The sequence below is a fragment of the Sparus aurata genome, chromosome 10 (genome assembly GCF_900880675.1).
Source record: "Sparus aurata chromosome 10, fSpaAur1.1, whole genome shotgun sequence".
Taxonomy (NCBI): domain Eukaryota; kingdom Metazoa; phylum Chordata; class Actinopteri; order Spariformes; family Sparidae; genus Sparus; species Sparus aurata.
The window spans coordinates 15513882-15658060 of record NC_044196.1 but is presented as its reverse complement, the minus strand read 5'-3'; the positions used below and the strand labels follow the sequence as shown (position 1 = coordinate 15658060).

Below are 144179 nucleotides of genomic sequence, written 5' to 3'. Positions count from 1 at the left end.
ATGGTCTCACAGATGATTAACACAGCTCTTTGACCCCTGTATGGAGTGCGGATGGTGTTTGCAGTGACAACATGGCAGATTTTCTCCTTCCATTCCTTTTCACTATCTACGATCACTCCTTCAACCTCAAACAGCTTTCTGCACTTGAATGAAGGTATCTGACAGACCGTGATATCTATGGAAGTTAAATCAAGTCATTAATCAAGAGCATAGATTTTCAGTTTGAGCGCATTATTTCATTCCTTTTCAGTGACACAGCTCCTTCGCGTGCTCAGATTTTTTCTCCTCATGCTCACATTTTGTGCTTGCATTTAAATTTCTTCTGCTTTCTTTCAAAATGTCTGCTTAAAGTAAAAAATCACATGCCTGTGTTCACATTTCTCCTTCTTGCAAACAAAAATGTCGCTCGCATTCAAATGTGCCCTCTGTGCGCTCAGATCTAAGTGCACGCGCTCAGAACACACACCTGCTCACAGGTCAAGTTCTGCTCTCGGATCTCTCCTCTGCTCACGGATTTTTCTTGTGTATCAACACTGTCAACCAATAGAAGGCCGGCTACTGTTGACCAATCAGATTATACCCGCTTCTTTGCGGATGCGTTCGCTGTACTTCAAGGAGCGTCGCATACGGACGGGCACTGTTTCTACTGGGTTTATCTACTTCCGTCCTCCAGGCTGTTAAATGTGGTGGTTCCCTTTATTTTTTGACGACTTTTGAAATAAAATATCAGTTAATCAATACACGAGCGCCCGTGCTTTTCATTACAGTAGCTACATCAATATAAAGTAGAACAATAGCGACTCTACTTTCGCCATATTAGCCAATAGCCAGCTACCCAGGCAGCGGGATATGCTATATAGTATAAATAGTGCAATATGTGCATCATTGTGGTGATAGTACAGCGGTTAAGAACTCCGGTTCATATTGCTTTTTGCATCATGGGACCCAGGTTCGCATCCCGGCCCGGCCGGCACGTGTAATGAATGAAAAATACTCTATCATCATAGCGTATTTTTCATTACACCTTTTTAATCACGTATGTTTACCCACCATCTCTTGTTAAGCGTTTGTCAGGGGGCCCATGAAGGAAGAAGATAAATATCTGGGGGCGGGTCAGTAAGGTAACGCTGAGTGGCCTTGATGCCTGATGAGTCTCGTCACCTCTCTGATGTGTCTGCAGCTGAGCACTGTGATCCATGTCTCTCTCCCCGGCCGAGCGAGCTATCATACCGTAAAATACCAAATAATAGCCGCGGCATTTATTTGTTTCAATCACTTAACAGACCAGGCGTTTATTTGGGACAGGCGTTTAATTCCTTCCTCTCAAAATCCGGAATGAAAATGTCACAAACTTCGCCAGCTTCTCGGTGAATTCTCTGGCATCCTCCTGCAAGTTGCGGCGGAGGAAACGATTCATCCAACTAGCACTCGCTGCAAACTCCTCATCTCTGCTGTCTGTCACTCACGGTTTTCCCGAGTTTTCCTCTGCATATTTTACGACAGAAAGTTTGAATTTCAAGTCATACTTTTTATTTTGTTGCTGCACCAGAGCCATGGCGATCATCAGTGTGATACTGACTGACAGAAAGCAGCACAACGCGTGAAAAAGGTGAAGAAGAAAAACGTGCAGTGTCAGTGGTCACGTCTTCTTCCTTGATTAAAAAAGAATAAATGAATTAGACCCAGCATTTATTTGAAACCAGCGGTTACTTATCAAAATATACACCTGCATTGGTGTTTGAAGGGACCCTGCGGTTAATTGACACGCGGCTATTATTTGGTAATATACGGTACATTTACACCCAACTCTGTACGCCGGGCCGGGATGCGAACCTGCGTCCCATGATGCAAAAAGCAATATGAACTGGAGGTCTTAACCGCTGTACTATCATCACAATCAAGCACACATTTCACTATTTATACTATATGACATATCCCACTGCCTGGGTAGCTGGCTATTGGCTAATATGGCGAAAGTAGAGTCGCTATTGTTCTACTTTATGTTGATGTAGCTACTGTAATGAAAAGCACGGGCGCTCGTGTATTGATTAACTGATATTTTATTCCAAAAGTCGTCAAAAAATAAAGGGAACCACCACATTTAACAGCCTGGAGGACGGAAGTAGATAAACCCAGTAGAAACAGTGCCCGTCCGTATGCGACGCTCCTTGAAGTACAGCGAACGCACCCGCAAAGAAGCGGGTATAATCTGATTGGTCAACAGTAGCCGGCCTTCTATTGGTTGATAGTGTTGATACACAAGAAAAATCCGTGAGCAGAGGAGAGATCCGAGAGCAGAACTTGACCTGTGAGCGGGTGTGTGTCCTGAGCGCGTGCACTTAGATCTGAGCGCGCAGAGGGCACATTTGAATGCGAGCGAAATTTTTGTGTGCAAGAAGGAGAAATGTGAACACAGGCATGTGATTTTTGAATTCAAGCAGACATTTTGAAAGTAAGCAGAAGAAATTTAAGTGCGAGGACAAAATGTGAGCATGAGGAGAACAAATCTGAGCACGCGAAGGAGCTGTGTCACTGAAAAGGAATGAAATCATGCTCTCAAACTGAAAATCTATGCTCTTGATTAATGACCTGATTTAACTTCCATAGATATCTCTGTAGATTTTCCGCAATGTTTAAGTTTCTGCTTGTTGGCCAAGAGTACCGGATAGTCCAAAAATCTGATCTTCATACTTCAGAAACAAGCCAACATTGGACATGTAGTTTGTAATGGCTGTCAAGTCACTCAGCTTTTGCTGATGTTTCATTTCAAGAAACTGCTGCAGCCCACCTGTCAATATCCTGAAGTTTTGAACAACACCTGTGGAGCTGTAGTCAACAGGCACTATCCCATGTTTCTCAGTGACATATGCATCACCCATGGTCATTGTTTGGGCTTTAAATGCATTTTCAATCCAAGCCTTTAGGTTGGAATCGACAAGATCTGAGAGGAAGCCAGGGACATAGCACTTACATTTGTCTTGGATTAGTTCACATGGTGTGAAATCCATACCACGTTGTATTTCTAATTCTGTATCACTCAACATACTCTCTCTGTTTGTACACATGTACTGACAGAAGCCTCCATCAGTTAAAAGCATTGGCACTCTCTGTCTTTCAGACATTTCTCTTTGTGGCCCTTTGTTCAGTTCCTCTATTGAACCATCATTATTCATGCAGTGCAGAACAAACTGGCAGGATGGAAATCTCCTCTCTACTGTCTTAAAGAACTCGGCCAACTGGTTAACAGTAACACTTGCAGTTTTTTTCAGTTAAAAGGCTCAAATTCTTTCTAAGGTCCCTGACTGAACCATTTGCCAGAACACCTGTGTCCTCCGCCATCTGAAGGATGGTGAACTCATCGATATCTTTGCCCTTTGTTATGTTTTTAAGCACAACATGAGGGAAAGAGGATTTTGGCCCCAGAGTTGTCCCTGTGCCAATCTTACTGTACTGATTAGCAGTGGCCCATATGAATGCCAACAGTGGATTGAGATGTTGCAAAGCAGGCATTTCATTACTTAAGTAGACAACATGGAGACCCTTATCTAACATCAACGAGTCCACGTCATCCACAATTGCACACTGGAATGTTCTCTTCCCAAATATGTCCTCCCTTTTGAAGTGGTGTCGAAGCCATTCTCCAGCAAACTCTTCTACAGTACCATAAACAACTTGACACCTATAGCACTCTTTTAACTCATCTTTGTCGTATTTATTGGCGTTACAGGAGACTTTGATGTCCAAAGCTTTATAAACATTTTTCCAGTCCTTCGTATCTCTTTCTGCAAGAACGGATGAGCTGGACATGATGTCCACACTTTCTCCTCTCATAGCTCGATAAGCTGCAAACATTGCCACAATACACGACTTCCCCTCTCCAGTGCCAACCTGAATTAACTGTCCTGTTTTAGAAAGTGCCATAATACACCAGCTCACCATCTGTGTCAGTCGTGGTCTGAGGTAAATCTTTTCCACTGCCTGACAGAGTCTCAGCAGGTCTTTTTTCAAGCCAGTCTGCTGTGATCCATCATTGTGTGACCTCAGATCTTCATCAACTGATGACACAATGTCTCTCACTTTTTCTAAAAGCTGCTCATCAACTTGGTTTAACTTTTGCTGTCGGATTTCATCAAGGATTTCATCCAGTTTTTTTTCTGCATCATCAGCTAAACATTCCTTGAGGTTTTCGTCTGTTACCGTCTCATCTCGAACCAGGTCGATGAGTGTCTTTTCTTTCCGATATTTCCAGCTGGGAGTGATGAAGTGAATCTCTATATAGTGCAACATTTCCAACAGCCATGACAGGAGATGGGATCTGTCTTTTGTTGTTGACTCAAATCGCTGCAGAAGAGCGACAAACAATTCTGTAACATCAGCTGGGCTCCATTTGAGATTTGTAACCAGTCCTTTCAGCTTGTTGACAAGTTGCACTTCATTGTTGTTGCCAGTCCACAAACCATGAGCAATGAGTAAAGTTATAAACCTGTTGTCCAGGTCTTCACCAATGGTATCCGTGTCAGATTCATCCATTTTTTGGACAGTCAAATCTGTTGAAAACAGAAATGGAATCAAATTGAATTCACTATAGCATGTGTTGTTTACACATTGTCTGCAGCAATAATTTGATTATATTATATTCAACAGGTCTCATTCAGAATTTAAGTTTAAAGCACTTCTTCAGCAATTTTAAAGATGTCAACTTTGTAAAAAGTACCCAAAAGTCATAATTAAGTGAACATTAAAATGCTACTTTCGTAAAGTGTAAGTTACTCATACAAAAAGTACTTGAGTAAAAGTCTCACTACTTGAGTATCCCATGTTAATTGTACTTAGGTATCAAAAGTAATTTTCTTGCATCTGATATAAAATAAACAAGTAAAAGTAAATTACACTAATATTTACATGTATGTCGGCCTGGACAATCATCAGATCTGATATTCTGCATTTTTCTGATTGTTGGAATCATAGTTTTTTTTTAATCTGATTATCATAAAATCAGTTACATTAAACATGCACTCATTTGGCTCTGATACAGCACGTAAAGCAAGTAAAAGTACAATATTTGGCTATGAAATAAAGTGGAGTGGGTATATAAAGTAGCAAAATGGAAATACTCAGTAAAGTGCAGGTACCTTTGTACTGGAGTACAATAATTGAGTAAATGTACTTAATTCCATTCCAATTCCAAGAGGCACATATTTATGATTATACATCAAAACAAATGTGTCATAACTATCCATTGCATAATGTAGCTTACAGCAACTGATTTTATTCAGTTATTTAATATATGAATGTAGTAGTTGGGCACTCACCTGAGGGTGAAGAGGAAGAGAAGCGATCTAAGTCTGAGATAGTCTGCAGGTGAGCGTTTCTTCACCTTGCTTTTATAGATTTGTTTTTGTTTCTTTTTCACCAGCCCTGCCCCTACCACGGCACTCAGGGAATTTCCTACCATCCTTTCTTTTATACTGTCTGACAGAGATGGACAGAGTACTCAACCCCAGTACTTGAGTAAGAGTACAAATACTACTGGTCAAAATTTACTCCGTTACAAGTAAAAGTAGCTCAGTCGACATGTTACTCGCGTAAGAGTAAAAAAGTACTTGCTTTTAAATGTACTTAAGTATCCAAAAGTACATGCTTTTAAATTTACTTTAAGTAAAAGTAAGAGTACATGAACATCAATACTAAATAATTAAAGGACATAAAGACACATACTTAAAAATTAGATACATTTAGGCACTATGCCCTAGTCAAGTTAAACATTCATGGTAAAGTTTATTTCCCTAAAATGTTTAGCTCAGGTTGACTCATGAAAGGCATGAACAGATCTCGTGCAATGTTTGTTTATCGAAACTCATACCGTAGCAAGGTAACATCTTTGTTTGTCTGTAGACTTAATTCCACTCGTCATCAATGTTTCCATGAGCCATCTTTCACTTTCTTGACAATCACATGATTCTTGGAAAGCTATCGTGTTGAGGTTGACCGATGGGGTCATGTGATGTTTACTGTAAACATAATATGACAACACGCCATCATAACATTTGATATTTACATGTAAATATCAAATGTTTTTTGTGAGAAGCATTTCCTGCACATTTTGCAGATCTAAATCCACATGTGGAATGATTTATTTTAAATGAATATTGGTGAAGTCTTGTTGTCACACAAGCTCATAATTCCACTGTAGTATTTTAATGTAAGGTTCCCTTTATTTCCTTAGAATTAGAATTGCTAAAATATAATGTATTTTTTTATAACAGTCTCTAAATGAGGTAAAAGTGCTTTAGGTTAAATGTACCTTGCGTTTTTAAAAATCTTGAAGTATTATTATTCCTTAAAAATGGCAAATAACAATAATTAACAATTCAGACTAAATTAATGATTTGAACCATGAGTTACATGGTTGGTACTGTAATTTTGATAACATATTAAAGCCGGTCAGTGTAAGAATAATATATTTTTTTAAAGCAACTACCAGGCCTGAGGATCCAGAAACAAAAGATTATTTGCATACAGTCTCTACAGAGCTTCTGACATCTGCTGGATAAACACTGTCACAATGCTTTCTGTTTACTAAAGTCAAAAACTGGAAAAACTTACCAACAGTTTGCAAGTTACTTTTTCTACTGCGGCTTCTCCTTCAGCGATTGACTCATGGGCTGAATATGATCCAGAAGATCTATGTATGTGCCTATACGGGTGACACTAACTTTAAGCTCCTCACTGTATACAACAATATGATTTGTTATTCAGGACTCAACATTTGCCTACATCCTGAGCAGTTTTATAACTTGTTGGTTTTTAAAAAGCTGTACATCAGGTGTTTTTAAGCCGCCCCGAGGCCACTCATCTGGGTGTGACAGATAAACCTGACGTCAGGATCAAAACTTTTGTACAGTGTTGTTCCAGCAACATTTGTTGTCATCGCCTCATTGTTCTCCCAACTGACAAAACCATATTTATATTGCAGCTACATTGTAGTATGTGATTTCATCCAATAAGAAATCCTCAAAGAACTAGTCTTAATTGATCTGATTCATTAAAGTGAAACTCTCGCCAAAAAGCAACCGAGGCTTTTTTTGCGATTGCGATTGCGATTGAATATGAGTCAAACCTTGCTTGCTTACGACGATAGAGGCACTTTTAAGATTTACCGTATTTGCGTTTTCGGACACGTCCATTTTGAACGGGAGTGCTAGGGGCACAGATACGATGGCATCAAAGTCGCTATTTCTAGAACACTAAGAGGGCTCGACACAACGTGAAACTTTGCTCGTAGCATCACCAGGGTCTCTACTCATTAACACGAGCATTGAGAACATTGTTTGTGTACACAGAGTTTATGAAAAAGAAGGTTTTTGAACTACTCACATTAGCTGCTGCATCTCCGGCGCGTCCCCGTCATGGCAGACAAAAGGTGTCGATCCCTGAGTGCGACCTGACATGCACGCTTGAGGATCGGTTCACCATTACTCTCCTGGCTGTCAGGCACTTGGGGATCATATTCAATAGCAAATAAAGCCTCGGTTGCTTTTTGGCGAGAGTTTCACTTTAAGTCCTGTCAATCACACTGATACAATCTGCAATTCAAATAGTTTAAAAGTCTTTTAGGAAAACATCATTCCAAAGACAGAGTGGAAATGTCTGATTGTTGCATGTGGTTAGAGTCCAGTATGTTTTTAGCAGGAACTGATTAAGGAATGCAGTTTTAGTGCTTCTGTCTGACTGAAGTCGGCAGTGTTCAACAATCAAAACACTGCAGAGAGTTTAATCATCTGTCCACACAGAGCTTCAGCGCGTCAACATACCTGGCTGGACCACACCGCCCAGGTGAGCTGGGTGAGGACAACTGGTCCGTTCACATTGAGATGAGCACAGGCTCTCAGTGGAAAGGTAACAACTTTCATCAGTGTCATGCTGACTCTGTCAGAGAGAGGAGGGAAGAGATGGGAAGTAGCCTTCAAAATAATAGTGGAAGACGTAGCCTGTAGTTTTAAAGGATAAGTTCACACAAAAAATGAAAATTCAGTCATTATCTTCTCACCGTCATACTGATGGACAGACGGATGAAGGTTCAAAGTTCACAAAACATTTCTGGAGCTTTACAGCAAAACAGCATTCTCCTAAATAATGAAGTAGACGGGGACTTGTTTAAAAACCGAATAAACCAGAAAAGAAGAAGCTATTTACACCCTTGATGCACAGTCGTGTTGGTGCACCCACTTCAGAGGGGTGGGCACCAATGCTATTAGCTTAGAAGCTAATAAGCTAAGTTCAAAAACACTTAAAATCTTCACTGAAACTGTTAAGCTCAAAACATGATCGTGCTGACTGTCTGAAGTGGGTGCACAAACCTCAACTATAATAATTTATATAGACAGTATTGTAAGATAAATTCAATATTAATGCATATCTTACAAAAATGTATTTCATGTACTTGAACAACCTACAAAGTGTCATTAATCAAGTTTCTAATTCAGGCAAATGTCAATTCCACATTTCACCACACAGTGGCAGTAATGAAGTGATTAGCAACAGTCCTGCTCACCTTTCACTGCTGTGTCACTGCTGTGAATATTTCCCCATCAATCAAATATTCGACAATCTTTTCCTTCTACCTTCTTTGGCACCTAACTCCTTCCACATTTTTTAACATAGAAACTCCATTCAAGTACCAGAGCTCAAAGCTCAATTAGCAGATGATTGCTATTATTTTGTTATAATATCATTATTGATATCTTTCATACTTTGCCAAATATTTTACAGTATTTTCCCCATTTCAAATGAATGGTGGAATGTTCAAAAATCCCACATTTTCACCCTTTTTTCAGCATTTTCAAGTTCTTAAGTAACTCCTCAAAAAGATGTTAAAACAATAGTATTTTACAGTACATTTTTTACTTATGCAAAATGTGGTGTAGTGTGTATCATGTTTTTAAACTTTTTGAAAAATAACAACCAGATTTCTGTAGTGAGGACTTGATTTTCATTATACTGAATTCCTTAAAACATTATTTTTAACAAAATATGAGATATTTTATAGTAAAATATTGTTACCGTAAAAACACTTTCAATGAATAAACATCCTGTCAATTATTTTCATGGTTACTCCAAAACCCCAACAGATCAAAGACAACACTAGTCTATCATTACACAACATTACTTTGTTATTGTCATTTTAATACATGAAATAAGATTTGAACATGTAAAGATCAAAACCAATCATAACTATGATAGAGAAAAAAATGACAACTGTAAGAACAAGCCTTGAAAGTCACACAATACACATCTGGTCAAAATGTAAAAAGTACTTAAAAAAATAGAAATCTAAAAAAATATATCATTAATATTAAGACTTATTTGCCTAACAATTGTTTATTTGAACTGACAGTTGTGATGAATGGGTGTAGGGGAAACAAACTGAAATGCTGGTAGTCTAGCAGAAGGTGGAGACAGGAGAGCCCACAGGAACTGGGAGGGGCCGGCCTTTAAACTGCTGGCTTGGAGGGTGGAACCATCAACTCCCTGGGACAACCTACAATCACAGTTCTCATTCACTCAACAGGCAAACAGACCTGCAGCCAGTCACACTCGCAGGTAACACAACAGTGATCATCTTCAGAATCACAGAATCCACACGACCTATATCAGTGAGTGAAACTCCCACTAACAAAACAGCTACCACCATGAGGTGAGTACAACGATAACACAGAACCAAACATAATTACTGCATTAACATACGACAACGCAGTAACATTAGATTGCTACAACAGAAAGGGTCACCATGAGTAAACTACCGAGCTGCTGCTGTACACTAACAGCAGCACAAAAAGTCCCAGCAAAAGTGTTCTGCCACTACCGCAGCAAACAAAATGGACACCTTGTGGTGTCTTTGCTGTAAAGGATGTAGGAAACCAGCAATAGAAAGTGACTTGTCAAACTGGGAGGGAAGCCATACCCACCACTCAAAGATCCACTTTGTAGCCCAAACAAAAACGTTTTACTTTAATTAAAGTTAACTGTCATTGTTACACGCATGACCAAACCAAAAGTGGACTGCAACAACAAACACACAAGGACGTCACTCTGTAGTCACCAATACACACAAATATAGTCAGCGTACACCTAACCTGTGACCACAAGTGACCCAACAAAAGTAGAGTGCAGTTACCACACCCCAAGGTCACAAACCACAAGTTACTGCACACAAAAAGTATTCATTACAGTCACAACTCACAAAGTTACCAGCACAGAAGCAGTCATCTCACACAAGTTGCTGTGTAAAGTTTAAAACTAAGGGAAACAAGCTGCTTAGAGACACCCCAACCCCCTACTGCCTACTCAGATGGCTAACTGACCTAACTAGTCTTCAGTGGCTTGCCAAGCTCGAGTCGGCTTTAAAAGCTGAACTCAGTGTACCAACGAAGACCAGGAATGTAGTCAACTTCAATACACTGACCCGTGCCCCCACTCAGGATTACCACCAAAAATAAGAAAGGCAAAATAATAAAGTGGCAAGCTCTAGAACTTACCCGGCGGCTATCTAGTCAGGGTGCTCAAAACCAAAACACACTTTAACAGGCAGCAAGAATGACAAATGATCTGACAAAGAGATGACCACCAAGCACAAACAAAAGGCCACTAGATACAAAAAACTTCACAAATTTGCCTCACCTCATGGACATTCAATCCTGGATAAGGCCCGAATTGTTACGACCAGGTCCTAAAGGGAAAGCTGGTGTGGCTTGAAACGGAGAATCCCTCTTCCCAGCTCCAAAGAACCACCAGCAACAAAATATTTACAGCCATTAAAATTCTTAGACAAAAATATGGAATGCTGGAAGAGAGAGACAGGAGAGCCCACAGGAACTGGGAGGGGCCGGCCCTTAAACTGCTGGCTTGGAGGGTGGAACCAATCAGCTCCCAGGGACAACTTACACTCACAATCAGTCGTCATTAACTCAATAGGCAAACAGACCTGCAATCACACTCACAGGTAACACAACAGTGAGAGATTAAAGTACATACATGTTAAAATGTTCATACAATCTCTTAGGTCATAACACGGTAATTAATGAAAAAAATAACATATTAAGTACTTTAGTAAAGGACAGGGGACCTGCACTGCTTAGCATCATGTCGCAATATTAACAAGTGAAATTATTTCTTCAATGAACACCCTGATGTTAGTTTTGTTTGTTTGTTTCTTCAGTTAGGATTACATGTTTTTCTTTTGTGTGAGAAGTTTCCTCAAAAGTGATAAATATACTTAGAAAAAAAAAAAAAAAAGATAAATTAAACAGGATGAACTTGTAGTTCCTGAAGGTTTGTGGCTTACACAGTTTTTCCAGTCCATCTGAATCTCAGCAACCTGTCTTGAACTTTATACAGGGCAGAAAGTAGACTCAAGACACGGGGTAACTTTGAGCAAAGTCTAGAGAAAAAGGACAGTACGTTTAAGGTATAGACATGAGTCAGCCCCAGAGATTTCAGACAGGACAGTTCAATGGAAATGTCAAAGGCGGGATCACTGATGAGTTGGCGCAACTTCACAGGGTCTTTGGAGCGGATTGTAGTCAATGATAGTAAAGCATGCCCTGCCATAGGTATATAATGCACTGCTGAAATGAGGAAATAAACTGACTTCTCATTTAGTTCAACAACCCTACCAGTGTCCCTGGCATTTTCAAGCTTCCTAATGGCCTCATTAATGTTTTCCTTAAAACACAGCAACACTTTTAGTCTGGCTATCATGTGACAATCAACTCTGGTGACAGAATCACTGCGGAGGACCTTAATTGGTTGTGTGGAATATTTATTAGTGACCTCAGTCTGGTCACAGTAGAGCTGAACTGACTTGAGTGCCTTTTGCAAGTCTCCCAACGCTTGTTTAATGCAGTCTGGTTGCTGATACCTGTCTTGTTGGGCTAAAGATGTAAAAGCGCGGTTGTAATATGCAATTGCGGCCCAACAGTGGTCCTCCTGTATGGCTTTACTGTACATCTCAATACTCTCAGTAAGATGTCCCTGTTGGCGCAGCTCATTGCCAAATGCAGTGTAGTGGTGCAGGTTTGATGAGGGTGATTCTCTCAGTTTCAGTTTTTCTCTGGCTTTCTTCATGTCTGTACGTAGTTTGGTTTCTAAATCCATGATAGACTTATTCTCACTGAAGCTTGTGAGTAGCCACATTCCCCAGAACTCATTCAGTGCAGACAAATCCGATTCTGATGGCTTGTTGTTACTGCTTTTGTACACTTCATCTAGGACGTTCAGATACTGACTGAATAGCTCTTCCTTCTTCTTTATCTTTGGGATGTCACACTCTAAGTAGCTGTCTAGTCCTTCAGCTACTAAGTCATCTCTGATCTTTTTAACCATCTTCAGTTCCGAATTGGAGATTTCAGTTAAAATATCTGACAGTGTTGAGGACATTTCTTCAGTTTGTACTTTGCTGGGGCTTTTTTGATACAACCTGAACTGCATGATGAAAAGCACTTGGCGAAGTGGGGTGACATCTGTTATATCTTCAAGTAAAGATAGAAGTTTTTTTTTCAAAATTAGCAGTTGGAGATGTTCTGGTAGATGGCTGGTGCAGACGATGAGCTGAGCAGAACCTGGAGATCCTTGTCTAGCAGCGCGACCAAATGCCTGCGCCTCTACACGAGCATTCTTTGGCAAGAAGGTCTGCACAACAAACAGACCTCCAGCCTCTTTTACCTTCTCAGAAACCCGAAGGTCTGTCCCTCGACCGGCAAGGTTTGTTGCTATAATGATGTCTCCTGCTTCAAGCTTCTTTTCCAAAATTGCAGTATTGTCCATGTTGTTGCTTATGTAAAGCCTTCTGTTCTGGACTTTATCTCCTAGAGCATCGTGAAGAACCTTTGCTCGACTGATGGTCTCACAGATGACCAGCACAGCTCTCTGAGTGTGGTTCGTGACAACTCGGCAGATTTTCTCTTTCCATTGTTTCTCATCATCGACAATCATTCCTTCGACCTCAAACAACTTTCTGCGTTTGAATGTAGGTATCTGACAGACATTGATACCTTCATAGATTTTCTGCAAAATCTCAGTTTCTGCTTGTTGGCCAAGAGTCCCAGAGATTCCAAATATCTGATTTCGATACTTTTGGAGTAAGCCAACATTGGACATGTAGTTTGTAATGGCTGTCATGTCACTCAGCTTGAGCTGATGTTTCATTTCAAGAAACTGCTGCAGCCCATCGGACCACTTCATGTTGTTTTCAACAACACCTGTGCAGCTGTAGTCGACAGGTACTATCCCATGTTTCTCCTTGATATACTGATGATCCTCTGTCATGGTTTGAGCATAAAATGCATTTTCAATCCAAACCTTTAGTTTAGATTTGACTAGATCTGAGAGAAAGACAGGGACATAGCACTTACATTTGTCTTGGCTCAGTTCACATGGTGTGAAATCCATGCCATGTTGTATTTCTGCTTCTGCATCACTCAGCATACTCTCTCTGTCAGTGTATATGTACTGACAGAAACCTCCATCAGTTAAAAGCAGTGGCACTCTCTGTAATTCAGCCATTTCTCTTTGTGGCCCTTTGTTCAGTTCCTCTATTGAACCATCATCATTCATGCAGTGCAGAACAAACTGGCAGGATGGCAATCTCCTCTCTACTGTCTTAAAGAACTCAGCCAACTGGTTAACAGAAACACTTGCCGTTTTTTCAGTTAAAAGGCTCATATTCTTTCTAAGGTCCCTGACTGAACCTTTTGTCAGAACACCTGTGTCCTCTGCCATCTGAAGGATGGTGAACTCATCGATATCTTTGCCCTTTGTTATGTTTTTAAGCACAACATGAGGGAAAGAGGATTTTGGCCCCAGAGTTGTCCCTGTGCCAATCTTACTGTACTGATTAGCAGTGGCCCATATGAATGCCAACAGTGGATTGAGATGTTGCAAAGCAGGCATTTCACTACTTAAGTAGACAACATGGAGACCCTTATCTAACATCAAGGAGTCCACTTCATCCACAATTGCACACTGAAATGTTCTCTTCCCAAATATGTCCTCCCTTTTGAAGTGGTGTCGAAGCCAGTCTCCAGCAAACTCTTCTACAGTACCATAAACAACTTGACACCTATAGAACTCTTTTAACTCATCTTTGTCGTGTTTGTTGGCGTTACAGGAGACTTTGATGTCCAAAGCTTTATAAAATTTTTTCCAGTCCTTCAAATCTCTTTCTGCAAGAACTGATGAGCTGGACATGATGTCCACACTTTCTCCTCTCATAGCTCGATAAGCTGCAAACATTGCCACAATACACGACTTCCCCTCTCCAGTGCCAACCTGAATTAACCGACCTGTTTCAGAAAGTGCCATAATACACCAGCTCACCATCTGTGTCAGTCGTGGTCTGAAGTAAATCTTATCCACTGCCTGACAGAGCCTCAGCAAATCTTTATTCAAGCCAGTCTGCTGTGATCCATCATTGTGTGACCTCAGATCTTCATCAACTGATGACACAATGTCTCTCACTTTTTCTAAAAGCTGCTCATCAACTTGGTTTAATTTTTGCTGTCGGATTTCATCAAGGATTTCATCCAGTTTTTTTTCTGCATCATCAGCTAAACATTCCTTGAGGTTTTCGTCTGTTACCGTCTCATCTCGAACCAGGTCCATGAGTGTCTTTTCTTTCTGATATTTCCAGCTGGGAGTGATGAAATGAATCTCTATACAGTGCAACATTTCCAACAGCCATGACAGGAGATGGGATCTGTCTTTTGTTGTTGACTCAAATCGCTGCAGAAGAGCAGCAAATAATTCTGTGACATCAGCTGGTCTCCATTTGATGTTTGTAACCAGTCCTTTCAGCTTGTTGAGAAGTTGCACTTCATGGTTGTTGCCAGTCCCCAAACTGTGAGCAATGAGTAAAGTTCTGAGTCTGTTATCCAGTTCCTCATCACTGGTATCAGTGTCACATTTATCCATTGTGTGGAAAAACAGCCAAATCTGTTCAAAACAGAAATTTTAGTTTTTATTATTGTTATTTTCTAATGATACACAATTTGCACACACAGCGCAATTCAGTAATGCAGTGATAATAATGTACTTCAGTGGATTATTATCAAAATTACTTTAAAATATAATAATTTTCTATGGATGTTTTTTTCAAATATTGTAACCACCATTCATTTGTAATGATTTAAATTTAACAGGTTTCATTCACAATTTATATTTAGTATTTTCTTCTTCTCTACGCTTCTCTATGCTGCAGTATTAGAATGATCCCTTGGTCCCCTCTACATCAACATAAAACCCCAAGAAACCTCGGTGTACATTTTGGCCCAGAGCTGACTTTCATCCCTCATGTCAATAAACTGGTCCAGTCCTGCTTTTATCAACTACGCTCCATTTCTAGAATAGAACACATGCTCACACCCTCGATCTGGAAAAAGTCATTCATGCATTCATCTTTTAAGATTAGATTACTGCAACTCCCTCCTCTCCAGCATAAATCAAAAATCACTCTCTCGCCTCCATATGTTACAGAATTCAGCAGCTAGCCATCCACATGGAAACGCTTCTGTGTGTAAACACACATGTTTTGCATCGTTTTGGCCGATCATAGGGTGCAGTTTTAATGTAAGACATATGCTTATGGTGTGCCTAAATAGGCACATAATCAGGGCTTTACAACCCATCTACCTCTAATAATTCACAGGCTAAAACTTTGAACCTTGACCCTTCTGTAGTTATTGCTTTCTGCCTTTGTAGCATGGGACTGGCAAACATGACCACCATAAAAAAAGCAGTGTTAGAGGCTGTTAGGCAAAGGTCGGACCATAATCTGACTAACATCTTAATTGTTTGCAAACAGAATTCCCCTACATTCACCGATGGTTCCAATATGGTTGTCTTTCGTTTACATCATAAAAGTCACAACTTCTTGGCAGCATGTCAAATTGAGCTCAAGGGGCTATCTACATGGAAATGCTTCTGTGTGTAAATGCACGTTTTGCATAGTTTTGACCAATCGTCCACATGGATCCTGTAAACGCACTTTTTTTAAACCTGGACTAGCCATTTTCGTCTTCTTGTTGTGTTCAGTTTCTCCTTCTACTGCCTGTTTGTATATAGTGCTCAAGCTTTATGCACATGCTCCGTCTCTTCTTCTCCATTTTTGGTGAATTTCAAGCGCCACCTATAATCCTGGAATATGAACTACAGCGTGTTGAGTTGTTTTCAGTGGGTCCGCTTGGACGCAAATATTCCAAGTACTTCCAATGCCAAGGAAGACGAGGAAAAAGGAAGGAAAAAAAAGATTGTTTTGGTACGTGTGGACAAGGCTTAACTGGTTTTAACAGACGTCAACACATTACTCCAGTATTAGCTCTATTGGCTCCCTGTCTGTTTTATAATTGATTTTAAGATTTCACTGATCACTTTTAAAGCACACTCAGGTCTGGCTCAAAGCTATATTATAGATATTTTTATTCCCTACGAGCCAGCTCACAGCCTTCCCTTAGCAAAAAGTAGTATACTTGAAGTTCATTTTATTAAGTATGCTTGAGTACAAGTATAAGTGTAGCAAGTATACTATGGACCATGTACTTGTAGCATACTAGAAAGTATACTAATTTAATACTTCTTCGGACTAAATTGGAACATTTTAAGTTTATAAAAGTATACTTTAAGTATACTTTATAAGGACATTTTAAGTTTACAGAAGTACACTTTCAAGTATACAACAAGTACACTCATCTATGTACTACTAGTGTACTAAGTATATACTTCTAGTCCACATTTTAGTTTATTAACATGTAAGTTAAGGGGTAATACCGCAAAGCAAATGTGTGTAGTGAAAAACATTTTTATTCTGCTAAATTAAATGTAAGCACAACTCAACGACTCAACCTTTTTCTGTACTTGCATCAAAATCTTGTAAGTGTTAGCATTTGCAATGTATCTCTCTAGCAAGAGATTCACCATTTATTACCATACAAGCCCGCTGCTTAACAGACGGGAAGTCTCTCCCGGAAAACACCCCTTCACTCACGGTGCCAACATTTTTATCATCTTTGTTAATTCAACACAATTTAACCACAGAACAAGGATGTGAATTAACCCGCAACCGTCTTACACATCATCTTATTCACAAACACATTCAGGAACCATAATTACACCAACAACAACAGAATACCCAAGAGTCTTTGCGCCACAGTCCACAGTATACTAAAGTACAAGTATAAGCTTTAGTATTAAAGTATAAGTCTAAGTTTTAATGTACTTAGTCTTAGACTATTCTTTATACTTTTCAGTATAAGCCAAGTATACTTCACTATGCTTTTCTTAAGTATATAAAATGTAGTATATAAAAAGTACACTTCAAGTATACTGCCTCAGTTTTAGTATAAAATAAGTATACTTGTAGTACACTTGAATAAACTACTTTTTGCTAAGGGTTAGATCAGGCGGGGCCCTCCTAATCGCTCCAAAGTCAAGACTAACTAAGGTGGTCATGCCCTGCCTGAGGAGATAAGGCTTGCAGGATTGGTAACTTCTTTTAAATCACTTCTTAAAACCCATTTTTATAGACTTGCCTTATGTGATGTGGTCCTAGTATGTTTATTTTTACTCCAAGCACCTTGAGTTCTGTTCTACTTATTTTATCTATTTTATTTATTCCATTTCTTTTATTTCGCCCACTTTACTTATTCCATTTCTATTATTTCACCGTCTTTATTAATTTGTATCATTACCTCTATTATATCACTATTTCATGCAATTTATTTGTATCATCCTTTGTGTTTGTAATTGTATTCTTGTTTTGTTTTGTCAAAGCACTTTGTAAGCTATGTTTTTAAAAGTGCTATACAAATAAAGTTATTATATTATTATTATTATTATTATATTATATAAAAGTATGTATTGAAACAATGTTATCATAAGAATCCATTGTATTATGTAGCTTAACTGTTTTCAATATTCCATATATAATGGTAGAAGTCTGATACTCACCTGTTGACAAGATGAAAAAGATGAGAAGTGATGCACGTCTTTTGGAAGCCTGAGATGATCTGCAGTCTGTGTGTTTGATTGCTTCTTTTATATCTTTTTTGTTTGTTTCTTTTTCGCCAGCTTTGCCCGGGTGCCGCCCTAAGGGAATTTCCTGCATGCTTTCGATTTATGTGTTGGTAATTAGAGCTCAAGATCCCCACAGCAATTGTTTACCACAAATCATCTTTTACCTACCTGTAACTGCAACAAACCTTTACACAGACGAGTGGAATTTATCAAAGCTTATCCAAGATTAAACTACCCTATGATTGCATATTGGAATGTTAAAATTGAAGATACATTTATTTAACTCAATTTCAATTAAAATATCAATACTACATAGACCAACATATATAATAAAAAGAGATTAATTTAGTCCAGTGGTAGAGTGCAGTTTTAATGTAAGACATATGCTTATGGTGTGCCTAACTGGGCACATAATCAAGGCTTTACAACCTACCTACCTCTAATAATTCACAAAAAACAGTAAGACTTTGAACCTTGACCCTTCTGTAGTTATTGCTTTCTGCCTTTGTAGCATGGGACTGGCAAACATGACCACCATAAAAAAAGGCAAAGGTCGCACCATAATCTGACTAACATCTTAATTGTTTGCAGACAAATTTCCCCTACATTCACCGATGGTTCCAATATGGTCGTCTTTCCTTTATATTATAAAAGTCACATGGACATTTTCGGCCCAGGTGGCTAGAGGGCTCTGCACCTTGGTGTGGGGCCTCCTGTCTGCCAGGGTTGGGGTGGTCTCTGTGGCAGCGATTCCTGCGGCCTTGGACCGGGATCTTTCCCAGTGTGGTTGGCCCCCCAAAGGTAGCTTCCTCCACGCCATGAGTGTGTATGTATTTGTGTATGTCTCTGTGAATGTCTGTGGGGGTGGGAGGGTTGGGTTCTTTTAATGTTCTTCTCTTGATTTTATTTGCTGTTTCTCTTTTTCTGTTGTTGTTTATAAATTTATGTAAGGCACTTTGAGATACTTTTTTGTATGAAAAGCACAATATAAATAAAGATTGATTTGATTTGATTTGAACTGATCAGACATTTGATATTTTAAGATCTTGAAAGTCACTTCACATATAGCGAGGCAATTAATTTAAGAATTTAGACAATTGCGCTTTAGTCTTAATTTACATTGCTGGTAACAGTTTTGAACCAGTCACTGTAATAGTACATTGTAAAAGTACCTGCCAAACCTATTAATGATCCAGAGACAAAAGATAATTTTACATACAGTCAAGATTCACTTGCTTTGAAAAGATTCTGCAGTCTTCTAAACAATTGTGTCTTCATGGTACAGCAGGTGGTGTACCTGGGTTGCAGAATTAATCATAAGAGAATCCATGCAGCTGATGACAAGGTCGAAGCAATTGTGAGTTCACTTTGATTACTCAAAGCACTCCTAAACTCTTGTGATAATTCACTGAGCATTTTTTTCCAAGTGGTTTCCAAATGGCACTGACAGACCAATCGGATACATATCACGATCACTGTCATCAGCAGCACAGGGTTATCCCCATCTCAAGAAAGAGGCGCTGGTTATCAAATTTGACCTGTGTTTGGCAAAAGCTGCGTTATTGCAGAAAAACACAAACTGCAATTGGGCCTCTTGAGAGAGAGTAAGAGTCCAACACGTGACAGCCAGAATGCAAAGATGGGCAATGATTTTGGAAGCCTATGAGTACACTATATAAGAATAAGAGGGCTCAAATCATGGGAACACAGATGCATGGAACAGACTCCCATTGCCAACTGTGGCCATAATTACACCATGTGAGGGGGAGTTTTTAATGCTCATGGAAGAGGTGGCTGCGACTCCGGGGTAGAGCCAGCGTCTTGGTTTGATTCCTGTATGTCGGAGTGTCCTTGGGCAACATACTGAACCCCACAAACTGCTCCTGACGTGCTGCAGCCACCACCATCAGTGTATGTATGTATGAATTGCTGTGGCTTGCTAAACAAAAGAACATCATGATAAATGTACCCAGGACATAATGTTTAGAGAAATTAGTGAACATTATTATTGTCATTTTCAGCAAGACAGTCAGATTAGGATGCAGAAGGAGTGGTGATTGTAAAGAGAGATTTGATGACACAATAAACAACTACTTAAATGGCTACCTATCTTTAAAAATGTACTGGGCCACCCTAAAACCTTGGACTTCATCCTTTCTCTATTGCTCTCTGCCATTGTAGCATGGGACTGGTAAACATGACGGCATTAAACATCCTGGCTAACATCTTATCAGTTATCTGTAGATGGAATTCCCCAACATTCATCAGCTGTTCCATCATGGTTTGTATTTCACTTTCTTGAAAATCGCGTGACTTCTTGGAAATACATTATGGTGAGGTTGACCAATGGTGACATGTGACGCCTAAACATGACAACAGATCGTCATACATTTTGATATTTAGATATTATTTATGATGTTTTTTTATGTTTTTTTCTTCTTAGGGTTTTTTTCTGTGCAATTTGCAGTTATACATCAAAATGTGAATGAACTTAAATCAATTTTGGTCAACCCTGGCTCACACAGGCTAGTAAGTGACACACATCACACTAATAAAACGTATGGTTTGGAGTAGATACATTGAAGAAATCAGTGATCGGACTTGCAAGAATTCCCTTTAGTTAAAGGAAGATAAAACTATAATAAATCTTGATGAAGGCAAGAAAGAAAGACTAAAAATGTGTGCTCAGCTTCAATCTGTCAAGTTGAAAACTACACACCAATCTTGGTGTAACCATGGACTCAGGCCTGAATTTCAGCAGCCACACTTAGACAATTACAAAGTCACCTTAAGAATATATCAGGGATTAAAGGATTTATGTCTCGGCAGGATTTGGAAAAACTTGTAAATTACCTTCAGCAGACTTGACTACTGTAATTGTGTCTTAACAGGACTCTAAAAAACCCATCAGAGAGCTGCAGCTGATTTAGAGCGCTGCTGCTCAAGTACTAACAATATCCAAAAAAGGAGAATACAGAGATTCTGCCATCTACTGGATAAATACTGTCAAAACATTATCAGTCAAGTCAAAGGCTGTGAAACATTCATGGACTGTTTGCAAGTTACTTTCTCTACTGCTGCTCCTCCTTCAGTGATTGGCTTAAAGGCTGAATACTTTCCAAAAGACCCCCCCCCCCCCCCCCGCACTTCGCGCACACACACACGCTTGGACACATGCACAGCCACTGGAGAGAACTGCTATTGCAGGGGTGGACTGGCCATCGGGAGTACCGGGATTTTCCCCGGTGGGCCGATCAATAATGGGCCGATGGACGGCCGTTTTTATTTAATTCTTATTCATTTTTTTTTATTTTTTTTATTTTTTCTGCTGCGCCTAGATGTTTCTCTGTCGACCCCAAGAGAGTGAGAGACTGGCGAAAAAAATCTAACTGAGCTTCAGCGTCTGTTCGAGGAGGACAGCAACAGGGCCAGGCTGCCTGCTGGAGGGAGGAAGAAGGCTAGCGAGGAGCCTGAGATAAACATGCGGGAATGAGTTATCAACAAACGGGCACGCCACGAGAGAGTGTCCCGCAAAATGATCAGGGTGACACAAATGTACGCCACCGTGAGTGACAGCAGAGATGAGGAGTTTGCAGCGAGTGCTGGTTGGCTGAATCGTTTCCTCCGCCACAACAACTTCACTTGCAGAATGATGCCAGAGAGTTTACCGAGAAGCTGGGGAAGTTTGTAACATTTTCATCCCAGATTTTTGAGAGGAAGGAATTAAACGCCTGTCACAAATTGCCACCTGGTACTAAATAAACGCTCGGCTATTATTTGGTATTTTACGATATGATAACTCTCCCGGCCGGGGAGAGAGACATGCATCACAGTGCTCAGCTGCAGACACAGCAGGGAGGTGACGAGACGCGACTCATCATGACTGACAGGAATCAAGGCCACTCAGCGTTACCTGACTGACCCGCCCCCAGATATTTCATTCAAAAAAACAGGGCCTGTGGCAATTCTGGACAGCTGTTTTGTTTTGGGTTTTTTTCTTCCTTCATGGGCCCCTGACGGCGTCTGGGCCCCGGTGCAGCTGCACCGCTTGCACCGCCGATAGTTACGCCACTGGTAGACAGTACATTTCAAATTTAGATCAGACAACTGTTGCTGGATTGCAGACTGGACTGGGGTGGTAACATAGTTTATCACACTGATAAAATTTGCAATTTAAATTTCAGTTAAGGTAATTTAGGAAAAAATATTCTAGGGGCAAAGTGGAAGTTCTTGCCTAATTGTTGCATGTGGTGAGGATGTGGACTGTTTAATGATTGAGACATCGCAGGAACTGATACAGGAAGAAAAGTTGAGTCATTCTGTCTTTGTCATATTATTAGTCGTTGTATGTCTGAAGTAGATGGTGTTCAATAATGAAAACACTGAGTTTGAGAAGTGAGCTAGGCGAGGACGACCGATTGGTTTGCATTGAAAGCTCTCCAAAAATATAAATGTTCAATGAATAAAAACTTGATTACTTCAATGACCCCCATCATGTTAAAGAACGCTACCTTTGTAAATATAAAAGGTTACAGAGCAGTTACAATGAAAATATTTATAGTTTTACATCTCCACTTATACCAAATACTTAACCCTAACTGTACGAAGCTACTTACTTAACTAGAATTAAGAGTGATAAATTCTGTGTTTTGATACTTAATGCATCTTACAAATGCTTATGATACAGTGTTAAATAAATTACAATAAAAATCCCACATGGCTCCACTCTCCAATGCAGGCAAACATCAGTAACACCTTATACCACACGATGGCAGTAATGAACTCATAATATCTTTGTTCAGCAATGTTCGTGTGAATAATGTCCTTAAAAGTAATAACTGCTTTGGTTCTAAGTCTAACCAACAGTTTGCAGAAGCATTTCATTATCCCTTAAACATTGTATGAACATATGTAATGTTACAGCCTAAAGAGAGTTATCTCTTAAAATGTGATCATACTAAACATATGAATAAAGTGTAGTGGTGTTACTGAAATGACCTGTCAATTACCATCAGATTTCAGGTAGCTGATTTTGATTTTTATTACACAGAAACAGAATACCTACAAATAGGATGAAAATATATATATTTTTATATCTCTTGAGAAAATTAACTGTTGAGCGAATAAAAACATAATTATTTCAATATTCCTTCAAGTGTCAGTTAACACCAACTTTGTAAATACAGAAGGTTACACAGTGTTTGCAATAAAATATATATGGTATATCTCCCAAAAATATAGATATTTAGTGAATAAAAACTTAACTCCTTCAGTGATCCTTATAGTTTTAAGTAATAATAACTTTGTAACATAAAAGGTTACACAAGCATTTACAATAAAAAGTAGTTTGTAGTTTTATATCTCCCAAAAAGTCTAAATGTTCAGTGTATAAAGACTTAATTACTTCAATGATTCTCAAAATATTACGTAACAACAACTTTGTAAATATAAAGTGTAACAGTTTTGCAACATAAGTATATGTAATTTTAGTCCTCCAACATGGCAAATGATCTTGCATTTTCATAGCGCTTTTCCAGACTACCAACAGCTCAAAGCGCTTTACAATACATGCCACATTCACCCATTCACACACACATTCAAACACTGATGTAAGAGGCTGCCATGCAAGGCGTCATAAATGCTCAGAGAATAAAAACGTAATTACTTCAATGATCCTCTAAGCGTCGATTAAAAACAAATTTGTAATATAAAAGGTTACACAAGCATTTGCAAAAAAACATATATAAAGTTTCATATCTCCTAAAAAGTTCAGTGAATAAAAACGTAATCACTTTAATGATTCTCAAAAAATTTTATGATAATAAATAATAAATATAAATTGTAACGCACTTTGCAATATAAATATATGTAAGTCCGCCCAAAATATAAATCTTCATTGAATAAAAACCTGATACTTCAAGTGTCAATTAACATTAACTGTATAAATATGAAATGTTACACAGTGTTAACAATAAAAATATATATAGTTTTCTATCTCCCATAAAAACCTAAATTACACAAATGATCCTTACAGTGTTAAGTAAGTTAACTTTGTAACTTTAAATTGCTATGTACGTTCCCAAAACATGAAATACAGTATAACTGAAGTGTCAGTATCACAGCATTACTTTTAGCATTACAATCCAAAACTTTAAAAACTGCACTGCAATATATATGTATGAGTACAATAAAATACATTAATATCACATTTATTTGATTGTTTCCAACAGTAATAATAATACTAAAAACATTTCATAAACAGTAAATATTGAAAGAGAAAATGTACTGATTAACATCATACCAAAGTGTGCACTAATACCAAAAAAACTTTCCTCTGACTTGTGTTTTTGCTTCAGTTATGATCACATAGAATTACCTCATATGCTGTGTTTCCTCAAAAAACATTGTTTATTCTGTTGCTTGATTTATTATTTTTTTCAAGAGCCATTTAATCATGAACTTTAAGAATCTTTCTCTGTATCTTTGAGAAAAAGCCACCCAGAGAGAACAGTGTGTCTAAAGTATAAACATGGGTCAGGCCAAGAGCTTCAAGACACCTAAGCTCATGGAGAATGTCAAAGAATGGATGACTGCTGAGCTGGCTCATCTTCAGAGGGTCTCTGGAGCGGAGGAGAGTCAGTGATTGAGTCGAAAGCACTGCCAAGGGCAGAAAATGCACCACTGGAACAAGGAAGTGAACTAGACTCTCCTCCACTTTAACAAAACCCCTTAAGTCACTGGCCCTGTCTACCTTTTTTATGGCTTCATTAATGTTTGCCTTGAAAAACAACAACACTTCAAGTCTGGTTTTCATGTGACTGTCAAATCTGGTGATGGCATCGCTGGGGAGGTCCTCAATTGGCTGTGTGGAGTATTTATTAGTGACCTCAATTTGATCACAGTGGAGCTCAACTGACTTAAGTGCATTTTGCAAATCCTCCAGCGCTTGTTTAATACAGTCTGGTTGCTGATGCCTGTCTTGTTGGGTTAAAGACGTAAAAGCACGGTTGTAATATGCAATTGCGGCCCAACAATGGTCCTGCTGTATGGCTTTAGTGTACATCTTGATACTCTCATTAAGATCTGCCTGTTGGCGCAGTTCATTGCCAAATGCAGTGTAGTGGTGCAGGTTTGATGAGGGTGATTCTCTCTGTTTCAGTTTTTCTCTGGCTGTCTTCAGGTCTGTAGTTAGTTTGGTTTTTAAGTCCTCAATAGACTCATTCTCACTGAAGCTTGTGAGTAGCCACATTCCCCAGAACTCATTCAGTGCAGACAATTCTGAATCTGAGGGCTTGTTGTTACTAGTTTTGTACACCTCATCTAGTACGCTCAGATACTGACTGAATAGCTCTTGCTTCTTCTTTATCTTTGGGATTGCACACTTTAAGTAGCTGGCTAGTCCTTCAGCTACTAAGTCATCTCTGATCTTCTTGACTGTTATGTTTTCGGAATTGTAGTTTTTAGTCAAAATATCTGACAGTGTTGAGGACATTTCTTCACTTTGTACATTGCTGGGGCTTTTTTGATACAACCTGAACTGCATCATAAAAAGATCTTGGCGAAGTGGGGTGACATCTGTTAAATCTTCTAGTAGAGTTATACTTTTTTTTCTCAAATCTAGCTCTTGGAGATGTTCTGGCAGATGGCTGGAGCAGATGATGAGCTGAGCAGAACCTGGAGATCCTTGTCTAGCAGCGCGACCAAATGCCTGCGCCTCTACACGAGCATTCTTCGGTAAGAAGGTCTGAACAACGAACAAGCCTCCAGCCTCTTTTACCTTCTCAGAAACCTGAAGGTCTGTCCCTCGACCGGCAAGGTTCGTTGCTATAATGATGTCTCCTGCATCAAGCTTCTTTGCAAAGATTGCAGTATTGTCCATGTTGTTGCTTATGTAAAGCTTTTTGTTCTGGACTTTATCTCCTAGAGCATCGTGAAGAACCTTTGCTCGACTGATGGTCTCACAGATGACCAGCACAGATCTTTGAGTGTGGTTGGTGACGACATGGCAGACTTTTTCAATCCATTCAATTTCATTATTGACAATCACTCCTTCAACCTCAAACAACTTTCTGCGTTTGAATGAAGGTATCTGACAGACATTGATACCTTCATAGATTTTCTGCAAGGTCTCAGTTTCTGCTTGTTGGCCAAGAGTCCCAGAAATTCCAAATATCTGAGTTCCATACTTATGGAGAAAGCCAACATTGGACATGTAGTTTGTGATGGCTGTCATGTCACTCAGCTTAAACTGATGTTTCATTTCAAGAAACTGCTGCAACCCATCTGTCCATCTCGTGTTGTTTTCAACAACACCTGTGCAGCTGTAGTCGACAGGCACTATCCCATGTCTCTCGAGGATATACTGGTGATCCTTTTTCATGGATTGTGCGTAAAATGCATTTGCAATCCAATCCTTTAGTTTCAATTTGACCAGATCTGTGAGGAAACCAGGGACATAGCACTTACATTTGTCTTGGTTCAGTTCACATGGTGTGAAATGCAAGACCTTTTCTATTTCTGCCTTAATATTGCTCAGAATACTGTTGTCATCAGAATACATGTACTGACAGAAACCTCCATCATTTAAAAGCAGTGGCACTCTCTGTAATTCAGCCATTTCTCTTTGTGGCCCTTTGTTCAGTTCCTCTAATGATCCATCATCATTCATGCAGTGCAGAACAAACTGGCAGGATGGAAATCTCCTCTCTACTGTCTTAAAGAACTCGGCCAACTGGTTAACAGAAACACTTGCAGTCTTTTCAGTTAAAAGGCTCAGATTCTCTCTAAGGTCCTTGACTGAACCTTTTGCCAGAACACCTGTGTCCTCCGCCATCTGAAGGATGGTGAACTCATCGATATCTTTGCCCTTTGTTATGTTTGTAAGCACAACATGAGGGAAGGGGGATTTTGGCCCCACAATTGTCCCTGTGCCAATCTTACTGAACTGATTAGCAGTGGCCCATATGAATGTCAAAAGGGGATTGAGATGTTGCAAAGCAGGCATTTCACTACTTAAGTAGACAACATGGAGACCCTTATCTAGCATCAAGGAGTCCACTTCATCCACAATTGCACACTGGAATGTTCTTTTCCCAAATATGTCCTCCCTTTTGAAGTGGTGTCGAAGCCAGTCTCCAGCAAACTCTTCTACACTACCATAAACAACCTGACACTTATAGATCTTTTTTAACTCTTCTTTGTCTTGTTTGTTGGTGTTGCAGGAGGCCATGATGTTGAAAACTTTATAAAATTCTTTCCATTCATACAAATCTCTCTCTGCAAGAACTGATGAGCTGGACATGATGTCCACACTTTCTCCTCTCATAGCTCGATAAGCTGCAAACATTGCCACAATACACGACTTCCCCTCTCCAGTGCCAACCTGAATTAACCTTCCTGTTTCAGAAAGAGCCATAATACACCAGCTCACCATCTGTGTCAGTCGTGGTGTGATTTCGTTTTTTTCTTTTACTGCCTGACAGAGTCTCAGTAAGTCTTTTTTCATGCCACTCCGCTGTGATCCATCTTTGTGTGACCTAAGATCTTCATCAACTGATGACACAATGTCTCTCACGTTTTCTAAAAGTGGCTCATCAACTTGGTTTAATTTTTGCTGTCGGATTTCATCAAGGATTTCATCCAGTTTCTTTTCTGCATCATCAGCTAAACATTCCTTGAGTTTTTCATCTGTTACTGCCTCATCTCGAACCAGGTCGATGAGTGTCTTTCCTTTTTGACATTTCCAGCTGGGAGTGATGAAATGAATCTCTATACAGTGCAACATTTCCAACAGCCATGACAGGAGATGGGATCTGTCTTTTCTTGTTGTCTCAAATCGCTGCAGAAGAGCAACAAACAATTCTGTAACATCAGTTGGGTTCCATTTGATGTTTGTAACCAGTCCTTTGAGCTTGTTGAGAAGTTGCTCTTCATTGTTGTTGTGAGACAACAAACTGTGAGCAATGAGTGAAGTTCTGAGTCTGTTATCCAGCTCTTCACGATGGGTAATCGTGTCAGATTCATCCATTTTTTGGAAAAACGGTCAAATCTGTTCAAAACAGAAATGGAATCAAAACTGGAGTTTAAGATTGTGTCAGCCCACAATTTTCACATACGGTTAATAAATTGAATTCACTAATGAATGTGTAGTAATTGTCTTGCATCTGATATTAAATTAACAAGTAAAGGAAATAACACATATATATATTTATATGTATGCATATTCTACTATGGGTCAATCAATTGTCGGCTCCGGTATTCTGCCTTTTTCTGATTATTGGAATCAGAGTTTTTTGTCTGACTGTCGATTAAATCACTTACGTTAAACATGCACTCATTTGGCTCTGATGTAGCATGTAATCTTAAAGATAACCAGTAACTAATGGTATTAGAATAATGTAGTAGATTAAAAGAACAATATTTGTCTCCAGAATAAAGTGGAGTGGAAATATAAAGTAGCAAAATGGAAACACTTAGTAAAGTGCGGTTGCTTGAGAAAATTTACATAATAAAATTCCATTACTGAAAGTGTAACTACTCTAAGAAGCAAATATTCATGATTATGCATCAAACTCAGGTATCATAACTATTCATTGCATTATGTAGCTCACAGCATCTGATTTTATTCACTTTTTTAATATGTTGTTGGAGCGGTTGTGTACTTACCTGTTAACAGGGTGAGAAGCGATGTGAGTCTGAGATGATCCGCAGGTGAGCGTCTTTTCATCTTGCTTTCATATGTTTGTTTTACTTTCTTCTTCGCCAGCCCTGCCCCTGTCTGGGCACTCAGGGAATTTCCTGCCATCCTTTCTTTTAGATCATCTGACTTCTTGTAAACCATGTGACTTTTTCATGCAAGTGATTCCTCCCAAAAACAAACATTTCCCTTCAATGTCCCTCATGTAAAACCATTTTTACACTCCTAGGTTGAAATGCTTGTGTCTAGTTTTAATGTGAAATGCTGCCCTTTAAGGACAGGGGTACCCAAACTTTTTCTCATGGAGGGCCAAAATGTAATGGTGAATCTTAAGCTGGGCCTACTTTGGCTTGTAGGGCCCTACTTGATGCATAACCAAGCCAAATGATCAAACCTTATCACAGAGTATTGTAACAGCCACCATGAGCTTTCCAAACAGACTGCTGGAATTTATCCAACGCTGACACAACACATGACATGGGACGATGGCAGGGTAAATAAGTCACCAGTTCATCACAGGGCTGACCTATAGGGACAAACAACCAGTCACACGCACATTCACACCTACAGACAATTTAGAGTGACCGATTCACCTGAGTTTTGTCTGTCTTTGGATTGTGGGAGGAAGCCGGGGTACAGCAATAACACAGACGGGGAGAACACACAAACTCTGCAGAGAGGCCCAGCCTCAGCCAGGTCCCACAAACCCAGGACCTTCTTGCTTACATGAATATCAATACCAAAAAATAATTAAAGGACATAAAGATGAATAATTAAAATGAGATAGATTTAGTCACTATACCCTTTTCAAGTAAAATATTCATAATAAAGTTTATTTCCTTAAAGCACTGAGCTCAAGTTGATTAAAACTCATCACTGACTAACACTTGTTATCCCTTTCTATTCCATCAGATAGCCCAAAGGCAGAGTGCTGTATCAGCCCTTAGGTTTGTATATAATTGTATTATGTATATATATATATATATATATATATATATATATATATATATATATATATATATATATATATATATATATATATATGTATATATATATATATATCTATATATATATATATGTATATCAGCCAAAAAAGACATAGAATCAAATCTTCAGAGCTTATGTATCTTTAATATTTCACTGGGTCATCCTACTACCCTTAACTTGTTGAAGCTTTCATTACCTCTGTCTTTGTTGGGCACACATGAAAGGCAAAAATAGATCTCGTGTGAAGATTGTCGATCAAAAGTCATACCGTGGCAAAGGTTGTTTGTCCCTAGTCATCATTCCCAATCAGTGTTTGTTTGAGCCGTCTTTCGCTTTCTTGACAACTGACGACTTCTCGGAAAGCCATCATGTGGAGGTTGACCGATGGGGTAATTTGACATTGTAAATGTCCCTTATTTTAATATAAGGTTCCCTTTATTCCTTTAGAATAAGAATTGCTAAAATATCATGAATGACTTTTTTAACAGCCTCTAAATAAGGTAAAAGTGCTTTAGGTTAGATGCACCTGGTTGATTTTAAAAATTCTGAAGTATCATTATTCCTCAAATATGGCAAATAACAATAGTTTAACAATTCAGACTAAATTATTGATTTGAGCTGTGAGTTACATGGTTGGTACTGTACCAATTTTGATATCATATTAAATAATAAAATATATTAATAATAATAATAATATGTTTTTTAAAAGTAACTACCAGACCTGCTGATCCAGAAACAGAAGATTGCATACAGTCTCTGCAGAGCTTCTGCCATCTGCTGGACAAACATTGTCACAACAATTTCTCTCTACTGAAGTCAAAAAAGAAGCTTCTCCTTTAGTTATTGACTCATAGGCTGAATATGATCCTATATATATGCCTATAGGGGTGAAACTAACTTCAAGCTCCTCACTGTATACAAACGATATGACTTATTATTCAGGACTCAACATTTGCCTATATCCCGAGCAGTTATATAACTGGTTGTTTTTTAAAAAGCTGTACATCATGTGTTTTTAAGCCGCCCCGAGGCCACTCATCTGGGTGTGACAGATGAACCTGACGTCAGGATCAAAACTTTTATACTTTGTTGTTCCAGTGACATTTGTTTTCATCGCCTCACTGTGCTGCCCAACTGACAAAACCACATTTTTATTGCAGCTACATTGCAATATTTGATTTCCTCCAATGAGAAATCCTCAAAAACTAGTCTTAATTGATCAAATTCATAAATTCATGTTAATCACACTGATAAAATCTGCAATTTAAACTTCAGTTAAGGTGTTTTAGAAAAACATAATTCCAAAGACAAAGTGGAAATGCCTGATTGTTGCATGTGGTGACAGTGTGGTCTGTTTTTTTTTTTTTTTTCTCCAGTATGTTTTTTAGCTGGAACTGATATAGAATAACATTTGAGTCCATTTTTCTGACTGAAGTAGGCGGTGTTCAACAATCAAAACACTGCAGAGTTTCATCAGCTGTCCACACAGAGCTTCAGCACGTCAACACACCCGGCTGGACCACACCGCCCAGGTGAGCTAGGCGAGGACAACCGGTCGGTTCACATTGAGATGAGCACAGGCTCTCAGTGTAAAGGTAACAACTTTCATCAGTGTCATGCTTAGTCTGTCAGAAAGAGGAGGGAAGTGACGGGAAGTAGCCTTCAAAATAACAGTGGATGACTTAGCCTGTAGTTTTTAAGGATAAGTTCACATAAAAATGAAAATTCCGTCAGTATCTTATCACCCCCACGCTGATGGAAAGTCGGATGACAGTTCCTAGTTCACAAAACATTTCTGGAGCTTCACAGCAAAACGGCTTTCTACGAAATACTGAAGTTGATGGGGACTTATTTTAAAACCAAAGAAATCAACTGTAAAAATGTTATTAAAAAGGCTTCATACATCTTGTCCAGTGTGATGCAAGTCTCTAGGATCCCCAAGATCCCAAATTGATTTGATTTGTTTTTTCCACCCTAGATGCTCTTGTGTACCCACTTCAGAGGGGTGGGCGCCAGTGCTATTAGCTTATAAGCTACAATGAAGATTTTAGATTTTAGAAGACTTATTATGCTGGACGAGTTGTATGGTACTTTATTGTTGTTGTCATTTACATTTTTTTTGTTGTAAAACAAGCGTTAGCGTGCACCCGGTCAGAAGTGAGTGCAAAACAATCTACCTCAGTTGTTCAGGAAAAAATGTTAGTGAAGCTCCAGAAATGTTTAGTTGTCTCCGAAATTCCCTTCACTTTCCATCCATATGATGTCCACATGACTGAATTTTCATTTTTGGGTGGACTTCTCCTTTAAGAAAAATGTGTATGTGTGGGAATTGCATATTTCTACGACATATGTGTTTTTAAAATTATTTTTCTTTCCTTTATTTTTTGTACTATTAGTTTCCTTTTACTTAGTCACTATGTGTATGTGCTTATTAATCCATCCAAGCTCAGACCTTAACCAAAGAATACAAATACAAAAATAAAAAATTAACTAATGTGTGTGTGTTTGGGGACTAAAAGAATATAAAATGTCATTATTGGAAAAACACACAAAAAAGGAAAGAAACAAATCTACACATTTTAATAACAATGCCACAGCGACTCTGCGCAACAACTTTTATTTTGAAATTGCTACCTCCGGATGTTCAGGTACGCCTCGCGGAAGGTCTGACACAGGTGCGTCAACCTGGGAGATAATTAGCAGCGTGCGCTATGTCAAAGCTGCGGACACACTGACGCATCCTGATGCGAAACAACCCTTATAATCCGTGGATTTACACGTGGGAATATTAATAATTACTTGTTTTTGTTCCTTCAAAATAAAACCATCAGACCAACTCCAGAGATTATGAGAGGAGACACAACTGCGGTAAGTCCTGAGTTGTGTGTGATTGATGCAAGTTTTAAAAGCTGTTGTGTTGTTTTTCTTCTTAATTTCTAATGTTAATGTTTATCAGGAGAATGAGGTGGAGGCGGATGATAATGGAGAGAGTGCAGCAGCTGCAGCATCTGGAGAGAGACGACCTGTGAGTACTTATACATATGGGCTCTGTTAGTTTAAGTGGTGGATGTGCTTGTGTTGGCAGTGCATGTGGTTCATCTTCCACATTTCATCCTCAAGAAGGCAGACAGTGTGATCAGTTCAGGACATGTTGACTCTCTGTGCTGCTGGTTGACATCTACTGCATGCTGTCAGGGCTGACAGGCTGGTTAGCCACAGTCAGAGTGTGATGATGTTGGCTGTGGTTAATGTCTTTGCTGTCATGCCTCTGATGGATGTTTTGACACAACAGAAGAGAATCTGAACTTGTGGCAGCGAGGATCGAGTTTCATCATGTGGCTTTTCTCTGTACATTCACTCAATTCCAGTTTGCAGCTTTGATACTTTTACAAGGAAAATATTGCACTTCTGACGGCTTTAGTTACTAGTTGCTACTCAGATTGCCATTCTTCATTCCCTCCCCGTGCAGTGAAAATCATGTATTTCCAGATTTGTTGAAAGAATACCAACAAACACAATATGATCTTACATTAAACTGCTCAATAGTCTTTAAAATACCTTTTTCAAGGCCGATAGAGTTTATTAGAAATCAAGGAGATGGATTTTTGGTGTGTGAAATTTCACCACAGTTGCATAAGAACCACATGATGTCACAATCTCTCTGGGTGTCTTTCCCTCAGAGTCTTGTGACGCTACAGAGTATGCTAAAGAAAGTTTCCCAGAGCCCTTTCCATGATCAATACAAGGTGAGTCTCTCCACTGACACTAGCTAACCGTCCCATAACACACGCACAAATGTACAGCATGGAAGTCACATTTGGGTATCCCTTGTTTCCAGTTTTTGGATGAATATTTTAAAAAAGGAACATATAGTTGAGCCTCCTGCATGATTACGTGATTAAAGCTTTCTGTATGTTTCTTCTCAGACTGTCCTTTCATCATCATCTGACTCCAGTGGATCATCTGCGACCGAGTCTCGAAACAAACAGGTTAGAGACCGCTGATAACATCAGCTTTCACCGGTCCCAGTTAATATGTCTTTGTTCTGAACGCTGGGGTAACGGCCAAAGCAAACTGTTAGGTGCTGGAAACCCAACAGGATCATTTCAACAGTTGGAAGTGATGCCAAATTTGTGTTTGGTGACGCATGACTCCCTCAGCGACAGGGAATGCGCGATAAGCACGACGACGAATTCCCACGCTTCCCTCCACAAATATGTTTTGTTGCTCCTTTCAGCGTCATTAACTTTTTAAGTGGTCCACAGGACGGTGAGTTCCTCATTGATCTCTCAGCTGCTGCGACGGATGTGACCGACCACCAGCAGCTCCACATAGGACAGGTGAGAGGAAACGTCTGCTGAACTTACAGGAATGACAGGGAACAACTCAGGAGAAATCTCACCCAAGATTCAGCTGATTCTGACTCTGATTTTGCAGTATTAAATGGATCATTTTTAAGCTGCAGTTTGCGGTAGAATGTTAGTTGACCATTCATATAGCTGTGAAGATATTGGATAATCATCTAACTCGTGCTGTGGCGAAGGTTAAACCCACGCCCTTTCTTTTGTTTTCTTCCGTTCTTCAGATGTTATTATGAGATCTCTGCAATGTGTAGGCGTGATTGCGCACAAGTAGTCTGACTAGACTTTTCTATTAATAAGCCTAGAGTCTTAAATCAACAACCACCAAAACAAAGCAGAGTCATCTGCCGCATCAGATGATCGCAAGATGCTATCTGTGAGTCTTTGTAATCCATTTTCTGGGTTGTACAGGGCACCGACACCGTCTTGTAGCCAAATAAAACAAAATACGAAGTAATAATCAGCAGTCCAACCTTGTTAAGTAAAATCTTTACATGGTTTATTTTGGAAAATTTAACATTATATTTAAGATTAAGCTGTTAAGACATCAATCACGAAATTGCAAAAGCTACGACTACTCCTGCACAGGCATGCACATGTCACAAACACTTGACCTCAATGGCAAATTTCAGCCTCATAGACAGACAGTTGCCGTTCCTATCCAGAAGTTTCCAAGGAAAGTCACTGGAGATGCTATTATGGGTGGTACTTCAGGTGCTCAACAAAGTAATATAACAACTGAAGCATTGGTGGGACTTTCAAGGCTTTAGAAGCATTAGCTAAATGGGCTTGAAAACTAGATGGGAACTAGAAATAAGGTGGATAGGTTGGACGAAACATTGTGGAGAAAGGATCGGCTTAATGCAGATTTGTGGTTGCTTGTAGGCTCTACACAGAGCCGACGCTGTAATCTACACAAGTCACCTATTCTGTTATGAGCATTTATATGAGTGCTCTGGTGTTGCTGTGTTGCCGGCAGCAGTGAGCAGATTGTCAGCTGTACTTTACCCTTTAAACACGCCGACTCCTTCGTGTCACAGCTGTGTCTCTGGGCCAGAAAGAGCGAACAGGCAGGGTGTCTGCAGGGAGGCGATATTTTTTTGGGAATCTCATAAATATTCATGCGGAGCCGTCATCTGAAGGCACTACTTGATTGGCTTGTGCAACAGTGCAACATGCGTATCCTGTCTCATCGCTCAATAAAAAATCTGTGTGGATTGTTCGTGTAGGGCAGTCTGAAGATGCTCTGTCCTAGCAGCTTAGCGGGCCCTAAATAAGTCTAAGAACAGAACACAACAAATACGAAACATGGCATTTGCATAAATTATGACTATTATGTGGATAAACAATGCCAACCCACTGTCCTGAATGATTTGTAGGTATCTCGTCTCAAAGGGTGATCGAGCGAATGACGGCATATTTCAGAGGCTAAAAATGTAAATCCAATCAACTCAGAAACTCCAAAAGACATATATTTACATACTTATATTTCATACAGATTTTAGACATGACATGTATTTCTACCACATTTCATTCAATTCAGTTAATGACCAATGTTATCTAACTGAGGCTAGATGCTTAAGTTTGCGAATGAACAATAGTAAAAAAAAAAGGTAAGTGTGGTGCTAATATGTGCAAATGTGTGGTGCTAATATCTGCTAATGTGTGGAGGTAATATGTTTTATTTTACATTACCAAACAAATGACAAACACCAAGCCAGTGTCACCAGTGTGCGCGTCAGAGTCACCCCGATCCGCTGAAAACTTCATTTCACAGTCTGTTTAGTTTATACTATGCGCTGCTTCTTCCCAACAATAATTCAACATCTAACATTTCTGCTCTATCATTGTCTAATTGTTCCAGAATGGAGTGTCAGAACAGCTACATTCAAGTCCTCAGGTATGTTTTTTGATGCCAGCGTCACTCTGTTTGAGCCATCTGTCAGCAGTCCAAGAGAAATCTAACCACTCTGTTTTCTCACTTGTCCCTTTCTTTGTTTAACAGAATGGATTCAATGGGGGTTTGGCCAGAAGTAACCCTTTTTATACACATTACTTGGTACATATAAGGATTTTTATTTTTTTTTTACAAAATCAGATCACAACATTATTTTAAGTTCCATCATTTTCACTGAACACTTCCCTAATGACTTGTGCTCTGTTGTCAGGAATCAGGCAGCAAAAGTCATGAGGAGGTAGGGAAGGAAAGCGCAGAAATCAACTTCGGCACCCTCTTTGTCCCTCCACCTGAATTTCAGAGCTCACCTCTGGATCTTCAGACTGACATTAAGACTGTGGAAAATGGAGCCAAATTTTCTGAACCTCAGAAGGATCTATTCCAGGTCCTCACAGCCAACCCTGTGCAGGGCCGCTTCCAGGCATCAACATTGGCCCAAAACAAATCTGCCAGTGGCCATTTTCATGATGTGACTCTGAGCTCACCAGACTTATTTAAGCCAGTTCCTGCTCAAAGACGGAACCTCTCAGAAAACCTTCAATCAGAAAGCTCTGACCTGTTTAAAGATGAAGAGGTCAATCTTTTCGAAGCTGCTAAAGGAGATCATTCACTCCATGCTGAACGCCCTAGGGAGGTGAACCTCTTGGAGAAATCTCCCAGTATTTTTGTAGACCCGTTCAAATCTTCTTCAAACAAGGAGGATGATCTGTTCCGGTCTCCACAGCCCACAGTGGGGAACCCGTTTCGTACTGCCACAACCAATGGAGATTTGTTTCAAGCAGTTCCAACTGAAAGTGGGGAACCCTTCCCCAAACAAGATCCCTCTGAGACGAAGGACCTTTTCGGCATGTCCTTTCAGAAAAATCTGGATGTATTTTCATCGTCATCTGCAAATACAGTCGACCCATTCCCAAGTCCAATCACAAGGGACTTATTCCAAGACGTTTCCAGTTTGGATGACCCGTTTGGTACCACTCCCTCAAAGCCGTTGGACCCATTCCAGGATCTTTCAAATGGAACTCTAGACATCTTCCAACCACTTCCGACCAAGATGAACAGCAATGATGTGTTGGAGATAAACACCAACAATACAGCTTCTAAGGCTACAAACTCTACGTCTTCACTCAACAGTTCGTCAGACAGGAAGTTGGACATGTCATCATCACCAGATCTCTTCAGTGCATCAGAATCTAATCCAGCCATCCAACCAAAGTCTTCCACTTGGCAACATGATGTCATCTTGACGACCCCTCAGGGAACTGACTATGATATTCTGCAGCCGACTCCCTTCACGCGGGCCAGGAATCTGTCCATGACACCAGGCCGAACTCCAGCTCAAATGACTCATGTATGTAACAAGTGCCCTTTGATATTTGGAAAACCATGATATTTTTTTTTAAATGCTCAAACATTGTACTCTGAGATATATTGTAATTGATATCATGTACACTTCAGATTTCAACTTTCAAACGTCCGCCAAAGCCACTTCCTCGGACCAGACCACTAAGGAAAGAAAAGCCTCCAACCCCAGAAAAGCCACCGAAACCAGAAAGGCCACCCCCACCAGCAGAGCCTGTATGAAATGAACACAGTTTAGCATAACATTTTTATTTCTCTGCTTGTTTATTTTTTTCGACTATAACTGCTGTTTTGTTAATGCACCTATTGTCTCCTTTGGACTGTATTTAGATTGAAACTGGACCAACTGCACCAAAAACTCTTCCTAAACCAGTCCTCAGACCACTCCCAAAACCAGTTATTCCCCGCAAACCAAATACTCCGGTATGCAAGCTGTTGTATTTGATCTAATTAGCTACCTCAATTAGCTCAGGGAAGGGTGTGTTTGAGGATATTCCTCCAGATATCTCCCATAACAGGTCATGCATGGGTTGATTGTGATACACTGTGGTCAGAACATCATCTGTCTGTCGGCATGTTTTCAAGTTTTTTTTTCTTCACAGGAGAGTAAGCCATTGGAGGCGGAGGACCATGTCGTCTTTCAGAACATCCTGCTTATTGGACAGGTGAATGAATTACAATATTTTGGAATTGAATTAGTTGTATTTACTGTATCAGCAAATTTATTGAAGAAAAAGCCACAGAAAGATTGTCAGCATTGACCTCATAGTGGCCCCAGAGCCAGTGGTTCTCATTATAACCAGTAATATGAACAACTTGGATGGTACCAAACTTGCTGTTCTCTGAGATTCAGTAAGGGTTGGACTACAAATATGAAAATTGACATAGTGGCCGGAGGTTGCTGCTACATACAGGTACATGAATTAACTTTAGTTAAGATGCGGACTATGTCATGAAGTTATTATGAGAAAACTATTTGTTTTTATCATTTTTAATGCTAATAACCTGTCAACTTACATGTCCATCCTCCAGCTTAATGACACATTTTTAGTATAAGGTTTAGATGAGTGGACACAACCTAGCAAAAAATGGCAGTCAAGGGAAAAAAATCAATACATTTCGTCGGTAAAAAAAATTAAAATAATATAGACCTTGATCAGCACCCTTTTGCTGTAATTCAGGCAAAATATATTTAGATTCTTATGAAAACATTTCAGGCAAGGTAAAACTGTCAATGAATATTTTCTTTTCCAAACAGGAAAGGTGTGTTGAAGACTGGCCTGAAGACAGTCCTGAGCTTGACCCCGACTTCAAACCAGTGAGAACACATTTTTAAGTCTTACTGCAGCTCTGTCGTCGTGTTGTCTCTGAATATGTTAACACATGACCTCAAACTGCCTCATGTTCAGTATGCAAAATGAATTGAATGTAATGATGTGTTTTTTCTGGAAGTGATTCATGTTTACATTTTTTTCTACAAGTCTGGAACTCTGAGACTAAGGCGAGAATCCATAATGGTAAGAGACAACTAATGTGTCTAGTTGGCATTGTTTGTTTTTAAGCTAAAGAAGATGCTAAACAAGCTAACCTTTCCTTGTAGGTGAAGGGGGACTCTGATGGAGGAAGTGGCGAGGATCAGGACGGCTCTGGGAGTCACATCAAGGTACAAATGTGACAGCCTAATGTGGTAGTTACCAATGTATTTTCCAATGTAAAGTTTAACATCCTATTTTTGTTTGTTTTTTGTTTTTTTTGTTGGTTTTTTTTACAGAAAAAGGATAAAAAGTTCAGGATGTCTCTTCTCTCCAGACGAGGATCAAAGGTATAAAAAAACAAAAACAATACAAAATAAAAATTTCACTACTGTGATTGTGTTTGTGTGTTCTTTGTAACGGTGATGATTGTCACGTTGTAGGAAAAGTTTGCCGATGACCCAAAGGAGGCGAGGAGCAGGACGCTACCCACCACACGTAAATCATCAAAGGTAACAACAAAGGTGTTTTAAAATCAAATAGACAAGATTCCCACAGGTCATCGGAGTCCGTGAAAGAAAAAAAAATGGACGTTCCTTTGATTCTGTTTTTTTTACTTAACGTAAGTAAACGGGCCACATTCCACCGTCTGCACGTGTTGTTGCTCATAGTTCTGTCATTGTGTCATGTGTCGCCTGCCTGGGGAAAGTGCCACAGTTAGATGATTGATGGAAGTCATATGATGTGAGAATGGTATACACCATAAATCCTGCTCGATATTGTAGGAATGGTGGACGACCAACATGCATCTGTCTGACAGATTTATGAGCTCCGGCATATATGTTGACCAATATGTTCAAATATGGAGAGATTTTAATGCAGGAAAAGATTCTTGGGGTGAAGTTTTCTGTTTCAGTCATTTTAGACAATAAAGTTTATTGTTAAAATGTTAAATATCCCGTCTCCGTAACACATCTTTACAGTCGGGCTGTAATGAATATGAACCTTGATCCGTGTCTCACAGTATGTCGCGTTGGTTCCTTGAATCTGAGTGAATTGGGCCTAAAAAAAAAACTTAAAATGTAAGTTTTACAAAGGTGCGAAAAACCCTGAATTTAAAAAAAGCATTAGCATGTGTCAGTATAAGCCTAGTCTGCACATATCCCCTACATATTTCACTAGTGAACTGATGCAGATAGAGGAGGCAGCAAACAAAAGTGACTTGTGTGTGAGAATCTGAAAGGTTTGAGTCTCATTCTTATCAGTTTTGAATTACTTTGAGGCATGAGGACAAACCCGTGGTCGGGTTTATCTGTGATGCCAGAGAGTCGGTCAGCTGGACTGAAGCTTAACAAACATTTCAAAACAAATCACCAGTCGCTTGCTTTTTGTCAGATAGTAAAATCTGCTGTAGGAAATTGGGACAATAATAATAGTGACCAATATGTGCCTGAACGACCCGGTGTGATGACAGTTAAATTCTGTTTTTCAGGAGTATTCTGCAGAGTCTGCAGGAGAGAATGAAGATGGGGAGCATGAGTTGGACTATAAAGTATGTTTTTTTTCTGTTTGTTTTGCTGTAAATTATCTTGTTTTGGAATTATGAGCGGTTTTAATAATGTCTTGATTTGTCTACAGAAGAAACCGCTGAAGACCAAAGTCAACCAGCTGCTCCGAAGAGCTTCCACGAATTCCTTCATGCCAGACAGGAAACACGCCAACGGACATTTACCTCAAGAATCTAAGGTGCGTTGATGCTGATGGATTATTAAGGTTTCATCCAGCTCTTACCATCTCTTATTGGGTTTGTGAAAACTAACAAACGCACGACGTCTGACATCAACACCATGTCGTGACGACTTTGTCTTAATTCCACAACAGGACGGTGACTTCGGCAAGAAAAGCGTGAGCAAGAAGAACTCGATACGCCGATGGTCCGAGGTAACTGTACAAGGAGTCCGCCACGTTTGATCGGATCATCTTGAGTAGCTCAAATTCTCTTTTTTGTACAATTCCAAGTGCTGGAATGAGGGTGGAGTCACACTAAACAGTTAACATGATGCGGTTTTTGATGTTTCATTGTCAACAGGGGACCGCCTTGGATGGCAGCACTGGCGGTGAGGAGGATGAGGACGGAGGGGAAGCGCATCACGATGAGGTCGACAGCAATGACTTCAAGACTCTTAGATATCTCAGACTTAATTGTGAGCGACAACTGTGAATGTTCTTGTTTTGGCTCACTGAATCTTTTTCTAACTCCAGAAGAAAAAAAGGAAGATGAAAATCCAGTTCGTGCCACACAGAGGATTCGCCATCACTGTAGGGAAGGTAACAACCCTCTACTGCACTTTTCACTGTTTCACAGCATTTCTGATGTCTGACCAGCATGTTTTAAACTTCCTCCCACCAGACTGATGATGAGCTGAAGGGAGCACACGGATACACTCCTCGCAAAGGCTCAAAGGTACGACCGAACACATTTGGATTTACCGGGGTTGTTCTTTGTTCTTATGTATTTTATGGTGATATCTGGACTTTTGTTTTTCCCTGTAGGACAAATTGCAAGAAGAAGTTTTGGGTGCACACGGCTACACACCTCGTAAGAAGTCCCAGGTAACATTCAGCTCGGTTTGCTCAACATGTGAGCGACAAAAAAGTTAATCTCACAAGACGACGACTAAATCTGTGTTTTTCACCAGATAACTTTTGGCGGAACTCTGCATGGATTTGGGTCTAATTTAAGTTCCAGGAACAAACTTTACCCCTAAATAGCTCTCTGCTTCGGAGGTAGTACGTTCCGAAAGTACAGAAACTTAACAGAAGTTATGCTTTCTGATGATTCTAGTACTCACAAGTACTATTTCAGCCAGTGTGTTGAAACATCTGCAGCTGCAAACCAGTTTTTGTTCACTCTGCTTTGAAACATCTACAGGAGTTATGGAAAAAATTGGACTAGAACTTATTGATAGCTTATCACGTTCAAAAACGATGCATAAAAACGGCCATTTCTTTTCATACAATAGCTGAATATATGTATTATAAGTAGGTCTTTAGACTGTAGTGGACACAGTGACGACAACAGGGTGAAGGAACCTTTTAGCTTCTTGAGAACAGTTCGTAGGTCTATAGATTCCAGGTACATTGGGAAGACATGTGGCTTAATCCATCCCCTTGTATAATATAAAGGTGATATAAATCAACTTCGATATCATGAAATGACTTCCAGCACTTGTATCATTCTGAAACAATATGCAAGTTATACTGCTGTACATCTCACACTCACAGGAGGAGGCTTTTGACGACGTAGACGAGTTTAAGTCAACCAGCAAGGTACTGTCTTATCTTTTGTTACTCTGTTATTTGACTTGGAAACAGTTTACATCTCTGTACATTTCAATGTGACCGTTACAGTGATTTGTTGGCTTTACTTGAGCAAATATGCAGCTTCCAAATCTACCGTCTGTTTCGAATGTCAGGCTGCTTTCATGGATGAGGAGCACTTCCAGAAAGCCCTCCACACGTCTGCCAGACTCAACGGAGACGAAGCTCTATACGGAATGGAAGACTGGAAACCTGTAACTTTCTTTGAATACTCAGTTCCTCTTCTTGTTTTTAATATGTCAGCTGTTCTAACTTAATGGTTGTTTTCTCCCCCATCGACAGAAGAAACCAACAAAGATGAAGATGCAGCACGTGGGCCGCCGAAGCTCCAAGGAGGGCATGCTGGGCGATCCCAGCCTTCAGAAGAAGAAGAGCAGCTTCTCAGCGGAGGAGTTGGACGATGACGAACTGAATTGGATGGGTGACAGCAAACCGGTATATATGTTTCCGTTTTGAAACCAAGGGTCGCGGTAACGGGCTAACACAGGGACTCTTTTCAGGTCGCAACAATAGAGAAAATGATCTTAAGTGTTCGTGCTGTCAGATGTATCGTCGATGTATAGAGCTTTCACTTAAAAGAGGGAAGAGTCTTTTCCTGCTCGATGTCATCTTAAGCTTTACGAACACACCCAATGTTCTTTGTTTCTTCCGTCAGCAAAAGTCCAAACACAAAGGCCCTCTTCCCCTCCCGCGCAAGTCCAACACCGCCTACGGACAAAGTGAAGAGGTCGGATTCAGCCACCAGATCCCTCGGCAGGCCTGCGGTGTACGTTCAGTCAAGCTCCAACCATACAGTTGGTTTGTTTTCTGTGGTATTCATTTAACTTGTGGCATTTTCTTTTTTTCTTTTTCTCAGGATGCGTTTGCTGACGACGACGAGGCTCAAACAGGAAAAGACGTCGCGTATGACTACGAACAAGATGAGCTGGGAATCTGCAAACCGGTATTCTTGTCGCCCTCACGTTCACTTCCACTGCTTCAGTTTGGGGTTGTTTAATATCCGATTCTCATTAGTGTTTTTTTTTCTTTTTAACAGAAGAAGGCCTCAAAACTCAAAGCCCTCAAAAAACTCAAGTCCAAGGTGAGTCAGTGCGGTCTACCTTCCGTCTAAAAACATGATTAAGGGGGATTTTGCCTATATTGCTGTTATTATGCTGCTCACTCTTTCTCACTTCTTTATCGCACCAGAATAAATCCATGCATCTAGAGTCTGACGATCCACCAGGAGCCACGTCCATTGACTTCATGTCAGAGGCCGCTCGGGTAAGTTTGAATAATACTACAAGATATTTAAATGAGAAGCCGACGTTGGCATCGAACGGGGATCCTTCTGACAGATTGGTTTCACAATGGCATGTCTTTTAATCCTCTGAAAAATGTGTTTATCTTTGGCTTGAATGACCCAGTTTTTCAGTACCCTTGAGACTTCCTTCACATAAACCACATCTCTGATCAAGTCGACTTTTTGTTTTTGTCGCACATTTCCCAGCGAGCTCCATGGAAAATCACAAGAATGTTGCAGTTTTTTTTTTTTTTTTAAATAATGTTGAGCTTGGTGTGGCCGTTTTAATGCCTCCACACTGACAACAGCCCCTGACCAGGAGGCGTTGTGTATTTGGATTGTCCATTCCATTCTTTTAAGGCGAGGCAAGTTTATTTGTAAAGCAACATTCAGACACAAGGCAACTCAAAGTGCTTTACTGGGGCATAGAAATTACATTATAAGACACAGGAAGAAATTTCACAGAAGTTCAGAAATATAAAAATAAGCTAAAATGGACATCATTGTCACTGTGACATCATAATGTTCCGCACACAGGCCCGTTACTTCAGTTTTGATGCGTTTGAAGGGAGTTATCAATTATTGTCTGTATCAGTGTGTATAAATAAACCTTAAATGACATGTGTTGGTGACAAAGGCAGACGATGACGACGGAGAACGAAGACATTCCCTCTTTGACTTGTATAACTACAATGTGAGGTTCAGTGAGATTTGATTTAGCCTGAGGGAAGCTTTTTACTTTTATACTTGGAGGACATTTCAGAGCCTGTACTTTATCACTTGTACTTGAGTAAAGATGTTGAATCAGTACTTCTTCTTCTACTTGAGTAAATAACGAGCGTAGCGTTACTGCCTCTGCCGTGGACGGACGTGGCTGGTGGAGTCACACACCCTCCAGTTTTATGTAACCCGAACGCACTTGCGTGACCTCAAACTTCCACATGAACCTGAGAAAAAAACAAATGAACACCTGTTTCGCTGCCGCACACTGTTGAGTTTCTGGCTTGATCGTGATTGGACGAGCGAGCCATGGAGTGTCTAGAGGACGACGACGAGGACGGGGTCAGTTTTCTCTTCAAACTGGCTCGATCGTGATCATAGTAAGGCCCGGTCGGGATACTACGATCACGATCAAGCCAGAAACTCACCCGGGCCAGAGTTTGAACAGAGCGAATCAGAAGACAATCCCGAATCTTTTACACAAGCCGCGCTTTGTTTACCTGAGCTGACGGTTGGGAACATTATGAAATGTTGTTGTTGCCGGCTTTATCTTGATTTCTGTCTTCCTGACGGGTCACATTCCTCTGGCATGTGACCCGACCGGCCCAGCAGCATAACGTTCATGCTCGCCGACACACCAGCCAGTTCACGAGAGCCCAAATATAACAAAGGCTTTCATGACTAATCTTGGTGTGAATACATTGAAGTATGTTGCCAAAACCTATTTTTATGTACTCACTGGATTATATATATATAACCTCCCTCGCGCAGGCGGAGTGGCTGGCTGCCCAGATGGACGAGCGAGCCATGGAGGGTCTGGAGGACGACGACGAGGAAGGGGTCAGTTTTCTCTTCAAACTGGTTGAACAGACGTCTTCGCCACCTCGCACTTCCTGTTTATACAGCTGCATAATGATCTCCTGTTATGTGTGACCCATCATGCTTTTGTTTCCTCCATCACAGGACACTGACAGTTTGATGGAGTGGTGGTACACTGTGGAGCGTGAGTCACAATCACACGTATAATTCAGTTAACAGACGACGTGAACTTTGTGCTTCGTTAACGCCCGCTGCTCGATTGATTATTTTTTTTTTTTTCAGAGTGGGATGAGGTGCCGTCAGACGACGAGGACAAGGCCCTGAAAGAGGATGAGTCCAAGTACGTCTGCGTGTATGAAATTAGCTGTCAGCCCTCAAGAATAAAGGCCAGAAATGACCAGATTCTAGTGTCACATATATGACAATTAGATGCTTTTATATGTCACGTATGATACTGAACAGAATATTCTCTGGTTTTAGACCATTAATAAGAGAAAAACAGCAATTTTACCTCCGACTCTGGGCAGCTGTATGAGCCCTATAGTTTAAGGTACACTGGACCATGCTGATCAGGTCAACAAACTTTTATTTAATGAGTGTTTCAAAGTGTGTCATCGTCACCAGCAACGCTCAGGCTCTCAGCTCCATGTGAAGTGGTTGAGGCCAATGAAATCATCAATTTGTCATAGTATTCTGACAACGTATAGGAAAAATCACAAGTGCCAAGCCAAAAATATGCAGAATAATTGATACTGAAGGCAGGACAAATGAGGACTGGCTACCGACTCGGGACTGAGACTCAAAAATCTACTTTTCTTCTACAAATGGCACCGTTTTAAAGTTTGTCGAATACTTTTGACTTTGGAGACAAAAGATAAAAGTGCTAATTTTTTACCATGACCAATGACCCAAAACCAAAAGATATTCACTTTAGCACCACGTATGACAAAGAAAAGACTCAAATCCTGATTTAGTAGGGTAGAATCTCTTGTTCGACATTTTTGTTTGAAGAATGATGAAACTATTCAATGATTACCCAAACGCTTACAGATTACAGGGTGGAAGTTGGTTCAGTCAAACAAGAGTGCTCGATGGGCTCTTCCAAATCCTAAAAAAAGTCACTCAATCAAAGAAACACTGAACAATCAGAACTGTTTGGGGCCTAGAAGACGTAACTGCACCCTCTGCTCTGTGTGTCCCTTGAACTCGTCTCTGCTCACAGAAACATTTTAAGGTGCTGCCTTCTCTCTCTCTCCCTCTCTCCGTCTCCTAAATGAATCCCAGGTCATTCACCATCTTGGCCGACAAAGTCCACCGCGGCCTGCGCCTCTTCAACAAGGTCTTCACCGAGCGGGCCGAGGTCCTCTGGCAGTCCATCATCACGCTCCACGCCATCGCCGACGACATCAGCACCTTCCACCACAAGGCCAAGATCGCCGGCATCACCGGCGGCACCACCACGGCTGTGGGCGGCGTGACGGCCATCGCCGGTTTGGCTCTGGCGCCCTTCACCTTCGGGGCCTCTCTCGTGATCACTGCCGTCGGTGTTGGCGTGGCAACGGCCGGAGGAATCACTTCGGCCTCTGCGGCCATCTCGGATAACGTCAACAACATGCACGACCGGAAGAAGGTAAATAAAAACGTGTTTTTGAGAGCACTGCAGAATCCACTTGACTTGACCCATTTCATGCTTGAACTTAACCTTTGACCTTTTCATTCTCGTGCTCCTTCCCTCTCCTTCCCCAGGTGGAGGTGGTGCTACAGGACTACGAGGCCCACCTGCTCGACATCGGCAAGATCCTCCACTTTGTCAATCAGGGCCTGTACAAACTCCGCGGCCATCCCTTCCTCAGGTCGGGCACCCAGCACTACTCGGAGGACTGGGAGATCCGCAGGGCCGTCCAGATGATCAGCCTAGTGGACACACCGGTGATGCGGGCGGCCGACATAACGGACGCGGCGGTTGCCTCGGTCCAAGGACTCTTCAAAGGCATGGACAAGTACTTCATCAAGGACTCCCGGGAGCTGAAGAAGGGCTGCAAGAAGGAGATAGTGGGTCAGATAAAGGAGCTGGCCAGCCTGCTCAATGACGGGATAGTGGAGCTCAACTCCATCAGAGAGGAGCTGCAGGATGCAACCGGGAGCATGTGAGGAGCACGAGCCCCCTCTAGTGGCTGAATGAGGGAACTGTTCCTTCGAGGGTTCAGACATTAAAAGGGTGACTTTTTTTAACATCAGTTTTCTGAAAACAGACTCCTGAAAACAACCCTCTGTTGAGCAAATAATGGGCTTTAATTTGTAGTAAGATTATTCTGATTATCGTTGGTGCATTTGTATTATATTGTAAGAAGTTTCTGGTCGGAATAACAGGAAAACAGACACTTCTTTAAGCACTGTACAGTATATATTGATATATGGGTAAAAGGTTTACATATAAGGTGAATCGAAATTAAAACATAGGACACAGAGGGCTTGAAGTTCAACACTGAACTGATTTTCAGTTATAAATGTATCCACACACTGTACATAAAATAATATTAGGGGTTCTGTTGTATTAGATGTTATTGTATTGTCACTATTTCTGTTATTTTGTCCAGTCCCTCCACCAGATATCTGTGCGATCAAATAATCTGTAGACTCCACAGTGAGAAACTGTGCAGACTTATCTAATCAGGATTTAATATTTTATGTGTTTCGTCTTTGGAGAGAAAATGTGACAATGAGTGTTGTACATAAGGTAATTTATTTTTAATTATATCACTATGACTAGGAGTAATTCAGCTCTGGGTAATGACGAGGAAAGGTTTTAATGTTGAATGTCAAGTTATTGCACAGAAAATAAATCTATGGCTATGAAACAGCTTCTGCGTGCACACGTATGTGAGCTATATGAAGCAAACACTGTGTTGTTCAACACATTCTGTTCAAGAAGTGGAGAAATGTTGTGTCGATGCTGTTCTGATAAGCCCGAATCTGCCAAAGTTCGTAGATTCTGAATGCAGAAAGATCCCTGTTTCTGTACTTATTTCAATCTGAACAGAATGGACCTATTATAGATATTCTACTTTAATATATTCAGACATTTTAATGGAACTGATTCTGTGAATAAAAGCTGTTTTGTGAATGTGTCCTGTGTGCAGAGCTGTAATAACGAGAGTCTCATTACATAATTCTGATATTTAATTGCTACTGAACACATAATATTGAAATTGAAATACCAACAAAATGTATTGCATTATGTTATGTTACTTTGAAAACTTTCAGCCTGTATCTGATTTGAATTTTCTAGTTTTCTGAAAACTTTTGAAACTTTCAAGTTCTTCTTTTCGGGATGTCTCCCCTACTGTCTTGTTAGAGAACCCGATGAGACGTTATTAAAATTGATTGTATGAGCACACGAACAAGTAATTTGACTCTGGTTAAGTTTGCTCTCGATGCGCAGGGAATAGTTTTTTAAACATTAAATCTAAAAACAAACTAAAAAATGTAAAAAAAAAAAAAAAGAAAAACAAACAAGAAAAACAACTTAATACTAAAATGTGCTAGAAAGTGCAAATGTAATTAGTGCAAAATTTCCAACAGCATTAACATACAAAAAAATAACAGTGCAAAGATGCATTGCACATTTAGACATGAAAATAAAAGTCAAGCAAAGTTGAACAAAAACTTCCTCACCAAGCTGTTAATAGTAATTTAACAACAAGATATTACAAAGAAATAAATTTGTCAAACATCATGTCAAAATTCGGTACTGAACTCTCTGGTGGACACAGAGGCCACGCCCCCTGTCCAGGTGACACAGGTGATCTAAGTGAGGTCATTTTTCCCAAACATTCCTCTGAGGGAGTGGATCCCATTCACGCCGATACCCGTTCCATTGTTCGCCACGAAAAACTGAGAGAATCTCGCTGAAATCTGAGCAGCAGGTGTCAGTAACCCAACACGGTGAAGTTAAGTCCGCCTCAACCGGTTCGACGTCTCTGCGGGATGAAGGGGAAGTGAAGGACCGAGCTGTGACTGAACCTCGGTGATCTGCTGTTGTTGATCTGTAACCCGGCGTATTTCTGTCCGTCTGTGTTTACTCTGGTCGCGCTGAGGTAGGTTGGCACCCTGCACTTATCATTGTGTTGTTGCCGGCGTTTTGTGTTGGCAAGCATTCCTCTGTACAGGCTCACGCTACAGTCCGGAACAGCATGTGACTTTGTTTTGTTTCGAGAACGACACAAGCCAGACTCCGTTCAGAATTCCGCCAATTTAACGAGCTGTTGCCTGTTTGCTGATTTCCAGTTGTAAAAAGTGACTTTTCAGAGTTATTAACACCAACTTGGGCTCATGTTTTAATTCGGCATGATCCTGTTCACCAAAACATCACTTTAACCAGCATATTGTAACTTTTCTATAAGTAGCAGCATTGATTTCAAGCTCACGCTGTTTCGAAGTTGTGGGTGTGCGCGAACAGGTGACGTGGCCTGATAAAAGGCCAAGTGCCACTGGAAATGCGCAGTGTGGGTTCTCATGCAAGCCGAATTTTTCACGAAAATGCGTGTTCTCACAAAAGCACTCAACTTTTGCAAAAAAACCTTTGCAATTTTTCAATTTGTACAGATCACGTTAAATCGTTAAAGATTTGAATGCAATCTGGTTTGTAGTGTTATCCAGAAAAAACAGGGCGAGAATGACCTTGGCAGCTGATGACGGCTTTAAAAAAAAAAAAAAGGTATTTGATTTTTCATCACTTCCTAATATTTGAACCATGAACACTTTCTCAGCATGAATATGTTCAGAAGAGAAAAAGGCTCCCCAGCTCCAGCTCCAGTGGTCCCACCTCGACCCAGCAAGGAGGTATGTAAAGGAGCAGTCAAAGTTATTTCAGGTTCACATGTACTTGTTCTCCTAACCGAGGCCGTTTGTTATCACCAGGATCTCGACAATCCTGTCACACACGGCCGGAACAGACCGGATGAAGACTCGCAGGTGAGCGTTCACGCGGTCACACCCTCAAAACAAAAGCTGCTGCCCTGTTTGTTGACTGTAATTATATCTCGCAGGAGAACAACAGCGAGATCACGAGTGAGCTCAACCCTAAGACCAAGGTACAAGTGGGAGTTAAGACTTTTTAATCCTCTCCACCACTGTGACACACTTGATCAGATCAATTTAGCTAGAACAGCTGAGTTTTCTGGGCCCTGAAAGCAAAAAACTGAACTGAAAAAGACAACGTTAGAAACATTTAGACTGGAAAAGAGTTGTATTGGTACTAAAGCAAGTGAGAGAACATTAAAACTGTCAGAACAGAAAAAAAACTGCAGTGAAACAAGACGGACATAAATGATGTGGACCGGCAGTTGGAGAGTGCTGTTTCACATCCTGGGCATTGCCGAGGTGCCCCTGAGCAAGGCACCGGCCCCTAACACTGCTCATTGGGCGCCGTAGCATGTGTGGCTGCCCCTTCGCTCATCTCCTCTACACTGCATGTGTGTGTTTGTGTGTGTGCACCTGTGTGTAATGTGAGTGGAAAAAAGAATTTCCCAATTTGGGATTATAATGGTACATCAAAAAAAAAATAAATAAAAAAAATAAAGCAAAAAGATCTAAATATCAAAATACGAAAAATATCATCAGGACAGGACCAGGTCAAGTCTGCAGCGTGAGTTACCATGGTGATGTAGCCAGGTTAAAAGATGGCCACTGTCAGGACTCAGAAAACGCCAGCTTTAGGTTCAACATACCCCGCCAACCCCACTGATCCCCCTCAGGTATATTTCCAACAATGGCTGTCATTATGCATGTTGTTTGTTGTACCAACATCAGAGGGCCGGGGTGATGGGCGTAATGCAGAAGGTCAACCCCTTCAAGTCCACCTCGCAGGTAAAACGTGACACATTTAAAGAGTAGCTGTTAAAATTCTGACCACTTCATGTAAAATCATGACTTGAGCTTTTCGATCCGTCTCCAGGCTTCCTCTACAGTCAGCAAAGCTCCGTCGTCAGAGTCACTAGAGCGAGAATCAGACTCCACACAGGTGAGAGGAACTCACCTTTAACGTTGCTGTTCAGGACAAAAAGCATTGATATGCCTTTATACCACATCATGTTTGGTTTCTTTTTTATTGATAACTCAACGCTCTTACCTTTTTCATGCTAAACATTTAGTATCACACTGACTATCTAGTTGTTTCTGTTATTTGGCCATTTCACTTTTATTTTATCCTGACAAACATGGCTACATTAAACAAATAAGAGACTTGAGTATCATCTGAAGTTGTACCCCGAGCTCCATGGTGTGCTATTTCAACCTTGCATACAACAGAAATTGAAATTTCCCCTGCTTATCGTATTATTGATTGATATAAAGTGGCAAAAAACCAAGACCTGTTCCTTTTAGCTGCACTGTGAAAGCCCCATTAAAGGGGCATTCTGCAGTTCTGGAGAAGAAATCTAAACTTTAAAAGAATGTTTTAAATGTACAATATTAATGAGAAGAAATATGTTAATTTTGTCCATAAGTGAATAAGCAAGCTCTTCTCAAAAGGAAATAAGGTCCCCAGAACACTGTTTGAAGCTACAAAGGTGGCAGGGTCCGCACATCCAAACAAACGTGTTGCACTTTAAGGTCAGTTTGTTTACTGAGTCATGGAAAACAAAGTGAGTTTAAGGTTATTTAGTATGTTTAGCTATAAAAACATCAGTCAGTGAAGATCTGTCTCTTCTGATTTAAAATTTCTTCCCCAAAACTACAGAATGCACCTTTTAAATCTCACCTTGATTTTAAACATACATATGTTTATTACACTAGGTGGTTATCTGCCTTCAGTCACTATGCCAGCTGCAAACTGGAGCGCTTGAACTAGAAGTCGTCGCGCGAATCAGGCCATGAACAATTTGAATCTCGTGTTTCAGAACCCTGGAATGCTGAAGGGAGTCATGCAGAAGGTCAACCCGTTCAAGTCTACCTCCCAGGTAGACACGATAATCTCTGCATGTTGCAGCGGTAACGTAGCAATGGTAGTGATGTGTCAGACAATGAGGGCGTCCCGTCTGCTGCGTTTCTCCCGCAGGTCTCCAAAGCTCCATCTTCAGAGTCGCTGGAGCAGGGACGGGGCCCTGACTCCAATCAGGTGGGTGAAAGATGATGGTGTACTTAATGTACCGTGGCACAATTACAAACCGGCCCCTACACACTACCCACACACCCACTCTTGAGCTAGAAAGCCCTCAGACAGCGAGTCGGTATCAGTGCTTACAAACGATGCTCCTGTCAGGTGCAGCACCGCTCTGTTTCGAGTCCTCTCCTGCTATTTCCTGAGGATGATTAACAAAATGTCCTACTTCAAACAGACATTTGGTGGACTACTTTCATGCACACATTGATTCAATTTGATTTGTTTGACTGTATCAGACTAAAAAAATATAATTAACAATGGCTGTTTAATGCATGTTATCTGTGTTTTACCAACATCAGAGGGCCGGGGTGATGGGCGTAATGCAGAAGGTCAACCCCTTCAAGTCCACCTCGCAGGTAAAACATGACAAATTTAAAGAGTAACTGTTCAAATTCTGACTGCTTAATCTAAAATCATGACTTGAGCTTTCGATGCGTCTCCAGGCCTCCTCTACAGTCAGCAAAGCTCCTTCGTCAGAGTCACTAGAGCGAGGATCAGACTCCGCACAGGTGAGAGGAACTCGCATTTAACATCTGCGCAGTTACTTTGAATCATTATTTGGTTTCAAATGAAAAATGTCAACAAAAGAAGTGTGGGCGTGAGTTTACTTCTCACAGTGGGCTACTTTTATAGGTCAGATAGAAGAAACTGGGTCATGTTACAGGTGTTGGATCCGAGAATAGAAAAAGTAAAATAAACAAAAACATGGGGAGTAAAAAGTTTAAGACAATGGTGGTGTTGTGTTTCAGAACCCTGGTGTGTTGAAAGGAGTGATGCAGAAGGTCAACCCGTTCAAGACCGCCTCCCAGGTAGCTCCAACATTGTTTCTATGGTAAAGTCGTAGTAGACGACCTGTGTCGGTCCTCTCTGTACCTTTATAACATGATTCAACCAACGACCAGCCAATCAGTCAGAGGCAAAGTGTCAGAAAAATGACTCACAAGAATTTTAAGGCAGAGATTAAAAACAAAAACACACAATATCTGCCTTTTTATTATGTTCCATTTGTCTCTTTAATTCAAAAGTGCAGTGAAGCAGTTGTTGACGAAAAAAATTCTTCTTCTCAGCCTTTCATCCCTCAATGCTACAGTATGTTGAAATACAAGAATACGATGTAAAACACTCAAGTCAGTCAGCAAGATACAGTTGCTACTGCTGTAAGCTGTGTTATTTTAGATCACACTACCTTGCTTGGCATTTATTGTGTGTGAACTTACACTACAAGGACCCCAAAATAAAAGTGTGAACCTGAGAATTAGTTTAGTGTGACTTCTTTCAAACAAGATGGCTGAACAGAAAATGTAAAGACATAAAAGTCAACATGAGTCATCACAAGTCAAAGGAATAAAAAGTGATGACAAAAGGCAAAATCACAGAAAACAATCAATCCAAAAATAGAAATAATACAATTACAGAATTGATAAAAGACAAGGTAAAATACATTTTAGGAATATGAAATATAATACTGTGGGTTATTGGTGTACAGTGGTTTTTATATCGATAAACACATTTGTATTTTTTTTTTAGGTGCCAAAGAGCGATACTCAACATGATTCTGCAGATCCATCTGAGACGGACAAAGAACCTCAAACAGGCAAACAGGTAAACATGATCCGGGCTTAAGACTTTAAGATCCATAGATTTCGTACAGGGAGACAATTCGTCAACAGTCGGACTAAAGCATTTCTTCTTCAGCATCCAGGGATGATGGCAGGAATGATGCAGAAAGTCAACCCATTCAAATCCTCACAGCCAAAGGTACCGGTCTGACTCCTGATGCTGACACTGAACAGATGTTTGAGATGGAGAGAAAACCTTTTCTGATCGACTGTGCTACTGTTTACACAGCCTCTACACAACGACCTCTCCTCCAGTAGCGGAAGCCTGGAGGACAATAACAACCTGCCGGAGAAGCAGGTAGATCCGTCGCTCCTGCTTTAGTTTAGCCCCGGGCGGCCGTGTTTGGATCAGCTGGAAAACCAGTAATCCAGTTCCTATGCATTTACATACTTTTTGTCACCTGTGCCAAGCTGTAGCAAGCGTTTATACCAGTGTTGTTCTTGCTCCTACCACTAGATGGTGGCAAAGGGGCGACAGAGTGATTCTTACTTTGCTTTGGCCACATCTTGAGTCGTATCTTCGATGAAAACATGTCTTACTTCAAGGCCTTTTTCTGTTTTTGTGTCATATTTTTTGCTTTTGTTTTAGAGCCCCGGCGTGTTCAAAGGGATGATGCAGAAAGTAAACCCCTTCAGGTCGTACACACAGGTACGGCACAGAAGACTGACCTCTTTTGTGTGTTTTTTTTGATCAGATGACGGCTAATGCAGTGCAACTTTACACTCGGTTTTTGTTGATACAGATGCCAGATGAGGAATGTCAGACAGACGCTTCGGTTCCAGATTCAGCTTCCTCATTCAAGTCGCAGGTGGGGTCATTGACTTGTTGTTTGGAGGTGTTTGCTTAAGTGTTTAAAAGGGTAAAATGATTTCATAGACCATGTTGAAGATTCTTGAGCCCATTTTTGATGTCTTTGTTTCATGTGTTCCTTAACACCTCGCAAGGTAAATTAAAGTTCAAGTGCCCCTTATATTGTTTCCATAACATGTCAGAGATGTTTTATTTCCTCACCCAGTTCTTATTTCTTTTAGGAAAACAAAGCTATTCAAAGAGAGCACTCCACCAGCTCTGAAAGCTTGGACGACGGCACTATAGAGAGACATGTAAGACTTTTTTTTTTTTTTTTTTTTTACTGTCCTTTATGTTCAGACTGCCAGCGTTTTAGACATATGAAAAAAAAACCAACAGGAAATGCAATGTGACGTCAAATCAAGAGACGGAATGCTGAAAGGAACTCTGCTACTTGACTTTACAGAGTGATTGTTTGGAGAGCGAGGTGATGAATCATGCTTCGTGTCATCAGCGTACAGATCAACAATCAACAAGTTTAAGTTCTAAGCATATAGAAGAACAAAACAAACCAGAGACCTGTGCCAATATTTTGTTGATGTCTACACTAAAAAATGCACCTGCACACCAAACACTCTAATTTAAGAAACACATCTGATTTGAATCCTGTGTGAACATGGCTTAAATGTAAGGGGGGGGGGGGGGACTTTTAAACCTTCTGTTCCTCGTAGCGTTTCCCTTTCGTTTTACTGTTAGCAGCCTGACTACTGACCAAAGCAGTGAACAACTGTACGAATCCCAACTTGACCGATAAATCCCCATCTCAGTGCTATGAGAAGGCAGTAAACCACATGGTTGTGTTAGTATGTAGGCAGCTGTTGTTACTGATCTAGTAGAAAGAATTCCCCAGTCTCGTTAGTAAGGAGGAACACCGCCACTGTCCGCTGAGTAAACTTCCTTAAGTTCACTCTCGTTTCACCTCAGTTTCTATCTCTTTGCACCTTCTCTGCCTCCCCGATCAGCGGCCTTCTTTTTCTCTTTTCAGTTATTCCTGTTGTTCCACTGTCACCTGAGACAACAATGCCTCTTCCTGGTCTTGGTTTTGTAATGGCAGACACGCATCAGTTTCCAGTAAAAATGTAGCCCGAGCGAAAAGCATAGTTGGGGTTAGCGAACGCGTTGGCCACGTTTTGTAAAGAACCAGTCTTTACGTAGGTGGTGACATCTGTCTACATCCATTAAACTGTGACATCAGTATTTACTTTAGAAGTTGAAGCGTTAAAGTTGTAAGTCCGTCCTTATGACAGACGTTAACCGTGGCAGACTCTTTCTCTATCGTGTTTTACTGCACACAGTTTGCAGCCACATAAGAGCCGATGTTCATTTTCACTGATGATTTATGTGAGGCGTTATTGAACCATGTATATCTCTGCATCCTAAATTTCTCCACAGTCCATTTGGTATACTGATGTTGACACGAGCTGCGAGGTGAAAAGCCAACCAACAGCGGCACCGAAGAAAAGAACGATGGTTTGTAAAACTGAGATTTGGATCATTGTTAAGCGGACTTCATTTGAATGTTATTTCAAATCTGTTATTTCTGCTTCAGTTACTCCTTTTGACCGAGGGGATGTAAAGAAGTGAGGGTAACATTTATTTATTTCCTCTCTAGACTTTCAGAATAAAGAGGATTCTGCCCGGTGCATTTTTTGGGTCCGGATCAAAGGTACCAGTAAACACACCAACAATCCACTCTAAGAAGCTGTATTTCCATTATAGTTCAGTATTGTGTAAAAACACAAATGACAATTAATGAAAAGTCTTTTTTATTTTGTCTTTTTTGCTCGACAGGACTCTGCAGCTGCAGAAGCAGAAGCTTCCCAGGTGAGTAAGTCAGCAGCTTCATATGTAAAGCACCTTTTTAATACACATAGTTCAAGCGAGTTGAGGCGGCAGGATAATGTACAAAAAAATAATAATGCTGTGATCACTTAGATGGATATTACGACTGTGGTATCATTCATGATAAGTAGGAATGATCATAATCTAGAACCTTCACCATTTCACTGTATCTGCATCAGTTGTACCCACTCTTAGATACCATTCATCATATTATTTTTTTAAAATCAAGATCCATGCAGTATTCCCAGAGAAATGTCTAAAAATGTTCTATACCTCAATTTTAAAGGCGGTGAGGAAAAACATCCTGCAATTGTCCCTTTATCCGGATCTGCACCAAAAATTAATTGGGTCTCTTCTGGTCTGAGAATCATCCTCTATCCAAGTCTGTTGAGTAGTTTCTGTGTAATCCTGCTGACAAACCAACGAAAGGACACAGGCCAATCAAACCAAGTCAGTTTTATTTCTACAGCCCAAAATCACAATCAGTTTGCCTCAATGGGCTTTACAGTCTGTCCTTAGACCCTCGATTTCATCAAGAAAAAACATTCAATATTGCAAAAAAAACAACCTTTTTAGCACAGGGGGAAAAAAACTTAAAAATCACAGAAAATACAGATATTATTGAAAGAATATCTGATAGAAGTTAATATGTGAAGATCCACTGCCCAAGCAACACGACCCTCCAATCCAGTGGTGACCTGGACGAGGACAGACCACAGAAGATATCAGTGTTTAAAGATTCAAATTTTACAAAAGTACGGACATAGTAAAACAGAGGAGTGCAATGATTCATCAGGGCTTAAATGACCACATCAGTCTATGTGAGGCAGCAAGAGCTTACTTTCCTGAAGCTATGATGTCACGTTGTGGTCTGTACCTAACAACAAACACGTTTCTTCTTATATTTGGAGAACAAGATTGGTAGACCAGGACGTCTGTGCAGCACTACAGTACTTCATTATAATAATGCTTTGTCACCCATTTTAACTTTAATAGAAAAACAGCTGCTTTTTGCGATTTGGACAATGTCCTTGTCCCTTTTGCCAATATTGATAACATTTTAAAGTGAATTTGAAAAGTTAGGAGCAACTTTGATGGCACAAAGTGGAATAAAACCAAAAAAAGAAAAGCAGACTCAAAGTTTTAGAAAACTGATTCTATGTATTTTACTTCAAACATGTAAAAACAAAAGAAGACAAAATTCTCAATACACAGTTCACATGTTTGAAAAAGTATACACTTATTTAATCCTCCTCATCTCCACTACGTCATTAATTACAAAAGTAGTGTCTCATCATTTATCTTATGGTCTTACTTGCAGTTCAGTGTATATATTCATTTTTAACCATTTTTTAAAAGCTATTAGTTCATTACATACATAAGTCTTTGTCAATATATTAACCTTTAATAAATTATACTACAGCTGAGCTGCAGTATAGCTTTTTTCCACATTGATAATTACAGTTGGTGCTTTTCGAGCACACACACACACACTCGCATGCAAATCAATCTGCGGTGGAATTATAGAGCTATGCAAACAAACCACTCACAGCTCAACATGGCTGCTTCAATAAACCCGACAGGGAATATTATTTGAGGGTGTGTTTGCCCACAGAGTTCCTATTCCCTTTGTTGGAATATACTATGTCCTGTATCACCAGGGCAGAGGCACCTGTGGTTTTCTGGTGACGTTTGTTTCGCGTTTTTCCGATGCCCTCCTTTCGTTTCATGTTTGCAGGCATGTCCCATCATCACCTGGCAGCTCTGAGCTCAAATGACAGGCCAACAAGTTTAACTCCCTTTCTTTTTCACATCGACTGGTGCTTTTGGAAGTAAAAACACAAACAAAAACAGTGACTTCTAAGAGGGGAAAGAAAAGTCTTTTTAACAATGAACCAACGGGGCAAAAATGTCGAACATGGACGTGATTAAAACTGACATTATTGTACATTTAAGCTTGATTTCAACGTGAACTTTCACCACAGATGATCAGTGGTAATCAAATATATTAACGACAATCAAACTACCAGACAGCAGATACCTCAAATGACAGTCGTTAGGATGCTCATCGATTTGATGGGTATGAACAAACAGCACATAATAACTGCCTTTTGACAAAGGGTTGGTCTTGAATAGCCTGTTAGCTCGAGTCATGCTCTTTTATAGCTTGAGGCATTCTTTTTGTAGCTTGTGGCTTCGCTGTCGGTAAGCACCAAAGTGGGAAATAATAGTTCGTGGAATAAGGCTTTGAATACCATTCTTGTACAAAGACATATTTTTATTAACCATATGGCTCACTGTTGACTTGATACTACCAACCATATTACAATTATTGTGTTGTGTAGTGTGTTTTAGGCGACAAAATGTAGAAACTCATTAATGTTTTACTATTTGTTCAGTGACTGTGCACACGAATAAACACTGCTGTATTTGTCAAGAGGTTAATTTCCTCTTCACCTCAAATGACCGTCAAGTCACCTATAAACAAAGTATAGGACTCAAATCAACAAGTTCAAGTTCTAAGCATATAGAAGAACAAAACAAAGTAAAAAGAATAGGTGACACCTGCCAGTTCACTGCAGTTGCTGTCCTTGCTAACGCTGCTACATTAAAACTCACTGGGTTTATCGGCCATCGTGAAATGCGAACCAAGGATGCGGCAGGGTGAAAGGAATTTTCCAATTGTAATTACTATCTGTACTGTTTTAACTACTCTGACAAAAGTCTGTCAATGTGTAAAGCGTGTTGCATTTTTCTGATCCAGGAAACGGTGGAAGTTCAGACCCTGGAGCTGGCTGAGGTGCCAGTGCCCGGTGAAGGAACACTCCTGGACCCTCTAGAAGTAAGCTTATTTTTATGTATTGGAACATTACATCACATGTTGCTTCTTTGATTGGTCATTTTAATGTACCTGTACATGCAGAATTACTCCAAAGAGTTTACATTTGTTCACTTTCAGGATGAGGACGGCCTTTTAGCGTGGTGGAAAACAGTAGAGGGTATGCTCAGACTTTTTATTTATTGGTGATCTTGTTTATTTCTGATGAAATTTTGGCATCATTCACGAATGGTAACTTATGCCAAGTGCTAACTACGCAGTATTTATCAAACCTTTACAAAGTGTTAGAAACGTCAGTTGCAGCCTTTTAAATTACACAATTATTTTAATGGTTTATAAAGCATTTCATTGTTGACAGTGAAATGACATTTAAGTTAATAATCGTTTCTTTTCTGTGCGTTAGGCTGGGACGAGTGGAATGAGGCAAACCAGGATGATGAAGCTGAAGAGTAAGTAGCATGTTTACTGAAGTTCTATATTTGCTTTCAGGGCCTTCCTTTGCTGCAGCAAAATAGGGTTGACATATTACTTGTTAATACTTCTATTGAACTGAAAGTTGCATTCCAATCCAATGTTTCTTCCTTGTTCTACTCTTCAGAGTCGTGGGAGAAGCAGCCGATCGTGTCTTCATGGCAGCTCGTCTTTTTGTCCGCTTTTTCAACCAGCGTGGCGCCTCGCTCCAGCAGCGCATCCTGGAGCTGCTCGCTTTGGCCGACTCGGCTGACACGTTTCACAAGAAGACCGTCACCGCTAGTGTCGGAGGTGGAGTAGCCAGTGTGGCAGGGTCCATCACCACCATCACCGGCCTCATCCTGGCACCCTTCACTGCAGGGACGTCGCTCATCGTCACAGCCGTGGGCATTGGCGTGGCTACGGCAGGTGGGCTGGCATCTGCTTCGGCCAACATCACGGACACGGTCCATTCAAAGACGGACCGGAAGAAGGTGGAGAAGATGATCCAAGACTACCAGGAGGAGATAAAGGACATCAAGGAGTGCCTGGAGTTTTTGCAGGTGAGAAGACAGAAGACACATTTTCAGAGGTTTTTTTTTTTTGTTTCAGTTGCATGCAAAGCTTGAAAAAGCTGAAACAAGCTGGCACATAACATCACGATCATTTTAGCTTTTAGAGTGAAAATCTCATTTGCCTCGGGTTTAAGATGCATAATGACACCCGTGTTGGCACAGTGATCTTTGTCTACTAGGGCCGCAACACTTTCAGCAGAGTGGGGGATTTGTAGATGCATTGGGATCATCTCTTGAATCCAGAAAAGTAAATCTGTTACTGTGAAATCAAATCTCCATCATCAGCATCACCTGTAATAATTTTGTAAAACTGGGCTGAAGGTGTCTTACAGCTGAAACAGTTTGACTAAGGTGAAACATAACTGATGTGAAACACTGAGTCATGTTTCTTGCAGGTGATGTTGAAAAATTAGCTTATCTGAGCCCCGGGCTAAGAAAGTGTTGACACTCACATTTCAAAGTTGACTAACTCCAGTTTTAGACTAGGGGCCTGCTGGCTGTGCTCCAGAGCACTTTAAAATGTTAAGCACATTTTCAAAGCACTTGTGTGCCAAAGCCAGGGCTAGAAGAAGTGCAGTCTGAATCATTTAGCATGAGCTCAGATTAATACCGTGTTAACAATCTCAGTGCGAAAAGGGGCTAAAGTATGTAGTCTGAAAATATTTGGTAAATATGGGGCGCCGATTGTAAAGTTGCGCACGCTAAAATAAACAGCAACTTTTTGCCACATTTAGAAACAAACCATGTTTAAAACACATCTGAATTTTTTGATGTTACTTTTGACGAGATTTACAGCAATATGTTATTGTGATATTTACTTTAAATTGTTAAATCTTGTTACTTTTTAAAAAAAATTGAAATATTAAATCTAAATATTTAGCTAATATGCAAGTTCACACTGCCTGTCACTGGAAGTGCTCTGCACTGGGCGGCTGTGGCTCAGTGGGTAGAGCGGGTCTTCTAGTGATCGGAAGGTCACCAGCTAGAATCCTGGCGCTTTGAGCTGTCGTTGGACTGGAAAAGCGCTTTAAAAATGCAGACCATTTCACTGTTAGACACTCCATCTGCCAACCGAAGTAGATCTTTCGCCTCAATGAGCTTTTATTTTGGTACTTCAGGTGACAGGTAGTGTGACTTTGCATATTAGCTAGATGTTTAGTTTCAGATTTAGATTTATTATTCATATTTAAAATTGACATTTTATTTTTACACAGTTAACAAATCTTTCTGTGAATCTTAAAAATAAAAATGTTTCATGTTCACATGTTGCTCAATGTGTAGAAAAGTTGCTGTTTATTTTAGCATGTACAACTTTACAATCAGCGCCCCATACTTATCTGCCGTTTAAAAGAAGAAAATCTTGAATTCAATGGGTTTGAATCCTTTAGTCATTTTCTTTGTTGCTTCTTACCTGACAGGCAGGGATGGAGACGCTTGAAGAGTGGAACTTTGAGCAGTACGCTGACAGCATCGCAAAGAATCACCTCAACCAGAACGTCAAACACGTCATGAAGGAGGGCGGCCGGGCTGGCAAGGCTTTACTGATCAACACCGAGAGCCTGATTAGTACCGTTCAGGTCCTCAGTGTCGCAGGAGGGGCTGCCAAAGCCGCCCAGGTGATGAGCGTTACCACTGGAGTTATGTCAGGGCTCTTTCTGGCTCTCGACGTCTTTTTCCTGGCCAAAGACTCCATGGAGCTCAAAAAGGGCGCAAAGACAGACTTCGCCAACAAGATCCGAGAAGTTTGCAAAGAACTGCAGGACGGGCTTCTGGAGCTGAACCGCATCAAGGAAGAGCTGCAGAAAACCATGGACGGTATAGAAGTGGAGGTAGAGGAGGGAGAGGATGAAGAGCTGCTGAAGTCTGAATTGAAAAAGCTTGTCGAGCTTGAAGAATGAAGGATAACCGTTAGAAAACCAAACCAAAGTCTCATCGTCTTAATCCGATCAGCACAAAACATACTTTGGGTTCATTAAAAATGTTTTTAGCAGAAGTGGGATTGTAGTTTTGATTCAGTCAATTACCACTGTAACTTTGTCTTCCAAAAGCTTTTCTTAGTAATATATTATCATATTTATATTAAAGTAGACATTTTAAGTAAATGTACGTAACCAAAAATTGTTGTATTGTCCGTCTTTTTTTCAAATTAATGTTCAACTTTCTTTAATAAAAGTAGTTTTCTGCTTACTTGTCTGTTCCTTTTTGTGTCGTACACCTACTGTTCATATTAATTGTGAAATGTAGCAACCTGAAACTGACAGACTGATCACGCTGATGATCAGTGTTGGGAAGATTACTTTGGAAATGTAGTTGGTTACAATTACAAGTTACCCTGTTGAAAATGTAATAGTAGTGTAACTATTTCAATTACTTTCTCAAAGTAATGTAACTAATTACATTTGATTACATTATGATTACTTTTCTTTATTTTGAATGAAATCTCTCAACTGCTAACCATTTTCACATTTTAAGACCTATAGTGTGATAAACCTTTCAGTTCAAAGGTTTCACCATATATTATGAGTCTGACCTTAGGCCTGTGCTGCAAAGGAGGCTCACTTCCTCACTAAACGGAGCGACAACGGGCTGATTTCAGCCAAGAGGAGCAGGTTGTTTTAATGGAGAGAGTATGAGCGATACAAAAAAGCCTGATCACAGCCTGAAGCAACAGTGTTGCTGCAAATATGACAAGAGGAGGCTGATTTTAATTTCTGACAGCTCTACATTGAGCTGCTTTTAAATATGAAGCTTTAGAGCAATAACAACTGTTGTTTTAAACTGTGTTTTATATTGTTTTAATATATTTCACTGATCGCAATTATAAAATGCCAGTGTGTGTTTTACTGAAAGCGAGGCTGGTGTGCGCATGAAAATAGGTTACAGTGGGTTTTTTAGGTGCTGTAGCTACAAGCAAATCTCATGTTGTCTCTGTACAAAGACCTTTTTAAATGTGAGAAAACAGAGTAGACCTACTCAAGATTTGCTTTTGGGCAACACATAACAGGCGAAACAATTAATTTATTCATGGCCACATTAAGTTAAATGATCTGTCCTGCTGCGAGCGCACAACTTCTTTCAGTGGTGACTGACTGTATATAAAAGTAAATAGGCTATAGCCTAATAAATGACCTCCTGACGCGAGTCGGATCATTAGCTGAGCAGCGTATCCCCTCAGCTGAACATCTGTAGGCGGAGACCTCAGAGAGAAAGTAAACAGCAGCGGATCAGCGCGATCTCTCCCTCCGTACAAATGCTCCGTTCTGATCCAGCTCCACTGGACTTTCAAAGTAAAGGTGACGCCAGCTGTAAATTAGTTAAATAGTGAAACAGCGGCGCTTTTATAGCCGATTTTATGATTAAACTCTGAACAGAACCTGGTCGGGACCAGGTTATGAGCTAAGCATAAGTTACCATGGTGATCTAGCCGGGTTAAAAGAGAGCCACCTTTGTAATACAGGGAAGCCTGGCTTCTGTCTGTATTAAGTGTTTTTTGTATTTCCAGCCCAGGAACATCTTGTGCGCCGCCGACACTGTTGTTGCTGCTGAGTCTGACTGCCGCCGTGCGGTTTGTCGGTTGAGTCGAATGGCACATGACCAGACAGAGCCAATCACAAGCGTCAGTTTTGGCAGAAGGATGTTGATATGAAAATAACTAAAAAACACATGAATCCAGGGGGGCGAAAAACTATTTGATGAATCCGAGCTTTTGCGGGGATTTTTCAAATGTAACTTAAGTTGTAATCATTGAAATTTCCAAAAGCAACTGTAATTTAATTACATATTTTCTCACAGTAATGTAACGGATTACAATTACGTACATTTTGTAATTAAATTACGTAACGTCGTTACATGTAATTCGTTACTCCCCAACACTGCTGATGATTCAGGGGTGGATGAGGCATGATCACCTCGTGATCAGGCAGCGCTGCATGAGGACAGAACAAGTTGAAAATCCTGTCTGGTTGTGAAAGTCCCTGTTACATGAACTCCGCTGTATTTCAGAGGTTGTTTACAATTTCTGACGTCTAAATGACAAACCGTGTAGCTCAAACGCATGACGCTTGAGGAAGCTAGCCAGAAAAATGTTCTATATTTATCTCCTTCGTCTGAATAAGGAAAGAACTTTGACTTTCCACAGACAGTGTTTCTTTGAATGAGGTGGAGGACAAAAGGGGTTGAGCAACTCCAACAAAAATGGTATGTGTTTGCACTGGGTCGCAGGTATGCTAAATCAACCACTGACCCAGCACTTCAAACCTTCCATTTCCTGAGCAGGTGTTACTGGTTCATAGGACAACATTAAGTAAGTTTTTGGGAGGGTAGGATAACATTTCTTCAAATCCATCTCAAAACAATACTATGCTCATACATAATTGAATTGGGACTTGTTCAAGTTGTTCCTGCTGTCCCTACTGTCCACAAGAAAATCCCCATCTATCCACTACATGTCAACGATGGAGTCACATCTTCGTTCAGGGCGAAAACAAAAAAACATTGGGTTAATCTGAGGCTTTAACCATCTGTCTGAGAGAAATCTAGGTGTTATCTTTTAAAGTTACGGCTTTTTTAGAATGAATCACCCTTCTGTGCTTCCACTGACAGTGTTTTCTTGCTGAGCCATGACGGAGCGCAAGTGACACAAAGGAAGAGTTTGGTATTTACTTTAACTGTGTTCATCCAGTTAGGACTGCTGAGTCCTATGCTGCTCATATCAGCTTTAGCTTGAAGACCGACTTCAATGAAAATCAAGTTGTTAACCTGTCCAAACTATGTTTTTTTATATAACATAAGACGTATCATGAGCAAAATATCCAGACAGCGCTACGGCTTTAGAACTGCAGTGTACCAGGTGGTCTACAAAATACTGATTCAGACATCTGAGGTTTCATGGTTGAGGTTTTAAAGCCACATGGACAAAAAAAACTTCAAATATGTCATTGTTTAAAGGGGTTTAATAAATGCCAGACAGGGACTTTAACTAAGAATTAATCAGTTATTCATGTACAAATTGAGGACTGTTTGAGAAAGACTTTAAAAAGTCATATTTCTTCCACACCCCTTACAACCCAAGTTAATTTTTAGTTTATTTTTTAGTGTTTTAGTTTTTAGTGTTTCCTACCATCTTCTTCGAGAACAGCATCCGGGTTGGTAGCTCCAGCTGCTGTGGGCCACACCAGATCTGATACTGACTTTGCAGAAGTCAGGATATTTTTTGATTAGGGCTTGGTTAGATGCCAAAAAAAGGTTTGTCGCCAACACAGACGGAAGATATTTTCATGTTTTGTTCTACGACATAAAACCCATCAGTAAATACATAAGGTGTCCCGAATTTCCATTTTTAGGTCTTCAAAGCTTCAGTGTGAGTTACATGAGAATATTTTAAGCTCAGTGTTGGTGACGTCGAAGTCATTATTAGGATTTAGGATTATGGCGACTCTACTCTGTCTACCTGTGCATATTCAGGGATATTCCAAAAACGAGACTGTGGTTATAATTTCCGAAAGGAAGAAATGTTTAAAAAAACATATGTGAGAACAAGTGCAAAGCAGCATTGTGTTTCTTTTGTTGGGATTAATGTATGGAGTAATTGGGCCAAGAGCAAAAAGACTGTAAAACTTTAATTCAATTTAAAACTCTTTTGAAGATATCATTTATAAAAAAATATGTTGAGAATGGATGCTAAGGATGCAAAAATTAAGAAGATTTTTTCTTTTCTTCTTTGGGACGATCTGAAAATAAAAAATGTATGAGTGCATGCATAAGACAAGGGCAGCTTATATTATTTATGTTTGTAAATACACTGGGATAGGCGCAATAAGCTTAGCTTCTGCCTATTCCATTTCAGACTTGATGTTTATCTATGTCTTTATCTGTTAAATGTTTAAATGTCTGAATAAATAAAATAAATCTGATCTGATCTGATCTGAAAATCTGATCATCACACTCACACTGTTTCTTCACTCACCTTTACTAGCTTTGATAAAATCATATTTTGACTGTTGTATCATGCTGAGAACAGTCTGATCTGCCTGTCATTGTCAGTGACATCATCAAGAACTCTAAGACCGAATCTGTCCACCACAATCTTATATAAAGAAATTTGGGAAGCTGTTGCCACAATCTAGGATACATAAAGCAACGTGAGTTCAGTCGCTCATGCTTATTAAATCATGTTGGACTATATACCATTACAGTAAATAGAAACTAACCTTGTGTAAATAGCTGTTTAATAGTTAAAGATATGGCTGTACGAAGCGCTGCAGTTCCATTCAATCATTAATCTGTATGGCTGCTTATGAAAGAAGAGTACATTTAATTCTACATATTATACCATTGATACGACGTTACCTCTTAGTTGTGGAAAAACGTCACGTTCACATCCAGCAGAACGACACCGACTGAGCTGTATCTCTGTCCATCTAAAGGATGATAAGAGTGTAAAGATGTAATCATACAATCTATATGCAGGCTGAAAAAAAAATGAAAATATGAGGCTTCTTTTTTTTAAAATCTAATGATGCATGTTGTACGTGTGAAGAAATAACAGTTTGGAAGTTATGTCACGGACACCAGCGTACAGCTGGTTGAAGTTAACCAACCAGCTAACCAGCTAGCTTTGTCTTCATCGCCCCCTAGCCCAGATATCTCCCCCTCTTGGTTGTCCAAAGCTAATGTTTTGGATCAGTGCCAGGGCTCTGCACTCCATTAGCTCCACAACTAACTGAGCTAACTAGCTAATGGCAGCTACATTTAGCAGTTACTCTGGTAAAATGCTGCTCTCTATTAATGGGGGTTTGACAGTCGTGCAGTTTCTTACACCAGTGAACCAATTATCCTTCTGAAACTGTTAGATGTTAATCAGCAAGTGATGACTTTTGGTGTAAAACTTGATTGAACTGATTCTGCTTCAACTGACACACTGAAACAATGCATGAGGTACCTACATGTACAAATCCAGCCAAAAACAGAATTTGGCATCTTTCGTGTCTGTCTTATAAAAGCTTTACAACAGTAAAACTAAATTGAGATTATTTTAGGAAATCTTTTCTTTAAGTACAAACAAATAAAGCTTCACCAGCTTTGAGCTGCTTAGAAACAGCTTGTATTGTTTCATTTGAAGAAGTTATATGAACCTAAAAAAAGCAAAAAAATACTTTCAGGCTTTCAACCAGAACTACATAAAGCACAAAGCTCAGACGACTGCTGGAGGTAATTTGACTTAAATATTTTTAAGACATTCATGCTAATCATGCTTCTTTTGGTTTCACACCCCTACACTGCCAGTATTCTACAAATCTCCTCTTATGTGACAGAGGATACACAAAATGCTTTGATTGACTGGATTCAATTAGTATCTGGTTTTACTACCCGAGGTATATCTCTTCAGTAATTTAGTCATTTCTTACTTAACACCAGGCAGGAATAACTTTAGGGGTATACAGTTAAGTTAGCGCCAAGAATGCAGCTATGAGGAAACGATACATCTTTTCTAATCTCGATCTTCAGTTGTGACGGACGGAAAACTTCCATCTGATCAACTGAGTTACACGTTCGTCACTACTTGTGCACTTCAAGGAAAGATGACTATTATTTTGACTGTTCTGGAAACCAAACCTGAATATCATGTGCTCAATCTGCCTTTTCCTATCAGGTTTATCTAGATTCTCATGTGTTAATGCAGAAACAATCTGCTCCAGCTCGTTTTTGGCACTGAAATGACCAAACAGCTGTCTATTTCCTCTTCTTGAAAAGGCCTTTGTTCATGACGTACACAAAGGTGTCTTTTTACATCTACACTTTGGCAATGCAAAGCAGTTTTATTCAAACATATTTCCATACACAGCAGTGTTTCCCACACGCAGACTTTGCTGTGGCAGGCCAACCAAGAATAATTGGCATTTTTTTATCCGTCTAAGAGAACAACACGGTCCTCGATCAACTAACTAGTGAACAATCTGCCCTGGCTCTACCCTCCCCGTCTACAGATACTGGAACGGTACCATGTTGGTTTCTCCGGTGGCTCGCCTGCTGTTGTGAAAACGGCATCACGGGTGAAAAATTCCAATACAAATTGCTTCGGATGACTTCATAAACCAAACTGATGACAAAGAAAGTCAACAGAGCACATACGTACTAGGCGACAGAAACAGAAAAGCAAGGCGAGCCTGTATATGTGCATTAAGATGGACAATTAAAGCAACACTATAATGATGGAGGCAAACTTTGTAGATTTGTGGGTCTCATTCTCACATCTTTAACTACGGACACTTCCCATTATGTGAGAAACACTGAACAGAGGTATGGTTAATAACACACAAAAGATCTAAAACTAAAATTAAAAAGAGCAAAATCAAAGAGAAAAAAGGGTTAAAAGGGAATGAATGACAACAAGGCCTTGTGTTTTAAAAACATTCAGTTAAAAGCATGTGAAAACAATAAAGTTTTCAGTCTGGATTGTCAAGAAAACGTTCATCCAAAAATAAAATAAAATTTGTCATTGTCTACTCACCCTCTTGCCAATAGAAAGTTAGTTGAAGTTTTGTACACTGCAAAACATTTCTGGAGCTTCACAACGTAACAGTGTTCTGGCAATCTCCTAAACAACTGAAGAAGAACTTGTTTGAAGATGGGGAAAAAAACTAAAAAAAAAAAAAATGGCTCCAGACAGCTCATCTGGTGTAATCCAAGTCTTTGGAAGCTCCGAGATCCCAAGTTAATTTCAAGGATGTCATGTATATCCTCGAGGGCAGTTGAGCTCATGCACCCACCCAATGCTTTTAATATTTTAGCTTAAAACGAGCAGCAGGGAAAAAAACAGTTCTTTACAAATAAAATCATCTGGAGTTTTCATTTTTTTCAGTCCCCATCCACTTCAATTGTTTAGGAGACTGCTGTGATGCTGTTTGGCTGTCAGGGTTCAGAAATGTTTGGATTTGGATTTTTGGACTACAACTATTCTTCCGACTCTCCAATTGTTTGAGGGTGAATCGCATTTTGACACAGTGTTAAAAAAAAACTACATGCATGACCAAATCTAAATGTAGTGACAAGACGAGAATGTGCAATGTAAGACAACTACAAAAGATATACTGTATATATTTTGAATAACTGTTTCATCATTTCAAAAATGTCCTATTTAAATCTGTATTTTAATGCGTGATATTAAGAATTTGTAGTCAATCTACCTATAACTGTGGTAGTAGAAAGAAGTTCAGAACTTTGTAGAATTTGTTGTAAGTCATAATCTAACTAGAGCAGGAGTAAATGTGAGTTCACTGAAATTCGGATTTCTCATGAGGGTATAAAGGTTAACAAAATGATCCCTTTCCTTCATACTTTGATAACAGAACACAGAAATATTTTTCTTTTTACAAAACGTTAATACAGAGGCTATGTAAAAATCTTTTTAGTCGATTATTCATAGTAAAACAGGGTTTCTGCAGGTTTGAACAAGTCAAGTTTAAGACTTTTTAAGACCTTTTTAAGACCATTTTGAACAAAATTTAAGACCTACACGAAGTACAAAAAAGTAAGGAAAAATCCAGTCCCAGAATTACTTTAAAAAATAACCAAATCTATTGCCATTCACAGAGCTACTCAAACAAAGAATGGTAAGTAAATAAAGTATAAGTAAACACCCTTCTTTCCTCTGAGAACCCGGATGTTGTAAAATAATTTATTTACTTGTGACATAAGTCAAAGAAGTGTGGCATGATGTGGCTTTGAAAAATACAGATTCATGGATGACCTATTTTTGTCTGCACATACAAACTCATGCCTAACCTGAAACTCAATTAAAACAGAATGTGGTTCTGTGGTTGCATTTGTTTGCGTCAGTGCATAAATTCCATTCCTACATGTCTGCTTGGAGTTGGCAACATCAGTCGGACTAGCTTCTCAAGATTAACTGACGCTGATGGGTGGTTAAGACACGTACTTATCACGCTGAACAAAAATGACACAGACACAGAGTGAGATAGGAGAAGTCAGTGATCAGATGTCAAGTCTGACTGGCTTTTAATGTAAGTCATTACAGGAAACGCTGCGTGTAGCGGATGAACAAGTGGAGCTGGATTTTTGTGGCCTCTTCGTTCTTGAAAGCAAACAAGTCATTGACCTCAGCTGCAAAGGACAAACAGTATTCTGTTGAAAAGCCTTCCGTTACAGGTCACAGCAGCCAGTGTAGCGCAAATTGATGAATGCACTGTCAGTGAAATGGCTGCAGAGTCTTGAAACACCGGTTGATTATCTGTATTAACGGTGGAGTAAGAAATGATTCTCAGGTTGTGGATGTTTCAAGGAAAATAAGTGCAGTTATCTTGAAAGTAGACAGAATAAGGCAAACTTTAAAACCTTTCGAGAAAGAGCTCAAGAAGACCAAAAAACAAAATAGTTTAAGATCAGATCAAAGAAAAGCCTCCATTAAAACCGAACAGAACTTCACACAAACTTGGCAAAAGACTTCTATCAGTTCCTCATCTTGCCCAACCCTTGTGTGGTATGCCAGTGATGTGAAATGTAATTAACTACCGGTTCTCAACTTGAATGAACCCCTCACCTTGAATATCCATTGCTTACCTTATAACTCATGGTTTAGCATTTCTTTCTTTTTTTTTCATACACATCTATGACCTTAATTTAACACAATATTGTCTGCTTAACATGAGACCTGGCCAAAACTGAGGGTCATAGTTGGGGTCTTTCAATGTGGGGATGTCTGAGGTACTTTCCCCATGTGGAGAAGCAGCAGTAGCACCAATAGCAGGGCGTATTTTAGCTTCCTACCGACAGCCACCGAAAGTCCGACTCAAACAGCTGCAGGTAACCCACTGACAGGAGGCAAGTACCTCATACAGCCAACATCGAAAGACTGGAAATATCCCTTTAAGCCTTCACTTAGACAAATGATAGCGACTGCTGGGTGAGTGTCTTAAATGACAAAGACAGTTCAAACTTACATACACGCACAGCCCCACACATACTGGCAGGTGCCAACATTGACCACAGGGAACCATCCGTTGTACAAATTAATTAGGAAGTGCAGGTGACACAGATTGTTTATTTGTCTTTCACACCCTCACACAACTGTCATTATGTGTTGGCGAGGCAACACTTAAGGGTTAAATGGTCTGCACGCATGGGTGAACTGGAATTTAAAAGTGCATTGTGCTATAAGGGAATGATATGTTGAACAGAAGAGAAAGATCTTCGTTGACTGATTTTTTCTTTTATGCCTAAACAAACTGACTTTAAAAAGGACAACACAATTTCACTTTGTTTATATGTGTCAGACCCTGCCACCTTTCTAGCTTCAAACAGTGTTCTGTGGACCTCATTTTCCACTGAGAAGTGCTTGTGTATTCACTTCAGGAAAAGATATACACATCTGAGTTTGTATCTTTGCGTCATTAATATTGTAAATATTGAAATTCTGAGTTTAAATTTCTTCTCTAAAACTACATAGTGCCCAACATCTCCTTTTTCCCCGAATACTGATTGGGATGCTGATTACCATGGCAACAAAGCTCCGACACATTAGGGTCAGCCATGGTTTAGTTAAACTGCTCAAAAATGTCATCGTCCGTAGTACACAGTGTAGAAACAGCATACAAAAAAGGCACGCATGGGACTCTGTCCGTCATCATCGAAAATGGAAAAAAATGAGAGGCTATTTGCACAGCATTACTTTTCAATTTCAAGTCAAAGACAAACTTGCTGAGCCTGCCCGGCACTAATGTTGTTATAAGTTATATTTACACTGGTGTACAGTTCAGCTGGGAAGGCTCTAGTGTGTGTTAATCACATGGCATTCGAAGAAGTGACACCTGTGTTGCGTAGAAAGCTGCTTGTGTTTAAAACCTTAACTTGAAATTATCATATCGCAGACATGGCAATGTTGTCGTCTTTCTTCATAAAGCCACAGTTTGGCTCCTCCATCATCACGTTTCAAGCAGCGTTGAAGCACGAGTCCCACATAATTTGTTTTATGATGCGGAACCATCAGAAAAACATGCCAGCGTTGATCATAGAAACTGATACGCTTTGATGGATACGATCCCGATATATTAGACCACATGAAACCGGTTCATCCATCCTTGTGGCAGTCAAGAGTAAAAAGAACGGAGGAGGTCAATATTTGGTTTGTGTATTTGCGTTAAGACTTGTTGCTGTAAGTAAGCACAGTGCAAACGAACAGGCAGAATTTGGCGTTTATGGTTGTGCACTGTGCGTTTGTGTGACGCCATGTTGTGAACTTTAAACACTGAACACTTTCAGTTCGCCCAAAGGAGAAGCTGCTATGTTTGCACCGCTCGTGCTGGTCCTACTAGTGATGGTTTGTCCGCATTGATAGACAATTAACATTGAACAACTGGGATATGAGGCATGTGCTTGGAATAGTTTTTAATCTGGGGCACAAGACAAAACTGAATGATTACTAGTGAAAAATAATGACACAACCATGTGACAAGAGCCCCTGCCTCTGATCTGTGTTTCATGCCTTCCCTAGTAAGTTAAGCAGCCTGTATTACAAGTTTTAAACTAGTGAACAAGGTCAAATTACGTGTTAATGTGATTACCCACCACAACATCGGGTTTCTCCAAAAATGTAGTGTTTAAACTTTTTTTTTTCGCTACGACCGGCTGCTTTTTTCCCCCACCCACGACCCCTCTGGTCCACACTGCCAAGGCCTTAACACCCTCATTCAAATGAACAGGAGGTCCCTCGTGCCACTTCCTCACGCCAGCCTCTAGTCTCGACTAAGCAGACATTATTGACTGAATCTCAGTCTAAACACCTCTAGCCTCTATTTGATCATGTTCGAAAGTCTTTCAAATCACCTGAATGAGAAATGACAACAAACTTGTTAAAATAAGAGCTTATTTTGGATGAGCTACTCATCATACTTTACTTTCACTGTCTTGTGAGCATTATGCCACCTTTAAGACACATTGCATCAAGGTTGGAGTATTTGTGGTGCAACATACTGCGTAAGAATTCTATTGTTAAGCTAAAATATTACATTTGTCAGAGTTAAAAGAGCCCATGTCAGTTTGATATGAACAGAGATACTTCACTGCCATGACAACCAAACAGGTTTGACACAGTGGGGCAACCACAGAGCCTTTCATACAACATGACTCACAGTTAATGCCATTGTTTTCACCATGTGTATCAACATTATCCTGTTAGGGAACATCTATTAAATACCATTAATCAATTGGCTGTGTCAATTGACCATTGTGACTGTGCATGTTATTTTATTCTGCACTTTTATTGTTCATATCATTTACTGTTATTTTTTCATTTGTTCACAAAGGGAGTTTGTTTTTGTCAGACGAAGGTTAGAATACAACCCATGGCCCTTTGATGAACGTTGTCTAAGCTTTCTCAAATAAAGCCATTAAAGGGCCAAAAACATAAATAAAGCACAAGGCCTCTCATGACGTAAAAACACAAAAAATACCGTAGGCATATTAGATAATTAGTCCCCCCAGGAATCTGCAGAGAAAAAGTTTAAATTCCGCGGAGAGCAATTTTGATTCTGCGGAGAGCAATTCTTGATTCTGCAGCTTAAAAGTTAAAATTCCGAAACATTAAAAAAGAACATACTTTTTTAATGTAATAATGAATTAAATATTCTCATATGAAATTAATTGCACTGTAAAACATTGTGGAACCTACTATTACTGGTATTAAAATAATCAACAACAACATTTTCTTTGTCCCTGTTGGGCAGATTTATTTGCAACATAAAAAGTGCAAAACTTTTGACCAAACTATGGGTGAAGGTTTAGGAAGAGAAAGTGCCTACTGCATACTGCAGATAGTAAATGTACAAATTCAGTTACAGCAATCAAATGCTGACATAAAATGTACAATCAAGTCGCCGGGATGAAAACTACATGCAAATACGCCACGGAAGGTCTTTGAATCTGCGGATGGCCGAGAAATCTGCGGTAATTTCCTCAATAGCGGAATCGCGGATTCCTGGGGGGACCAGATAATCAGTGATATGACACAATGCTATTTTACAACTTAAAGCACTAAGGCTATAGAATTGTGGTTTTTCTATATGCTGTGGGGCTAATGCCACTGGAACGGGTTTTAAAACCCAGACACAAGCATCTTTGCACTTTCAGTTCTCTCAAAGTCTGAATTAATTAAATCAAAACACCAAGATGCATCTATTCGCTAGTCTGTCTTTAGTTACAAACTATTCTAACTCTAACTTTACAACTTGTAGAATGACTACTTTACAATAAAGTGTGCACAGTAGGATGACACATGATGTTGGTGACGTTAACGTCATGCATCCACAATGCTGTCTGTTTATAGCCTCACTTCAGCTTTTTAATTTACATTTTTTCAAAAGATCATAAAAGTGCTGTTCATCTGTGTAGATTATCTTGCCAAACAAAATGTATGATTAAAAAAAGTTGTGTTTGCCACAGAGCTTATTTTCTGCAGTACACCAAAACCCCATGTGCTTTTTGGTTGATGGTCCCAGGCCAACACGATCTAACTAACAAATACGAACCAACAGCCTCTACCAACAAAAAACGTGTCAGCCCTGCAGCTCTCTTTCCTGGAGGCAGGGTGTGGGAAACATTTAAACAATTTACCTAATATTCAAGCATGGGGCTTGCAGAAAAGGAAGCTATCTGACCAGTGAACTTGTTTCTACTCATCCCCCTGATCTACTCACCCTAACTGGTTTTATGAGCTTCAAACCTAATCAACACACCGTTTCTTTTACCAAGTTGCACCACATTATACTGTAGAAAATATAATTAACCTCAAAGTCTATTTTGAATATTAAGACGTTATCTCACTAATTCAGACGTAAAAAGTAAAACAATTCAATTTTATGTGTGATTAATCCATTTGTTTGTTGCACTAGAAGATTGTTTAAAATAAAAAAAAATAAAAAAAAACCATTTTGGGTCCCTATCATGTACACTTGCAGGAAGAAATGTGGATAAAATCTCACAAAAGTCCTCTCCGGTGATCACACTTCTATATAATGTGCATCCCTAACCGAATAATTACCACAGTCCAATTACTACAGACTGACGGTTTGCAGTTGTCTGAACTTGCCTGAATAATTCTCAGGGAGCGTTCATGTGTATTAAAAGGCAACTGAACACAATTGTGATACTTGAGCCAATAGAAGTCACTGGCAAACCAGTTCTTGGCATTGTGCCACCAGTCTCATGACTGGTTTCATTTACCAAGTTAGACACGCACACACTCACACACAATATAGTCTTTACCTCTCATGGCAAAAAGACATTTCTTTAACATAATTGCACTGGAGGGACATGTGGAGAGGATGAAAGATTTGAAAACAAATGTTTTTTTGTTTTTTTTTTGCAGTCAAATCTCCAAATAAAGCTCCCTTTAGAACCTGTATTACATTTTGAGATAATCATTAAGCATCTCTAAAGCTTCAAACTCTTAACAATGTGTTGTACATTTTTAGAGTCATAATAACAATCAAAGATGTTGTTTCACATGACATGAATGTCTTCCAGTACAATCAGATATGAGAGCTGTCCGGTAAAGTCTGTGTTCATTTCCTTGTTCTCATCATGTTTGTTGCCTTACGAGCACTATGAGACATGCAGGAGAAGAATGCACTTAGCAACTGCAATTGCAAAGAAAGGGGGGGGGGGGGCGTTAAATGTGCAGTGACATGGCAAAATCTCTCCTGGGCTTTCCACACACGCCCTTGAGCCCCTATTCTCCACCCTCATCCATGATGTCAGGAGGTTTTTTTTTTTGTTTCTTTTGGGCTGTGATGTCTTGACTCAACCCATTAGTTTAAATAGTGACACAGTGCACACAGGTGTCACATCTTTACCTGGGATCCTGCTCAGAACATCTCCCTCGCAAGCAGTCCACCTGTACGCCACGCCTGACAGGATCCTCATTTCAAGGAACTGCACTGCTTTTCACTTCTTATCCCTATTTCTCCCATCACTGGAACTGAAGATAGGATCTACAGGTAGGCTAAAACGATCTTTACGTTAGACATTAATGTCTATTTATTATCTACACATGGTGGGATACCATATGGTGTGCATGTAATCAATGGAATATGGGTTTCTCTTCCAATCATATTAAAGTACTTAACCCTTCTTAAAGGTTTTTTTAATTCCCAAATGCCAACTATACTAAAAACTTAAAATAAAAGAACTGATGCATTATTAATGACAACGACAATTAATGATTATTGATAGGATAGGATAAATTTAATCTTGTGTGTAAAATGTATATCCCAAATTATAATTTGATTTTTCGTACAGTGAGCTATATTATATGTTATGTTCATGATAACTTTTGTTTGTACTACAAAATGATAATTGATCATTTTTATGATTAGACTGTAAAATGTTTACACATGTTAAAAAAAGCTCATCACAATTTCCCAAAGCAACATCTTCAAATTGCTTCTTTTGATCCTCAGGAATCCCTTGTGCAACAGTTTTGTTCACGCATGAGACTCAAAAAGCAAGTCTGCCCGAAGTGTGACACACCCAACTGGGAGTGCAGACAGGAACTTTTGAACAAATACTAGTCTATAATCATATTTGGTAAATTTCTATAGCAACCTCACTTCATTTATTTTTGTGACTTTTTTAAACAATTGAATTTTGTGTGTAAATATTTATATTTTTGGTCCCCAAAAATAATGCTACACATTTAATTTGACAAATATTGCATATCCATGCACATGCATATATGCACCCATATCCCAATATCCCCAACTAATTTTGAGAAGTGTCGTAAGCATCTACAAGCGTTACAAACCTGGGATTTGTACTTACCACAGTGGTGTTGAACTCAAAAACTGTGGGAGGGCGCCAAATCCTACAAAATGCCAACTTCTATATATTGATGCTTTAAAGGATGAAAACATGTACCTGCACATTTTTTCCTGTTTTAAATTATTGACATAATGTGCTAAGAAATGCAACAAATTTATATACTGGTGCACCTAAATAAAAGAGGCAGCCACACCAGTGAAACATGTAAAAACTTCATTTACTAGGATAAATTACAAGGAAAAGCAGCAATTGATTACACAAGAAGCCTGGGGCCCAATAACATACAGTCCCATAATGATTTCCTGATTTATTTTGAATAGCCACAAGGGGGAGCTGGCATTTTTCCAGTCATTCCTTAGCCTGTCACCATCGCTATCATTTAATATGCTTCATGTAACATCCACTATATGTTGTGCTCAGCAACCACCCAAAGAGTAGGGCTGTGCAATTAATCGAATTTTGATCGTGATTCCGATTTTTGGGTGAAACAATCTTCAAACTAATATAATCGAGATGAAACGATTTATTTGGCATTTTTCGTTGTACAGTAGGCCTAGAGACACGCATGCACAATTCAGTCCCCCCCCCCCCCCCAAAGCATTCAACGCAGCCCTGCTGACTGGCACTCATCCACCAGATATGTGTCCACTGATGGGTTTCACTTTAGTCTATGTGTTAACTTCCACCAGGTCGCTGCGCTGCGTATCTGCTCCGTCCCAGCTCCGACAGTCCAGATCCCTCTGGACAGTTTCGCAGGACTTCTATTTCTGGCGGACCGGAGCCACGACGCAGCAGTTCAGCAGAATTTAGCACAGAGCAGACAGGAAGTCATGCACCGAAACAACAAGATAACATCCGGTCACTTTTCAAAATAAAACACTCCAGCACCAGCACAAAAATCTATAAAAAGGGACAAATACAAGCTCTTCAGCTCATCCTCGGGTCGGGAACAGTTTGTGTTGTTGTTTTTATAACACATACCAATAACTGTGGTTGCGAGTGATTATCGTGGGCACTCCTCTGTCTCGCGACGGCAGATGTCAGTACTGCGCTGTGGCAGACTCAAAACGCAGCAGGTGGGGGTGGCCGGATGGCTGAGGGCGGAGCAGCTTTAACGCCGCAGCATAAGAAAATAACAGCTGCCATTGGATACTTATTGCAATAGATTTTATTTGATATTCTAAGTTTATTTATCTTATTCATCTAATGTTTTATAGAAATTGCAGAACATTTGGATACATATTTGTAAATTATTTTCGATTTGAACATTTTGAATCTTTCGATTTGAACATTTTGTGTATTTTTTAAGGGGAAATTTCAAAGTCCTCAGTTACAAGTGTTATTGTTTTTTTTTTTTTGGAAAGCAATGCTAAATAAATGCATCATGTTTCCAAACTCAAAAACACTTGTTTAACTAATCATGATTTAAATATTGACCAAAATAATTGTTATTATGATTTTTTCCATAATCGAGCAGCCTTACCAAAGAAAGTAACTTCCCACTAGATGATTTTGTGACATGTTCACGAAAACAGTGCTGTGACTGTTACCTAAATATTAGGTTTATTGGGTATAATGTTGACTAAAATAATTCACCTTTAAATCTGGTCATCTGATACAATCTTTTTACCTGACTACTCTAGCTATGGACAACAGACTAGTCCTCACAGTCCTGCTCGTGACACTGTCGTGGCTATCCGTGGGCACCTACGCGCAAAGCACGGCCACGAGCGCAGCACCAGGAAACAACATGACCACGGCATCAGGAAACATGACCACGGCACCAGGAAACAACATGACCACAGCACCAGTAAACATGACCACGGCACCAGGAAACAACATGACCACAGCACCAGTAAACATGACCATGGCACCAGGAAACAACATGACCACAGCACAAGTAAACATGACCGCAGCACCAGTAAACATGACCACAGCACAAGTAAACATGACCGCAGCACCAGCGGCTTCCCCACTGACAGCCAACACCACAGTGGAAAATCTTGAGGTGAGAGATAGGGATAGTGGAACAGAACAAAATCGGATCATGTATGGTCTCCTTTATCAATACGATTGAAATATTTCTTGTCTCTCTTGCAGACAACTATTAACAGAACAGGATGTGGGACCGAGCAGCTCTGTGCAGCTGAGCCTGCTTCGTGCGACCCCGCTGTTGCAGGATCATGCTTCTTTCTCTCTGCTAGGCAGACGAGCGGTCAAAATTTTGAGTTTGGGCTCTCAGGAGAGGCAGATGGCTACATCGCTGCCACACTGTCAAGTGACAGCAATTTGGTATGTCAAGTTCTGTCACAGATGAAAGTACAATGAAGTCTAACCCCGAGTGAGAGTTTGCTCTGAAGACGTATGTCTAAACAGATTTTATTTATCCATTCTGGTTTTGCACTGCAGGGCGGCAACGACACAACCTACATCTGTGCGAACAACAACAGTGTTGTGGCATTCTTTTCTGCTCTCCTCAACAATGGCATGCTGACACTGTCAGAGGTGAGTTCTACTTTGCCCACACTATAAGTGACATGATATATCCATTAGACTGTTGTAGCCTACTTTCTCAATATTGAAGGAATATACATTGGTACTACTTATTATCATCAGTAATGTGAACATAATGATGAAGTGGGTAAAGCCAAGTATAAGAACATGTCTAGCAAATTGAGAAAATCACATCATGGCATTTAAAACCAGGAAAACACTTGTGACGACATCCAGATATTGAGAAGAGGGGTCTCATATCACGATATCCATATAATATTCATACATCACCCAGCTAATCTAGTGTGGATACAACCCCATTTTTTTTTTAAGTCAGCAATTTATTTGTATGCACAGAATGCCTCATACATCCTTTGGGAAACTGCTGCTCAAGCAATATCACAGCAGGAAACATTTGCTGTTATCATACAACACTGAAAACTCATCGTCTTCTTTGTCATCTGTTATTTCTCTCCAGCTGAATGTGAACAACGTGAGGGGCAGGGTCACTGGAAATAGGATCCAGTGTACATTTGCTGCCACCGTACCAGATACTAGTGTAACTTCTAGATCAAACAGAGCATCAAGTCTAGCACTCGCAATCTCCACTGGACCTTTCAACAGCAGTAAGATAACGTCCTATAGATACACATTACATAAGACACCTGTCACAAACACCATGATAGATAATGTGTTGAACTTTTTACACATGCTTAAAAAACAATATATATGATCTTTTTGTCTTTCGCTTGCACTCTCAGCTTCTGGTGCTCTGGGAGCCCCAGCCACCCGACTACAGAGTCCTGTTGTAAACCTGGCCAATCCTAACACCACCATCGACAATCAGGTTCTAAACACTACCAATGCCACCGCTTCCTCTTCCAACATGACCACACAAGCTGGAGACAACACGACCACAGCATCAGCGGCTCCCCCACTGACATCCAACACCACAGTGGAAAGTCTTGAGGTGAGAGATAGGAATAGCGGAACAGAACAGAATAGGATCATGTATGGTCTCTTTTATCAATGCTATTGAAATATTTCTCATCTCTCTTGCAGACAACTATTAACAGAACAGGATGTGGGACCGAGCAGCTCTGTGCAGCTGAGCCTGCTTCGTGCAACCCTGCTGTTGCAGGATCATGCTTCTTTCTCTCTGCTAGGCAGATGAGCGGTCAAAAGTTTGAGTTTGGGCTCTCAGGAGAGGCAGATGGCTACATTGCTGCCACACTGTCAAGTGACAGCACATTGGTATGTCAAGTTCTGTCACGGATAAAAGTACCTTTAAGTCTAACCCAGAGTGAGAGTTTGCTCTGAAGACGTATGTCTAAACAGGTTTTGTTCACCCATTCTGGTTTTGCACTACAGGGCGGCAATGACCAAACCTTCATCTGTGCGAACAACAACAGTGTTGTGGCATTCTTTTCTGCTCTCCTCAACAATGGCATGCTGACACTGTCAGAGGTGAGTTCTACTTTGCCCACACTATAAGTGACAAGATATATCCATTAGACTGTTGTAGCCCACTTTCTCAATATTTAAAGGAATATACATTGGTACTACTTATTATCATCAGTAATGTGAACATAATGATGAAGTGGGTAAAGCCAAGTATAAGAAATGTCTAGCAAATTGAGAAAATATCACATCATGGCATTTAAAACCAGGAAAACACTTGTGACGACATCCAGATATTAAGAAGAGGGGTCTCATATCACGATATCCATATAATATCCATACATCACCCAGCTAATCTAGTGTGGATACAACCCCATTTTTTTTTTTAAGTCTACACTTTATTTGTAAACACAGAATGCCTCATACATCCTTTGGGAAACTGCTGCTCAAGCAATATCACAGCAGGAAACATTTGCTGTTATCATACAACACTGAAAACTCATCGTCTTCTTTGTCATCTGTTATTTCTCTCCAGCTGAATGTGAACAACGTGAGGGGCAGGGTCACTGGAAATAGGATCCAGTGTACATTCGCTGCCACCGTACCAGATACTAGTGTAACTTCTAGATCAAACAGAGCAGCAAGTCTAGCACTCGCAATCTCCACTGGACCTTTCAACAGCAGTAAGCTAACATCCTATAGATACACATTACATAAGACACCTGTCACAAACACCATGATAGATAATGTGTTGAACTTTTAACACGTGCTTAAAAACAATATATATGGTCTTTTTGTCTTTCTCTTGCACTTTCAGCTTCTGGTGCTCTGGGAGCCCCAACCACCCGACTACTGAGTCCTGTTGTAAACCTGGCCAATCCTAACACCACCGTCGTCAATCAGATTTCGACAACCACCAACGCCCCCACCACTTCCTCTACCACCACTTCCTCTCCCATCACTTCCACTCCCACCGCTCCCACTCCCACCATGACCACCAACCACGCCATCACATTCCAGCAATCACTGATGCAAGGTAAGCGTTCAGTATGGGGTGGTTTTCCATGACAGAGCAATGCCATTTAAGAGGTTTAAAACTACAAGTGTTCGTGCAATGCCTTATTTCTGTTTTCTCGTCTTTCCCTACAGCCATGCTGATAGCTGCCGGTGTGCTGGCTCTCTTCATGCTATGAGGAACCCCTCATGAGTCAAGACAAGAAACTCGTTATTGACTTATTTAAATAAATGTCAGTGTTGCCTCTGTAGTCATTCAGCAGTGGTGAACCCTGCTATAATGAAAAAAATAGAAATTAATGTGATAAATTAGCCTTCCATTCCCACCAAACGCTAATAGGTATTTAGATTTAGCTCTCTTCAGCCGAAGTTAAACTGACCCAAAAATGACTCCCACCCACCACTGTTAACAAAGAATTACAGGGGAAACATCACATGTGTAATGGAATATAGTCTGTTAAGCATCTCGCAGGAGCTTGATTAAACACAGTTCAGCCCAGGTTATCAGGATTCGTTTTGTATCAACTCACAGCAGGGAAAGTAGGACTGGTGGAGGGGGGTCACTCTTTGACAGCCTTTCTGCAGACTGCTTTCACAACTGTAACAGGCTCTGAAACAAACAGGTGAATCCAATTTGAAGAATTTTTAATTGTAACTTGTGTTACTTGTTTTTGAATGTTTTCTGACCAAAGGACAGCTGGATTATTGTCTTAAAAGTTACTGAATTGCTGGCCAAACATCTATGACAGATGTACAAATAGCTACAATTAGACACAAATGGCAATTTAAATTACAATTACAACCATAAAGAGCCATACAGAAAATTTAGGGTTTGAGGTCTGGTTACCTTTTACTCCCACATTTATTAATGTCAGTAAAAACCTCATGATTCGGTAACAAGATCAGTTGGTAAATCACAACAGTGCATTCATGTCAAAACCTTTTGTCAAAAGCTGAAGTACTAATGAAGGACTTTTTTGTTAATCATGATGTTCTTTTGTTTCCCTACACAATGGTTAGATGTGACTTTTGTAAAGGACCATAATTATTTTTCATTTTGGGTGTGTCACTAGGCATTCACAATCAAAAAATATGTGTTGTCCTTTTGTGTCACTCACAGTGGTGTCAGAAAATGGCAGATATGTCCGTTTTCTCATTATGTTATTAGTATATTGATGTTATTCTCTTTAGTGTGAATGTACATATCTTGGATGTTTCATCAATGCTTTTACAATGAAGCCTTCACTGGCTGATATTTTCATGTGCGCATGTTATGAGTAAGTGCACATTCAAGTGAGCAGTTGCTTATAAAGAAAGTTATGATATGATACCAAATATTGGTGAAATTGATTTTGCATATTGCATTATGTAACAACTGCATTTTTATTACATATTTTTGAAATAAATATTTTACCCAAACTGATTATCTTTGTGGAATAAATAGGCTACATTAAAACTGACACTGAAATTATAGCAGCAGGCCTTCTTGGCATTTGTAACTTTCTTGATTTGAATTCCCGTGAAATATGTTTTCAGCATCAGTTCATTGGAATATGCTGACAAAAAGCAGTCGTATAATCAACAATCATATATGGGGATTTCAGAATATTCAAAAGGTAAAGATAGGACATGAAAGTATAGTGAAAGCATTAATGTGTTAATTACAGGATGACAAATACCAATTATTTAAAATGTTGAGCAATCTCTCGACTATGTTCTCTTGTATAATCATTAAGTTGTTTTGTTGCCTCCCAAAGCCCAAAAATAAATCCTCAAATGTCTTGTTTTGTCCACAGCCCACATTATTCATAAAGGAGTAAATAACACACACATTTTTGCACTTGAGAAGCTTATACCAGATTTTTTTTTCTTCTTGAAAAGTTACACAAACCAATTGTGAATCAAAATAAGTAGATGAGAAGTAATTGATTTACTGTTGCAGCTCTAGTTAATAACACAAATGTCCTTCATGTTACAGTCTAAATGACACCCTTATTTAAAGATCGCATTTATATTTTTAAATCCATTGACATACCAGTTTCTACAACGAAAATTTGTGTTATCAAAATTCACATTAACTGACTTTAAATTTGGCAAACAACAATCATAATGGAGTGGTGTAGGTATGATATAAAAAAGTACCTGCATCGAAACTGTTCCTTAATAAGTTTTTTTATTTTGTTGAAACAAAGTCTATACTTTCATATTTCTCTTTCTTACTCTGCATATTGCAACATAGGCCAACCACCTTCCTTGCGTTACCAGGTTAGTCTTTGACACTGCACTGTGACAGCAGACCCTCGTGTACAGCCAGCTGAAGTGTGAGTGAGACGCAGCCCACGCTTGGTACCTCCATATCATCCACTGCTTTTTTCATATTCCTTACGTTGTCATGTAAAATGACGTGGACGTGTTGCTTGTCTATTTCACGCGCTTTCAGCATCTCCTCAATTGCCTGTTTTACATGCTCAGCTGTATGAGACCCACCAAACTAGTGCGCACATTGTTACGCGAAAGTGGAATAGGCCTAAATGTAATGTAATGGCGAGATCGTAGGGCATACCGGGGATTCAAAAACTCCAGATCATGAAAAAAACCCTGATCCTCTACCACGGAGATGAGCTGGTTATCCAAAGCGATGAATTCAATTAGCCACTCTGTAATATTTTATCGTATCAAATGTGCAGTATTAAATGCAGCTCTTTTGTTTCCCCTCGCAAAAAGGTCATACTGCAGACGTTACATGTTGCCGTTGGACTACTTTCGCTCTCTAATTTAAATTAGCAAGTATTAGGCTAAACCTGTCAGCTCCCTTGGTAGCTGACTGGGCTAAAGTATCTTCATTAGCTAGCAAGCTACAGTATTTGATTACAATTGATTTACCCTTAGCCATGCTTACCATGAACACTGTTTTAATATGCTATAGCTTTCATAATTGTGTTTACAGACTAGGTATCAAAGTGAAATAGCAATAAACTTCTACCTACCAACTGCAATGCAGCTGCATCAGTTAAATCGGCTTTTTCTGCAGTTTACTTGTATTAGCCTAGTGTGTCTTTGCAGAATAGGTGTAAACATGACATTTTAGTGCAAAATTAGTCTAATTTTCAAGTAGCTGACATCCAGAGTTGTTGCATTTTATAAAAAAGGCCACAGCCTTCTTTATTGCCTAAAAGTGGTTTAGTGTGTAGTCATAATACCCAGAAATCAGCTAGCATTTTTGGTCATCTGCCTCCCTCTTCTCAAAGTCAATGTTTCCTCTGAGCGGGTCTTAAGTGGCATCATTAAGTGGCTCATAATTTAATTATAAAGTGCCTACGTGTGTTTAAAAACCATGGCCATGCCATCACGCTGAATACGGAATCTTGTCTACTCACTAGTCTTTACAGGCAGAGTGTAGTTATAAAGTATTCAAACTCTAACTTTACAGTTTGTAGATCAATCAATTAATCAACAATAAATATATGTACATTTATGTATAGGGATGTCCCAATTTGATCTGCAGGATTGGAATCGGGGCCGATATGGGCATTTTTCCACTGATCGTGGATCAGTAATTCTGAACGTGGACCCAAGTCCAATTTTTTTTTTACGTCACAGCACAATTTGTGGCAGAACAGACACGCGCAACCTTGCTCTGGCAAACCTATGGAAAAAATGTCTGCAGTATGAAGATAATTTAAAAAACAAGTAGGCACGATTTTAGTAATTTTCATGTAAAAAGATGTCAAGAGTAAAACTTATGTTGGGAGTTTACAAGGTTACGGATTGTAGCTGACATTAGTGCTCGTCCAAGTTTGTGCCCTTCTCAGTGATGTGTCGGTCGCGAACGAAACGGCTCTTAGAGCCGGCTCTTTGAAGTGAACGATCGGAGCCGCTTTGTTTTTTGTTTTTTTTCCCTCTTTTTTTCTGTACAAGCCGCACGTGATTGGTCAACTACACGATATGTGGTGCCGTCTGCGTGTCCGAACTGAGCGGGAGGGGCGGGGCTTATTGAGAGAGCGAGAGAGAGAGACAGCCACTACAGAGACAACACACTGGAAAGGTGAGAAAATGAGTGACGGCAGGAAACGCAGTAAGTGTGAGTGTGGAGTATTGAAGGTTACAATCTCATATGTAGCAGGCTCTACAAATAACCTGCACATGCACATTAGAACTGTATATCCATCAGGGCAGTTGGAAGAAAAAAGACAAGCAAGTGAACCTGCTGCTAATGAAAGTGTCAGTTTGTCTGCTGCAACTGTTGCTGCTGCTGCAGCCTCTACAGTACACCACCACAACCACCTCCAACTACAACCAGAGCTCTATGACACAGTTTGTGCAAAAGGCTATGTACTTTAAATTTATTTTTTGTAGCACTCTGTTCCATGTTGAGTATACCATATAAATAATAAACATTTGATATAATATATGTTTTGTACATTAGCAATTCATTTTACACATCATGTTTCTTTATCTTTGGTAATAAATTAATTAAAGCAATAAAAAATCTGAGGAGCCAGTTGGGAGCCGAAAGAGCCAGCTCTTTTTAGTGAGCCGAGCCATAAGAACCGGCTCTCTTGAAAGAGCCGGAATTCCCATCACTATCTCAGACGACTGTGCTTCTTCACGTCACACAGCCTTTGGCTAATACGGGTTGTAAATACAAATCAAGCAAATAACATGACAACAATTACCGCAGTTTTTAAGATAGTTTCGGTGAGCCTCAATCGCTGTCCTTCAGAGAGAAAACATATTCCGCTGGCCGCAAAATGACACCGTTGGTTTTGACCCTTTCCCATGTCGCACGGCTTTCAGCAAAACAAAGATGGCCACCGGAAGTGACATATCACCTTGCTCATCTTCTACGACCTTCACTTTTTGTTCTTTTTTAATTTTTGTTTTATCAGGTTCATCTTCGTAACGTTATTTATTCTATTATATATTCTAAGAGTTAAAAAAAAATGTTAGTCACAGATAAAAAAAAATACATAATTTTAATACATATATGTATTTGCTTATTCATTTTCGGGTGCTGACTTTCAAAAAGGTGGCCATGATTTTGTGACAGTGCATCCAAAATGTTGTAATCCTGTCAGATTACTCTTGGAAAAAGATACTTTGAACATAAAAAAATAAATAAATACATAAATACAGTGGTGTTTTGCTGAGACTGCATATTCGATTCTTAGTTCCAAATGGATTTTCTAACCGGTTTGGGTGGTTCATTGATGTACTCATGATAAAAACCCTTTAAGCTAATAGTCTTAGCTCCTTAATGTCATGACTGACCCCGCCAAAACAAACAAATAGATTTACCTTCCTGATGAGCAGTGCTGGGAAACTTAAACAGTCTTTTTCCATGTTGAATGTGCTGACTGCCAAAACGGATATGTCATCATCCTTGTTTAAACTGATGAAAATGGGAATTATTTTTTTGTCAAATTTGCACAAAATAGACTTTTTTTTATCACTAAAGTTTGAGGCCTTTCCCTTCATACCCAAATTGAAATAAAAATTGAGCTTGATATAAATTTAGCGTTACTTTCAAGTAATGACAATTCTTTTTTTTTTTTAAATACTATGGAATTATTCAAATTTTAAGATATTTTCATGCCGCATTTACATTACAGCTATAATGATAACCAACCACAGATCAATTGGAAAACAAGCTGAATTGTGTTGAAATCTGGATTGTAGACCAGTGACCCCAAAAACCTAAGGTGAAACCTCTTGACACAGATAATGCATTTCCCACTGTGATATGAAAGACCTTTTGTTCTTGTGTTTTCTTTTCAATGCCACTCCTTTTCTCTCACACAGGTGAACAGTCAACGTTATGTCACTGTGCTTCTAAAAGGAAGCGGGAAGTGTTTCCTGTAAACTGTGGTAATTATACATTCCATAGTAGGTACGTTTAGTGGTTCAAACTTTTCAACCAGGGGTCCAAAAATATTCTTTTGTGAACAAAGGAAGCCTTATAAAGTTTGGAGCCATAGTCGTGTTGAAGCCAGGGGCCCCGTCCTGTACAAGCTGGGGCCGATAAGTAACAAGACTTTCAGTGTCCACTTGAGGCTGGTTCCAATATCAAGTTAATCCCAATAGAACCCCATGTGAAAATGCTCAACTTTACAGCTGAAATAAATATTGTTACAGCCAGGTAAAATGGTTTACAGACAGTTTTGTGTCTATAGCTAATCCCCCATTCATTTCAAATATACCAGGGAGGAGTTTTTAACATAACTTATATTTAAGCTTAAAGCTCCTGTTGGTAAGATAATTTACTTCTAAGTCTCATTCCTAATTCTGACCCCGACCCAGATGCTTTTGGATTGTAGGCCACCATCCGAAAGCGTAAATATGAGACTCAAAAAACAACTACCTTACCAACAGGCGCTTTAAAATGGTGCTAAATTAAGTGTGTGGGCGTAAATCATTGTACAATTATTAATTCACTATCATTATAATATTTTTAAGGAAAACAGATACTCTTATTCAGGACTTTTCTACAATATGACCTAACTAACATCATAAATTCACAAATCATACTCATCACAATGTCAACATTATTGATGTATTTATTTCTCATCTGTTCTTTTTTCTTTCTTTGTGCTCTGTGACTCCCAAATTTCCTCAAAATCATTAAAGAAATTCCTATAGTAAACGCGCAAAACTCAGAACTTGCATTCCTCAATAGGTTTGTTACATTTCCCCCTCAGTAAGGGGCACAGCACAGAAAGTTTATCATTATATCACTTCATGCTTGTTTTTGTAACGTGTGAGGGACCTTGGGGATGTGAAAAGTGGAACTGAACTATCAATAGAAAACGCTCGCCACATCAAAAACTGTTGTCTCTTTGTAGACAGTGTAAGTAAAGCTGTATGAAAGAAACGGAGGTGAATAAAGGAATCTTGACTTGATGGTTTATGATCTTTCCGCTCAGGTCACATCGCTTGCAGAATATTTTGAATAGCACCGTGACAGAAGGGAGGCATTTACAGCACAGACAGGAGACACACCTATAAAAAAACGATATACTGTCTTACATTAGGTGTGGCACAATCCTGGGATTTTCCTTAAGTGTCAAGTGTGAAAGGTAAGTGTGATCGCTACATTAATGAGTATCTTCTAGACTGACAAATAGGAGGGAGGAACACACCCAGAGGCCCCGGTTCTTCTTGTCCCTCCTGCCAGGTGTCTTTTCCCCAGAAGTGAAACTCTGCTCGTCGACCACATTGTGAAGAGTTATTTAAAACAAAAGTCCCATTTCCGGTTGAACTTTGATTGAAACGTTTTTTTAAAAAGTTTTTGTCTGTGGCTGTGGCTCAGGGGTTGAGCCAGCATCTTGTTATCGGAAGGTTGCTTGTTTGATTCCACTAGTCTGCATGTCAAACTGGCCTTGGGCAAGGTACTGAACCCCAAACTGCTCCTGATGTGCTGGTCGGCAGCCACAGTGTATAAATGTATGAATTACTGTAAGTTGCTTTAGACATATGCCGTCAAATGTAAATTGTTTGATCAACTACAAACCTTGACTTTAAAAACAGATGTGTTCCCTATGTATCTCAGAAACAAACCTGTATTTTGCTAATCATTTCAGTTGCGATCAAAGAAATTCAAGCAAGAGACAAATGTTTGCCTCCATCCTTTATTCTTTATACTACTGCATTGCCACACAGTAAACACAAGGGGGTGCTGCATGATCAAAACTGACTCCATCCCTTCACTAATTTTAAAGTGGTCTGAACACAAACCGTAGATTTTTAAATTTAGCAGCAGCACAGCAACCAGTGTGGCATCAATGTGGGCCAATAAAAAAAAATAAAGGAAGATGAAAGAGGGAGTCACAGCGCTGGAAGGCCTGAAGTGTGACTTTATGTTTATGCAGGAGCGGAAGAGTGAAGTCTCCATCGCATGATATAAACATTTTCTTCGCTGAAAGTCTGCTGGATATTAACACCGCTTACACAAGAGAAGGAAGTAAATCACCACCCTTATTACATTGTTTTCAAGGGGCTCCATAACTTGGCGAGGGAATCACTCACACAAGCTCAAACACTGAATCATTACATCTCAGATTTAACTTTTTAACTCTTGATGCTGCATAATGGGAATGTGTATTCCCAGACACAGAAGAATGCACTGTATTTCCTGGTTTAAATAAAAGACTATTGGGGGATTAACCTGCTCAGACACTCATGAAGCTGTCAAGCCGGCCTATGCAAGAAGAGATTTGGTTTATTACGTGACTCTGGCAGAGCAGCCTAAAGTCTATGAAAATAACCTGGATCACATCATCAGGGTGACCCTCGCTTTGGCTCACTTTACACAGAAAGCACATCTTTAAAACTTGGGCATGGTATGTTAAAGACACTAGCATTTACCAGATAGAGGGAGCGGAATGAAACAATAGTATTATGTGCTTTCTGTGAAATGTAGAACCCAGTGGTTTTTGGAGCGTTTTTGATCCATACTAGGGGATAAAAGTCAGGAAATCTCAACCTCTGCTGCATTGATATTGACCATTCATTTACAAATGTGTCCCAATGATGTGAAAGAGCGAAACTAAGTTGCTGGAGTTTCTCTTCTTCCAGTCAAAAGAAACTTGATCAGTTTCCCTTAGGACGTCTTTTCAGTGGAGAAAACATGATTCATTTCCTTCGAGGCTGCCCTTCCATTGGAGAAAACTAGATGGCCTCTAAGTGGCCTCTAGGGTGCCTTTGTAGTAGAGAAAACATGACAAAGTGCCCTTTTAGTGAAAAACTTGATCAATTTCCCCTTAGGATGTCTTTTAAGTGGAGACAACATGATGCATTTCCTTCGAGGGTGCCCTTCCAGTGGAGAAAACTAGATAAAGTGCCCTCTAAGGTACCTTTCTAGTGGAGAAAACATGACAAAGTGCCCTTCCAGTCAAATTAAACTTAATCAATTTCCCTTTAGGATGTCTTTTTAGTGGAGAAAACGTGATGCATTTCCCTTGAGGACGTCTTTTTAGTGGAGAAAATTAGATAAAGTGCCCTTCCAGTCAAAAGAAACTTGATCAGTTTCCCTTGAGGACATCTTTTTAGTGGAGAAAACATGACACATTTCCTTTGCGGGTGCCCTTCCAGTGGAGAAAACTAGATAAAGTGCCCTCTAAGGTACCTTTCTAGTGGAGAAAACATGACAAAGTGCCCTTCCAGTCAAAAGAAACTTGATCAATTTCCCTTTGGGACGTCTTTATAGTGGAGAAAACGTGATTCATTTCCTTCTAAGGTGCCCTTCTAGTGGAGAAAACATGAGAAAGTGCCCTAAGGGTGCCCTTCCAGAAAAAAAAAATGTGATCAATTTCCCAACTGGATGTACCTCCAGTGGGGAAACGTGGTCAATTTCCTTCTAGGGTGCCCATCCAGTGGAGAAAACTATATAGACAATACCCTGTCTTTATTATAAATGTGCCATGACTCTTCTGCATGCTGGTGCCCTCAAACATCCTGAGTCCACCACTGCTTCAAAATATTCTGGTGAAGTAAAATCCATTCAGGTAAAATTATACATTTGTAAACAGTGTTTGGTGCTGTTTGTTCCCTATCATATAAAAAATGAAGCACATACACAAAACACGTGCAGTTTTCATTGGGAGTATTTCTCAATGATTGCCCCCAACCCCTTTTCATCAAATTAAAGCTTGATTAGCAATAGACTTAATTATCTCCCACCGAGAATAAAGAACGTGCAATTTTCACCAACAATAAAACATCAGAGCTCCATTCTCTTTCTTTAACTTTTCAATTACGCCTGGGTGGGGTAACGGCTTTTCATTGACTATTCATTGAAGTTACTCTGGGGGGCGAAGTGGAAAGTTTGAGCGCAGAAAGGGACTGTAGTGCTCTTGTTAGGTGAGAGGGAGGGAGGAGAGAGGGAGGGAGGAGGAGACGGGAGGTGGGAGTGCGTGGGACTGCTGGGCAGACGGCGAGGGGAGGGGAGAAAAATGCAGCTTGGACATTCCCAGGCTGGAGGAAGAGAAGAGGGCTGTTTTCATGCGCTGGGAGAGAGATAGTTGGAAGGGGGTAGAAAAGTCTTATGAAGGAGAAGCTGATGGAGGCTGGTAATCACTGAGGGGGGAAAGTTTCTGCAGAGAATGCGGAGAGAGGAAGCAAACGCAGGAAGAGGGGCTGAGGACTATGTAGGAATTCCTGACTGAAGTCATGGTAAGTCCCACTTTCTTTCAAGCCGTGGAAGAGTCACGTTTGTGTGGAAAATGACAGAAAGTATTCTGATGAGGAAGAGACATGTAGAGACATGTATCACTCAACATTTTCAGACTCTGTGTACTTTATGTTCCCCTTTTATTTAAGCCCTATGAAAGGCTGATATGGCAACATTTTGCGACAGATGTGTCCCTTCCACATGTGCTTCAGACACTCAAAAAAAGGAAAAAAACAAACAGCCCTACGTATTTGACTTTAAAGGTGCAATAGGCAGTTTTGGAGAAGAACTCCAACCTCAGAATTTTAGTTTTTAAAATGTTAATGAGGCAGTAACACAAGCTTAGATATTAGCTGAATAAAGGAGCTACTCTCAGAGAAAAATAATGTGCCCTGAACACTGTTTGAAGCTAGAAAGGTGGCAGGGTCCGCCACATATAAACAAAACAGTATGAAATTGTGTTGCCCTTTAAGGTCTGTTTGTAGATTCAGTTTATTCAGGCATGCAAACAAAGAGAGTTTGTTTAGTCTTTTAAAAAAAAAAGTCACTAGGGGATTTCAATTTCTCCTCCAAAACTACATAATGCTCCTTTAATCATAACCTCTCATTGAGGCGTGCGTTTGATCTGAGACGCCAGCCGTTGTAACAGCTCGCGAAGTTGTCAGCGACTTCTAACGGCATGATTTAAGTCGTGTGACGTTGGTGACTTTTGCGGGTTTTTTTTTCTTTCAGCGGGAGCAAAAGGGCTCTCTGTTGCCATCCCCGGGGATTTTGTTTACCATCCCCACCCACCCCGTGGTCTGATCGGTGACATACGCGGAGGCAGCGAGACAGAGAGTTGACTCACGCGAACGACACATGCACACACACGGGAAGATAAATCAAGAAAGAGAAGGGGAACGAAAGCGGCGAGATTTAGACCATATTCACGCTTCTGTGCGTTGGGCAGGGTGGAGCAGTTTTGGCAACGAGAGCATGAGGGAGAGTGGAGAGAGAGAGCGGAATAAAAGAGGAGGGTAGGGTTACTTTTTATTTTAGGAGACTTGGACGGCAGCGGCAGTGGTTTCGGTGATGCCGCATTTTCCACATTGGACCTGGGAGAAAAGCGGAGAGAGAAAAAAAACAGAGAGAGAGAAAGAGAGAGAAAGGAGGAACAAGGGATGGCACCGACTTCGGGGGAAGGAAGAACATGTGCTGTACAGTTTCATCTTCCTCTGTAACCAGTTGGGAAAGTTTTGAGCGGAATACAGCAACAGATGTACACACGGGAGCACGTACGGTCACAGAAAACTCTAAAAATATATAGAAATCATGTCTCAAAGACTGGATTTAACAATTTAAAAAGGGGCAATCTGTAAGAATTGGCCACAAGAAACCAGCAAATTCATACTCAAAACAAAAAGAAAGCAGAAGATTGCCAGAGTAACCGCTAACTGCTGCTAGCTTAAGCTCCTGTTAGATAGTAAGCTCAGTTAGTTGTGCAGGGGGGAAGTGTTGGTGTTAATATTGCTAGCACAGGAGCCTAGGTCCAGGACAGACCGGCGTTAGCTGGTTAGCAACCCGCAACACAATACATAGTCATCATAGCAGTAGCTGGCTTTAGCTAGTTAGCTCAGTTAGCCCAAGTCCCCAGGAGGAGCGCCAGGCTTTGAAGTCAGTTTTCGCATTGGCCAATCTGTGTAATTACATCATGTGGAGAGTTGTTGCTCAAACATGCTTTTTTCCCCAGAAGCTAACGTCATGAAAGAAGTGTCTGAAAAATGGTGATTACATTTTTTGGAGCGTCACAACACCCATGAAATGACTTGTTTCACTACCATAATCCAATTGTATCCCCATTCAAGTGAGCCGGACGCTAAACTGGAAGTTAACGAGCTTGGTCACACTCCGACAACAAGAAGAACGGGGTATTTTCACACCCGGGAAGTGGAGCTTTTTTGGCTTCAAGCTCCACTTAGCAGCTTTCGTAGGAATGGACGGCCAAGGCACCATGTCCAACATTGTTTCCAGCTTTTATGATGAGTTAGCCGTGCAGTTAGCGATACAGAATTAGAGTCTAGAGCACCGGGAGAATGTGTGTAGCTGAGCTGAGGTTAGCTGGTTAGCATGCTAACTTCAGTAGGTATACTCCAACATGATACAATGATCCAACTACTTCAAACCTGTTAGTCCTTTACATGTTTTTGATAATTTAAGGGGTTAAAGGTAAGCTCAACCCTCCCCTGCTGGAGAAACTAGCATAAATCAGCACCAAAACACAACATATATATATATATGTTGTGTTTTGGTGCTGGTTTTGGTGCTGGTCTCTGCCGGGTTTTCCAGCAGGGTCCAAACAGCATGTGTCCAAAACCTTTTGGAACCTTTAACACACGAGGAATGAATGCGTGCATACATACTCGCCCCGGGACGAACGCGGCAGCTAACACATGCTCACATAGGTGTGAAAATGCATCAGCGCACAGTCATACAGTTCAGTGACACACACTGCCTCGCCAAGAATATGTGGCAGAGGGTATTTCCATTCCCTCTGTCTGGGGAGCTCCGATTTTGAAATGGGATGTACCAGTCCTCCAGTCTGGCCGGGGGAACAACGGACTCATGATAAAAACAAAAACAAAAAAATCTGATGAAAGTTTAAGCAAAGCAAACAATACTCTATTTGTTTTGACGTGCTCGGAGTACCAGGCAGGTGGTGATAACAGCGCTAGAACAATCCAGACAGGGCTGGCGATGTTGTCAATCACAGGAATCTTTCTTTAACGGAGTTTCCTGCGATTGTCGAGAGCCACGCAGACAATGCGTGGGTACATTTCAACACACACTGAGCTGCTCATGGCCATTTCATTGGCATCTTTATTAGATGTCGAAGCAGCTTCTTTGTTTTTAATCATGATCTCTTATGAATCATGAACACATTTTTTAAAATCCTCACATCTTGAGTTAAAGCTGTTGTAATCAATACTTTATAGCCGATGGATTAAAGGACAGGTGTCGCTCGTAGTAACAAACCCACAGAGAAATATCACCAGACTGTAATTCCTCTGAACTCTGTGAAGCATTTTAGCATCTTTTAGCTTATTGTTTTGGATCCAAGGCCAGCAACTTTGCTTTAGTCCCACTGCTTCTCTTTAGCTTCCTTTTCAGTGCTTTGGATCAGGCTGTTGAAGAAGATGGTGTAGTGAAAATATGGGTAGTGGAAGAAAAGGCATTTCAAACCTCATTTTGAGGCAAATATACTCAAGTTTATTTTAGCGTTTTTGACCAGATTTGACTGTTGATTCTATACATGCAGTTTTTATGTCCCGGTGACCACAGAAAGTGAAGTTATGTCTCTCTCCCTGGTCATTTAGATGTGCGCCTTGTCTTGTTAGCCCACCTCCAAACAGTAGAAAGAAACAGTTAGCAACCAGCTAATAAAAAACTGGAATATTTACACACATGCAACTCTTTTTATTAGACAGAATCTAAGCCAAAATTAGTATGAATACTACATTAGTTGTTCCAGATGAATTGTAACATTGCTCCATGTCTGCTGTATCTGTACTTAATAAGCTAACTGGCATGCCATTTCATTTTTACAAAGGTGAATCAGTTTTACTGGGCTATGTCCATAAATAGTTTGATTGTGAGATAACCCTTTTGCTAGCCTACAGCTAAACGTTAGCTTGTTTACAATATTGAAATACTCCAAGATCTTAACAATTAATATGTTGAGTCCAATTCTATTTTAACATATAGAAATAATTGTCCACATTAAATGTTGTCCACATACAGCTCCTGATTGAAACTGATGGTACAGCTAAGCTAGCAAGCTAACACTTAGCTAGGAAATGTAACACACTACTGCTGTTGGAATAACACCAATAAATGTGACAAAATGCTATATTCAGTTGTCACATTTATGCACTAGCTTGCACACTATTAGATAAATAGACAATGAATGGAGGCCGAGTGCAGCGTGAAACCTCATCTACTGTGAAACGTTGGCTTTGCTCAATTCAGTGACAGACTGTAGCATTTAAGTAGTCCCAAGCAATTCATAAAATAACAGTCCCGGCAAGCTGTTTGACCCTCTGAAGGTCAGGTTAGATTCTACAGGAAGATTAGGAAGAGGAAATCAGTCTCAGGGCGTCTCCTCGCTCTGTCTCTTCATCCTCCTTTCCCGTTGTCTTGTCTGCCCCTCTTCTTTTCTGTTCCCTCTTTCCCCGTCGGCTTTTCTTTTCTTTCTTGCATCTTTTCTCATTTCTTCCTCATGTCATCCTCCATCACCCCCACCTTCTCCCGGCTCCTTTCAGCTCTCTTCCCCCTCTTTCTCAGTCCTTCGTGTACTGTAGGGGTCTACATCTGGTTTCTATCATGGTTGCTGCTGCTCTTGTTTCCCATCGATCTCTCCCACCGGTCAGCCTCCTCCTCTTTCTTTTTCTCTTTTCCTTTTTCTGTCTGGACCCTCGGTCACTGTATGGCTGTCTGGTTCTCTCACAGTCTCTCTGTCACTCCCGTCTGTTTCTTAATTCACGCACACTTCAATAAGCTGGCATGAAAGGCGGTTCAAGTGCCTTATATCCTCCAAAACTACTTGAGTTCTCACTTTATTGCTTTACCCCTTCTTCTCACTGTTATTAGCCTTTTCTATCCTCTTTTTCCAGAGATTTCTCTTAATATCTTTTTTTTAATTTTCTTTGCCTCTGTGCCAGGCATCTGTTTGGAGGACTACCGCTGCCTCTTCCGCTTCAGTCTGCGTACAGCAGAGAAAGACAGGAAGCCTGACGCAAGAATGACATACCCTGATACCGTACTGTGTGTCCGTATTTGACACAAACAGAAGGATACACACTCATGCACTCTGATTGTCTTCACCGTCACTGCATGTGCCATATGACCACAAACGCTTTTCCGGAGACTGCAGATTGAAAAAAAACATGTTCCAAGTGAGTGAGATGTCACAAGCAGCACTGTGACTGGTAGTTTAGAGAATTTTATGGTTGCAGTCACTGCCCATGTAGTCATTTGGAGAGTATCCACGTCCCCATGGTCCCCAGTTCAATGCTGGTCAACACCCATTAACTTTCCAAATAACTTAAACCCTAGAGCTTGGGACCTTGTAGAGAGCACATATGTAGAAATGGGGAACCTAGGACCTCAGGAACATAGAACCATGGTACCTTGGTAACATAGGACCACGGGAACGTAGGACATTAAGAACATAGGACTCTCCCCGCATAGAACACTGTGAACATGTGGGACCATTGGAACATGGGATCCTGGGAACATAGGACCCTAAATCATAGGACCTCAGTAACATAGAACCCTGGTACCTTGGTAACATATCAACTTGGGAAAATAGGACCCTGAAACATAGGACTGCGGAAACAGAGGACCGTGGAAACATAGGGCCGTGGGAACATAGGACCATGGAAGAGCACATGTAGAACAGTAGAACAATGGTACCCTGTGAACACACAGTAGGGCCCTGGAAAATAGTGTCTGGAAAAGTGTCATTTCTACTGGTTAGGAACCTTCCTAAGAAAAAGGAACTGAAACATCATTAAGAAACATTACAACTTCCTAAATTTTAATATTTTGACATACTTCCCGTCTATAAATATCATCTGCCACGATCCTGTGAGAACCATGTCCAAAAACACTGACCTTTCGTGAGTTTAGAAAAAGTCTTGTTTAGGGCTTCAAGTCAGCTCTTTTTTAAGGTGTTACATTTGGGTTCATAAACGGTCGATTTAGCGGAAGAAATCGGATCATTTCCTCTTTAGTGTTTCCTGTCTGCAAATATTTCATAGATGCAATGTGTGCTGTAGTTTTGGTAATGTCATAAAATGAGCAGTGTTATGCATGACTCTGTATTATAGTTCTCATGTAATACAGTCCTTCAAATAATCAAATATCTAATTTGGGATCAGTACCACCTTGCAGATATTTCCTCAATCTTTGGTTAAAAAAAAAACAAACAACAATTTGACCCTAAACAGTACTTTTACTGTGTGATGACGTGTGTTTCACTGAAAATCAATTATATTAACTTGTTTAAGATCAGAGTGCTCGTGCAGTTCTCTGGTGAAAGCTAACCTTAGCGAGCCTTTAATGAACTTTTAATGTTTCTCTGTCGAGCTTCTGACTGAATCTGTTCCTCATCATCGTCCTAGTTTGGTTTTATTTGGTGATAACGCGCGTACAGCTAGTTCTCCAAAGGACATCGGAAATTCTGGCAGTAGCAATTTTCCCTGAAAATCTGCAGCATGTTTTAAACAAGGCCCCTATTCCAAGATCCAGTGCGTTACATTACATTAGCAAGGCCAACATAATGTGGATTACAATAAGTAAGACACCTGAGTGCATTAGCATTAGGTTTCCAACTGAAAGGTAATTGAATTGAACCTATAGTCACTGATGGAAGAGGCACCAGGTTCTTTACATGAGAGTCTCCTGTGCTGACGCCTGAAAGGAAATCTAATTTATAAATTTCATCAGGGCTGCTGTGTACATAGATGCAAATTAAGAATGAGTGTGTTGCTAAAAACATCAAATTCCACTGGAAATTGGTGGAAAATCATCAGTTTTATAATCTTTTCCTCCCTCTATTAGGCATTAGCTGTCAATCCTGTGTTTAACACCAAATGACTCAAAAAGCAGGTGATTTAAAAGTTAACTCTCGTATTTTTACACTTGGGCTCTGATTTTACATACTTATGGCTGAATGAGTAAAAGTTTTGTTAAAATCCTTTTTGTCGAACCAGAAACAGCAATTATATTGGTTTGGACTTAGCCACCAGACTCCTTTGACAAAAACTGTTATTTTACTTTGCAGAAAACAAGAGTTGCTGTCTTGATGAGTTAGTTAGTTTGACTTATTCTGTTTGCTGTCAATTCCTTGTATAACACCAAAGTCACGAACACCTAAACAAAATAGCCGTTAGACGCAGTAACTCTAGCGTTCTGCGTTGTAAAATTCCTGTTTTTGTCAAAGGAGTCTGGTGACTTTGAACAAAGCGTTGCCGCAGCTGTTTCTGGTTAAAGATAAAGGTTACTCTCAAACAAAATGTTTTGTTTCCTTTTAGTCATTTATGCCCAGGTTTAAAAACAAAGAATTTACAACCTCATGTGTCAACTTCAGTTTGAATTTATTTTGTCTGTTGCGCAAGTTGTTAGGGAAGGAAAAACTACAGTCCCTCTATTAGGCATCATTCCTAGTGTATTCGTGGGATTGCGCCTGCAGACTGAAATTCCAGTCATTGGATGCTTGCAGAGTGGTATATCCTGTTGAAAGTTGAGTGTACAGGCGTGCAAACACAGAGTCAGTGCTGAGGAAATACAGTGAGGGGGGGAAAAGGTGCTGGTGGCATTCAATTGTGCATCACACATCCAAACTAAATATTGTTGCAGGCTAGCTAGCTTTTCACTAAACAAGCTGCATCGTGTTAGCTCGCTGCTAATCTTAGTATGAGACCGAGAATGTTGAATTGTTGTAGTAAACCAAACCTGTTTGTACCAACACTCGAGTAATGAAGCGCTACAAGTGTTACACTGTGTTCTCTGGCACAATAGCCACATATTTGATCCTTGGGGGCTCTATTGAGCCAGTTGGGCTCAAATTGCAGACTTGTTCCCATGTAATTGCATCTGTGAGAGAATCTTAAAAGTGCAGGAGCTTTTCCCAGGCTTATATCGGCATTTGCAATCAGTCTGATGATAAAGTGTTGTGTCTTTGAGATAACAGAACAAAATACATTTAAAGGGGAAATATGATGCTCATTTTAGGTGCATCATTTTTTGGGGTTACTACTAGAAGTGGTTTACATGTTTACTCATACTGCCTGAAACTCTGTTTTAGTTCCTGTACTTTTAAGTCTCTCCTGATTGGTCAGCTCACACACGCCTGACCCAGGACGGTTAACGACAAAAACAGAGTAGCTGTGCCAAATCAATTCTTATGTGCCGAACAAGTCGCTCAGTATAAATTATGCAAACGTATGACATGGTGATGGTAGTGTGATGTCGCAAAGTCACAGAATTAAAGGCAGGACTACTGAAGTGGTGTTTAAGGGAAGTGTTTTCCGTGGGAGAGAGGAGCTTCTGTTGATGCAGCATTTGACGTTTTTATGCAAATATTTTTTGCATCTTCAAGAACGTATGTAAAACACTGAAGGAAAGGGAAAGAAAGTATAATATGTCTCATTTGTTGTTTTGTTTTGTTGTTCTTGCTTTAATTTAGTCTAACGGGATGCTTTTAAAGGGGCTTTAGTCAAAGAGGAAGCTCCTGCTGGCTTGCCGTGCAATCCCCCCCTGAACCCCTGCTGTGTTTTTACTAGACTCAATATGTTCTGTCAGTGAGCCAGAAGGCTCTTTTACAACCACTACACCTATTACAGCATGCTCTCTGACGGACTGTTGTTTACCATAGTCCACACATGGAGACACCTCCTCACATAATGCACATGTCTTTACAGACGCTGTGGCGCATTTAAAACCTCCCTTTTAGCAGTTAGAGAGAATAGCGCATGTAGTTTATGTAAGACTTTTATTGCATATCTTAAAGCATTGTTCAAGGGCGGTGCATGTCATGACACAGCTTTACAGCACGGCATCTTATAACAGCTCATTGTCACCCACAATAAAGTCAATTAATGTAGCTTTTGGTCTGTAAATTCTTGACCCTGCACTTACGTTCTTTTAAGAACATTTTGCATCACATTTACCAAGAAGCCAATGGACTAACATGACTTCAGAGCTGCTCTGCTTCTGGAAAACTTACGCTGTGATCTGCAACATTTATGCAAGTTTTGTCATCTGCTTTTTTTTTTTTCTTTTCCAAGTTGCCTTAGAGCTCCCGTCCAAAAACTCTCTGTTACTATGGAAAAATACAGCTGCACGAATCTGAGCCCGGTGGTGCCACTCTGTTGTTGGTGCCATACGGGCTGAAGTCACAGTTGAAAAATTTGCTTGGCAGCCAAGAGGATGGATCGGAAACAGAACCTAACATCTTCTGTGAGTGACCCTGAGCAATCTCAGCAGAGCTGCTCTCCAAACAGACTCTTACTGTTGCTATAAAGTTACTTTCTTTTTCAAGTTCCCTGCTTTGTTCGAGAAGTCAAGTCTTACATTTACTCCTTCTTGGTTTTCAGTCCCTTTGTGGCCGGTGCCTTCTTTTCCCATTCCACCTCCACTTTTCTGTAGAGTTCGGTGAAAAAATCTAAATGACTAATGGGCACAAATCTATAAAGAATTGGTGTGTTACTGACACGATCAGATTGTTATCCTAAGCGTCTGAAGTTAAAATTAGGGTGCAATATGTAAGAATTTTAGTTGAAAACAATGTTCAAAGCTCTATCAGTGTGAACACCAACACTCCCCTGTAATACCAGCTCCCAGTCTGGACTGCTACATGCACTGCTAACTGAGCTAAGAAGCTAACAGTAACTACTGTTAGCAGCAGTATTTGGTCACTCCGGTGATATGCTGCCATCTATTTATTTTGATTTGTTTCTAACATATTGTACTTTAACACATTAGCTGTCAATCCTGTGTTTAACACCAAATGACTCAAAAAGCAGGTGATTTAAAAGTTAACTCTCGTATTTTTACACTTGGGCTCTGATTTTACATACTTATGGCTGAATGAGTAAAAGTTTTGTTAAAATCCTTTTTGTCGAACCAGAAACAGCAATTATATTGGTTTGGACTTAGCCACCAGACTCCTTTGACAAAAACTGTTATTTTACTTTGCAGACAACAAGAGTTGCTGTCTTGATGAGTTAGTTAGTTTGACTTATTCTGTTTGCTGTCAATTCCTTGTATAACACCAAAGTCACGAACACCTAAACAAAATAGCCGTTAGACGCAGTAACTCTAGCGTTCTGCGTTGTAAAATTCCTGTTTTTGTCAAAGGAGTCTGGTGACTTTGAACAAAGCGTTGCCGCAGCTGTTTCTGGTTAAAGATAAAGGTTACTCTCAAACAAAATGTTTTGTTTCCTTTTACTCATTTATGCCCAGGTTTAAAAACAAAGAATTTACAACCTCATGTGTCAACTTCAGTTTGAATTTATTTTGTCTGTTGCGCAAGTTGTTAGGGAAGGAAAAACTACAGTTCATCTCAAATACTTACTTGTTTTCAAGACTCATTCTATCCTTCACTGTGGCTAACCTCAAACCCCCTCTGTACACAAAAAACCCCCCAAAAATAATTCCCAAATACAGTTGAACCTAGGTCTTCTTCCATAAACCCCCGTAGCCACCACCACCAGCTCATTCCCTCCTGGCCCCTCTCTCGCTTAGCCGCTCTTTTCTTTTTCCGTACACTCTGTTCTCCCACTCTGGGGTGTCTCCCATTGCTCCCTCTCCATCCATCCATCCATCCATCCGCTCGGTCACTGCAGTTATTCAACACAATATGCCGTCTGTTGAAGACAATCCCGATGTAATCGTTGTCAGATGACATTTTCGGAGAGTCGGATGGAGGTGAAACAAAGAAAGTTGGGTCTAAAAAAAAAAAAGCAGGGAGGAGGGAGCGGGGATGAAGCTGCAGAAAAAAAGAGGGCGAGAAGCAGATGGGGAGGCTCGAGAGGAAGGGAGGGGAAAGAGAAAGAGAGAAGCTGGAAACGGGAGAGAAAAAAGTTGCGGGTTGCCATGCCAACGGCCAGTGTAGCAAAATAAACAGTGTAAATGCGTTGCGTGCACTGCTCCGTCACCCTCCAGCTCACAAGCCGGCCCAGTGTTACCATGTGTGTGTTAACGTGTTGGGTTGGACTCTTTTGTTCTGGGGGGCTCATACATTAACTGGCCCCTCGGAGGAAATGTTTGACACTCCCCAGACCATACAACAGGAAGTGCAAAGTAGTATATGTGTGTGTGTGTGTGTTTGTGTGCGTGTGTGTGTGTGTCAGCAAAAAAAGCGAGACAACCCCGGCTGTTAAACACAAACACAGACATTAGGGTTGATTCAGTGTCCGGTTAAGGATTAACCCTTTCTTCCCATTGGTTGTCTCCCTCAGGGTTCGGAGGCAATGGAGGATTGTGTGCAGGGGGCGCTCTCATCGCTTTACCCTCCTTTCGAGAGCACGGCGCCACCCCTCCTCTCCCAGGTAAATCACATGAGGACGCACACACGCATGCACACCTTTACTGCCGTCCTCATCTTCATAGCAAAAATAAACAGCGGCGAATAAATAATGCCGATTCAATTAAATGATAAGGCGATGTCGGGGTATGCGGGGAGGGCGATGTAATGTGAAGATAACAAGGCTTTCCCCGAGATATAAACTTGCCGCTGGAAGCCAACACAAACAAAATCCAGCCAGCTGGTCAATTATAGCCAAAGCGTCTTCCTCCACACTGAAGCTTGATGTGACTTGTTTTGTCAGAAATTGCACACATAACATTTAATTTAAGAATGAGCAGTCAACAAGGGCAAAGCTGCTCAGTCTGTCACAAGTGCACCACAGGATTTTGCTCTGATATATACCACATAAACTTGCGCTTTTTAGTCTTGTTTCCCTAGAAGCCAAACTTCTAAGAGGCCTTTGAGATAAGTCTTCTAGGCCACTCTCTGTATGCACTTATGGGAATTTGATCAGTCCTTTGTTCCAAGTTGCAGATTAGCTTCCAATCAAATGTTTTTTTTCTTTTTCTTGCTGCGGAAAACGCTGCTCGACAAAGTAATACCAATAAAGTGAAGCGGCCTCAGTGATTTTCCTTGTTTGAATTTCTGATTACATGCTGTCTGGGTTGAGGGAATTCTTCCACTCTCGAGCAAATGAAACCCTTTCAGAATCCATTGTGTACGCTCAAAAATGCATGGAGATCTCGCCCGAAACAAAGGCTGCTCTCATTTTGTGAGAAGCTGATATTCTGAAGATGATTTTATTTTTTTTTCCCCAGACATGAGAGTCTTTGATATCTTGTGCATCTAATCATCTAACGCACCATACACAACTGCTTTCACTGTTTTTTCCCTCCTTTTGGCATATTTGTCATCCAGGTCTTCTCAGTCCTGGAGTCGACCTATCAGCACGACAGTCTTCGGTACCTCCTGGATTACTTCGTTCCTGCCAAGCACCTCCTGCACAAACTCCAGCAGCACGCCTGCGTGAGTCCCAACATGCAAACACTGTGGACGAGAACACACACGTAGCTCTATAATGAGAAGCAGAATCAGCTGTCGAATGCAAGAAGTATAATGTGAGAAATCTGTTAACCGTTTGAGTCCTTCAGTGATAATGGTCATCATGTCATTGTGAAGTGTGTTTGTTGGCAGAGCTTTTTTAAAGGTGATGTCTGAGTGAAGTGTTCATGAGGCTGCATGTTTTGGTTCATGTGCATATCAAAACTCAAGTCAGATCTCAAGTCACTCAGCAATTAAAGTATTCAGTCAAGTCTAAGCACAAGTCCTTGTTCCTACAACTCTTAAATCATGTCTCAAGCTCTCAAGGGCAGTCTGAGTAACATTATTAGTTTTCATATGGATTCACTTGTTTTTAGGTCTTTCGAGTCCGCAAAGATGAGTCTTAAGTCGAGTTTCAAGTTCGAAAAGACACGTCAAGTCTCTAACATCGTAACGTAAGTTTCAAGTCAAGTCCGAGTTTCAAGTGTGTTCGTAAAGAATCTTCCAACAATTACTCACATTTGGATCATTACTGGGAACTGAAAACATAAAATCTTAAATGTTTTGCTTGTGACTCTCAAGTCCGTATTTGTGTGCCTTCTGTCTCCAGTCGACACACGCAGTACCCTATGATATGGAGACACCAAGTGGAAAGTTCAAGGCATTTATAATTTGACACATGTGTGGACCTATACCTCTTCCTCACCACACTGTGGAGGGTCGAGTCCTCTCTAAAACTCTAGATGGCTGATAAAATTAGTGAAAGTGTCTGGTGAAATTTGAGATTTACCAGCTGCTGTCTGTCCCGCGGAGAAACGAGGTCCTTTCCTGCTTTAGAAGCTCCACTGAGTTGATGTTGATGAATGAATTACAGTGAAAAGAAGCGTGTGACTCCCATGTAAACAAAGGAGATGCATGGAGATAGTATGATATAGGATACACTGTGCAAACAAGCAACTTCCGCTATGTGTCCAGGCAATTTCTTGTATACTTGTGAGGACCCGTATTGCCGTAATGAGTTTCCTAGCCCCTTACCCTAACCTTAAACCAAGTCATAACTTTAAAACAGCCCTTAATGTTGGAAGGACTGGCATACATGTCCTCACTTTCCAAAATGTCCTTACTTTGAGGCATAAAACTCTTAGTCCTCACTATGTAACAAGTACAAACACACTCACACACACACATGCAGAAAGAGAGAGAGAGAGAGAGAGAGAGATAAACAACACACACTGTTTAGCACAAGCTTGGAGGCTAAGAACTGTCTCATATTTCCCTGCACAGTTTTCCTAGACTCAAACCCACACACACACATGCACAGGCATTGTGCGCAAACTATGTTTTCATTGTCGCTCGGTGGAGCTGCCTGGGACGGGAGTTAGACTGTGAGTCATGACAATAATTCCTTCCATATGTGAGTGTGTTGCTGCTGCTAGAGAAAGAGAGAGTGAGTAACAGCGGTGGGAGTCGAAGGAGAGAGAATGAACATGGCTTTCATTCACCACACAGGCGTGCGTGTCTGAAAAAAAGAGAAGATGCTGGAAGTTGCAGACTATAGTAGACTGATTGAGGAATTTTAGGTGCAGAAGAGGGAGCAGACACTGGGGTACATTGAGGGAGAAGTGGGAGGAGGGCCAGGGCACAGAGTTACAGAATGTGGACTGACTCGAAACAGGCAAAACTTTTAAAGACAGGAAAAGTCACACATGCTTTTTAATGCTGATATCCACCCTGACACATGTTTCCCCCAAAGCTTTGCTCCAGCGAGAGAACATCCAAGATTAGAGACAAGAGAGAGGCTTGAAGGGGACGAAATTGAATAAGGGACAGAGAGGTAGAAAAGGGAAGTTGGAGGAGAAGTCAAGTAAGGAATATAATTTGATCACGTCTCGTGAGTCTGGAGGGCACGGAGGGGGGAGGGAGCAGCCTTGTGTCAGTCGATTAGATGTGACTGGGAACAGCAGAGAGAGTTTCTGGGTGAGTTTTAAACCTCAGACTGAGAAAAGGGAGATACACATCTGACAGAATTGATTAAGGTAGGAACAGCATTTGGAGTGAGATCTTATTTCTAAACATTGCAGAGAGAAGTTTTTGAGTTATTCTTCCTCTGTGGAATTTTCTATATTGACTTTCACGGTTTTACAGAGCTACATGATGTGTTTTCCGCTTGTGAAACAGCGGCCTGTTTCAACAGTGGCTGGCTGTTGTGAAGAGTTGGTCATCTGCATGTTTCTGTCTGACTCATAATAACTCTCTGCAGCCATCCAGAGCCTTCTCTATGTGTCATGCCAGCTAAGGGGTTTTACACTTTAGAAAACACTGCGTTAGTCACATGTCTGACATTTCTATGTGACTCTGGCTTTTGGCCAGTTTAGTTTGTGAATACTGTTGACTGGGGTGGTATCAGTTCCAGAAGTTTAACGCACTGAATAACTGATCCGAACACAGCCATGCAGGCAAGCTTCAATTGGCTCACGTGGGCTGTGGTTTGTGAATGAGACTGCAATATTGTGAGTGCGCATTTAATAGAAATATTTTTTGACAAGGGGGCACTCTTAAGGGCAGTGAGCATTACGTGACATAAAGAGGTACAGATAGAAGAATACACTCACAAGATTTAGGTTCTTACAGATAAAGTTTTGAATGTTTTATTTAACAACCTCTCTGTGTCTCCCTTTCTTTTTCTTTTCTACTTGCCATCACAGTCTCAGTACCTGGGCTGCTTGTTCCTTCACTCCGGCTGGCCTCTGTGTCTAGGCGAAAAAGTGGTCGTACAGCTCTCTACCCTGGACTGGAGGCTCCTGCGCAGTAATGACTTCTATCTGCAGGTGGTGCCCTTCTCTACACGTTGCCCCCGCCTGGCCCTAAAATGTCTGGCCCCTGGGGGGCGCACTGTTCAGGAAATCTTGGTACCCGAGTCACAGCACCCCCTTGTGTTCACCACTGAGTGGCTGCACAGCATCAACAAGGAACGGGGCCACAAGAGAGAAGGTAAGGAAAAGATGCCACATATGTCTGTTGACAATATGTTCTTGAAAGAAAAGAGTGTGCTGTAATCACTAGCCAAGCCACAAGGATTTAACATAATTCGAGTTAAGACTAAAGCAAAGGTTCCTGCAGGGTTTTCTTTGGGTTTAAGCCTACATTGCGTAGCTTTTTCAGTCAAAGATGACCGTGAAGAGGATGTGTGGCTGGAAGAGGTAAGGTAATGACCAAGAGATGTCGTGTGGTAGCAAGAGAAAGGAAATATCTATAGGTGTCAGCAGGTGGTGGGCAGTGAAAAGATCCTAAAAACAGTATGATGATCGTTTTTTGCCTTGAATATGCCCTCGATAAACACACTGATATAAACCCTCTCTCATCTCTGCACAGTTGGAGGAGGACTTGACACCTGTCTGGTCAGTACATGTGATGGTGTGGTTCGTCTACCGTGGAAGGAGGTCGTCTACCCAAAGTTCATTCACGACCCCTCTGAGGAGCTGGGTCTGATGTCCAACTGCGAGGGCTCCATGTCCAACCGCCTGTCCAGTGAAGGGGGCAGCAGCCTTGGAGGCTGGGGTGGCTCATCCTCTGGTGAACCGGACTCCTGGTCCTGGGATGAGGAGGAAGATGATGGTTTACCACCAGATGGTTTGGACTCTGCGCCTGCGCTTCCCCGTCGAAGACGAAGCGAAGATGGGCTCGGACGGACAACAAGGCACCCTCAGCTGGATGGGGACTATGTGGAGCTATTAGAGCCCAGAGTGGGTCCTGATGGAGGGGTTGACACACGGCAGAGGTACCTGGAGATGCATGGAATATGTAAGACCAAGACTTTGCCTCTGTGCAGGAGAGGTAAAGCCATCAAACTCCGGAAGGGGAAAGCTTGGGGATATGGAAGACTGGAAGGGTCAGGAAGCTTTCGAGCTGTCCTTGGTGCCAAAAGAGATGTGGTAACCCCAAAAGGTGACATTTTGCCACCTCGGCCTCCACCAGGAGTCACTGATCCGAGCAGAGGGAGTAGGTCCTACTCCTCTTCGGTCCATGACTCTGATGATGGAGATAAAACAGGCAGGGACTCAGGGAGCCTGGATAACGATCGGCTTTATTATGGTGGCCCATTCAAAGAGAGGAGGCCTGGGGTGGGCAAGGAGAGAGACAGCAATGGCCTTATGCAGCCGTGCAGAGACGAACATAGAGGGAAAGACTCAGAGAGTGGTGACAGCGTGTTCACAAATGAAATCCATGACTTGAGTAACCACAAAGTTGGGCACGTTATAGAGGGCCAATCAGATCATGGATCTCATTCGGACTCTGTTTTTGAGGATACAGATAAACCACTGAGTGGAGACAGTGATGCCACCACTCCAACATCAGACGCACCAGAGAGACCATTCACTGGAGTTTTACAAAGTGGAGAGATTACTAACAGTGGATCTAAAATGAATAGTTTATCTAACCCAACGGTGACAGAAGGACGAGATGAAGGCAAGACGGAGGACAGAGTGTGCCCCAGAGGAAAGGAAGTGAAAACCGCAGGGTTCAGAGCGCCAAGGTAGAGATTTACTTCTTATGGAACATCACACTCTTTCATATTTGTTTTCATTTTCACACTTCCATATGAAAGAACAGATAAGTCACACATGGGTGCAAACTCTGTGCACAAGGTAAAGTTTGTCCGAACTTGTAGACCGAAAATCAATGGTACAAAAGACACCTATGTGTTCAAGGAAATGATTTGTCTAATCAATGTAAGTCCTGAAGTGATAAAAATTATTAAGTTTCTGTCATACCTCATCATTACGTTCCTGTGCTTTGTCTTTAGGAGGAAAAGGAAGGGAAAGGGGGCCAAAGGGAGGGCTAGGTCTGGTGGTCGTGGACACCAGAAGGGATCAAAACAGCAGGGCAAAGCTGCTCAACCAAGCCCCACCACCTGCTCTGCTTTGCCAAAGCCGCCAGTCACAGAGGACAACCAATCGGAGCAAAGGCAACAGACAGATGAACCTAATGGAGTGTCACCATCAACTAATGAAGTGACAGAGGATACAACGAAAACCAGTACAGGTTGGAAGACAATTGGAATCTTAATGCATGAACATAAAATGTCGTAAAAAACCCCTCAGAATATTTCCTTTAACTTTTGTATCACTCAACAGAAGAGCCCAAAGCCGAATCTCTACTTGTCTGCAATGGCCAATCAGGCACATCCTTATTTAACCACTCTACTGAAGAGGAGGCGGGGTCAGGAGAGACATGTCCTGGCCAGCTGAATGGAGTTGCATCGAAAGAGCCTCCGCTCCTGAGGGAACTGGACACAGAGCTTCTCCAGTCAGGGAAACTTAAGTTGACAGGCAAGTCTCCTTTTAGGACCATTTTTTTGTTATGCTAGTTAGCGCTGTGCAAGACTCTATGACTTTGATAGCCTTTGCAATTAGTCTTGTGGTTGAGTAATGCTGTTTTTTGGGGGGGACACTGCTATGTTTCTGTGGTGGCCCACAATGGACAAACCAAACTAAGGCCTTAGAAAGAGGTCCTGTTGGTTTTCATGTGTTTTTCGTTCTCCTACACGCTTGCAAATGCAGGGTGTGGTGCAAGGGCAGTTGCCAATTAATCCCACACACTGGACCTTTAATTGCTAGCATAATTGTGGGTTATTAACTAAATGTCATGTCCCAAAATTTTTCAGACTTGCATACATACAAACCGTTAGATTCAGTTTGGCTTATGCTATCGGGGGACGTTGATATCTGTAGTGTCCAGTGCAGATAAAAGAAAAATAAATAGGACAAATCCACTTTCCAAGTTCTAGAAAAAAAAGACAGAGCTTATAACTTCAGACTGTCTCACAATATTCATGTTTAGAGGTTTTGGTCAATATCAAAAGTAATCCACAAGTTTTTATAGTGCAAATTTGACTAACCTTTAATACACGTATGCTAAGAATCCGTGCTCATGAACTCCGTAACTGCATGTTACCGGCTGTTTCTTCTCTGCAAACGTTATGAGAAATGTATCTCCTGTAGTCTTAATATGTTAGCTTCATCACTCATGCCCTAACCTGATGCTCACAGGTACAGTGGACAGGTTGGGACGTGCTCTGATTGTCACCGAGACAGATGCGCCAGAGGAGGGTTTCTGTGACGAGGAGATGGCCCGAGTCCTAGCATGCTACTACAGAATCTGTCGGTAAGGCTTTGGTCTTGCACTCTGATCAGAGAGAGATGCATTTTTTGTAGCCACGATATTATGTTTCTAGATAGCAGCAGGAAATTAGGATCCGTAAATTTAGCTTGTACAGGTCACAATACCCCCTTTCATACCATTACATGTTTTCATGTTGTCCATGATTCAACCTCTTTGTGTTCCTCGCTCGTAAATCTCAAAATCTAGGCCTGGCTGGTTTTCTGTTGCTTTTACATATTAGAGCTTGTGTCATTTGTTTGTCGTTACACCAGTCACTTACAAACCTGTTGAGCCGAAAGTGCTCCTTGATTATATTTGACTTGACTTGCTTTTTTGCTGACTTTGCCAAGCATAGCGCAAGGTGGGGCTAAGAAAACGCAGCATGTGCCAGGAAGCCGAGAAAAACAATAACAAACTCACTCAAAGTCAGTGAGCATAACTAGTCAAAACAAAACAGCCTTGGGTAAAAACGTCTGTGAAATATAAATGAGCCCTTAACTTTCCTCTAAACATCACTGTAATTGCTTGAAATTAGTAGCACCATTTTTTTTTTTTATATATAAAGTGCTGCTGTCTGATTTTACAATAAGTCTCTTCTTCTCCAACAACTGCTCCTGTTTTAAACCTACATCTGCTCTCTCCATCCCTCCTCATCAGGCCTGCAGCCAAAGAAAAGGGTCTCACGGTGTTAATGGACAGCAGACGTGCTCCACCCTCCGCTCTCTGTCTCTCTGCGCTTAAATTGTTCCAGGTGAGACGCACAAGAGCTGTTTCGCCGAATGTGCTACATGTTTGCCTGTGTGCTCTTTAATTTGCCTGCAGATGTGATAAAGTAGCTGGTGCACATGTGTTTTTTTTTTCTTTCGTGCGTGTCTCAGGCGTTCGTTCCTGGCGGTCTCGGATCTGTTCTGGTTTTGGTGGAGGAGCAGCAGGAGCCCCCTTCTCATAATCTGGAGGGAGCCGAGGTGATCTCATCCTCTCGAGCTCGTTCACACGCTCACACACACAGCAGCGTGTTGCTCATTTCCTTCAATTTCGGCTGGATTTATTTCTTTTATTTGCGAGTCTGAATGTTAAAACGCAGGTAGAACACCCACATGGAGCTTTTAGAAAGTGTGTGGGAAAACATTAGCAGAATGAATGTTCCCGAACCACCATTGTCCATTAGCATAACACCAGGGACAACCGCTCACACAGTATATGCAAAATGTTCAAAAGCAAATAACTTTTCATAAAGCACACTTTGTTTCTGCCTCTTGCTGAAATCTGATGAATGTCGGATGCTCTTAGCTTGAGCGGGCGTTCACATTGTGCTCAGATGTAAATTAACCTTATTTCCATACATTTGGCGCCTACAGTTTGCAAATAACTCCCAATTGTGCCGGTAATTCGGCACATTGCCGTGCAGCGATCAGCAGAGAGCTGTTGTTCACACACCCATGATCATTTTTTTTCCTCGTCATGTGGTTTGTATTTCAACCTGGCAGCGTTTAAACATTGCATGTTGAAGGGAAATCCAGCCAAAACAGTCTATTTCGTTATTTGGTAGCAGTTGTTTTTATTCCAGCTGATGAATAAGCAAATTGAGGTTGACGCAAGTGTAATGGGAGAGCATAAACATGAACAAAGTTGCTGGTCCCTGCTTCATATATTTTAGGATTAGCTGCTTTTTTTTGGGTATTTTTGATAGAAAATTAAGAGTCTTTGAGGGATTTTATACCTGTCTTGGGTGACCACTTGCAATTGGATCTCACTTCCTCACTCTATGTGCAAGTAAACATGTATATAACCATACGCCGAATTTACAAGAAGGCTTGTATGATTAAGAATTTGTCATAGACGGTATTTCACAGAGTTTATAAAGTTCCCCCAACTCAACAGCTCACAAAAATAAGTGATTTTGTATGGGAGTCTGGGGACTTTCTCCACTGCTGACAAAGAAGTAGCCTCTATGAGTTACTGTTTAATGCATTTGTAAAATTTGACATGTTTATTGTAAATAAAATGTTGTCTTCTTGGATAAATTGAGTCTAAATTGTGACATTAGTAGTAACAGTGTGTGGTCAAGCAGCAGCTGGTAAGATGCACTTTAGAGCAGACACGCAATGTCATGGCAGCTGACACATTTTTCAAGGGAAGAAATAACTGAATGTGTTTGATTGAATGCCGCTTTTACAAGAAGGCGAACATTATTAAGAAGTTGGATGGAAAGTGTTTCCTAAGACCCTCAGCAACTCAGCAACTCCCAAAATTGAGCAATTTCTCAAGGGAGTCTGGGGATTTTCCCCACGAGGGGCAAAGAAATAGCCTCTATTATTCACCTTTCGCCATATTTGTTAAATTTGAGTGTTGTCTTCTGTTACGAATGTAGTGTAGATGGTGAAATCAGTCATCTCCTACTCCTATTTTGATCCTTTCCCGTTCTGTCCAGATCCACGTGGTGCGAGGAACGGGAGTCCTTCAGCAATATGTCGACAAGCAACAGCTGCCAGAGGAGATGGACGGAGACTTCACCCACTGTCACTCAGACTGGCTGGTCTTCAGACTGGTGAGTCTGTCATTTCTTGGGTGTACTGACCGGGTAACTGAGCTGTGTGTGTGTGTGTGAGTGGGGGGGGGGATTGAGCAGGAAATGATCCCTTGAGGCATTTAAGATTGACTGATATCTATGCCTTTGCAAATTAATCAACATTTATTTTATTATATATGTAACATTTAAGCCAATAGTCTTTCACTGTGTACACACGTCGATCTTACATCTCACCGTTTTGAATATTTCCACGAAAAGTGATGAAGTGGTCGAAAGCGAAGTTGTGTCAGAGGAGCGGACGGATGGAAGGACGTCGTCTGGAGGGAGTGTTTGTTCGGTGGCGGTCGATGATTTCAAAGGGTCGTGATTAAGTGGGTGTGGAGGATGAATCAAGAGGAAAAACGAGGTCTGAGAAGAGTCTTAAGGACTCTTAATGGCTTTTCCCCCCAGACAGTTTACGTTGGTTTATCCAAACAGATGAAAACATTTCCTTGTCCTCCGCACTTTCTCTGACCTCTCTCATGGAAAGAAGGGAAAGGAAGAAAAGATTTCATGCGGCGTCACACACGCCAACCTGTGTGCTTTAAGTCGAGTTGACGGGATAAATAAAACGCCAGTCCTGCTTTGTTCCCCCTACAGAGCCTGGAGAGTCTGACAGAGCGCTGTGAGAGCGCCCTCTCACTGCTAGGAGAAGCACTGCAGTCCATGGACACTGAGCCAATGCCAGACAACATCAAGGTACAGAGGTCGTGTGCCTGACAGACAGAAGTCAGGGGGAAAATTCACCTTGTCCAGGGTGTTGATTGATCTTATACATTAAAAACACTGATAAGCACATTGTTGTTTCTTTTCCAGGCGGTTCCTCAGAGCATCGACAAACACAGGCAGCTCATGGTGAGCGTCCTGGCCGACCAGCGGTTAACTGAGCTACAGCAAAGGGGCGGGGCCTGGCTCGCTGGACTGACAAATAGCCCAACTGGACTGGCACAGAAATCATCAGACTGCAGGTAGTGGCAGTTTTGTTGCTTTTATTGACATTTTTTTCTGCCTCTTGCTTTTGAAAGAAGAGAAAAGATGAAACTTTATCACCATCATGTGCATATACATAGCTGAACACTACACAGAGGGACGAAACCTGTGTTTCTGTGGCTCAAAAAGCTCATTGGGAAATGTTTGGACATTATTTTCTTTTCACAAAATTGTTGTTTAAAATAGCCGATCACCCATGGAAATGTGCGAAAATGCGTAATTCACATGTGCAGGAGCAAATGTCACAGGATTTCATCATGATACAAGTTTTGTTAACCACATGTCAGTATTCTAATCCACATGTGAAACAAAGCCGGTCACATTTGAATGTAGGGAATTTATTTATATATTATATTTATTTACTCTATCTCAAACCCTAACCTGCCGAAATCAATAAACTATATAAAATATAAATAGCTCAATAAATAGATGAAGAATCCAGAAAATGCCCTTAAATGTAACATAATTTTTAAGCATTGTAATTCATAAAATGTGAGATATTTGATTTTTCGAGTTCAATTTGCATCTGTATTTATTTACTGTTGTATTAATTCAACTATTCTTTTACTTTTCCATTTTGCTATACTTGGGAGTCCCCACATTTGCATAATGATGCAGAAATGCATAAAAGAAGGAAAAAAAAGAAATACTGGAATAAATGAGTTTATGGTAATGAATCGGGGGAAATGCAAATAATAAATAATATAGTATTAAAATTGTAATAAAAAATAACCAAAAAACAAACGTGTGTAAAAATATTTTTGCCAAAACAACAATAATATTATTTCAAAACACTGTTTTCTTGTTCAACAGTTCATTTTTTGTTCAACTTGTTCAACAGTTTGCCATTTTAGATGTTAGATTCGAAAATGTTGTAGAACTCTACATGTAGCACTGAAATCGAATACAGTCGCTGATGGATCAATAAAATGAAAAGAAGATGCAGACATTGTTGAACAACACTCAGCACGTGGACTTGTGATAGTAAAAGACAGATTTTGAAGTTGACATTCATTATTTACATTAACAATGTATGTGCGTGCATGTTTGCCGATGATAATAGGCTTCTTCTTCTTATGATGCTAATGAGGCTGCATACTGCTGGAAGAAGATTTAGACACACACCTATTGATGTTGGGCTATTTTAGATATAAAGATGTCACCACATGCACAACGACTCTAATTGGACAGACGTGCAGAAAACACCTGGGTCCCAAGGGGCAGGGACGGGATCTGCATGTCCTCTTTACTTCCCGGTTCTCGTGTGTGATTGAGGGATTTTTTCTGTCACCATGAGTTATAGGTTAAAAATACTCCTCATCGTGCAAACAGAGTTGTTTGTTTTCGACCGGAATATGAGAACCAGCTGAAAGAGAAGAAGGAATGTGAACTTCACATCAAACGGAGGACAGAGCGACGCAGCTTGTTTGTTTGTGCCCGACTGCAGCTTAAAGATGATCTAAAGACTGTTGTATCTGTAGCTGCTCTTCTTATCCGGTAATGAGTTTTGGCTCCGACTGTACAAGAATGAGGCCAAGTACGAGTGCGGGCTGATTGCTGATTTGAATCCCTTTTCTGCCTGACAGTTGGTCTGCGAGGCTTTTTTGTTCTGCATCCAAAATGTGTGATTATTGGCCATGACAAGTTCTCACATTTGTTAGAGCTAGGGAAAAAAAGAAAAAATTCTCGCTTGGTAATCCGGGCTTTTCTCTCCCCCTCAGGGCCGCTCTCGCCGCGACCTCTAAACTCTACGACAGTGTGGACGACGCCCTTCATCGGCTCGTCCAGGTGTCCAACCAAAGAGGGAGCGACCTGGAAGCTCTGGGACGACTAGCCGGGCTGGTGGACAGACTGGAAAAGGTGTGTGCTGGGAGGATGGAGATGAAAGATTTAGTAACCGCTTCACATATGTGGTTGTTTAATCCAGAGACAGGCTCAGTGCTGTCAACTTATTGGCTGTTTCTTTCTCATGTTTCCTTGTAATTGTGAACCAAATTTGAAAAATTACTTCGAAAAGTGGGGCGGCTGTAGCTCAGCGGGTACCGCAGGTCGGCTAGTGATCGAATGTTGGCTGGTTCAAATCCTAGCTCCGGGCTGAGCTGAGCTGCATGTTGAAGTGTCCTTGAGCAAGATGCTGAACCCCGAACTGCTCTTGATGTGCAGTCGGCACATGGCATGGTGGCCTCTGCCATCAGTGAGGGCCCTGCGATGAGCTGGCGACTTGTCCAGGGAGTACCCTGCCCTCGCCCAGAGACAGCTGGGATTGGCTCCAGCAAAACCCCCGTGACCCCATAAAAGGGATAAAGCGGTTACAGACAATGGATTGCCATCGACGAGGTCGAGAACTGGAAACAAAACCAGTCGTTTGCCAACTACCACAAAAACCTCAAACAAAACCAGTCGCCTTGGATCTCTACAAGAGGAAATTGGAGAGCAGCCTTCAGGAAATTAGTCATTATTGTATTATAGACCCAGATACGGTGCTTCCACCAAGCCTTGTTTCCAATTCCCCCGGTGGCCACTTGCGGTATTGCGGCATACAATTTACCCATAGTTCGAAAAGCATGTGTCCCATTGGCTATCATTATAAAAGAGACATGTTTAAAAATGTTGAGATCACACGTGGAACTGCAGATAAGGTCTATTATGACCCATGACCATGAGTGATAGAAGAAATGTAACTGAAATATCTGTGACATCATAACAACAATCTAAAGTCTAAAAGGAGAAACGGTGTTAGTCATACTCAGTGGCCGTCATAATCAGGAAGTAAAACTGGAAGCTAGAAGCTTTTTTTGGCTGATGAGTCAGTCAAGCAGTCTTCGCTGGACTAAATAAGTACCAACCCCTGGCTCCCGTGTCTGGTTCCGCTATAAATCGACGGGATTTTATCCGGTACGACGCCAACAGCTTCCCCTTCTTGTCTCGGATGAGAAACAGCTATTCGGTTGTGTGAATGAAAGGTTTCCTACAACAGAATTATCCCGATCTCTCATGTAAACATCTCAACCACATTGTTGCTGTCAGCCATTCCTGAGGCAACGCTTCAAAACACACTGATGAGGAAAAATTACGTTTTAAAGCAACTTCTCAGTTTCCGGCGTTGGAGCGTTCCACCCGTCCTTTCGCCTCTTCACTGTTCCCTACAGAGCTTGGATGGAAACTCCCTGATTTGCTTGTGTTTTGCTGTTGCCATGTGTTTTCTCTCAAATGTGCTTACCCCACTCCCTCGTCCTGCTCGCACACAGCACAACAAGAGTGTCCGACGCAACAAATCGGCGATGTTACAACCATCCTCTCCCTAAGCGACGCTTCCGTCCTCTTACGCAAGTCTCTCTGCTCCACTTCTGGATTTCACTCCGCGTTATCTCTCTTCTTAGTCTTTGTACAGTAAATGTCCTCTTCTCACCCCTCTCTCTCCCCCGTCCTCCCCTCCTCCGTCTCAACCCCCAGTGTGATAAAGAGATTGAGCAAGTCCAGTCACAGCTGGAAAACTACAAGGACCCTCCTCTGTCCCTCAGCAGGCTCTCGCTCAAGCAGCAGAAATTCAAGACGTTCAGAGAAATGGCCAACGTGAGTGTCCGACGCTTGTTACTCGAGTATATGCTGAATATCTGCATGAATACCATGTTGGAATGAACTATTTCAATGTACTCGGCTCATAATCACAGCGTGATTCTTGAAAATAAAGTCAGCTTATGTAGGATTTGAAGATTCCTTATGTGTATACCGTTAAGATCGACAAGTGTGTCTTGGCCTCAGTGTGGATCTCCCTGAATCCTTTAGGAGCTGCACAGTGAGACTCTGTCAGTGCTCAGTGATTTGGAGGGCTGGTGCGAGCTGGACTGGGCGGGCCTCAGCGACGTCCAGATCCGACTTCCTCCGGTCAGGGAGAAGCTGAGAGACATGTCCCACTGTCTGTCCGACTGCTGGACCACCCTGGACAACACCCAGAGGCTGCTGTCCACCCTGACCGAGGTAACGCAAACAAAGGAGGCCAACCACAGGAAGTCAGGATCATGGAAGTTGTTATCGTTGTGGTCACTTTTTCTGTCCCTTTCTCCTCCGCAGGCCACCCAGTGGTGCGATGCCGTCTCCTCCACCTCCTCCTCCCCTCCGTCCTCCTCTTCCACCTGCCCTCTCGCCTCCCTCCCTCCAATCCCGCCGTCCCGTTTCCAGGACGCCCGTTCCCTAGCCATAGAGCTCGGCGGCGGCGCTCTCCTGGATCTCTGGACCCAGACGGTGGAGCGCTACCAGCGGACCGTAGCGCAGGTGAAACCCCGGTTCCTCCAGTCGGACAGGAGCCAGAATCAGGGCCAGGGGAAGCCAAAGATGCCCTCCGCCAGCAGCCTGTGGGACCTGATGGGTCCTGAGGGGGAGGGCGACTGGGGACTGGGAGCTGGAGGAAGCGAGGGCGGGCTGCAGTCCTGGGGATCACTGGCGTCGCTGTTCAGGCCGCAGACCTGTTCCACACTGAAGATAGGAGAGGAGAAAGGGAACAAGAAGGACGGAGGCGGAGCTGGTGGAGCTGGAGGAGGGAAGTTCCTACAGAACCTCCTGAATCCTGCAAAGAAGAGCGTGAGTTGGTGCTTTGTAGTTTATAAGCCCCTCGTCAAAATATGTGATTGTATATCCGACGGGGTCTCACCTATTTTAAAACATACATGTTATGACAGTTATATCCGTCAGTGGAAAATCTTGTGGATGTTTAAGATCTATTTTTTAACCCCCATGGGAGGAATAAAGTCCATTTCTCAGTGGATTTACAGACTACTTTGCCTTTAATTTGGACATTGGCTTAAAAGTCAACTTGTCTTTTTAGCCCATTATTAAATGTCCTCAGTCCTGCCTGTGTTATTACCACAATAACAGAAACAGTATGAGATGTAGCCATACTTTAGTGATAGTGAAGCGCTAAGCTAGCTGCTAATGAGCCAGATAATTCCCTCAGGAGGTGGCGGAGACTAAAAAAGGAGCTTAAATAAGAGTGAATGTCGAACTTTACGACGTGATAATGTGCCCGTTGATGTTTACAGCTCGCTCTGTTGCCAAGCAAACAGGTGCTAATCTCACGTTCTCACCTTACAGCCCACAGATGCTCCACTCCCCACCAAGCCGCCCAGGAAGCGCCACCCGAGCTTTGACCTCCAGGCTCTCCTGGCTCCCCGGCGAGGCGCGGCCACCCCGAAACCTGCCGAGTCCCCCGTAGGCGGGTCGAGCCGTAACTCCCCCATGTCCTGGCTGGGGAGGCGGACGTTAGCTGACCCAGTCATTACCACTAGCATGGCTGCAGCCATCCCTGGATGGGGCAGCGGTGGTGGAGGAGGAGGAGGGGTCTTAATTCGAGGGGTGGAGGTCAGCAGCAAGGAGGTGGTGGACCACACAGGGTCACCAAGGCAACACGTGCTGCTCGGGAGGACCGAGAGGGAGACGGGGACAGATAGAGCCGGTTCGACTGCTCAGAGGTGGGGGCTTTTTTGCTTCTCTTCTTCTTCTTCTTCTTCTCCGTCTTCTCTTCAGTTTTTTTTTCCCTGTGTGGGAACTCGTGTGTGAGAAGATAAGCCAGAGAAGAGTTGGCTGAGTGCTCCAAAACAAGAGCAACATAATAAATCACATTAAGAGGAGGCCAGGCGGAGATGAAAGGCTCAAGTGATTCATCCTTTCTGGGATAATTTAAGTACAACTGAAGTCTGTTTCAGAGACGATTTTATCAGTCAGCATGCAATCGCAGATAATTTTATCGTTACTAACTGTTTGATCTCTGTCCATTGCTTACTGCCTTCTTCTGTACCACTTCCTCTCCCCCTCCTCCTCCTCTCCTCTCCATCCCATGTGTGTTTCTCTTTTGCAAATGTACTCATCCGTCTTCTCGCCCTCCTGCAGTAAGCTGTACCTGCTCTGGTGCAGGATGCTGAGCTCAGAGAGGCAGTACGTGGCCGTCCTGAAGGGCGTAGAAGAGACGTACCTCCCCTTGCTGGAGCTGTCGGACACACCGGCTTCCATCAGGGGCAAGGCAGACGCCCTCTTCCCCAACTGGGCCAGCCTTGGCACCTTTCACTCGCAGAACCTGCTCCCTGCCATGGAGGGCGCTCTCGTGCAGAGCTTGTTGCAACAGGACTGCTTCAGCAAATATGTGAGTGAAGGAGTACGAACAATCTTGGTCTCATTTATGTTCTTTTAGCCATCAGTTTTGGCTACCAGCCAGTTCCCAGCTTTTTTGGGGATTGTGTTCCTGGCCCCTCCTTATCACAAGTGACATACTTCTACGTAGTTACACCTAAGAGTGATTTTCCCTAGTAAATGTGAAGGCTTTTTAGAAACATAAGGGAGGAAACTATCTCAACTGTATCAACAAGAAATAAAGGAAAGACAAAAGAAACTCCTGAGAAATACATCAAAATTAAGAACCTAGTGGCCACTCAGATTCATCTTTAGGCCCCTTGGGTGGTCCTGACCCCCAGGTTTGAAAACACTGATGTACATAGTTTGTAAAATTCTGGATTGCAGAAGCTTCTTAATGCCTTAATGTCCCAAAAGTGCAAAAATAAGTCCTGTATTGTTAAAAAAAAAGGCCAGTTTTCTTTGAAAGACTGTCCTGTAGTTTGTCTGGGGAGTTAAAGTGTTAACTCTGCTTTTGAGAAAAGGTTATTCAGGTTAAATGTTTCATTTGCAGAAAAAGGTTAGTTGGGAAACACGATGATAAAGACTTGATTTGACTGACACATCGAGAAAATCTGAAGAATTCATATTTAAATGTCAGTCTGCGTTTTGTCGGATGAAACAAAATGCATCACTTGTTGTGCATCAGAGGGATTTTGTCCAGGAGTCAGGTAATAAACAGGCAGTGTCAGATATTTGGAATATAAAAAGCTACAGCGCGCTACAGATTTTGACTTTAGATCGATCGGAATTTATCACAATGAAAGCTCAGATAAGCAGTTTCAGAGGAAGTGCTTATGTGGTAGGAAATGCCTGGAAACCAGCCCCACACCACATAAAAACATAAAGAAATATAAATATATTCATGAATGTCACTTAGAGAATAATGAAAAAAAACCTCTTTAGGGGATAATAAAACTGAAATATACTTAATTTACTGCCCCAATGAAATGAAATGGGGAAATAACAAAGGTGTAGAGGGGTGGAGGCTCCGAAAGGCAACACAATAGTGAGTGTTGACGGTCATTCAGCTAGAAATCTCAACAGGGCCTAAACAGAGCAGAGTCTCTGGCTGAGAGAGAATCAGACCCCCACCTCTCTTAAGCCTTCACAAGAGGGCGTCGTCACACCCTGATTGGCTGAGAGGTGGCTGCCCCAAGCTGCTCTCATTTATTAATTAGGAGCCGGTCCCCCCCCCCTGCACATAGGTGATCTGAATCCACCGCACATCAGTCCACAGGCATTCTGACATTCAGTCAGAATTAAATGATAAGACTCCTACATTAAGATCTTTTATTTGAATTAACGTACTAACAGAACAATACAGACATATTTGCATCAAGAGCACCAAAAGTAAAAGTACCCAGCTGCAGAATGGCTCATTTCAGAATAAAACATTTTATATTATTGGATTATAATTATTATAATAAGTATATGTAAGTATATATATATATATATATAAGTATTTATTTTGTATTGAATTGTAGTGAAGTTAAAGTGTCAGATGGACCTCAGAACTGAACAGAACTTGATTAAATTCATAATAAACCTCATTAATAAATGGTTTATTTACAGTTATCAATAGTTATTTCACCGTTTACAAACAATTTAAAAATTTATTTAACAATTGTTTGTTGTTAAGTTGCATCTGATGTTTATAAACTTTTACAGTTTGCTTTATAACTGGTTTACAAATCATTGTTCGTTAACAGTTAAATAACCATTAACTAATGTTTAATTAACTATAGATTTACCGTTTATTAATGATGGCTGTATAAAGCTTTAACCTTTTTTGTGTGCTGCATCAGATTAAAGGCATTTTGAATGAAGATCTTTGTCTTTCTAAAACACGACTTTAAAACTTTTTTCCACTGTATCTCCACAGCGGGAGCAGTTTCTGCAGTATTCCCACTACATCCGGACCAAACCGGAGCTGGACTCTCCTCTGGTCTCGCAGGCTGCCGACTTCTTCAAGGTTAGATTCATCGCGTTTCCGCAACCATCCAGACGTTTTTTCCAGTTTCCCCCCTCGTGTAAACACACTTCCAAAATTAAATAAAAAGCCCTCAGTTTTCTTCTTAAGCTATACACACAATAAAAGCGTGTCAGGGTCACAGAATCCTTATTTCTCTTTATAAAAATGTTAAATCACAATGTGCGAACACCATTATGAGTAGTTTTGAGCACATCACACGCACAAGCCAATTAAAGTTGTTTTATTCGACAGTGGCGGCAATTAAATGAAAAATAAAGAGCTGTATACAGTAAAGCTAATTACATGTTTAATGTACACTAGAAAAGCCAATTAAAGGCGGATTAGAGGGAAAGTAATTTGAGCTCACGAGCTACAATTAACTAAAACTAATACATCGACGGCATCGTGAGATTACTGAGAGGATTTTACAAGGAGAGATCACAGTGCTTAAGATCTCCGAGGCGACATTCGAGTTGTCAAGTGCTCCATCAAAGAGGCCTTTCTGAGAGTCCGCCACCAGGGGGCAGCGTGAGCTCGTGTCCCGTCCTGCAGCAGGTCTTAAAAAAGACAGCTTGGAACATATTGTGGATCATGGCTGCGGGAGCATTTATGGTTATCATGATGGTGATGGACGTGAAACGGGGTGTTCAGGCTGAATGATGATGGGGACGGCGGTGATGATTGTTACGGTGATGACGACAGGAGCGGCACATGGGGCCACTTCTTCCACAAACCCATTAAAATGTCTTTATTCTTGTATTATATTTGTATTTTTCAGCACCTACTGAGATAAAAATACTTCAAGTAAACGTTTGCCGAATTTACAAGAAGGCCATAACTATTAGGAATTTGTCATTAATGGATTTTGACAGAGTTAAAAAAGTTTCTCCTGACTCAAAGACTCTCAAAATTGCGCAATTTTTAAAGGCAGACTGGCGACTTTCAACAAAGATGACGAAGAAGTCAGCTTTTTTTACCGTTTACTGTATTTGTGAAATTTCACATGTTTCAAAACCAATAAAATGTTTTCTTCATTTATAAAATTAGTGTAAATGGTGACATCAGTTTTAAAAGTGTGTTCAATCAACTGCTGTTGGCATGTAAGACTCACTTTGGGCACAGAAGCAGACAGCGATGCTACAACAAACTGACACTTTTTACAAGGAAAGAAAACAACTTAATGTATTACATTAACTGCTGAATTTACAAGAAGCCCCAAATAGTTGTGAATTAGTTGTAGGCAGCTTCTTACTGTGTTAAATACGTCTTCACTCGACAACTTACAAAATTGAAGGTTTTTTAAGGGTGTCTGGGGACTGTCTCCACAGGCCACAGACATAGCCCATATTAATGACTGTTTGCTGTTTTTTCTCAAAATAATGTCTTATTCCATAAATTAAATGTAAATGGTGACATCAGTTGAAACAATGAGCTCAAACAGTGGCTAAATGTCAGCAGGTAAGACACACTTGAGACACGGAGGAGCTGACAGGCTGTTGCATGGATGCATCGACAAACTGACTCTTTTTACAAGGACAGAAACCACTCAGTGTGTTTAATTTAATGCCGAATTACACAAAGACATGACTGGTTCAGAATTTAACTTAGCCGTTGTGCAAAACTTTCTAAAGTTCATCCTTACTCAACAAAACCTGAAACTATGCAATTTTTTAAAGGGAGTCTGGCAATATTGTCCAACAGTTGAAATAGTGTGTTCACAAACGTCTTGAACATCTATACACGAAACAAGCACAATTAAAAATTGTAAACCTGAATTAAAAAGGGGTGGGGTCTAACATTTCATCTCCAAGTCTAACATTTCTCTCCCTTCGCCTTCCCCAGTCCAAACTCCCCCCGGCCTCCCCCCTCTCCCCTCTGTCCTTCCCTCACTGTCTCCAGGCTCCCACTCAGAGACTGGAGCAGTACTGCGAGGCCCTGGAGGAGCTGGGAGGGATAAACCCCGCCTCTGACTCCGCCCTCTCCATTCTGAGACACGCCCAGCGGCACGGCGAGGACCTCCGGGCCAGTGACCTCATCGTCGGATGTCCGGTGAGAATGCCTGTCCCAGTTTATGACTCTGCAACTGTGAATCAGGTCCCACTTTCCTTTCTTAGAGGGAGAGAAACTAACTCCTGATGAGGTCAGGCAGCGAGACGCAAGTGTTTTCCTGCTTTTGTATCTTTTATTATTATCCTTAATTAAAATAGCTAATCTATTGGTCTTTATTTTAAATATCAAAGCTTTTCTTTAGGTCAGCCATGTTTAAAAATGGATTCATAGGGAATCTTTTGGAATCCAAGTGCGTAACAGAACCTCATTTGCATTTTCTGCAATTTTTTTCCCACTACTGGAACACATTATGAGGTTTTCTACCCACATGAAGTCCATTTTTATTGTTACCTACAATTATCAAATACCTTATTGCATTAGGAAACAACAATTTCTGAGTGTTAGTGGCCACAAAATCCTGGTAAAACCTGTAAAGGTGTGAGAAGTTCTGCTACTTAGAATCAGTGTTTTTTTTCAATGGAAATCTGAACTGAAAACTCTGAAATCGTCTTTAATTTTACTGAGTCACAGACTGTATAAAAAATGGACGTAGTCTCTGTGACAACACCAACAGGTTTTTGCACAGCTATTGTAAGGCTCGGTATAGTACTTTGACAACGCCATCTTGGCGGCACCTAACTCAACTTAAAGGGTAACTCCACCAACTTTCCACATTAAAGTGTGTTTACAGCTCTTGGGGAGAACGACTGCATATGTAAGAACAAATCATATAAAGCCTTTTTGGCTCCAGAGAAAGCTGCATGTAAACTGCCACCAGTGATGCCACTCAGCTGCTAAATTGCATTGTGGGTAATATAGGTGCCAGGTTTCAAAAAGGAATCAGAAATATCTCTGCTTTTGCTATATCGATTTGGATACTTAATCCGACAGTGATGTAGGAGTGCAGTCCTGACCAGTGGCCTGCTTTTCAAAACCTGATGCCCACATTACCCACAGTGCAACTTAGTCACTGATTGACATCACTGAGGCCAATTTATCAGATTACATGCAGCTTCCTCTGGAGCTGCAAAATGCTTCATACCTTTTTTCACATACAGTGGTACTTACCAAGGCATGCGTACAGTTGGTGAATTTACCCTTTAATGGTTCATTCTACTTCCCATGGGAAGTCAGAATTTCCTAGTTCCCGGGCTGCTGGAATGCCCCCTTGTTTATGTCTCGGTCAGTTCGATGCACCTCATCAACCCTGACCTTAAAATCCAAGATGGCTGCACATCGACACTGTTGAAAGCTGTAGAATGTTTTGTTAATTAGCACTTCTGTTCTATTTCTGACTCTTTAACTCGGTCCTACACACAATACTGTCCAAATTCTATATGTGGACATGTTTCTTCTGTGTTTGTATGTGCAAAACACCGTTGTTACAAACTGTTATTGCTATAACGGCTAACCATGGCTAATGGCTAACCTAGCGAGAACTGTTTGTCATTATCATCATTCCCAGCACCAATTTCCGACTTTTTTTCGTAAATGGAATGTGCTGTAACATCTGGCCAAATACAATAAGGGGCAGTGTGGAGTGTATTGGATCTGAGGATGGCAAAATGACGCCTAATTGTCTAGCTAGCTAGCTGGCTAGTGGCTATCTGTGGTGCTATATTGCTGAGACCGCACTTATGCATAACTTTAAGCCTTAACATAATTAAAAACAAGTGAGTTATATAAAGATTTGGTGGTGGAGGTTGTAAACATGTTTATTTCTGGCCATTTTAACACGCGGCTCTAGGCGGGTTCACAGCCTCAAGTGACAAGGAACTGCCGGTTCTGTCATTCAAGTTGGCTTTGAGTTCTTTCCAGCCCTGGAGGTTTGCTGCTTTCTCAGAACGCCAATAAAAGGAAAAGGAAGTGAGGGGGAGAAAAAGTGGTGTTTTCTTTGACGGATTGCGAGGGGGGGAACACCTTCGGAACGACTCCGACTCTTGTTATGGATTTTAAAAACAGCTTTAACCTTTATCCAAAAGTCAGAAAACACCACATCCACTTGCCCCGTATTGCGCTTCTCTGACACAGCGGTATCATTCAGAGCTAGTCGTGACAAATGTTTGACTCCCACACACACACACACACACACACACAGGCTATCCTCTCCTCCCTGGCAGCACAAACGCTCCCAATGAGCTACTTCAATTCGCGCTGCAAAAGCCCTCCAAGTAAAACAACCGTAGGTGCAGGTGTGTGTGTGTGTGTGTGTGTGTGTGTGTGTGTGTGTGTGTGTGGGTGGCTGGGTGTGGATGTGGGTGTCCATAATGCGTGTGAAGCATCACTCACATCATGACCCCACACATCTCCACAGGTTTAAAAATAAAATGCTCGGTGTGACGGGTCGATGGTAAGTCATCAGCCCTCCTGATTTTATTGCTGGTTAACGGCCGAGAAAACGTTCGCCCGGCGTTTCGTCTACGTTGCCCTGGGTTGCGCGTCTCGCATGGAGTCTTTAAAGGAGCGTTACGTGAGATTTGACTTTCTATCTGCCTCTCGTAGCAACGCCACAAAGTCACCCTGTAATTGACAGTGACAATGAAGTCAAATTTTTTGTTTTGTTACAGAGGACGTGAGTCAGCTGGCCAATTAGAGCAAAGATCCGAGAGCAAAGAAAAGCATCCCCACGAAGAGCGAATTCAGTCTGTCACCATGCACGGCGCCGCTATAATCGTCCTGCTTTGTCCTTTTTCTTTGTTGACTCGAGAATACGGCCTCTCGGCTGAAATGTCTTGCCACTGCAAATCAAACATTTTGAGGAGTTGAAGGAGAGGACTGTTGGATAGAAAAGAGGTCAGAAAATAAGTGTTTCAAGGCCAAAATGTGCTTTATTAGTCCTTTGAATTGACCTTTTTCATTTGTTTCCTATTAATCTGTGTTTTTACAATATTTATGTCCATTATTCAAGACAATTGAATGTAACCAGATGAGAAAATAAGTGAATGTTTACACCCGCAGGCGAAGAAACGCGGATTTAAACCACAATTTAAGACTAAAGATAGAAATTAAGACGGTATCTCGTGCAGACGGGGGGCCCTGAGCCGGGGCCTCGGGCAGAGATCAGCGAATATTAACGCGCGGCTGTGTTTGTTTTGCATGATTTCAGATCCCCGTGGCGGAGCGAGGCGAGCTGGTGCGGCAGGGCGAGCTGACGCTGTGTGGGGGAGCTCGGAGGAAGCGGGCGGGCGTGAGGAGCATTTTCCTCTACCAGCACATCGTCATCTTCACCAAACAGAGGAGCCCCGGCCCGGGACGCGTCGCCTACAGCTACAAGCACAGCATCAAGGTACACACACATACACACACACACACACACACACACACACGCTCATGTAATCTTTTTCTTTTCTCTGCATTGTGTATGGATAACACCGAAAGCAAACTACTCTGAGGTTTCCATCTGTTTCCCCCCTCGCAGACGGGCGAGATGGGTCTGACTCAGAGCGTGGGCGAGGAGGGAGTGAAGTTTGAAGTGTGGGTCCGACAGGCGCGAACCAAAGACTGCATAACGCTGCAGGCGAAGGACAAAGAGGAGAGGGTGGCCTGGACTCATGACATCGCACATCTGCTGTGGACACACGCCATCAACAACACAGGTACGGTCTGACCTTTGACCCCGGGTGCCTCCAACTCCTCATCGACTTACAGGCCACACAAAACTTTGCACAGAGCCGCAGATGAGTCGTGTTTCAATAATAAAGCAAGAAACAACTTGAGAGAAGCAGTGGCGGACACAGGATGTTGGAGGGGCAGGGGCAAAGTTATAAAAAGGGCACCAGCTGTATGTGGTGGGGCACCAACGTGATACGATTCAACCCAGAGGGCACTATACCAAGTTTTATCTACCATGTGGGCATCTGAGAAGGCACTTTTGTGGCGATTGTTTCATTTCATCCAGTGGCCATGATCATAATGTATGCTAGCTAGGTAGCTAACGCTGTGATAGGAAGCTAGCATAACATTGGGGGATAAAAACTCCACAGTGGCGTAGCCTATCGCTCATATTACATTATACTTTTTACTTTTTAATACGTTTAATAGTAAGGAAATAGAGAGACGGTTCAGTGCTGACATTGATTGTGTGCCTACAACAGTTGAGCAATGTCTCCTGCAGGGGTACGGCAACACCACATGGACAAACCACACTGAAGACAGTCTTTACAGTTAAATTAGGAATACGATACTTTAAATTAGGAATATGATTACATTTACTAGTGATTATTTCGAAAGGCAGTGCTAGGTTGCCTGTCGTAGCATAGCATTTTATTTTATTTACATGTTTTAAATCAATTTATTAGCGGGATGTGTCCCCCCCCAGTACAGATTATACTTACGGCCCTGGTGTAAAGCCTGTTGTAGCTCCAAAGGAAGCTGAACTTAGTGATGTAATTCAGCTCTGCTCAAGGCTAGAGTCTCAAGGCTACATTGAGCTACTAGCTTAACCAACACACTTTATTCTCCCAAGGAGCTGGCAGGGCTCAGGTTGCATTGTGTGTAATGTAGGCACCAGGAACAAGGATGTCAAGTCAGATAAAGCAAAATTATTTATAAGTTGACTTTGCTATTTTATGTTCATATTTTTGTCAATCTTAGCATCGTCATGATCTCGTATCTGATTTGTTTCGCAGGACACAGGCCCAGCAAACATCCGGTGTCAAGTAGTAAAACAACCTGAACAAGTGGCAAGAGCTTTATACATTTAAATCAAGTAAATTAAAAAGAAATGAATTATCAAATTAACATAAAAACAAACATTAACATTATACATTATTATCACCACACGACTTCCAGCTGTTGAATGAAGTTGGAGTAGGTTTCAACCAGTTCCCTCTTTATCAGTGTCACAGCTAATCTGTTTCTAATGTGAGGTCAGATGGTGGTATTCCAAAAATAATAAGTTCTGGCTCAAGTGCCTGTTTATTTCTGGAAGAATTCCGTGATTGAGGTTATAATTAGCCACCAGAACTTTCCCATATTTAATCCTGAATCCGATCATTGTTATGCGAACAACTAATCATGGTCCGAAACGCTGTGCAGAGAGCTATTTTTAGTTTGTGCTTCGTCTTTTTTAACAGTTGTTTGAAAAAGGGGGGAGAGTCACATGAACCCACAATTAAGTTGCCCTCTGGTAAAAAAGACAAATCTGTGTCCTCGCTGTGTAACTTGATCCTCGACGGTAATTTTCTTTCCTGTGCGTGGAGAACTGAAATGATCAGCACCCGTCCGATCCACCATTTGATTTCTTAATGTGTTTATGTCAAGCTTCCCGAGCACGAGGACCCGCCTGCTATCGCATGTCACACCCACCTCCTTGCCTCTCCCAATCGCTTCCTGTAGCTGGTTTAGGTTACAGTATCACGCTGGATAAGATCCACTGCAGCTGGCATAAAACAAAGGGACTGACACATTTCAGGCACTGTTACTCGGTGTTCAAATGCATTGTTCTTGTTCGACAAAGCAATAAACAATAGACCGAGGTCTTACTTCACCAGTCATTATACGGCAACATGATTTATAAAAGAACATCTTCCTATAGCAGTTGTGTACGTTTGAGGCCTCTATATGCGATTGAATTGTTTGGCGTGATTTCCCCTGACAGAGCTGTGTCTGAAGGAGTCTCTCTGCATGGGCATCTCCAGCAAGCTGCTGCTGGACGCGACAGGAACTCCAGGCTCCGAGCTGGACTCCATCTCCAGTCTTGACAGAGGTGAGCTCAACAGAAATACATGAGCCACGCTGCGATAAATCATTTCACTTTGGGTTAGAAGACATCCTTCGGTGCACAAAACAGATCAGTTTTCTAAAAGAGCAGCTGTATACCTCCTCTGTATGTTTTAGCACCTGTCTCTTTAAGAAAAACCTAGTCTGCTCTGATTGGTCAGCTCAAACACGCCTGAGCCAGCCAGCCAACAACAACAACAAAGCGGCCGGGCTAAATCAATTTCTTACGTGCCGAACTAGCATAGATTATACAAATGTGTGACAATGTGACGCAGCGTGATGTCACAAAGTTGCTGAACTAAAGGCGGGACTACTCGCGAGGCGTTTGAGGATCAGTGTTTTCTGTGGGAGAGAGGAGCTTCTGTCGGTGCAGAACTTCAAGAATTTCTTTTACATGCACAAGAACACACGTATATAACTGATTTGCATCGATTTGGTAAAACCAGGTTCAAACTTCTTGTGTGAGATCACTTCTATCGCTCCATAAATCAAGAAATGCCATGAAAAAAAATCAATTTTCGCCTCGTTTTTTTATGAATACAATGTTCTATAAATCCCGCTATGAATGATACATGAACAAACCCCTTGGGATAAACCTTAAGAATATGTCTGAGATGTATGTGAGTGCAACTGAGGTGGAGAATTCTGGCTCAGAGTGTGAGAAAAAACACATTTTAAATAGGGACTAATAGATATCATCATTAAACCTCCCTAACTGATGACTTATATAAAGACAATTTTTGTTTCTTGTTGTTTAAATATGCAAATTGTTCTATATAATTAAGCATAAGTAAATTTGAATAAATGTCCAGGTAAGACATCTGACTCAAAATAAACACTTAAATGTCTCTAGTCTGAGAGAAAACATGTAACAGAAAACAAACCTGCAGTTCCCCCTCTTATAACTCCACTTTGGGGCCAAACACTGATCTGATATCTACTGACATTAAAGTCTGAACGCTTAATCTCAAAGAAAATGTGATCGCGTTTGGGAAAAAAACCTGAGCGATAGATGAGAGATAACGGTTTGACATAGAGTTTTAATATGAAACCCAGCAGTTCATCCTCTCGCCTCGCAGACACAGAAAGTCTGAAGCTCAATCCGATGCTTCAGGAAGTCACTCGGTTCTTTGTGACCCGATTAGATTACCAGTTTGTGTAAAATCTGCTTTTCGGAGCTGAAAGTGATGCAGCCCTGAGACGCAGACACTGAAAACAAAACAGGTCTTGGGTGTATCTCCCCCATGTGACAAGGTAATAACGTTTTTCTTCTTTGTTTTTTTTTTTCAATCTTGCGCCCCCGGGCTATTCTATGAATTTCTGATTTTTGTCTCACACTGAGAAATTTTGAGGAGCTGTGACATGCCTGCAGAGAATATGCAGTGTAGTCAAAAAGGCTGAACTGTGGAAACACTTTTTACTTCTGCTGTGATCACATCCCATCGCAGCCCCTCGGTCCTGTGTCTCGCTCAAACTGTGGCTTTGTCATCTCATACTGTATCTATAAACGATCGCTATTTAAGGGACACATCCATCTTAGACTTCAGGAGCGCTGTTTACAGACTGCTTTATCTTACATTTCCTGCATCTTTTCTCTTGGCGATAATTAAAACACGACTGTTAACTGACTTTCAGCAGGATAATAATCATCACAGTGTTTCCTTATCGTGTTATCGCTCCATAAATTCCTGCTAAATGACTCTGATCAAGCGTTAATTAAAATGGCAAAAAACTGGTTACTCAGTTTGGTCTTATTAAACGCATAACGTGGTGGAACGTCACATGGTTTATTGCTTTGAACTCCAGTCTAGTTATCTAATGTGTGATTTGGGCTGTAGTTACCACGCAGCCACGTGCCCCAATGGTGGAAAATATTTGTTAATATTTGATTTAATTGATTTTTAGGTGCTGCTAGTGGGAAGCGGAACAAGTTGTAAACTCAACACTGACTCATTATAACCTTATGGTCTTGGTTTCAGTTTCCCATTTAATGTTACACGTAGCAATGTTAGCACTGATATGAAGTCATGTTTTTGTTCCTTTGCTCAACGTAAATCCAATATTCACTCTTCTTTTAGCCCCATTTTGGACTCCCATCAACTCCTGAGAAAAACATCTGGCTATGAGCTGCTAAACGTTAAATGCTAAACTGTGTTTGTTAGTTAGCTGCTAACAGCAGGTAGCCTAGCGCAGGGTTTTAGAACTAATTCTCAGAAAACAACTGTTGCGGTGAGAAATGAGCCAATGAGAGCAGTGATACTGAAGCGGAACAGTTCAAAGCCGTAAAAACCAAAACAACAGGTTGAAAGATGCTAAAACACCTTATAGAGCTGAAAGGATCGTAACTTTGAGTGATAATTCTCTCTCGGTTAATCACTATGAGTGACGCCTTTTTATATTTCACATCTCCATTTAATCCAATACTTATATATAATATAAGAATATAGGAGTAAAATAATAAGTGAATAATAAGAATTTAACAAATATAACAAGAACATAAGACCAAAAAACAAACAATACAGACATAAAATAACAGAAATATAAGAAAAAAACAAGAATGTAGGAATTAAAATAACAAGAATGTAAGAATAAAACAATAATATAGGAACAAAAGAAACGTAACATGGGAATAAAATGACAAGAACATGAGACAAAAACAAGAATATAGGCAAAAAATACCAAGAATGTAAGAAAGAACTACAGTAGGTGGCTAAAAGTAAAGTAAAAATATTAAACAAATACAAAAATATAAATAAATTGTTCTACCATGATCAGAATGTAATACGGTTATTGATCAGGATTAGCTATGATGCAGTTTGATCGCTTTCAGCAATCTAAAACTTCTGTTCAATGTCCAGGCAATGATACGAATCAAGAGCAACCTTCCAATTCTCTACAAGTCCATAAAAAACCCACCTAACACTGATAATACACAGTGCTATCAGCAACATAACTACACTCTCCACCTACACATACAATCAGCAACAGGTTCACAGCGGTTCCCTGTTGAATATAGTCAGAACAACACCTGGAAAATGAGGAAGATAGAACCATTAGAAGCAGGCTGAAGGGACGTAAACTCATCTTTGTCTCAAAATACCTCCTGGGACACTCCAATCATAAACTGGCCGTTTATAGAATCACATTACAACATCTGTGTGTGGCTTCCCCTTTAAGAAACAAGGTCGCTGCACGCGGAGAGACGATGAAAAAAGAATTTAAATAAAAACACACAATCTGAAACATAATTCCTCAGATTCCAGACCCCCCATCCAGTTTCCAAAGGCCGCTGCTGCCCTGGAGCCAAAGTGATTTCCCATTCATGGCTCGGTGTAATGCACATACTGCTCACCAGGTGTCTCATTGAGTGCAGCAGCTCAGGATTTCAATGCATGAATTGTCCTCCGGGACAGAACACAGTGTCAGAAATTCATTGAACAGGATGAGCAAAATGCCTCCTCTCTCTGGCTTCTCTCTCTTTGTCTCCCATACCCGGATTCTCCCCATTTTTCATCCGAGGGAAACATTATTATACGAGGATTCCTGAATGCAGGATCATTATTTGACAGCAAATCACACATTAAAGGGCGTCTGAACACCTGCGAGATTGACTGCATGTTAACCTTTAAACACCTGTCTCACCACACACTTTGTCTCTCAGTCCACAGTAGCTGCTCAGACTCCTCCTCGGTGGGCAGTCAGAAGGAGGGGGGATCCCCGGCGTCTGGGAGGGACCCCAGGAGAAGCTCCGGATCAACATGTCACTCTCAGGTAGGTCACAGTGTACCGACATAACACACGATGCCAAAGACGATGAAAACATTTTTGTATGCAGAATTAACTCGACACAAAGCCACGGATAAATATAGATTGAAGCCTTTTCCAGAAGTCTTTCATCAGGAACTCAATCTGTATTTCCTAAAAAAATAAAAAAAATCCCTGACACGACTTATATAAAGGCCAAAGAACTATGAGGGTGGAGTTTGCGATGCTGAACATGCTCAAAGACGTGGTAGAAACTACTGATGAGTACTGCATTCCTTCACACCATGCATCAGTATCAGTCGGCCAACTCGGATAGAATAGATCATTATGAGAATTAAGAACATTGATATTTGGTGTCATGGCCCTGATTTTGTCACCCCCCAAACTCAGCACAGCAGGGAGTGGGGAGTGATGATACCAACCTACATTATATGGCAATGTTGATTCAGAGTTTACATGTTGATGCTGCAGTGGAGTTGCTTTTTATGAAACAATAGCAGTAAGTGACCACACAAAAAAAACAATTCTGTCACTCCCCAAACATCAAAGTCAGCAAAGCAGAGACTGGGGAGTGATTAAAGTAGCTTCCCTTGTAGGCCACCGTAGATGCGGAGCCTATAGGTCGATGTTGGGGTGGAGTGGGGCTCATGACATTTTTGTATGAACAGCAGCCAGAAAAAAACAGCTGCATTAACGGTAGGCTCTGATTCTGTCACTCCCCAAAAAAAACAAACACAGAGAGAGTGGGGAGTTACGGCATTAACTTCCACTGTAGGGCAGGTTCAGAGATTCAGCGCCTACAGATGGATGCTGGAGTGAAATGGGGATCACAAAATGTTGAGTGACCTACAGCGACACCACCAACAGATGCCGTGAATGGGAGCTTAGCTTTCTGGCTTTGATCCTGTCACTCCCTAAACGCCCCAACTCAGCAAAGCACAAGTGGGGACTGAAGTCACTTACTTACACCTGTAGGGCAACAATTCAGAGCCTACAGGTGGATGTTGAAGTGGAGGGGACTTAAATTTCAGGCTCTTATTCCGTCACTACCTAAAAACCTAGAGAGCGCCAGAAAGTGGGGAGTGATGGCACCAACTTTCCTTGCAGGCAATGAAAATTACCTTACAGGTCCGTCTGTGATGGTTTGGGCCCAATGAAATTGTTTATGAACAGAGGGCACCACAGTGGCAGGACATGGCAGCATTGTGCTCATGCTCTGATTTTGTCACTCCCTAAACACCAAACTCTGAGCTAATGATTACCTTCATTATCTGTTAATCTGCCAATTATTTTCAAATTATTATCAAAATAGCTGGCAGCGAATTCTCTTTTGATTGGCGTGTGGCAGCGGGCATTGCTGCGAGAGAGTCAGCTGAGCGCGGACATATGTTGCCAATATGTTGCAGCCAGAGAGGAACGATATTGGAGTGTGAACAAGAGCGCAGGCTTTGTTGCATAATTAGAAGCAGGGGACGGGAATTCTTTCGCCGTTGATGTCGAAACACAGTTGTGTGTAACTGCGACCAACCTGAAAACAAACAGGACGAGAAGGATGATGAGACGGGGAAACAAAACGCAGTGTAGTTTCACGCATAAACAAATATAAATGCGTTTCAACTTTACTTTCAGTCAGTAAGAAGGAGCAGAGCAGCCTGTGTTGTTGTACAGATTCGAAGCGGGCCAAGATCAATATGGAAAATAGTTATTTTAACTTTTAATGTAAGGTTAATTTAGGCCGACAGATGTTACGATTTGTATTTATTATATATAAAAACATTTTTTTTAATATGAAATGCTCTTTTAATATGTACAAGTGGTGTCCGCTTTTAGCCTGTGGCCCCGCCATAATTTCCAGTTTTGACCCTCCAGGGAAAGTTTGGTCACCCCTGTTTATTTGGTTTGTTTTATGTTTCCGCACGTTTTTTTTTTTTTTTTCGGTTTGAATTTGCTGGTGCTTTCTTCTGGGCCGTTTATGGACAGAAGCAACTCGAACCAATCCCCGAAAAAAAAAAAAAAAAACCCTTAACTGAGCGCGTTCCTGTGGGTTAGAGGTTAAGACGCCATCATCATCATCTGCACCTCCCCTCATTTCCTTCCATCTGTCTGTCTGCTGGTGTCGTCTAATGAAGGCGCAAATATGTAATGAAAAAGAAAACACTTGGTAGATTGTCTACCTCTGCAAATATTTTCTCAAGAATGTTTGGCTGCCTTCGATAGGGAGGGGACAAGGAATCAGGGGAGAGAAAGTAGGGATGGCATGCGGCAGAGGTTCGCACATGGTCAGCGTCTTCGACCTCAGATGCCTGGAATTTGTCATTTTTCTAATCTGTTAACAGTATCTTGCCTGATATTTATGGACTGAGAGCATTCAAAAGCCCATTTGGATTTTTACAGTTTTAACAACTTGTCTCTCTTTTCATGTGTCGTACGAAAGGACCTGTTGTCTTATTGCGTGCAAATTAAAAAACTCACCTTAAACATCATTTCTATATGTTAGCAAAGTGAAAAGTGTGTGTGTGTGTGCGCACCTTCTCAGCTATAAGAAAAACAGCAATACCTGCCTGCCATCACCGCGGTTTAAATGAATTTGCTCTGTGCACACACACACACACACACGCATTCTCTCAATCTCCTTATCTAGCAAACAGAATATGACAGATTGGCAAACAGACTGCGCCGGGAACAGATTGACAGACAGACGGACACACGCAGCCCAAACAGATAGGGCAAACACGCAGACAGCGATATGCACATATTCAACAACAGAGGGAGGATTGCCGCTCGCGCCCACGTACGCGCACGCCTTGGCACGCACACACGCTTTTGGTGCGGAATTAAAAAATGTGACTGTTTCTGTTTTGTGTTTTTTTTCCCTTTCCCTCAGAGTCAGTCTCCCTCTACAGCTGTGTAACCGTCATCTCAATAAGAGTAAGTAACATGTATCTTTTGTCCTTTTTCTCATCTGTTCTTTCTTTTTTCCCCTCATCTTTTTTAACGCATCCCTCACTTTACACCTTTTACCGACTGCTTGTTGTCCCTAAACAAATCTAATATCGCAACTTCTTCGTGTCTCTCTTGAACAGAAACTGGACTTTTTCCAATCATCTCATCTGCACCTCCGAGCAACTGGACTTTCAAGGAGCATGAAGACAAAATGGGGGGACCCTCAGACTCTATTTGAACTTCTCCCAAAGGGCCTTCCTTTTTTTTTCTTCCCCTCCTTGCCCCCTTCACCTCCTTGAAACAAAAAAAAAAATGCCTGCAGATTAGCCGGAGCAGTAGCTTACTGCATTGCTACCCCCCTCCCCAGCCCCTCGCGATTGGAAGCTGCCTACCCGGCCTACCACCCCTTCCCCCCCCCCAAAAAAGGAAAAAAAAAACGGATCAAAACTGCCCCTGTTCAAACCATGACAAGCACCAGCAGGGCTCTCTGCGCTCCGCCATTTTGGATCTGCCAGTCTCAGTTGCTGGCAGAGTCATTGACACCAAAGGCACTTCAGCCACACAGTGCGGCCATTGTCTGCCCCGCGGCTCCCCGCTAGGCCAAACCACTTGGTCTGAACCACTGACTGCCTGGCTGGCTGACTGTACGCATCACATGCTCCAGCATCTGATAATAAACAGGAAGTGATACACAGGGCGTAAATCCACCGTAGGATTGCAGATTTAGAATGTATTATGTACTTTGTCATTTTCATAACGCTGAATGGAGTACTGTAGGCTTTTTTTTCTCTCTCTCCTTCATGCCTGGGTAAAAATGCGTGGCATAGGCTAGGTGTGATTGCATCTATGTAAATGAGGCACACACACACACACACACACACCCTCAACACATGCAGTCATTCTTATTGTTATAAGACAGTGGAGCATTATTCACATGCTCACACACACTCACTGAGGCCATTTTAGAGCCTGGTACAGTGGCTAAATCAACGTCAGGCAAGGTTACATCTGGACTCTTGCAGTGAGCGTCGCCTCGATGATGAAGCTCTCGCAGAATTATATCCGACTGCTATACATTCTGTTCCTGTGTCTGTTGAAGCTAATGATGTCATATTAACAGTGGCGAAATGGTATTTAGTCTTTTACAAGTATAACTTATGTCAGCAACATGGTGCCTTAAGAAATGTACTGATATTTGAATTTAATCTTATACCTTTTAAATATAAGATGCCATATTCTTAATGCCAAAGGTATAAAATGGGTGTCTGTGCAATGTTGATTTGTGTACAAAAAGTCATTGTATGTTACATTCTGTGTGAGCTTTCCCTAATTGGACTGCTTCCTCCATGTAATGGAGAAAGGTGGATCTGTTCCGCCGGTTTTACTGGTTTTGTGCTCGCGGGCCAGGAGACATGAACTACTTCCAATTATTCATAAAGAGCTAATTTACTCAGATTTGAATCGCTCAAAGGAAGACGGTTAGCTTGAATGTCCCATTCAGCCTCTGTCCGTGACATTTTGAGCTCGAACATCGTAGTTTGAAGAAGTCACAGAGAGATCTTCAAGGCCAGTTGCCTAAAATGTTTGAGACGGAGCAGTTGTGATGTCCTGGGATAGTGTTAAAGGTCCAGTGTGGAGGATTTAGCAAAACTCTTGGGCAGACATAATGATGTTTTAATTAGTGTATTATTATCATCAGGTTGAACTGTCATGTTTCTACGGTAGCCCCAAAAACAGACAAACTAAACACTGCCTTGAATCTGAAAAGCAGCAGTCAACTGGTTAGGAGGGACTGCAACAGCCGAATAGTGCGGTGTGTTTACTGGGAAAACTTTAGCTAAACTATGGCCCTGGCATTGCCACCACTGCTAAGCACTGGAGAAGGTAGAAAATGTGCTGCTGCCACGGAGGCCAATCACAGTCATGATCAATCATTACGTCAGGCTGCGGTGTTGGGTTGGGGCATTCATCTGGATGCATGTAGATCTAACACAAAGGCATAAATCAAGCTTTATGTGTTTTTGCATTTTCAGCGGCCTCCTCAGGGGAGGGTGAGGCGAGGGGTATTTTGTTGGGTGCAACCTGCAACCTCACCACTAGAGGCAACGTAATGCTACACATTGGACCTTAAAATTTAAACATAATAGTTTGGCTAGGCTAGATCTAGAGCTAGGCTGGCTCTATTTTCCAAACCTCCAAACCGGGACCCTTAAGTGAACCTCACATTTATATACATTTATCTGTTATGCATGCACCATAAGTGTTTTCATCATGATGGGGACAATATTTCAGAGCTTACGAAAGGGGAAAAGTTACCCTCCTGGAGCTCCTCAGCATGACAGCTAACAGTTAGCATACTGACAGGTTCTCACAGAAATAGCTGCAAATGTCATTACTCATAGGTCAACAATAGCCTTGATTGGCACACTGATTGATTGACACATCTACACTTAAATCGTATAATTACTATTTTGAATGTGAAAGATCAGGAAAACTAGGACACTGTTGGGACTCAGGACACCCGGCTTGAACCTGGTTCACTCCCAACCAAACCTGCACGTCTGGTCACTGCACCTCTGTCTCTTGTGCTAAGCTAAGCTAACCGACTGCTGGCATTAGCTTCATATTGACCGTGAGAGTGGTATCAGTCTTCTTATGAACGTCTTGGCAGGAAAACAAAGTGAAAAACCAAAGTGTTTAACTTTTTCTGCAAGATATCATGCAACATGCTAACCTTACCCAAACTCTAACAACAAAAAGTTATACAAGGAAGTGATATTTAGAACTTAGATAAAAAGGATTCAACATTTCATTTGATGCTGTAGTTCATGTCTCTTGTCAGCAATCGAAGTAGTAAAACCATCAAACCATCACGCTTAAGGTACAACATGAACCCATCGGGGTTAAGCTTGTGTCTGCAGCAGCCGCTTGTCGCTGTGATCAGATTTCAGCTCGCTTCATATCTGCATTCAAAATTCAAAAAATTGCAAATGGCTATTGAGCCGTTTCTGAATCAATATGTAATTTGTTGGCTTGGAGAAGCCTCGTACACCTCATAGCCTTTAGCTGTTTGGTACATTGCGTTATATTGGAAGCAATGTAATGAACACCATCTTTCATTCTGGCTGTGGTATAGATTGTCATATGCAGTATTCCTCACTTCTGTAACGCCGCGGCAAGGCAGTATTAATGTATAGAGACTTCTTTCCCACCTCTCGCTCCGTTTTGCTACGACACACTCTGCCTGATGTTTACATTTTTTTGGAAAGAATGTGGAATGTTGGAAATGCATGTCATGCTTACTTGATCATTGTACTACTTTTTATTTCTGTGTCGAATTAAAAAAAAAAGAAGAAAACTGGATGCAAACATCTCGGAGGGGGGATTCAAGAGGAGGAGGAGGAGGAGGAGGAGGCGGGTTGAGAGGTTTGCGCTTGAACCTTTTTAGCAGGTCTAACCTCAAAATGAGGCCTGTAACCTACGTAACCTCGAACAGGCTATAATGAGTGGGGTCTCGCCTCTGAAAGCCAGCTGTGCTGCCGCTTCCACCGGGCCTCTCGCAAAAAAAAAAAAAAAAAACCCAGAATGATTAGATAACTACAGTGCAGCGCCATATCAAATAGTTCCAGGGATCAAATTCTCTGAAAGGAGGGAGGGCAGTTGTGAGAGAGTGTGTGTGTCCATCTGTGCATGCGAAGGGGAGAGGAATGAGAGATAAAGGGTGGGCAATGAGTGTAGAGGGGGGGAGGCAGGGAGGGAGGGAGGGACAGGAAGGGGCAGAACTGAGGGGAGAGAGAAAGGGAGCGACAGAGGAGAAGGACAGGAGACAGTAGGTGGGAATGATGGGAAATGAGCGAGGGCGAAGGGGCAGACAGACAGAGAGGCACAGTCAAGGGGAGAGCAGGAGCACGAGGGGGGAGGAGGGGGGGAGAAAGAGAGGAAGAATAGAGGAGGGGGGGCTTATAGAAAGAGGGAGACACAAAGTAGAGTTAGAAGTTTTTTTTTTTTTTTCCTAATGGAGAGAACTAAGAGCGGGCCGAGAGAGCTGCAGAATGGATGAAGGAGAGAGAGCGAGCGGGGTAAAAGGGGGGATGTTGACAAAGCAGCGAGACTGTGGCGAACAAAGAGAACGTGAAGAGAATGAGTCGGGGGAAACATCAAAGGGATTTTTCAGGCCCGGTTACCGGGACAACAGACATTTGCATGCGATTAGCTTTTTACATCATATTAAGAAGGGTTAGGGTGAGGGAGGGGAGGGGAGGGGAGGGGAGGGAGGGAGAGGGGAGGGAGGCAGGCAACTATAGATCATACACACACACACTGTATGAGATAGTGAGAGGGGGGAAAAAGGGAGAAAGAAAAAGAGGGACGTTGGTCATCTCACGCGGATAAACTGACTTATAGGCAGCCAGCCAAGCGTTTCTTTTGTAAATGAGAGTGCATGTTGAGGGGAGATACAGTAATATGCCGGCGCAGACATTTTAGGCGGAGGGAGGTCAAAGCAGGCAGTGTGTGTGTGTTTTTTTATTTTTATTTTTGATGCCTTCAGTTTGACGCAATTGATTTAAAGCAGCGAGGAGCGGTCCGCCGCCGAAATGACCCCTGTGTGAACGCAGATGTCAGGTTGAAAGCGAGATCTATGTGTGTTTCTTCATCACTTCATTTGAACTGAAATAATCTTTTCAGTGCAGACTTCAGCAACGATTAGTCGATTAATCGATTTGTCGATTGAAGGAAAATTTGTTGCCAATCATTTCGCTAAAGAAAAATGTCAAACATCTGCTGGGTGGATTAAAAAATTTTTAGTGGCAGAACATACTGTATTACCCAGACTTTCACTCAAAACTGCAATGATTAGTTGATTAATCAATCAGTCATTTGAAAGAAAATTAGCCACCTACTGTTTTAATAATCGATTAATTGTTTCAGTTATTTTTCAAGCAAAAGTGTCAAACATTTGCTGTGTATAAATATTATTTTTCAACAGCGGAACATATAGTATGACCCAGACTTACTTACAGCTACAACAATTAGTCGATTAATCGGTTGAAAGAAAATGATTCGCCTTTTATTTAAGTAGTAGATTAATTGTTTAATTTTTCAAGAAAAAATGTAAAACATCTGTTGAGTAGGGTTCCTATTTTTCACCAGCAGAACAGACATTATTACCCAGACTTACACTTGAAACTGCAATGATTAGTTGATTAATCGATAAGTCAATTGAAAGAAAATTAGTCGGCATATTTTCTTGTCCCGTTCACATTATTTGCAGCAAAACATATAATATAATCCAGATTGACAGCTGGAGCTGGAACAATTAGTCGGTCAGTTGATTGAAAGAAAATTGATCACCAACCATTTTGATAATTGATTTATCTCTTCAGTCATTTTTCAAGCAAAAATGTCAAACAATTGCTGCTTTTCTTTGTCATTTGTCATAGTTAATGAAGCATTTTTGGGTTTTGGACTGTTGGTTTTGACAAAAGAAGCAATTTAAAGATGTCAATTTGGGCCTTGGGAAACAATTTTTTGACTAAAATAATCTTAATAATAGTTCTTTCATCACTCCCCACTCCTGTTACCTTGACTTTGGTGTTTGGGGAGTGACAAGATCAGATCCTGAAAGCTATGCCATCATTTATTGTAACTGTTAATAGTGCTGGTTTTATGGCTGCTGTTCATTCAGCATTTAACAAGCGTTTAAACTCCACCCCAGCATCCACCTGTAGGCTTTAAATCTACGTTTGTCTACTAGGAAAGTTAACACCATCGCTCCCCGGTCCCTGCTGTGCTGAGTTTGGTGTTGGGGAGTGACAGTGGCTACTGTCAGTTCAGTGTTTTATAGTCTTGGGATTTTTTGTTCGACAAAAGAAGCAAACTAAAGACCTAACTTTGGGCTCTTCCGATGAGCATTTTTCCAATTTTTTTGACACTTAAAATACCAAATAATTTATTGTGGAATATAAATGCAGGTTAAGTTGCAGTCCTACTTACAGTACAACAAAAAAAGTTAAATGTAAAGGCAGCGTTGGTGGATTAACCAAGTAGATGTGAAACCTATAAAATGCCATTAAATTGAATGTCAGAAATGTCCAAAGGAAACCTCTGAACTGCAGTTTTCCTCTGTTTTTTTTCTTGGTTTGAGAAAACGTCACGTCTTTCTGGACTCGAAGATTTAAAAAACAAAAGGATGAGCACAAAAAAATGCACCGCTGAATATCTGGAAATGGAGATTCTCTCAACATCCTCGAAAATAACCACAATGAATAAAACACGACACTGATCATTAACATCACATAAAAAAAAAAAAACAGAAAAAACCCAATAGATTAATCGTAAAAAAAAACCCCAAAAAACCAAACGTATGGACGCGTATTTGTGCACATGGGTACGCCTTCGTGCACGGCGTCTAGACACGGGCGGTATAAACATAAACACATAAGGATCCAACATGGAGACACGTTACGCTATAAACACCTTGTTGTTTGCACACATGCACTGCATACATCACTGTGTCGTAAAAAAAAAAAAAAAAAAAAAATAGAAAATAAAGAACGCACCTCACACAACCTTCCCTGCAATCATAAAAGCTATTAAACATGTTTCTATGGGCACACACCCTCCGGCATTTTACACATGTAATATTAGCCATATCTCTCCTCCACCTCCCTCCATCCACCCATCCACCCATCCATCCATCCATCCATCCTTCCTTCCCTCCCTATTCCATCTCCATCTCCATCTCCATCAATCCCCTCCCTCTTTTCCTCTCCATCACCATCACCATCTTCTTTCTCCCCCCTTTTTCCATCCATCCATCTTCCTCCCTCCCTCTTAATCTCCACCTCTCCCTCCTTATATTTCTCCACCCCTTTCTCTCTCTCTCTCTCTCTCTCTGGCCTGCTCTCTCTCTTCCTCCCTCTCTCTCTGAGTGTGTGTGTGTGTGTGTGTGTGTGTGTGTGTGTGTGATGCTTCAGTGCCCTCTGTATTGTGGCTGCATTGTGCCAGTAGGCGTCGCCGCGACAGCCTTTGTCATGGCAGCATTGTGATTGGGGGGGGTGTGTGTGATGGTGTGTCTGTGTGGGGTGGAGGTGGAGGTGGAGGTGGGGGTGTGTGTGTGTGTGTGTGCGTGTGTGTGGGGTGTATTACAGTATCAATACCCTGACACTGCGACAAAAAGGACAGCAGCCGTAGCCACATATCACTCCACCTCTGCACTCCTCCTCCTCCTCCACCACCTCCTCCTCCTCCGTCGTCTCCTTCTCCACCCCCCCAACCCCCGCCTCGCCTCACCTCCGCCACCTCCTCCCGAATCAATTCCTCCTCCCCTCCCCTCTCAATTGATTTCCCACCATATCTCACTGAATATGTACATATTGATCCTCTCC

General features: G+C 41.1%; 4 protein-coding genes across 9 annotated transcripts; all 4 read left to right on the top strand.

Moving 5' to 3' along the window:
- Positions 1-32489: 32489 nt before the first annotated feature.
- LOC115589520 (uncharacterized) lies at positions 32490-48493 on the top strand. 2 transcript variants are annotated; one of them, XM_030430443.1, is made up of 35 exons: positions 32490-32617; positions 32706-32774; positions 33430-33495; positions 33676-33738; positions 34015-34089; positions 35975-36010; positions 36116-36169; positions 36279-37415; positions 37523-37642; positions 37757-37849; positions 38029-38091; positions 38685-38744; positions 38908-38943; positions 39027-39089; positions 39198-39248; positions 39342-39410; positions 40391-40450; positions 40540-40644; positions 40780-40839; positions 40988-41056; positions 41161-41226; positions 41309-41362; positions 41452-41511; positions 42184-42228; positions 42375-42473; positions 42562-42714; positions 42935-43045; positions 43136-43222; positions 43316-43360; positions 43468-43542; positions 45053-45121; positions 45245-45284; positions 45383-45440; positions 46385-46730; positions 46847-48493. In XM_030430443.1, exons 1-35 carry the CDS (start codon positions 32597-32599, stop codon positions 47249-47251), a joined length of 4083 nt encoding a protein of 1360 aa, XP_030286303.1. In that variant the 5' UTR covers positions 32490-32596; the 3' UTR covers positions 47252-48493. The 2 variants fall into 2 exon arrangements, with proteins under 2 accessions (XP_030286303.1, XP_030286302.1); XM_030430442.1 differs by having other exon boundaries at positions 40537-40644.
- Positions 48494-48913: 420 nt separating this feature from the next.
- On the top strand, positions 48914-62624 carry LOC115589539 (uncharacterized). 2 transcript variants are annotated; one of them, XM_030430482.1, is made up of 25 exons: positions 48914-49197; positions 49870-49942; positions 50021-50074; positions 50149-50193; positions 50912-50968; positions 51057-51122; positions 52000-52059; positions 52158-52217; positions 52562-52618; positions 52706-52771; positions 53012-53071; positions 53790-53864; positions 53958-54020; positions 54111-54179; positions 54471-54530; positions 54625-54690; positions 54914-54985; positions 56124-56201; positions 56344-56397; positions 56523-56555; positions 59338-59415; positions 59533-59572; positions 59816-59861; positions 60011-60425; positions 61856-62624. In XM_030430482.1, the coding sequence occupies exons 2-25, from the start codon at positions 49871-49873 to the stop codon at positions 62333-62335; spliced, it is 2226 nt and encodes a 741-aa protein (XP_030286342.1). In that variant the 5' UTR covers positions 48914-49197; position 49870; the 3' UTR covers positions 62336-62624. The 2 variants fall into 2 exon arrangements, with proteins under 2 accessions (XP_030286342.1, XP_030286343.1); XM_030430483.1 differs by lacking the exons at positions 51057-51122; positions 52000-52059; positions 52158-52217; positions 52562-52618.
- Positions 62625-76256: 13632 nt separating this feature from the next.
- On the top strand, positions 76257-83960 carry LOC115589547 (mucin-5AC). Its single transcript, XM_030430496.1, has 11 exons — positions 76257-76447; positions 78914-79278; positions 79371-79562; positions 79680-79775; positions 80242-80389; positions 80525-80733; positions 80826-81017; positions 81135-81230; positions 81700-81847; positions 81982-82200; positions 82314-83960. The coding sequence occupies exons 2-11, from the start codon at positions 78916-78918 to the stop codon at positions 82355-82357; spliced, it is 1707 nt and encodes a 568-aa protein (XP_030286356.1). The 5' UTR covers positions 76257-76447; positions 78914-78915; the 3' UTR covers positions 82358-83960.
- Positions 83961-92109: 8149 nt separating this feature from the next.
- arhgef40 (Rho guanine nucleotide exchange factor (GEF) 40) lies at positions 92110-140154 on the top strand. 4 transcript variants are annotated; one of them, XM_030430438.1, is made up of 29 exons: positions 92110-92348; positions 93079-93620; positions 101175-101346; positions 103350-103439; positions 104336-104443; positions 107164-107449; positions 107831-108992; positions 109263-109501; positions 109594-109788; positions 110509-110623; positions 111278-111371; positions 111499-111585; positions 113052-113168; positions 113790-113888; positions 114006-114157; positions 115901-116039; positions 117633-117752; positions 117966-118157; positions 118251-118757; positions 119268-119644; positions 120063-120312; positions 122224-122313; positions 124156-124362; positions 127469-127648; positions 127781-127958; positions 129962-130069; positions 133745-133854; positions 136733-136776; positions 136932-140154. In XM_030430438.1, the coding sequence occupies exons 3-28, from the start codon at positions 101317-101319 to the stop codon at positions 136757-136759; spliced, it is 5259 nt and encodes a 1752-aa protein (XP_030286298.1). In that variant the 5' UTR covers positions 92110-92348; positions 93079-93620; positions 101175-101316; the 3' UTR covers positions 136760-136776; positions 136932-140154. The 4 variants fall into 4 exon arrangements, with proteins under 4 accessions (XP_030286298.1, XP_030286299.1, XP_030286297.1 ...); XM_030430439.1 differs by lacking the exon at positions 93079-93620 and having other exon boundaries at positions 109597-109788; XM_030430437.1 differs by lacking the exon at positions 93079-93620.
- Positions 140155-144179: the final 4025 nt, after the last annotated feature.

Coding starts and splice junctions, on each gene's coding strand:
- LOC115589547 (XM_030430496.1), top strand. CDS start 78,916: ATGGACAACAGACTAGTCCTCACAGTCCTGCTCGTGACACTGTCGTGG. Junction 79,279..79,370: donor CCACAGTGGAAAATCTTGAG/GTGAGAGATAGG, acceptor TCTCTCTTGCAG/ACAACTATTAACAGAACAGG. Junction 79,776..80,241: donor GCATGCTGACACTGTCAGAG/GTGAGTTCTACT, acceptor ATTTCTCTCCAG/CTGAATGTGAACAACGTGAG.
- LOC115589520 (XM_030430442.1), top strand. CDS start 32,597: ATGAGAGGAGACACAACTGCG. Junction 36,011..36,115: donor AGCTACATTCAAGTCCTCAG/GTATGTTTTTTG, acceptor TTTGTTTAACAG/AATGGATTCAATGGGGGTTT. Junction 36,170..36,278: donor CTTTTTATACACATTACTTG/GTACATATAAGG, acceptor CTCTGTTGTCAG/GAATCAGGCAGCAAAAGTCA.
- arhgef40 (XM_030430437.1), top strand. CDS start 101,317: ATGGATCGGAAACAGAACCTAACATCTTCT. Junction 109,789..110,508: donor AGGGAAACTTAAGTTGACAG/GCAAGTCTCCTT, acceptor TGATGCTCACAG/GTACAGTGGACAGGTTGGGA. Junction 120,313..122,223: donor AGGACTGCTTCAGCAAATAT/GTGAGTGAAGGA, acceptor GTATCTCCACAG/CGGGAGCAGTTTCTGCAGTA.
- LOC115589539 (XM_030430482.1), top strand. CDS start 49,871: ATGAATATGTTCAGAAGAGAAAAAGGCTCCCCAGCTCCAGCTCCAGTG. Junction 50,969..51,056: donor CCTTCAAGTCCACCTCGCAG/GTAAAACGTGAC, acceptor ATCCGTCTCCAG/GCTTCCTCTACAGTCAGCAA. Junction 52,619..52,705: donor CCTTCAAGTCCACCTCGCAG/GTAAAACATGAC, acceptor ATGCGTCTCCAG/GCCTCCTCTACAGTCAGCAA.